This window comes from Pelecanus crispus, chromosome 1, assembly GCF_030463565.1.
Source record: "Pelecanus crispus isolate bPelCri1 chromosome 1, bPelCri1.pri, whole genome shotgun sequence".
NCBI classification, from domain to species: Eukaryota; Metazoa; Chordata; class Aves; order Pelecaniformes; family Pelecanidae; genus Pelecanus; species Pelecanus crispus.
The window spans coordinates 78,099,788-78,220,357 of NC_134643.1; the positions used below are offsets into that span (position 1 = coordinate 78,099,788).

At 44.3% G+C, this 120,570-nt stretch overlaps 4 protein-coding genes across 8 annotated transcripts; 3 read left to right on the top strand and 1 right to left on the bottom strand.

Moving 5' to 3' along the window:
- The first annotated feature begins 12,771 nt into the window (after nt 1-12,771).
- Nucleotides 12,772-65,115, top strand: PPFIBP1 (PPFIB scaffold protein 1). 3 transcript variants are annotated; one of them, XM_075705684.1, is made up of 28 exons: nt 12,772-12,835; nt 14,868-15,073; nt 26,437-26,523; nt 27,755-27,868; nt 28,425-28,556; nt 34,003-34,095; nt 36,434-36,548; nt 38,095-38,127; nt 39,450-39,511; nt 40,218-40,302; nt 43,275-43,432; nt 44,370-44,488; nt 45,998-46,051; nt 47,218-47,278; nt 48,368-48,397; nt 49,521-49,692; nt 51,176-51,208; nt 53,514-53,655; nt 53,936-54,064; nt 54,740-54,890; nt 56,121-56,232; nt 56,379-56,467; nt 61,012-61,134; nt 61,963-62,088; nt 62,919-63,107; nt 63,656-63,835; nt 64,194-64,259; nt 65,029-65,115. In XM_075705684.1, the coding sequence occupies exons 1-28, from the start codon at nt 12,772-12,774 to the stop codon at nt 65,113-65,115; spliced, it is 3,012 nt and encodes a 1,003-aa protein (XP_075561799.1). The 3 variants fall into 3 exon arrangements, with proteins under 3 accessions (XP_075561799.1, XP_075561792.1, XP_075561805.1); XM_075705677.1 differs by lacking the exons at nt 38,095-38,127; nt 51,176-51,208 and adding an exon at nt 34,631-34,723 and having other exon boundaries at nt 40,218-40,293; XM_075705690.1 differs by lacking the exons at nt 38,095-38,127; nt 51,176-51,208 and having other exon boundaries at nt 40,218-40,293.
- Nucleotides 65,116-70,056: 4,941 nt separating this feature from the next.
- REP15 (RAB15 effector protein) lies at nt 70,057-70,821 on the top strand. The gene is given in 1 exon segment (XM_009492147.1): nt 70,057-70,821. A coding segment is annotated over 1 exon segment (765 nt).
- Nucleotides 70,253-97,126, bottom strand: CYB5R3 (cytochrome b5 reductase 3). 3 transcript variants are annotated; one of them, XM_075706053.1, is made up of 10 exons: nt 97,103-97,126; nt 92,386-92,517; nt 87,656-87,728; nt 85,034-85,140; nt 83,537-83,666; nt 81,802-81,885; nt 81,579-81,664; nt 79,435-79,534; nt 77,667-77,848; nt 70,253-70,283 (listed from the first exon to the last, which is right to left on the bottom strand). In XM_075706053.1, the coding sequence occupies exons 1-9, from the start codon at nt 97,121-97,123 to the stop codon at nt 77,676-77,678; spliced, it is 906 nt and encodes a 301-aa protein (XP_075562168.1). In that variant the 5' UTR covers nt 97,124-97,126; the 3' UTR covers nt 70,253-70,283; nt 77,667-77,675. The 3 variants fall into 3 exon arrangements, with proteins under 3 accessions (XP_075562168.1, XP_075562163.1, XP_075562176.1); XM_075706048.1 differs by lacking the exon at nt 70,253-70,283 and having other exon boundaries at nt 75,644-77,848; XM_075706061.1 differs by lacking the exon at nt 70,253-70,283 and having other exon boundaries at nt 75,644-77,848; nt 87,656-87,724; nt 92,382-92,517.
- Nucleotides 97,127-102,454: 5,328 nt separating this feature from the next.
- LOC104023947 (poly(U)-specific endoribonuclease-B) lies at nt 102,455-113,039 on the top strand. The gene is made up of 7 exons (XM_009489411.2): nt 102,455-102,554; nt 107,310-107,409; nt 109,947-110,058; nt 111,279-111,400; nt 111,486-111,598; nt 112,207-112,360; nt 112,774-113,039. The coding sequence occupies exons 1-7, from the start codon at nt 102,544-102,546 to the stop codon at nt 113,029-113,031; spliced, it is 870 nt and encodes a 289-aa protein (XP_009487686.2). The 5' UTR covers nt 102,455-102,543; the 3' UTR covers nt 113,032-113,039.
- Nucleotides 113,040-120,570: the final 7,531 nt, after the last annotated feature.

Sequence of the window (120,570 nt, forward strand, 5' to 3'; positions counted from 1 at the left end):
AAGTGCCTCTGCTGCAGGCTGTTACTGTATAGCAGTAAATAAATTATGACCTGTCCCTGAGAAGATCTGTACTATGACAGGACCCCTGCATGAAGGTGTGTGATGATTTACATCCTGAAATAAACAATGTTTCTTTTCCTAAACAGGGCTGAAGCTGTAGGTCTACTGTACATGTAAAGAAAACATTCTTGCCAGTTTTGAATTTATTTTTCCCTTTTTATGCAGCAGGATCATTGTAGTTGGGGCCTTGGCATCACCGGTGTCTTCTGCAAGCCCAGACAAGACTGTCTCAGTGCCTTCTTTCTGTTCAGCAGAGTAAGAGTAAGATCCTTCTCTAAGGGAGGATCCCATCCTAACTTTAACCAGAGAAACAAAATCTGCAGTGCTTCAGAACTAAATATAACCCCCCGGAAACAGTCCCTCCAGTGATGGCTCTGTAAGCACATGAAAAATAGTCAGCCCTAGCAAAGGGAAATACAGGGGCAATTGTTTTAAAAGAGTTATTTTAATAGATCTATTATATATGAAGCAAGAATCAACCTTTCAAAACTTCTTTAGTGCTTGAGAACAAATGAGACTTATCTCCGGGTAACTCCTGAGCCTCCACATATACCACAAAGGATTTGTCCCCAGATGTTCACATGGTTGCTGAGGAAGCTGCTAGTTCATGGTGAAGATGAGAAAATACAATGATTTGGTTATTTCTGTTTATTTGGGGTGGGTGTTCATTTTTTGGGGGCTTTTAGCATGGTAATAGAGGACAACTTCTAGGACCTTCTTCTTTCAGCTGGTCCAGTGAGGTCCTTGGTTGAGGCACAAAGACCTGGTACATCTTGCCAGCCACCCCATTTCCCTTTCACTGGAAACTGACAGTGTTTTGGGAGTCCTCTTGAGTTCTCCCCCTTGCCTCTGATGAAAGCCATTGAAGATGATCAGCTCACCCCTATTAAACTTCATAAGGTCTTTGACAGTGCCAGTGGACCTTTGTTTTTCCCATGAACAACCTCCTCCTTCCTGTGGCCTTCGTGGACTGGGCACTTCCATTGATCAGAAATTCCCTCGTGATGTAACCAAGACTGTTTCCATCCCACAGGTTAAACCTGTGTTGTTCATTGGGACCAGGATCTTCAGCCGCAGGTGGGACTGGGGCCGCATCCTGTTCCTATTTGACCTTTGATACATGAAGAATTCCTTCTTGGCCAGCTGGTATAGTGACAATCAGCATATAGTTAATATATACCTTTCTACAAAACTGAGTCTTCCCCCCACCCCACCCAAAGGTTGGGAAAGTGTGAAACACTTTTAGTGTCTGCTTCTTTTAGCATCAGATGTCTAACTTGATTTGTATGTAAGTAGGAAAACTTTGAAGTGTTGTTGAAATACAAAGGGCAAGTACTTCAAAGAAATGTAACATTAAAAGTGTATCTGATCCCTCAAGGTTTTTGAAGTTTTATCTTGAGAATATGTATTCTGAGGAACATTTGTATGGAAATACTCAGGGTCATTAATTCATCCAAAACATTATATGAGTCTTGCCCGTCAGCATGCATTGAACTGTTCTGTATTAGTTTTGATTTCACATCGTGGCAGGTGAGCAGTCCTTCACCCATCTGTCTGTGTTGCCAATGTCTGTGACACAGTAAGAAGTTACCATGGTCTCTGATGAGGAAACCAAAGCACAATGCTGCTACAGTGTGAGACTTGTTCAGTACTGTTACCCATGTTCAGCAGAGATCCCTGGATATGGCCAAATAAAATTGCAGTGTGTTAAGCTCCCAAAACTCATGTTTTGCATCAGTTGCTCTGCTGGAGAAGGGCCATGGTGGTCCTTGGGAGGCAATGGAGTGGTGAATTACAGATTTCTAATAAGTACCTTGAACTTTGGGAGAGTTCAGATGTTGGATCTGAGCTTCTTACGGTTGGGCATCCACTCCTGTAAAACATGCCCAGCTGTGCTGGATGAGGGGGTGGTTGTTTTTCCTTTTGGCAAACAAGGATTCCAACATCGAAGTTTTTAATTGCAGGAATTATACTAGCAGTTCCCAGAGCTCAAGGGTGAGGGTGTGCATGTGCAGGAAGAGCTAATTAGATGTGTATAAATCACAGGCTGGGCAGAGCTTTAAATCCTAGATGTATTGTTCCAACCTTGCTATCTTCTGTTACACTGGGGCTTTGGAAAGTTAGAAAACCACAAAGTTCCACAAGAACCACTTTTTCCTAATACAACTGTGAAACAGCAGTGAGGTTACTTTTGGCCTTTTTATGTTACAAAACCAACTTTTAATTAAAATAGTATTAAATGACTTTTATTGGGTTTGAAGCTTTGTTTTAATTACATCTGTAGGTTGAGGGAAGGGAAACAGTTAAGCAGCCTGAGCTGGTTTTTTTTCTTTATTGCAGACTTTAAAAAAAAAAAAAAAAAAAAGGTGATCCTGCTTCCCCCATCCACATCCCTTCTATGCCTTACTATATTACATGTCAAGTAAGGGGCTTCCTGTGTTCAAACTTTCAGGATATTCTCAGATCACATCAAACTTCCTTCAGCAACCATGTGGTTCAGTAATATTTTTTTCTTTCTTAATGAAAACTGAGATCCTAGTGGAATTACTTCTCAGTAAGATCTTGAGTTTTGGGAGAAATCGGATATTGCAAGGTTTATGGTGTAAAACTGGCTTTCCAGCAGAGTCTGTAAACCTGACTGGCATATCAGAGTTGTAGACTGGTTTAAACACGTTGCAGATACTTAATAATGGAGAGGGGCGATTTAGTTGTTGCACAGGACAGTATTTCTACATTATTGTCGTTGTATGATTTAGCCACACCTAAGTTTGCTTCAGACTCATTGACTTGCATCATGGCACCACTGGCCTGGGCAGCATGGGATGGTGTGTGTGCTAACCCATCCACTGCTTATCCTGTTGCCTAAGAAAACTTTGCAGCCCCTTGCTTCGGTTAGATTGCTCTGGGTACCTGAACCAGGTGGTTTGTAGGTGTGTTCGCACTGTACTACTGCAAGTGGATTGTAAACTTTCTTGCACTGCTCTTAAAAGTTATCTTTTTCTCCATTTTAGTGCATTATAGCCCTGTCTACTACAGACAGCCTACTGTTAATAAGGTCAGTAATAAACCACAGTTTGTTGCTGTATCTAATGAAACAGGCATTTTGCATTGTTCTACATAATAAAAACAGAATTGTTTCACACTTACCAGATCATCTGTAGCAAGTAAACTCAGTCTCAGTAACTTTGTTATCCCACAGAAATCTAGGTGGGTTTGTAGCAGCTGCAATTCAGTCCCCAGTTGGGCATCAAACATGCATTGATGCAAGTATGTCTTAAGTTTCTGACTGCTGAGATTTTTGTTCAGCTCATGAGCTGCACCTTCCTCTGTTGTAAAACCGGCACTTTCTGCTCATCTTGCTGATGGAGCCAGGGGTTGATGGGTGGGATATTTCCCCCTCCTACATAGGCACAGAGGCTTGGCCACAGGATGGAGAGTGGCTGCTCACTTCCATCCCTAGGTCTTTCTTACTGGAGAAGAAGCAGGAAGAAGTCACCTTTTCTTCTGCCACTTCCTTTCTCCCCAGCTTCCCTCCTCTTCCTGCTGCAGAAGAAAGGGAAGACAGTAGGGCTAGGACCGGGTTTGTTTTGTGCTCTGTTCCTGCAGAGGTCACAGCTCTGGCTTGATGTTGACCTGTTGCCTCCCTCCACCTTGCTGGTGATAAACCCTCCTACCCTTCAGTATCACCTGTACTCTATGACTATTATCTGTGTAGCCCTCCAGCTAGCCCCAGCATCATCCCCGTTCCCCTAGCACTGATACCTTTCTCTTGTGAGCTCCTCTGAGCCCCAGGCACAGCTCAGCTCCTGCTCCACTGAGTTTCCTTAGCCTTGGGTGATGCTGGAGGCCAAAGGCCAACAGAGCATGAAAATGTCTTTCTGTGAAGAACCATGAGGAGGAGTCAGTCTGACAAGAGGAGGGAGGTTGAGATGCGATGGAAAAGGCAACACCTCTACCCTGAAGAACTGGCTGTGGGCTTTCTTGAAAAAGGAGCGGGCAGGGCAGCAAGAGAGACAGTTTCTGTGTCCTAGCTGCAAATTGCCTTTGTGCTGAGAAACGAGGCTGGCCCAAAGGTAGGCAGGACACAAGGCTTGCCAGCCGAGCAAGGGTGAGTGTTAGACAGCAGTGAGCACAGCGTATGGCTCCTTAAAGTTGCACTGTGATAAGTGTTTTTTGCGGTGGGATTTGTTTGTTGTTTCTCACCAACATGGCATTCAAAGAGAAGAGAAGGACTCTTTCCTCGAGCTGAGAGCGTGCAGAAAAAGCTTTGCTTACTCCAGCGTTACCGAAAGCCCTGGTTATGAGACTCAGGGCTGTGTTGTCTTAGGGACTGGAGGTTGTATCCTGGGAAGGGGCATGGGGGACAGAAACCGGTCAAGAGAAAGTTTGAGACAGGCAGTGCTGGGAAAAAACCATCTCTGTAAGTGCCTGGGCTTGAATGAGCAGCTGTGGAGCTGGGCAGCAAACACAGGCTGTGTGTCCCAGAGGAAGGGGAGGATGGTCCCAAGGGGGTGGAGGGGAGTATTCCGGCAGCGCTGCACTCCCTGAGCAAGAGTCATCGCCTTGTTCTGCTGTTGGGTAGTGCACTGCTCTGCAGGGTCCTCATCTGTGGCTGCTCTGGCCAGGAACAGGATAGCACACATGGCAATTGTCAAAACAAAAAGGTGACTACATATACCTTTGCTTTCTCATTGATGAGAGCAAATGCGGATGTTTCAGGATGTGTTTTGCACATGAACTACTTGGCCCTTTTCAAAACTGAGAACTAATTCAAAATTTGAAATCTGTGTTTTGAAAGGCACGGTACCTAGATCTGATATTCCAAGAATCTCCAAGGTAGAAGGTCCATTTTTAATAGCGATTAAGGTCACATGCTGCCTAAAGCATGTTGTCTTGATGTAGATTCTCTCAGATTCCCAAGTGTACTACCTAAACATAGCTGTTGGCAAAGCTCCAGCATGAGCTATTGGCAAATGGCTTTAATTTAGGAGAAAAGAAAATGCAGAAGTCCACATGTTTTTGAGGTGAGCGAGACAAAGCCAGAGTTAAAATTGGCCTACAATGTCTTTTTTTTTTTTTTCTCCCCCCCACCCCCCACCCCCCCCCCTCCCCCCCTGCTATTTTTTTTCTCTTTAAAATTCAGTCCCATCCTATTACATGATGGAGGACTTTTGGGCTTTTTCATCATGTTGAATTTCACCCTGCTTAATTTTTAAATTGCTGAGAGAGATGGCAAATCATGCTGTATCAGGGGATTGTTGGTGTATCAGCAGTGCAGTGGCTGTACTGCCAACCACAGGTTCTCAGATAATCATGAGTCTTTAAAAAACTGAAGTATCCTCATATACAAGGCATATACTTCAGATATCACACTCTTCTTTTACATATTCCTCCTGGAAAAATAAATCTTAAGGTAACAAAATCAGAGGCAGACAGAAGGGTAAGGATGTAATGCTGGGACTTTATATGAAAATTTTCACCATGTAACAATTGATGCTGCAAAATTACAAAGTATTGGGTTTTCTATTGTTCTTTACAGGTAGTTGGTAGTTAAACATATGAAAATAGTGTTCAAACTAAATATATTTTATTTACTTTCTGGGCTTTTGATGGTAGGTGCCCTCTACTCTTGCTTTGTGTAGTGGTGACGCTGAAACTGTGGATCAGGAAACTCCTAGACCTGAAGGTACAAAATCCAGAGTCGAACCCTTTCAAGTTTGGAAGTTTGTGAATTTGGTCTTTGGATCCAGCCCATTAGGAGAAAGTGGCATGAGCTATGAAATTGGATCTAAACATGAGTCTGTGCTTGGGATTTGGTGGTTCTTAAGATATTTTGAGGAACTGCCTTTTGGACTCATAACCAACAGTGCCTCTTTTGTTTTGTAGCCTGTGTGGCCACAGCGTGTCAATAACATGTTGCTGGGGAATGTGAGGCATTTCCTTGCTTGCATTAGAGTGAGGAATGAATATCTCAGTTGTTTTTCTAATCAGTGGACCCAAGCAGAACAAGTAAGAAAATAACATACTGATTTCTCAGACTGTGTTAAGGTGAGTAGTTGAAGGCATGAACAGCCTAAAGTGAGGTGTATCTGTGGGCTTTTTTTGCAAGCCTCCATTTGACCTTGGATTGCTTGTGAGTAAAGAGTGAAAGTGAGCCTGAAGAGTGTTTGCAGACAGATATTTGCATTACACGGCTGCTTTGCAGGTAAGGTACTGGTGCTCTGGCTTCCTCCCTGGCATCCAGCGATCACAGAGCTCACTTGTGCATCACAAAACAACCTAACGTGTCACCTGCTATGTTTTTTAAATTCCTTTCAATTACAACAACCAAAAAAGAGCTGCTGGAGAATAGGGTAGCAGAGATAAGCAACCAGAATGATTTCAATACTGCAGACCAAAATAAATGGTTTGTTTTGTAATTGGATGTGAATCTAAGCCATAAATGTTGATTCAGAGACTTTAGGTGTTTATATAAGCTTTTTGCTGTGTATGCCTCTCTGTCAAAGTGTCTGAAGGGTGCTTATCCTGTCGAGGCTTAGCTTTTGCATCACGACTAACGTGTTTAACAGATTTTAAGGCAAAGTGTAGAACGCGACTATGCTAGTTGGTAATAGAAATTGTTGTGCAGTTTGAGGTAAGTTTTTCCCAGGTATAAACAATTGGAAGGACTTTTGTGCTTTATGCTCTTAAAATACTTTTAAGTCTTTTCTATGGCTTTATATCTTTTATCTCAAGACATTGCTTACGTGCTGTGGGATAGGCTTTCAGCCTCAGTGTGCTTCCATTCATTTTTATTAGTTAAAGGAAATAAATAATGTTTGTTGTATGATAAAGAAATAATGAAATTCAGGGAACAAAGAAAGGCTCCAGAGTTAGGGAACAAAGGGACATTTGTTGCTTCTTTTTTTTTTATTAGTCCTGCATATTAAGAGAACAGTATTGCTTTGATGTCATTGACTGGAGTTCAGCAAATTCAAGAAGAAATTTAGTTTTATATATATAAGAATAAACAGACATTATCAGTTTAAGTAAGCCTTTGCCAACATTTGGGTTGTTTTTTAGTCACAATAATGTTTATCCTTTTTGCACAGTTGAGTGTTGGGCTCTTGGAGGGTGCTGAGCCTGCAGGCTGGTGGGGCCCTGAGCCTGGCCCCACTGAGCTCCCACTTCAGGGACGGGGCTCCTCGTAGCTGTCCTCCTGAAATGGAGGACTTGGACCAGCCAGAGGACATGCCTCGTCTCACCAGGCTTCCTTGCTTCGGCCTGTGTGTAATGCCTCTTCAGCCATTGCAGGGAAGAGAGCACAGGTGCCTGCCGGGAGGAGCTGCCAGGGAGGTGTCCCCGTGCCTGGGAGGGAACTGAGCAGAGGTACCTGACTCCATGCAGCGGCCAGGGCCTCTCCTCGGGAAGGGGGGCAATGTCTGAATTACGCAGCTCAAGGCATGTTTGGGACCTCACTAATTTCCTGTCCCTGCTGCATGCTAAGTTATTTCTCCACGTTATTCCCGTTAAGATATTTCCAGCATTTCCTAATTTTACTTTTTAAATTTCATTTGTTCTTCTCTTGCAAAACACCAGAGCAATATATTCAACAAGGATCCATTTTCTTTTTTAGTTTCTTCTTTCAGGTCTGGAAGGTATGAAATGGAGTCTTTTTTACGTTAAAAGAAATGTTAATGACTCCTAGTGTAAATTAGCTGAATATATTCATTATTAAGTGTTAAAATGCTACTGCCTGGTGGCCCTATAGTTGAACATCTTCAAAACATCCCATGAGAAACTGTGCCAGAGATTTAGACTAAATTAATTTGAAGCCCATTTTATTTGTGATTGAAATGTATTTTGCAAATAAGTCTCTGTGTGTTCGTGTTTCTTTTCTGGCCAGCCAGAAAAAACACAAATAGATGTGATAATGTGTCTGAAATGGCATTCATCTTCATGAAATAAAGCTTTACCTTGTAAAAATGAATTGCTAAGGATGTGTTGTTTCAGTGCTGTGAGGTGAGAGAGACGAATCCAGAAGTTGCTTCAGACTCCTCGTAGTCACCTCATACATGTAGGACCAAGAATGCAGGAACATTAATTTTGACAGCAACGTGAAATTTGGGGTCTTACTTTTGCTGTGGAACAGGTTGTCTCCCTTCACCTTCGCCGTAAAAGATGTCTGCAGTTTGTTAGCTTTCTCGTATTTTTGTGGTAGACTGCTCTGGGGTAGCAGCCTGCTCTTAGGGGTCCTTTTTTTATTCTCTACAGCTCTCAGGAGCAAGCCCTAATCAAGATTTTTCATTCCTCTGTATCAAAATTTCCTGATTTAAGGAGTGTTACATAGGAATGGGAGAGCTGGGAAACTCAAATCATCCATCTTACTGCATTGTATCATAAAAATAATCTGTAGCTGATGCTTTCTTTCCAAATGCTGAGTGTTTGCAGAGCATATGCACAAAGAGGAAGGCGAGTGGGATGAAAAGGCCAGCTCCTTCCCTTCCCCAGAGAGGTTGCACACAGGGCACGGCATGTCCTTTTGGCCTTCGGACCTGCTAGCAGGCAGCTGATTCTCCTCAGCTCTGCCAACCTCTGGGTTTTAAAGCGTGATGTGGTTTTTTTTGCGGGTGGATGTCCAGAATGAGACCACCTCAAAATAAACAAAAAATAGGCTTGAAGATGGTGCCCCTACATGCCTGTCTGTGTGTTGTTTGATCTAGGAAAGAGAGCCTCTGGGTGGGGAAACTGTAATTTCCTACATATGTAAAATGTTTAAACACTTTTTTTTTTTTTTAAAGTCTGCCATCTTAATTAAATATCTGATTTTGAAATCCATATTCAGGCAGCTTTCCTGATTGCATCCAGCAGACTGCAGTTCCCATTCACAAAGCCCCTTGTTTTTTTCTAGCTTTCCTTGGATTTATTTGCAGGACAGTGTTTTGTTTTCTCTGTAAGCCATTTGGAATACATCTTCACAAGCACTGTACCCGGAGGGTTTGTATGTCATTCAAAAATAAAAATAAAAAATCTCCACCTACTGAAAAGTGAACAGCATAGCCCTAGCAACCGGCTGGTGTGTTCAAACCAGAGGAAGGGACATTAAACAAGTAAGACCAAATGATGTCTTCTCTGTAACGGCCAGGGTTGCAGTAGAAATGCCAGCTAGTGATAAGATTAATTGTAACTGATAGTGGATATAGCTGCCTTTGTATTTTCTTTTTATTTTTTTAATGGTGGATTGTAAATACAGCCTTGATGAAGCGATGCTTGTTCTTGTCGGCATAAGCAAGGTTTTCAGCTGGAAGCTCTAAAAGGGGGATCTGCCTCTGTAAAAACACCCCCCCTCGCCCCATCTTGCACTGATTGTGCACACAGGAAGGTAAGTGTCGTCGTTTTCTTGGAAAGCAAGAGAAAACTTATTTTAAATGGTCCATCAGACAGGGCACTGTCAGCACTTTCCTCCCAGGTGTGTTCTCGATGGCATTATGCCACGGCTGGATTTTGTGTGTCTGCCTCTCTGTCTCCTGTGTGCATCTTGGTTTCTCATTCATCTGCTGTGTCGTAGATCCATCTGTGTTAAAATGATGATTTTTCCTTCCCCCCCCCCTCCCCTTTCCGCTTTTGTGGATGAAAGGAATTTAAACTGCTTGACATCATCTGAAATATTAGCTATTCCTTATTTTCCTAAGGAGCTCCATTGCGCTTCTCCAAGATGGATTTTTGTTTGTGTTATTTGACTGCATGGTTTTCCTTAGCCACTGCCAATAAAAAATGCAAAGCCTTGAGTTTTCTCTTACGTTTTACTTCTATTAGACCAAAGCCATAAAAAGCAAAGGGTAAAGAAAGGAACGTAGATATTGGGAAAGCTCTGCTGTGTTAGTGGTCAGCTGAGGCTCCTCTCGAAGTTTGTGAAGTCAGAGGCAGTTTTGGTGCCCTTCAGTAGGCACAGGGATTAATCTGCTGGTGTTTCAGTATTGTCCTCTTTCCTATAATCCACAAAGGGCTGCTGATTTATGACTTCTGTCTAATAATTGCATTTCTTTGACTCCCTCTGCACCTCCCCTTTCCACCCTCTTCCTCCTGCAGTTTGTTGTCTTTTCTTGTTTCATGCAGTTTAGTTCTTTGGTCTGCTGGTGTATGAGGTCTTTGATTTCCCCCCTGCCCATCCGTTCCCCATGTGCCAGTGGTAGTGTGCAAAGAATAAAAGCGATTCTATGCCCTTACCAGAGAAGGATGCCTCCAACATTATTTTTCTATTGCAGTGGTTTTACTTCCTGACTGCTAGATGTGCTGCACTATGCTGGGAAGGTGGCCAGAGCAGGATGTGCCGTTCCAGGCTAGTTTTCAATGACTGCTTTTAGGACCAAATAACCAGGGAAATGGGATTTTGTTGCGTCATCTCCAGCTGTTCGGCTTGGGAGCTTTTTGTTCTTTTTCATTTCACCTCTTCAAGTTTCTCAGCTGTAGGCTTGGTCAGGATGCTAACAGATGCTCCATGGGTGGTGGAAGGGTTGTCGGAGATCGGTGTGTTTGCGTGATCTTGCTTCACTAAATTTTGTCTTAAAATTTCTTACTGCTGCTTTCAGCAGCACGGCTCCTTTTGCAGTAGCAGTGGAGGAGGCACTGTGCAGACTGGCATGTCTCTTTCCTTGGAGGTAGGACGAGGTAACAGTGGGGTAGATGCTGGAGGTCTCTTGGATGCTGTTTGGTACCACCCATCTGCCACTGCAGCTCTCATCAGTAGAGCTGTCTTAGGGATTTTTTACAACCATGGACAAAAACCTTGTTTAGGAAAAGCAAGGAGGGCTTTATTTGGAAACATGAGGGGTGGTTGTGCCTGGATGAAGCACAAGAATGGTGATTTTTCTGTGCCTATGAGCCACGGCTTTATTATGCAAGTGTGACTTAGCAGTTCCTTGCCCCCAGTTAATGTCTTTCCTAGACAGAAGGTGAGAAACAAGGGGTGCACCATGAACAAACGTGATTCGGGAGCGCTCTGTTCCTTAGCTCATTTTTAGCCTGCAGTAGGCTTTTCCTAGGCAGCCTCCTCAGTACTGTATTTAATGCTTGATTGTGAGGTGCACTGAGCTTACTGATGGCTGAGGTGGGAAGGCACCACTGGAGATCTTCAGCCCACCCTCTGCCCCAAGCAGGGATGCCCAGGGCAGGCTGTGCTACGCAGGGTCCAGTTGGGCTGCGAGTAGCTCCAAGGTCTTCAGTTACGATGCTACTGCCTTTTTTTAAGATTTGCAACACCTTAACTTGCAGGTATTTTCACTTTTTTAAAGTTCTCTTGGCTTTTCTGACTTTGGCAACTAAATAATAAAGCAAGGCATTTGCCAAAAGCACAGTAGTCTTTGTGTTGTGCTTCAGAAGTTACCTTAGGATTTGGGCCTACTTCATGTAATAAAAGTTTTGGTATGGAAGACGGAATGTTTGTTGGCATTTTAAGGATAGCATTTCAGCAAAGCTAGCTGGCAGCTAGAGCTGCCAATAAGAGCTACTTCCCAGATGGGTCAAACCAATAAGGTGACTCGTAGGAGGGAAAATTCAGTTTATAACATCAATTTTTGGTTTGGTTTTTAGGAGACTCTTTTCCAGGACTTATGCCAGAGATACTGTGAACAACCTTCTTAATTGCTTATGTTGGGGCAAATGTCAGCAGCACTGTGGCCTAATACAAAAACCAAATGGCAGGGTATGCAAAAGGTTAAAGCGAGTTTTCCTTCCTGGTGTTTGTTTAGCTTTGTTCCCTAACTGTATTTATAGCAGAAGTAGTCTCACGTGTCCTAGATTAAAGCCACGGCAGTCTGGGCTATTTCGGTGGCTTGTGTGTCCCTTGTGCTGGGGTCGAGGGATTTGGGTACGCCTCTGACTTCTGCAGCTCCACTTCAGCAAAGTACCTAAGTACGTGCTTAACTTGTAGCCCATCGGGATTTTAGGCCTACTAGCTCATCTGCCCAGGCAGCACGTCGGGCAGGTTCACTTTTCCAGACTCTGCTGGAAATAATCCTCTGGGGACTTCTGCCTTTCAGAAGTTTGAGGGTAAGATCAGATTGCATTGTGACAGCATGAATCTCCACTAAGATGAGAGCAACGTCTTCGGGAGGGGTAGTCTGTGCGTGCACACTATGTCCAGTGAGTCATGGGCATTTGAGATATCCTGCCTGTAGGCAAATAGTTGCATGCCCAGGACTTGTGGATTGTCAGACATGCAGAAATCTTGGGCAAATGGTCAGACTCCTCTTTTTTTATACCAGCAATTTCTTCGGGAGAAAAAATACAGCTGATAGACAATGTGGTTTATTGCTGAGCTGCAGCTTCCTTTTAGCGATAGAAGGCCTGTGTCTTCGGTGCAAACTTCCCTGAAGTGCAATGTGGGATTTCTGAGGTGCTGTATGGGGTGCCCCTTCAGTGGCCTGGACCTGCAGGCAGAACCTTGCAGGCTGACCAACAGTAGGAACTGGATCATCAAGTTGGTGCTTTGATTCTTTGATGCCATTTCATGCCTGGTGATGAACACCTCCAAGTCTTGTTGTGGTCAGCAAATGGCCCCAGTCTTCCTGCTGGTCTGGCAATGGTGGTGTCTGAATTCAGAAAACATGCAGTGAAATGAAATTCTCTTTTGCAGATTGAATTGCAGACTTGAGGCTCTGGATCCAACTCACACTGTCGGTGTTTTATTGTTTCTTATAGTGTAGCTGGTGATTGTCCCTGAGAAGAGAGAAGATGATGAGTGATGCAAGTGACATGCTTGCTGCGGCTCTGGAGCAGATGGATGGCATTATAGCAGGTAAATGCTTGGGGCAGTTTGTTTGGTTAGCTGTTTTGGTCCTCCTTTTTCATACCTGGAGGGCAGAGTTTCAGGCTTAGAAGGGAATGTGCTGGTAATTTTGTTTGGTGTCTTCCATCATAGCTTAGTGATTACAAATAAATGGAGTGGAGGGATTGCACAAGCTCTCACACACAAACACAGCTAAACAGATTGTAGTTTTTCTCTTACCCTCTGTCAAAGTGCTGCTCAAAGTGGCTGAGTGATGCAGTTCAGCTGGTGCACACAGCACCATGAAAGCCAAGGACAAGGCACATTTCAAACGAAGATGAGTGTGTTTAAAGAGCTGCTGCAAGGCAGGAAGAGTAAGTTTGCCTAATACTGGCTTCCCTGAAGAGTTAAAACATGAATTGAATTTTCCTTTTTTCAAAATTGGAATGTTTTGGGTCCAAGCATTTGGCTTGGACCTGCCTTTAACATTTAAGTTTTTATAAGTACCTGTAAATTGTAAGTGGACTAAGGAGAGGCATCACAAAGTATACAACCTCTGCTTTTAAATTGAGTCTAGTAAGTTAGAAAGTAATATAAGTGCATAACACAGAGGAGCAAAGCAGCAAGAAATTAATAGTTTAATCCTATTCTAGCAGAGCTATGCAAACAGCTACCCAAACTGAAAAAAAATTCTGCAAGGATAGCAACACAGTTATAAAGTCTTTAATAGTTTGACTTAAAGTAATTTCCCTTAGGGAAAAAAATAACCATACAGTGCGTGCTTTGTTTGGACAATGACTTTTCTCTGCAGTTTTCATAAAGATATTAAGGACACATAGCAGGAACACATGTAAAGTGGATTTAGTTGGATCATAATGATCTCTAAAAATATATATAAGCTGTGACTTTAGTAATTTCCTTAAGTAGATACTGGTATTTGGATCCAACCATGTATCTGTGTTTCCAAAAGCCTAAGTTGGTTATGGCAGGATGAGGTTTAATATAAAAATAAAATATGATGTTGGGATGTTTAAGTCACCACAGACTTAATTTACCCACGTGTCTGAACAGACTTATAAAGTAATATAACAAAGAGATATCAACTCCTGTGCTGTTGTGGAGATTTTTTTCTCTTCATTTTTTTCAAAGGGAATTAGCAGAATACTTGCATTTTTGTGGCTTACCAGATGAGGTGAATGAAAGTTCGTAGAAGTGCATGTATGGCATATCACTGTTGTTTCCAAAAGTTGACAGTACCAAAGCTGATGCTCTGTCATGAACATGTCTCATTGTGCCGAGGCATTACTGTATTAAGATCACAAATCAGTGTGCTGAAATTATAGTTGGAATTAGCTGGGTTGACTTAAATTAATCTTAATCTTGAATTCGTAGTTTCCTTCCTTCCTGATATATAGCAACTTTTAATGTAGGTCAAATATATGTACTGTGAGTTTATGCAAATAAGAGATTTTTCTCTTTATTAGCATGCAAATGTCAGTGCTACCATGTCAAACTGTTGGGTTTAAAATTTATTCTCATGTAGAAGTGATTCACTCTTATTTATCTTCATATTTTTCTTTATTCTTCTAAAAAAGTTTCCAGTGCCTTGGAGCAGTGTAACATATTTCTGCATGAAAAAAACCATGCAGAGCACAGTTTCCTCTGGAAACCATCAGTGTCTGACTTGGGTCATGCAATCCCTACAGGGTGACTCAAAGCATTAGCAGAGCCTGTTCCCCCTGCAGTACTTTCCGCCTCTGATACATCCCAGGGAGCAGGAGCCCAGCCCATGCCTTGAACCTGTGGGCACGGTGGTGGCGTATATGTCCTCTGTTGGATCAGCCAACCTCCTTCCTGCTGGAGCTTCCATCCGTATAGCACACCAGCAAGGGCTTGCTCTTCTCCGAATTGCTACGTGACGTGGGCAGAATCCGGCACCAGCGCTGAGTTTGTGTCGGATAAGTGCCCACCAGGAGCAAACGTCGCCTAGCATTTCTCAGCCTTGCTGTGGGTCTGACCTGCTTGCCTTGTGCTTGACCCCGTGTGATTTTGCTCCCTCCAGGTTCGAAGGCGCTGGAGTACTCCAACGGCATCTTTGACTGCCAGTCCCCCACCTCTCCCTTCATGGGGGGCCTGCGGGCTCTGCACCTGGTGGAAGACTTGCGGGGCTTGCTGGAGATGATGGAAGCGGATGAGAGGGAGGGGCTGCGCTGCCAGGTCCCAGACTCGACAGCAGAGGCTCTGATTGAATGGCTCCAAAGTCAAATGGTACAGTCTTGCCTTGTTTCACTCGTAACGCGCTCGTTTTGTCTGTTAGCTAGACCAGCTCAAGCAGTGGGGCTGTGTTTTATGCAGGGCATTGGCATTTAAAAGTTTTAGAGTAGGTTTCAAAGAACCAAAGGGAAGAGATTTTGGTTTGGAGATGATGCCGTGGGGCCTTGGAAAAGCTGTAGCACAAATACCTTGTGCAGTCGGTTGGCCTGTGCTTTTTTTGATGTACCACCATGCCTCATTCTGAGGAACAAAAAATTTTCAGTAATTGGAGTTTCATCTCAGAGGTTTGGGGAAAGACATTTTTATAGGAATCATACACTTAAATGGGGGTTGAAAAGACCTGTTTTCAATATGCACTTTTCACTAAAAAGCATTTTTGGCAGCATATTTTCTACAGGGACCAGTGTTGTTACTGAGCTTCCTTACCTGTTTTATAACAGAAGTGAGTAGTATAAGCTCAGCATCCCTTTAATGTGGAAACCAAACCAAATTTTTATTTTCTGTGTTGGTGACAATCTACCCTTTTTTGTCACCCTTGCTTTAAAAATACGCCAGAATATACCTGACAAGGCTGTTCTTTCCCCAAGACTTGATTTTCCCAAAAAATCAAATATTATTCGAGTGGAGGCTACCTGAAGACTATGCTGGGAACTAAAATGTTGTGCTTATCAGAAGGTGAGTTACATGGCATCATTTTCAAAGGACCCACTGTTTTTACCTCCAGGTGCCCTGTGAGTGGTGACTTCCTAGCAGGGTCAAATAGGAGTCTGTGTGCTCATGGTCTGCGGCAGGGTTTGCGTCGTGGTGGTGTGGGTGTGCACAGGTTTCGGGGAAGCTCCAGCAGTGGAAGTCAAGACTTATTTCCAGAGGGTTTAAGTCGGCCTGTAGCTGTAATAATGACAGAATGACAGCAGCAGTGGGTGTGCACTTCGACAGCAGTGTCGGGGTCCTCCGGTCTGACACACTTGCACTGGCCAAGGTAATGCTGTACTGTTGAAATGGGGATGCCAGATCTGGTGAAGGCTGGGTGCGATGCAGGACAGGCCACCGTGGTGGCTCTGCGTTGCACCCTATGCATTGCTGCTTCTGGGACAGGCAGCCACCGTCGCCTGGTCCCTTCCCAGGACGGGCATCACACCCACTCAGGAGGAGTTCGGTCACCCTGGAGCCACGGCTGATCATGTGTAAAATGTTTTTATCTTGATACACGGGTTTATTTCAGTGCTCAGTTGCAGCCCAGAGTGGTGGGTGCGGGACTGTGCTTGGCCTGTGCTCCCCAGCCGCAGTTTCGGCAGGCGTGGGGCTGCGGCTGGTGCTGGGTGACCTGACGTGCCATCTAGCGGCACACGGGCTGTGCGCAGCGCTGTGGGAAGAGGCGAGGACCTGGGCTAGCGTGGCTGGGCTCACTTGCCTAGCTGTTGCGGAAACGTTTGACGGGAGAGCTTTTTTGGGTTTTTTTTCTCCTTTGCTTTGAACTGTGCATTTGAAAATGCCTGAAACTTAATGAAGCACGTGGGAGCTTTCCCACTGCCTTCAGTGGGATTTGGATCTCGCCCCCGCTGTCAAAGCATGGCAGGCAACGCTGAGATCAGGAGGAGGAGACAGGAGTGACATTCAAGTCAGATCTTTAAAACATGCAGAGTTCCTGCTAACATCAGCATTTCCTTCCTGTGTAATGTACAGCAGTGGACATCGCTCTAACTAGTCTGCTCTGTGCGGAGCAGAAATCAAGGGATGTAACAGGTTTCATGCAATATGGACTTCATAAATAAAAAAAATGTTTATATGCCAAATAAACAGCCTTGGAAAATTAACTTGTCCCCATGGTGTGCATAGACATCAGTAGTCCACGCTTAGCAATGCTGATCCACCATGTTATTCTAGAGTAAAGGGATCCAGCAGCATGGCTGGAGGCTGTAGTGTCTGTTGAGATTAATGAGGTGAAGGCCAGTCATTGCCCCTTGTGGCAGCAAATGTGTGACTTAGGGATGCCTGGCTGTTAGGATCTGCAGCAGGGTCCTTCAGACCTGTGTGATGTGGATCACCACATGGCAATGAGACAGTAATAGTTTTCATTGTGGCCGTGGGCTGAATCTGGGAGAGGAAGGGCTCTGTTGTGCCATTCAGCTTGGTGCCTCCTAAGCACTGGAAAAAATACACAGTGGGTTGTTTGTAGAAAAGGTTGCGGAAAACAGCCATTCCACCTATGCTTCTCCTCGGTCTGCCTCAAATTTTTTCCCTGTACACTCTGGCATCCTTAAAGCCCCTAGTAGGAAGGACTGAACATTACACTTTGTACTGTGCTACAAGCATGGCATTTGCAGGTGTCACCAGTCCCTGTCTGAGCAGGAAGGTGTTAGGTGAAGTGCCCGGCTGATTTACAGGAAGGCTTTCTGCACCTATGCCCATCCTTACTGAGGAAGGGAAGATACCTCCTTGGTTTGAAATAGGTTTAATCCTCCGTGCATGAAGAAGTTGCATCCACCGGCCTATTCCAAGCTGCTGGAACTGGTGCGTGACATCCCATCCGAAGCTGTAAGCAAGTCTCTCATGTCTCAGAGGAAAACAAAAATAGTGTTCACTGCTGCCAAACAGCGTGTCACAAGAGAAAAATCCTCTCCTGGCCCCTGCAGGGAAACCGCTGATGCCCTAGTTGGGAAAAGGGTCTGACAATGGTCTCCCAAAGTTGCTCGCTTCTGTAAAACGGGGCAGGGCAATCAATTTTGCCATGCCAGAATTGGCTGCCCCATGTCCCTGTACCACTTCTTAGTGACCACTTCCTTTCTGCTTGTTGTGGTTTAACCCAGCAGGCAGCTAACCACCACACAGCCGTTCACTCGCTCCCCCTGCTCCCCAGTGGGATGAGGGAGAGAATTGGGGGAAAAAAAAAAGTAAAATTTGTGGGTTGAGATAAAGGCAGTTTAATAGGACAGAAAAGGAAGGGAAAATAATAATAATACACAAAGCAAGTGATGCACAATGCAATTGCTCACCACCTGCTGACCGACACCCAGCCAGTTCCCAAGCAGCGATTGCTGCTCCCCAGCCAACCCCCCCCCCCCCCCCCCCCCCCCCCCAGTTTATATACTGAGCGTGACATCATATGGTATGGAATAGCCCTTTGGTCAGTTTGGCTCAGCTGTCCTGGCTGTGCCTCCTCCCAGTTTCTTGTGCACCTGGCAGAGCATGGGAAGCTGAAAAGTCCTTGACTAGTGTGAGCAGTACTTAGCAACAACTAAAATATCAGTGCGTTATCAGCATTATTCTCATACTAAACCCAAAACACAGCACTGTGTCAGCTACTAAGAAGAGAATTAACTCTGTCCCAGCCAAAACCAGAACACTGCTCCTCTCGGTGTCCAAGTCTGTGCAAGCACTCAGAAAGGGCCAAAGAGTTAAAACAACTCATGCTGATTTTGTTTTTAACTGGTAGATGCCAGATGGCCATGTGTGACACCAGAGCACATGTACAGTGCCCAGACATCTGACAGAGCTCTTCCAAGAGAATCCATTGGATGGTCCCCACAAGGAGTTTGGAGAAGTTGAAAATGCAGATATGTCTGCCGCACAATAATAAGCCAGTTTAACTATAACATGTCATTTCTAGCTGTTGATCTGCAGCTCAAACCTGATCTCTTGTTTTGCTGAAACCATGCTCACGTCTCCATGTGCAAATGGTCGGCAGGTGAACATTGGTTAAAATTACAAATGAGGACATTTGTTCAAAGTCTGGAAAGGGACTGAGGCCTTTTCTAAGCTCAGACATGTTGGGACTGTGTGCTTTCACTGGGAACCAGACCTGAAATCCATAGCCAGATCATAACTATTCCAAAGTTTTGCAGTTTTTTCAGATTTCTCCTGATCAACAGAAATGCTTAACATATTGTGATATGTGCTTTAATAAAACATGTGCTGTACTCCGTGAAAATGGAGCTTCTGACTTGGATATAGACAGCATGCAAGTAATCTGTAACATCATCACCAGACACAAGACCATTTTAAATGAAACTCTGCCTTTTGCAAGACCAAGGCATTGTGTCCAGCTGGAAGTTGATAGATCCATCTCTTGAAGAATAATTCTCAGAAAACTTGCTCCCAGTCATGAATGTTGCTCCAATTTTTCTTCAGTTGAAACAAACAAGAGACAGTCTTCTTTCTGGTTATTATTTTTCTTGACAGTGTTTTTTGGTGGTTTTTTTTTTTTTTTAAATATGTCTTATGCAACAGTCTTCTCAGAAAGAAGAACCAACTGTGGCTTGTTAAAAAGGAGGGTGAAGGGTAGAAGTGGGTGGACAGTCGCTTCCCACACCTCAGAGCCAGCTTCCCCAAGCTCCTGATCTGAACTTGTGTATGTGGGTCCTGTTGCGTGTCGTCTTCTCTTTAAAGGACGTGCTCCTGGAACAAAAGAGCCAGGATAATATTTTTCTTTAAAATCCACAGCAAGTGCAACTGTGGTTTTAGCTTCGGAAGTGACTTTCTGAATTTGAATATATATATTATAATTTTTTTTTTTTCCACTCCAGAAGTGAATTTCTGGAGTTGACTATAAGATCATTAAAGAAAAACAAGCTTTATGGCCTCAAAGGTTTGTTGAAGAACATTTTCAACTCATCTGAAGATGATAGTTAATTTGAGCTGTGGTACCCATAGTGGCTTGTGCAACCCAGAGTGTTGCTGCTGTGAATAGCAGATCTGCTGTCATCTCACAGACAGCCTCAGATTTTAACACTTCTTCAACAAGTTGGTTCTCCCAGAATGTGGCTGGGACTAATGAGAGTTAATATGAGGGGATATTAGATTTCAGAGAGAAGTCTTCCTCGCTGGATGAACATAGTTGTAATCTTACAGAGATATATTGGCTTATTTGGGTGACAGGGTGGTTCCCAAGTCGGGGAAGCGGTTTGGTTAGCCAGGAAGCATCTCATATTTCTTATTCATGGAAAAATCTTGTCTTCAAACCAAAGTTTGTTGTTTGATTGTCTTAGTGTGGGCGTACAGTGCATTCATTTGGCTCCGCTTGTGCTTATGTTGAGCTTAGCTATCGAAAGGTCCTATGGTAATGTGTGGCACATAGGCGTTTACCACCAAACACCGGTTTGAGATTCCTTCTCAAGTTGCAATATGAAAGGAGCCTTGTGATACCATTTCAGTCTGTCATCATAAACTGCCTCCTGGCAATACTTTTTGTCTGTGAGAGATCTGCCTCTCAAAGTTCTTGAAACACAGGACCCTGCTTCTTGCTAAAGGTGATCATCCAGACTGGTGTGTTTTTAACACTGAAGATAATACGGGCTCATTTATAGCATGTCTTGGTGTGGCATCTTCATGCATCATGGATATGAGTTCATTGGCCGTAAGAACAACCTGTGCGGTCCTGCGCTGGAGCCCTGATGGCAGAGCCATCAAAAAATCACCATTCCCAATCAAAAACGCATCAGTCTGGCTTAAAACACACAGCTTCTGCTCCTCTTCTGCTCTGCTCTTTAATTCTGGGTTATTCAGTATTCATATTTTTCAGGTTTTTATCTATCAGTAGTAGTTGTAAACATTTTAATAATAAAAGCTGTGTTTTTTCAGATAATCACAGGACTCCCAGAGCTAGGCTCTGTGGTCACAAATACCAAGGATTTGTTATGCTGCTGCTGTTACCGGGTAAATTGAAACTTAAATGTGAGGACAGAGCTTGATTGTTATTGTTGCATTTTACGTGATTCTTAAATATGACATAAACTTGGGACAAGCCACTTGTGAGACCTGGGACAGTTGAGTCAGCTTTTTCCTTCCTCTTTTTCTTGGCACCTACAAGTGAATTACATGTGTTCTTCCAGCTTTTGCAATTAATAGGCCATCAAGAAAAGAAAATTCCCTCCTGTCTACCTTGTAGCCAGGTAAAGGGATTGGAATTGCTCTTTTCTTGGGTGTTTTTGGGTTGGATGATTTCCGCAGTGCTGGCAGGGTGCAGAGGAGGGGGTTGCTCTCGCAGGGGGCTGTTCAGCAGGGAGCGAGGGTCGAGATGGCCAGCTGCCACCTGCGTGGGGCTGACCTTGCTCCCGGTCAGGTTTACACAGCTCTACATCCCCCTGCCTGCATCCTCCTCCGCCTCCCTGCCTGGCCTTTGCGTGTTGGGATCCCAGTGGCAGGCTCAGTTTGGAAGAAGGGTTGATCTTCCCGGGCTTTGATGTGTTAATTCCCCAGAGGAGCTGCTTGCTCCGCCTGAGGAGCGCTGCTGCTTCGGAGGCTCCGCTTCCCACATCTCCCACTCCGCTGCCACATTCGCCTCCGTCCTTGGTTAGACGAGGAAACCTGCCGTCACTTAACCTCTCCGTCTCGGTTCAGAGGAGCCCTGACGGCGCCGCTCAGCACGGCGGGCGCCTGTGGTGCTGGGGCTGCAGCTCTCAGCCTCGGCTGCCTGCCACAGTCACTCGTGTCCTTGAATGCATGAAGATAGTCATGACCAGCATGGAGTATAGCTGGGACATTCACGGACACTGCGTCTGGCTAAATAAGGTAAGGCTATCTGTGTTTGTTCTGGCTCTTGCATTTCTCCGAGTGACAAGCCATAGCTGGGCAATGCTGTTAGGAAATAAGCATTTCATCTTTCTCTTGTATCAGATACCAGCTGAGCTGCTGTTGAAGAAACTGAGTATTTTGAAATGGTTGCATCTTCCCTATTCATCAGCCGTGTTATTTATATTTAGAAAATGTTTCAGGTAAATTCATCAGAGTGAAGGTCTGTCTTAAGCTGGTTTTCTTTCAGGATTCACTTTTACTGTAGTGAAGCTGTTAAAACATAATGCGGGGGGTTTGAGTGGGTTGGTGTTTTTTTTTTTTTCCTCCTGCTCATTCTCTAGGGAGGAACTAATCTGTAAACTTTAGGAAAAGCTTAGCAGTGGGTCTGCCTGCCTGCTGCCAGAGCATGTGGAGCAGGCTGCAGATATTCAGAGCGATGAGCAGGGAGGTGTGAAATGCAGGAGATGCCAGTTTGGGAGGGCAGCGGTGGGCTCCCATGCAAACTGGTGAAGCACAGGTACAGATTGTGTTCAGACAGATTTGACCAGTATGACTTTGGGATGGAATCAATACTTAAGGGAGGGTAAAGCTGTCACGGCTCTGTATGACAGGGAAAACAGTAGCAAACACTTTGCTTGGAAAACCTGGAGGGTCTGCCTGTGGCACACCAAATGATGTTGAGGTAGCTGAGGCTGGAGGACCCCCCCTGTAAAGGACTCCCTAAAACTGAGTGAACAGACAGAACAGCAGTAGCCATGCTTAGCTAAGCATAGGTAATGTGTATGATAATGATCTGAACAATGTAAGCATGCTGATGAGCTCTAATTTAACTCCAGATGGTCAGGAAAGAGATGTCAGGGACAGCTCGCTTGCCCAACTGTTGACTGGGCTGTGGTGGTCAAAACAGTCAGTGCAATCTGCTGTACGAGAAAATAATGCCGTAGAGTGGCAGCTCCTTCTATACAAATCAAATCGCAACTTCAGCAAGAACAGTGTGATTTGTTCTGCTTATTTTGTCTCAAAAGCAGAAGAGAAAAATGAGAGTATTGGCTGCAGTACGCTAAAAACGAGTTTTAGTTCTGAAAGGACAATTCAGCAATTGAGAGGAAACTGTTTTTTTGTTTCTTTTTGGGTTCTTTTTTTTTTTTTAATATTATGAGACTTAAAACAGCAGCTATTAGAAACTTTCCTGTGGTTTGGAATGCTAACTCACTTCCAGGGAAGATGGATTAAAGACTGAGGGCCAGCAAGCTGTGAAAGTTTGGTGATGCATCTAGTTATTACAGGAATAATTCCCTCCAGAGCAGTGTGGATTTTTACACTTACGTGACTGCAGACAAAGCTTACACACGTGTTTGTTTAACAGATTAGCCACAGACTGATCTTGCAGAGTTTTTAAGTGCACTGGGTCTGATCTTATAAGGCATTTTAAGTAAATGCTTAACCTCAAACTTCTGCAAAGCCTCAGTGGCATCGTGACAACTGTTCTTTTGTTTTTAGGATTAAGATCAATATTGGTAAATCTGCATTCTCTTCCTATACAGTGTTTTGCAGTTAATCCCTAAATTGAAAACACATGCTAAGTCTAACCACTTAATTGAACATAGATTTTAAATTGCTGATGAAGAGGAGCCGTCTTTGGAAAATGGCAAAGCTTGTCTTACACAGCGAGTAAACTATGTTAATCCTGTATTGACTTCAATGATACAAATTTGATCCAAAGCTACCAAGTGCCCCAAATACTCCTGCAGTTGTTGTTGAATCAAATATTTACCTTTTTCTTTTTTGGTTAAAATAGAGCCATTGCTCTGCAGAGTGAGTGGTTGTTGGGCTCAGTCCCAGGGGAGGCTGCAGGTCCCCAGGTGGAGAGAAACTTCTCCTGAAGAACACACCGAGTGTTACTCATCCAGGTTTTGCACACACCGGGTCTCCCGGCATCTTTCAGACCTCCCTGCAGCCTGTTGATCCCCATGGGGGCTCTCTCCACCCCATCTCCTGATGCACTGCTTTCCCATATCCACTGTTTGGGCATCTTCCCTCTCCATTTCTCTTCAGTCTTGCCCACTGCTGTCGTTATCCTGTTCTTCTTTTCATGTGTTTCATCTCCTCTTGTCTTTCTTCATCTCTCTGGGAAGAAAATCATGCCAGGTATCAACTTTTTACCTTTGAAGACAGCGCAGAGGAGAGACATGGGAAGGCATCATGTGGCCGTTGCCTGTGGGTCCCTGATCTCCGCACCACCATAGGAGGTGCTGGGGCTGCTGCTCTGAAATAGCTGCTGTGACCTCTCTCTGTCGTCCGTTCTCCAACTCTCATCTTTTTCCCCACTGTAGCCAAAGTCGGTGACTCTCTTGCCTTTTCATACCTAAAATGAAGAGTTAGTCCCAGGTATTACGCAGAAGTTAACAACATTTCAGGCAAAAACCAAACTGCTGTTGAGTTGTGCACAAAGATTTCTGGTTTTGGTGTACCACAGGAGGTCGGTTTTTATGCAGATTTTAGAAAATATTTCTGGCGACTGCTACCAAAGACATCTTTGTATTTGGTTTTGTGGGAGAACAACCTTTACTCCAATCCTGTTTGGGGTTCCCATCACCTCCTCCCTCTTTCCCATAGCAATGGCAGCTGCGGCCTGAACACTCACTCTCTAGATGCTCCTATTTTAAAACCAAGTATGACGTGCTGAGCAAAACGGGATATTTTTTTGAGGAATGGGAACAGAGTTTAACAACAAGGTGTCTGGTCAAGATGCTGTGCACAATGAGTAACATTCTGCTTTAACACCTCATCGGTTTTCACAGCATTGTAAAGACATTTTCATCGTAGTGTGAAACCAGTACTTACCTCGACATATTTTCTTCACACAGTCTTTGGTTTTAATTTGTGTCTGGTTACGCTGACTAAGAGGTATCAGGAGGTTCAGTGGTTAGGGCGCTGATGTGGTGGTTGGGAGGCAGGGAGTCAAGTCTGTGCTTTGACAAGGACTTTCATGTGAGCCCCAGCAGGATGGAGGGGCGTCTTTGCACCTTGGCTGCCTGCTTGTAATGGGGGATGAATATCACTTTCCTACATCAGAGACACACACTGGACTGATAAATGTGTTGTATACTGCAAAATACAGACGCTGTATTCGTGGAGGCTGAGTAAGTGCCTGAGATGTGTTGGAGGTCTTTAAATGAGAAGGGAGCTACAGAATAGCAAAAGTATGCAAACCTCGTTTCTGTATTTCACATACAAGTCAAGTTACAAAATTTAAAGCATAATCTGCTAGTTGAGCAGCTAACAAGTTTATTTTGGAAGCTCTTCGACTTCTTTCACCTAAATTAAAACTGTTACAAAACTGAAGATCTCACTGATCTTGAATGGAAATCCTATGGCATGAACTAAATTCTGGTAGAGGTTGGGGGAAAGCAGAGCAAACTCAGAAGTTTAGAGTACTTATGCCTCGGTGCTTAGTTTCTTGATGGTCAGAAGGCCTAGTAATTTACTGCTAACTAATTCAGATTCAGGGAATCATTATGGTGTGAGGTATTGGTACAAATTACTCGGGACCATCCTTTCTTAGTCTGCTGTAGCTCTAGTGATTTCAGGGGAGATGTTATGGTCACCTTGTAAAGGTTATACATGTATGCTTGGGAGACACATTTGTAACTGCACGCTGATCTACAAGCTGCCAGGACGCAGCCTGATTTCTTGAGGAGAGCGCTAAGGTGAGGTCAAATACTTTGTAAGCCCTGCTGTTTGCTTTGCATCTAATCTTTTAAGTGGTGCTGGTGGACATTTTATTCCTCTGGTTTCAAACAAGGCAGTTTCTCCCGTCACCCGAAGTCAGGCATGTAACGTAGAAAAGGAGTTTTAGCTGGCAGGTTTCCTGAGGCATCCTCTGCAATCAGGGGAGACAGGCTGTTTGAAAGGGAGATGCAAAGCAGGAGCCTGAGGCTTGCAGCTCCTACATGGGGGTGGCCTCTCATGGCAGGGTTGTCCTGTAGACTCACCGGGGCATGAGGGTCAGTCACCCGCTTCCTTTTCATCACAGATTTAGAGGGAAGTCGAGGTCCCTTGGAGTTGGTGGAAGCCTCTGTACTGAGCAGCTTCTCAGACTCCTCTAAGTGATTTATGCAATGATGGGAACAAGAAATTCTTTTCTGAGCTGAGATCTGATTGTGGTGTCCATCACAAAGTGCTTTGAGACAGCTTTGAATATGGATAGAGTAAAATCCTTCTCACTGCTCAAGAGCATTGAAGTTGTTATGAAGAAAGTAAGTTGCTGATTCCTCTGAACTCTCTGATAGCATTAAGATGTATTCTTGTTTCTCTTTAGCCTCAGGCAGCTTTATAAAGGGATGCGTTTAGAGTGCAGACGGTTCACCCATACCCAGTAAAATGTGCCTGGTATAAAAGGATGTCTCTTACTGAGTGTTTTAGAAAAAATTGTTTGACTTGCAAGAAGCATAATGCACATTTTGTATATTGTACATTGATTTTTTTCACTTACTGAATGTCTTGGGGTATTTGTCTCTCTGCAAGTATGGCTTAGCATAGTACATCATTGAGCACAAATTTTGTTAACAAAATGCTGAATGCACAGTAAGTGAATTTTGCAGAATTGGGTCACCAAAAGGTTCTTTCTTTCTCATCTTTAAGCCTCTGAACAATTCTTGTCCTGAATGGTGGTCATGTATCCTTTGTTGACAGTTGATTTGATTTGTAACCCTTTGGGGGCTGAAGAATACTTTAAATCTGTTCTTGAACTGTGCAGACTAAAAATACTCCTTAAGTGTGTTGATAATGTTGAATGATGCTTATGGTACGATAGCTGACAACACAATATTTGCTGTCTTTTTCAGACTAATGGACATATATCTGGGAATGGAGATCTGTATCAAGAAAGGCTGGCTCGTCTGGAAAATGATAAGGAATCTCTTGTTCTGCAAGTGAGTAGTCACCTAAATTATTTTTTTCTGCTCTTGCATTCATAAGACTTGTTGATTGTATGTGATAAAATCTCTGAGATTTATTTGCAGTTGTGTCATCTTGGACAGTGTTCAGAAGCCTTGCTGATTCCTGAGAGTTAACACAGATTAAGGATAGGTGTGAATTTAGATTGAAGGAAAAATCTAAGGGGCTTGCTTTCTGTGTATCTGATCTCTTTTTGAATCTTGTTAGGTGAGCAGGTCTGCAGAGCAACCACCTTCTTACATTCATGTGTATCCTTAAGATCACCATTTTCCATGACTGTCCACATGCTGTCCACATCAGGTGACAGATGTCCTGTCCTCGTGAAAGGTGACAAAAGCTGCGGGACTGGCTAACGGGTGGAAGGAGACGAGAACAGCTCCTTGGAGGTCCCGCTTACCAGGTGCTGGGCTGGACTGGGTCAGTCCCGAGGGCTCTTGCCAGCTGCCTTACTCTTGCCATCAGCATTGGGACTACCTGGCACCCCCTGGTCTACGCAGGCATCCTGCGGTCCCCTGACACAGCCCTGGCCTAAGGCCTGTGACAACACTGAGCTCTGCTCTAGGCAGCTTGCCCTCATTCCCAGCGGTACTGCAGATTTCCTTGAAAGAGCCTGTTTAAAAAAAAAAAAAAACCTAATTCAGAAAAGACAAAATGGGAATCAGTCTGCAGTCTCAAAGGTGTTGTCTTGGTCTTGCTTAGCCTCAGCCTATGTTTTAATTTCCTTTGCTTTTATTGTTCTGAAAAGGAGAAGCTGTACACTATGGTACACTGTGTGCAGTCACTGGGAAAGCAGAATAAATTGTATGCAAATGTTTGAGGTTTAGCTATTTGGTTGTTAAGGTAGGAGCTAGTGGGTTTTAGTTAATGTATTGTCACAGCAAAGGCATAATTGTTGGCTGTAAAATGCAGCAGCCACCCCTTGTGAAAACTTCCAGGACAAGTCAGGAGGGGAGATGCAGGATTGTATTGCGTCCGCCAGAACTTTGGCTGAAATTCCAGTAAGCATGAGGGGAGAGCTTTCCCTCCTCTCTTGTTGCCTTTGCCATGCATTATGTCCACTGCAGAGCTCTGCTGCTGCTCCTTCTCCCCCTGTGGTCCCATTTCATCTGTGGCCCAGCCAGCACTGTTACTCAAACACAGTTCAGGTGACACATATGGCATGGGTGCAAGGTACTAAATATGCATCCATTTTTCTCTGCTGTGCAGGTAAGTGTGCTTACAGACCAGGTGGAAGCCCAAGGAGAAAAGATTCGGGATCTAGAGTTCTGTCTAGAGGAGCACAGGGAGAAGCTGAATGCCACAGAAGAGATGCTGCAGCAGGTATTTCACAGGCACATGTCTGTCTTGCTGTCTGTTTTCATTCTGTCTTAATGAACTGCATTTTGCTTCGGTGAGAGCAGTGCGCTTCAAGGTGTTACACCCCTTGATGTCTCTTAACTAAGTGATAATTTTCTACCATATTTGCTTTAAAGTCTTTGTACTTGGTGATGTCAGTGCTGCTTTACACTGTAGGAATCCAGTCCTGCTCTTCTTTGAGCCTTTCCCTGCTGAACTTCAAAGAGACTTGGATTAAAGCCTCTGGCAGGATGGGTGGGTTCCCCTCAAAGCTCCTTGCTGCCCAGAGCAACTGTGATGACAGACAAGCTTTCTTCTCATCCTGGCAGCCTACCCATGATAGTGGTCCCGTGATCTCAGATACATCCTAGGTGCCTGGAGTCTGTCAGATGGGTAATAGCTGTGTGCCAGGGCTTCAGAGAGTGCAAGGAAGAGTGTGATGCTTTTCCCTGTGAAAGAGGCCCCTAGCTGTAGAAATAAATTACTGATTTCTTCCCCTCGGATGAATAATTCTGGTCTCTACCTCTTTATCTTGAATCAGGAGCTTTTAAGCAGAACATCCCTTGAAACTCAGAAGCTGGATCTCATGGCAGAGATTTCCACTCTGAAGTTAAAGCTTACATCTGTAGAGAAGGATAGATTGGACTATGAGGACAGATTCAGAGACACAGAGGTGAGTAAAACCCAGCTGAATAAATTGTGAAAGCTGTGTGTGGCTTCACGTTACCTGAAAACTTCCTGGGAAATTTTTTTTTTTGTGAGACAAGAAGGGAATTAATCCTTAAGGTTAAAACATGTATCTCTTAAAATAAAAAGTGTCCTTTATTGGTAAACTTTGGTTTTACACAGAAAGATTTCCAAACCCAGTTTTTGATTCTGGCCACCAGATTTCAGGAGGGATGGCATTTAGGATGGATTTAAATAAAATCACGAACATACTGCACTCTCCTGTCCCAACTTGAAACTGTCATCATCTTAGTAAGACACGTCTGAGGCAAATGCTTAAGCCCATTGCAAGTACAAAAAGCATGCATGTGCAAAGACACAGCACACTAAAAGACATAACTTTTGGTACAGTAACAGAGAGAATAAGGTGACTCGGTGTGAGGGCATTTTGAAGCCTCACTTCAAACCCCAGCCCCACAGAAGCCCAGGACCAAGAGGCCAGTGGTTGCGCATCTCAGCCTGGCTTCAGCCCAGCAGTGTACAGTGCCAGGCAGAGCTGCAGCCTGGAGCTGCCATCCCTGGTGACGCTCTCCTGGGCCATTTGTCCTCTGTGCGCTACAGATCTGTGTAGCTGAACCTTGCTCATGTTTGAAGCCAGAAAGCCTCAAAGCGGGTGGGCAACCCAGTTTTTCCAGGAAACTCCAAGAATCAGGCTTCGCTGCCCCTTCACTGCCTGGGTGACGTACCCCATATCAGCAATACCTTGTATCTAGGAAGCAGAGCAAAATTTCCAATTCTGGGTTCATCAATGAAATGTCAGATGTTTGTATTGTGGATGTTCCAGTTATCATTCATTTCTAGAAGGGAAGAAGCCATAACGTCATCACAGGAGACAAAATTTACCCTTTCCACTTCAATCGGTGGTTTATCAACTCCCTTCCAGTTGCCTACATATTTTCCACTGAAGTGTTGCTCCTCACCTGTATTGCAAGCATAAGAGCAAAAGCTAGGCTTGCTTTTAAATTACTTTCTTTGGGCCTGTCTGAAGTAATATGCAGACCCAGAGAAGTCTACAGGTTGAAAACTAGTGACTCAAATAATGTTCAACTTTGAAAGGTGGTGGTCATTTATGTAGTGATGGCGGTGTCCATTCCTGCAGTGTAGCCCATCTGGGTGCTGCCAAGCTGTGGATCAGATTGATGTTGCCTCCCCTTACCTTTTCCTCTAGTTTGATACCAGATGTTACATGAAGGATCACAGCATTGCCTTAAAAGCAGCTGATTTTGCAGTCAAGTACTGTGCATGGCAATGCTGGAGAAATTGGCAGGTGGAAAGGTGGAGGGAATCGTTGAAGGTTTTCTGCATCCATATGAGGTGTGTTAAGAGCTGGCTGCTTTCTCAGCTCCCATGAAGTCTCTCTGCCCACATAGTGCTCGGCTTTTTCATGAATTACAGCATACAACAGATACCTCTTTTCACCTGTATACTGACACCTGTCGTAAGTAGCCCGAACAATAGATAAATGAGTTGACATGAGTAGCAAATGGCCTTGGGGAGGCAAGGTTTGGTCCAAATGACTGCAGCGGGCGGGTGCTTTCAGAACTGGATTCCACTGCATCTCCATTTGTAAACACCCTGTGGTTTCTTGTGCTTTCCAAGACAGGTGACAAAAGTGGTTGGGCTTTGGGACATTTGCTTCCTTTCTTTCTCTTCTTATTTTTATTGAATATGATTCTTTGCTGAGCTTTCCTGTACTCCCCCTTCTTTCATTTCCCTCCTGAACTTCAGCCTCTCCATAACTTCATAGCACTATTCAGACAGCAGACCAAGAAGGTGGATGTGGAGCTACCTCTGTTCCCAGAAAAGTGCTTAGTGTGAGGACCACAACATGCGCTGCAACTCTGTAGGCTCAGTGCAAGAGGCCTACCTGCATGGCAGCTATGAAGACCTTTCTCTTTGAAATACCTTGAAATATGCTTATAATCTTCAATAAAAATAAGATAACCTAAATTATGTTTAAAAGGTAATTACTATAACTAGGATCTATATATATTTATTTCCTGGATATTTATGCTAGAACCAATGAACTGTTACTAAAATGTTCCTCCCTCCCTTTGAAAACCAGAATGATGTAGTTTAGTGTGACAGAAATTATTAAGTTGTTTCTTCTTTGTTTCAACACTTTACAGTTGTAAAAAGGCTTATTAGGCTTAGACACTGAAAGGTATAATATGTCTTAATTTCCATTTTGTTCAGTGGAAAAATGAATGGCTAATTAGTTGTAAGGGTCTCAGCCATGCAAAATCTCTGACAGGTATTTTGGAGGCAAGACTTATTCAGAAGTAAGCAATATTTCATTCAGTGTTGATCTAATTATATTCCTGTTTAAAGTAATAGATGATCAATTATTTCAGCAGAGCTGAGTATTTAAATGAATATTTAAAATACTCTACCATAAAACACATTGTGGCATTTACATGCAGTGTTCAAAATGGAAAAAATTTCATGCCCAAACTGGGAAAGAAAAACTATGAATATTGCTTCTGGTTTTATTTAGGGAAAAGAAAATGAAAATAAAAAAAACATTGACATCTTAAAACAACTTTTGTGGAGCTACTGTCTCCTACAGAATTACCATTCAGATTAAATCTGTCCTATTATCCAGTTCTGACTTCTGTCTGTCATTGCAACTTCCCATTCCAGCTTAGTAGGTGTCTCACATTCACCATTCTTTCTCTAAACACATGCTTCACTAGATGTGTAAGCTTTGTTTCCTTTGTGCTCTAGGACTTTCTTGTCTAGATGTTCACAAATACACACCTTTTTCAAAGCTAATTGTATACTTAATAGAGATTTAGAATTGTTCTGTTCTTTAAATCATTCCAGTCTTTCCACTTTCTCAGCAGACACCAGTATTATTTTCCTTAAGGAGCACGGGTGGTCTGAGTTGGGCTGAGTTTATGTAAGAAAATATCGTACGAGGGAGTTTATTTAGGGAGGAGTCCATAACCAGACATGGTCTTTGAAGCAGCAGCCAGAGGTTCAACTGGCTCACTCATGGGGAGTTCTTCATAATTTAAACACCACGAGTCTCCTTTGTGCAGATGAATTTCTGAGTGGAGCAAAACTACAAATGTAGTTTGTGTTTCCAGTGCCAGTAAGGAAGCCTCTGACCTCTGAAGCTTAAAGTTATCATTGCTTTTTTTTGTGCCTCCCTGGCCCTGCCGTGAAGAGCACAAGTAACATGAGCAGGGAAGGAAAAGGCTTTGGGAAACAGGAGTCTGTATGTCCCACCCCGTCAGCTCCATTCATGGATCTGTGCAAGGAACAGGTGTTGGGTGTTTGCATGGAGGGACCTGACCCTGGATCAGAAGAGGACCATTTAATGGCTCTTTCCTGTCTTGCAGGTTTTTAAGACAGGAGCATGCATTATGCCCAGGGCAGGTATTTTAACCCATTTATGGGTGCCCGAAGAGGAAGTATTAAATGCAAGCAGAGCAGGTGCCATACACCGGCTACCATGTGGGGTGACTGTTTTACTGCTGGTTCATCCAAGTCAGCCTGGGAACTCAGTGGGTTTTTGCTGTGATCACAGATCCTGATGAACCTGTACAACACCCTGAGTGCCATGGGGACATACACACCCCAAGCATCACACTGGTCCCAAAAGCTCTTCAGGTCATAAGCAGTTAAAATGGTTGGCACCTTCAGGTTTCAAACAATGCTGTGATCTCCCTGCTGGGGCTGCTGCAGGAGGGGGCAAGGCACAGTCCTTGCTGTGAAGGGTTTGTAGTCAAACTCAGTTGAATAGAAAATAGTGGAAGAAAAGGGTAAGTGTTTCAAGGCAGCAAGCAGGAAAGTGAAATGCACTGGGAGGGTTACGGTTTCTTAGGGAACCTCAGTGCCTTTGACAATCTCTGCCTCCGGTAGCTTGCCCAAAGTTAAATACTAATTCAGTAGCAGGGGAGACAGCCCTGTTTGGGCCTTTTCTTTTTCCTCTGCTCAATTATGCAAGGCTTGACCATCTCTTTTGTACTAATGAGGGTCTGTATATGGAACCTGGTGAATCTTTAATGTACTCCTCGGCCTCAAAAAGATGAGAATGAGTGTCATTTACAGTTACTGCATTGTAGATAACTTAAGACATGAATTAATGTTGCACTTGCAAGAGTGTATTTGAAAATATTTTTAGGGCAAAGCATGCTGTTAGGACTAGTATTTAGTTCTGTTTAACCCTTGAGCAAATTGTGCAGTATTTTTGGTGACCAGTTACCAGTGGTAAAGGGTCCGATTACCCATGAGGCCAATAACAGATTAAGCAGAAGAATTCTGCTCTGAGATCTTGGATTCTGTTTGCAAGATTGCTCTGTTTTTCATGACATTGTGAGTGCATCTTGACATCTCTGTTAATCAATACAGGTTGCGCTAACTTTTTTCATAAAAGGAGCAGAGTTTTGGTTTGTTACTCCTTTTGCTCAGAGGGGCCTTTTGAGTACGGATAACTGGTTTCCCTCTCCTCCTCCAGTATTTTAAAAGTCACACAGTTCGAGTGATAAATACATAGGCAACAACCTCAGCACTTACTGCTACACAGCATATTTTGACATTGGATTGTCCCAAAGCAAAAATGATGGCTGCAGGAGAGAAAAGCCGCAGACGAATCAATTCTCATTAGTGCAAACTCAGGGTTTGTTTGACCACTGCAGGAAGGGAGCTGTAGAGCTGGTGGCACTCGGGGCTGACCTCCAAACCTGGTAGGTCTCTCCAGGAGGATGGCCAGGAGGTCGAGCTATTTTCCTGAAGAGCTCAGATGTGAGTTGGTGGTGGCTCCAAGATTCTTCCAAACCAGGCTGAATTTGCAAAGCTCTGATGTAGTGGCGTCATTGATGCTTAAACATATAAGCCTTTGTGCTTGTAGAAACCAGTGGTGGCTCTTCCATTCAGCCCTCAGTTAGAGGTGCTCATTTGAGTGGAGGAAACATGGATTTACACTGTAATCGCTTCATATTTTGAAAAGGCAGGTGGCGGCTGGCAAGCCTGGGGTGGGAGGGACTGGGGATGGGAGGATGTGGCTGCTGCGTGTTGAAGGATGGCTGCCACGGTTTTCCATTACCCACTTGTAGCGGTGGACGTCCAAGCAGTTGAGCAGCCAAAGGGGCAGGAGGCCTTTCTTGGCCCTCAGCACAGGGAATGCAACTTCAGTTTATGTCTCCCTTTGTCCCCTGCGTTCTTGCATTCAGTGCAGTAATGCAGAAACTGAGAAATACAGTCCCTGGATATCTAGGAAGCTCTGAATTGCTTGGCTTAGCTATGAATTTGGGTGGTGTGGTTTTGTGTACGGAGTGCCTTTTATTGCTGCTGTGCTTTTACAGTCCTACCGATGGGTAGCTATTGTTCTGTTCTGTTTACTGAATTTGTTTGTTGTTTCTGGTCTTGTTTTTCCCCTCACTCAGGATTTGATCCAGGAAATAAATGAATTGCGGTTGAGAGTGGGAGAAATGGACAATGAAAGGCTCCAGTATGAGAAAAAACTGAAAACGACCAAAGTAAGTGAGGCTGAGGGGAAGAAGCAGACATGGGTGTAAGTCAGGCTTTAGAATTTTGCTCTCTTTTCCCCAGTCCTTGCCTGCATTGTGCAAAATACTGAGCACACTCAGGCCCAGGGGTTTCACGGTACTCACTTAGCAACAGGGGTTATTTCCAGATTTCATGCTGTGGTTTTCAGATCTGGGCATTGGTTTTTATGTTTATATGTTTTTTATCTGGGCATATGTTTTTTATCCTTTTTATGAAGGATAACTTACTATGCAGCTGGCTGTTAACAGTAAATTTATTACCTGTTTAGACCCTTGTTTCACATATGTGTCAAGAAACACCAGTTGCAGTACATAAGGTGTGAGACCAAAGCTGAGCATTTATTTTGCTCCTAAATGTGCTAAAAATCAACCACTTCTGAAGAGAAAACATTCACCTAAGTAATTCTAGCAGCCTGTTTCTGTAAGTGTCTAACTTCTCTTTGCCATTTAGCCTTGTCTCTTTTCTATCTTTAGTTTTCTCTCACTCCTCTGTCTCTGTTACCAGTCTTTAATGGCCAAACTTTCTAGTATGAAAATCAAAGTGGGTCAGATGCAGTATGAAAAGCAGCGGATGGAGCAAAAAAGCCAGATGCTAAAGGTGTAGTAGTTTCTGGGTAACATTGGGCCTGTTTTGAATCCTTCATGTTCCACCGTTTTACGGTCTGTCTCGCATCGTGCTGTCATGCTCTGTTCTTCATTAATTGCTGTGTGTTGATATGCAGTGCGCCCTTTTCCATTAGATGTGGAAAGCTCTTTATGTAGATATTCCCTGTAAACAGCTTTTATGTTGTATGGGAGAGGATTTTAGTGTTGTGAACTTTGCATAGGTTACACATAATGGAGTTAGACTTGGGTTAAAATCGTTCCCCTTCCAAGGGAAGATTGCCTCTTCTGTAGCTTACATCCATTATTCAAACAGAACTTTTCCTCACCTTTTTAGAGAAAATTTATTCATGAAAACTAGCTAGAAAATACTGATTCTTTTATACTGTCCCCTCTCCCACGTGTAAATTTACATATCGTGTTTCTAATTCGGGGGAAGAAATACATATCAACAACCACATGCTGCTCTAGTTGCCCATGGGTATAACAGCAGCTTCTCAAGTGACCAAGAGATGGTCTTGTTTTGGAGAAGCACGGGTCCTACACTGGCAGAAACCCCATCAAAATCAGTACCAAGTTGGAGCACTGGAGGATTGTATTGCCCAACCACTGTTCTGGAAGAAGCTTTGATTTCTTGGCAATTTTAAGATAGATCTATTTTTTAATGGTGCCTTAGAGCAAACAGGAACCAGTTTGCAACAGATCTTTTGAGGGAAGCTCACAGTATTCTAGTTTGGTTTATTCCTTTAAGGATTTAAAACTTCAGTTAGAAGCTGTAAATGCCAAAATTATGAGTCTTGCCTTGTTTTGTTTTGTTTACAAACTGAACAAATTAAATTTTCAGTGTTGGGTACATTTGCACTGAGGGTCCTGTCTTGATGATGCTGTTGCACAAGATATCCTCGGACATCAAAGAAACATGTTACTAAACTGGGTAGGATTTAACTCAAATTTTAAAAAGTTAAATGCATGGATCCGTGCCAGTCACTTGCTAGTGCAGATGGTTAGATCTAAGTTAAAATTTGACAGCATTTATCTAATACACCCCAACTCCCCCAAACACCATCTGTCTTGTTCCCATGAATCTCGACTCTAAGCTTCCTTTCCTAATGCTTGATCAGCAAACCCAGACTGTGGCAGAGGTACCACATTTTCGTCTGAACTGCTTTCCAGTATGTGTTTATGTGCTTGATGGTGTCGTGATTGATTTTTCTTTCATAGAAGCAGTGGTTATTTCTGAAACTGTCCTCAGCCTGGTGTAAGCACAGTTCCATAACTGTCCAGCTTTGAACATGCAAAATGCCCTATAAATAACAAAATAAGCATTCATAAATTTTAGCCTTCAGCCTCATCACGTGCACTTTTTCTGCCTCTGTCTCTGCAAGGTTAAATAAATAAGAAAACTGCTCTTTTTGCTTTATTCTTTCTTTTTTAAATTCAGATGTAAAGCCTCTTTTCAATTATACATGAGACCGACACTTTCAGACCATAGGCCCCCTGGTTTTGCCCCCTTATGGACGCAGCAGTCTGCTGTGATGTTCAGAGTCAGTTTGGTGGGTGTACCCTCAGCCAGTGTAAATGTCAGGGGGCCCTCGGTTGTTTCCACCGGCTGAGGACCTGTCCCCTCTGCTTCATAGGAGGGAATTTTGGAAACGTCTCGGATGCATGTAGAAGTTGTCACTGAGTGATTCTATGTCTGTTACAGGATGAGCTAGCAGCTTTGAAAGACAAACTAGAGCAGAAGGAAGCCGAGGTAAAAAGGTTGCAAGAAAAATTGGTTTGCAAGCTGAAAGGAGAAGGAATTGAAATACTGGACAGAGGTAAGAAGAAGGGAGGCTCTCTTACCATGTCCTCCTCAGTAACCTCATCTGAGGTCATGTTTCCATGAATGGTTGTACAGGAAATAACAGATAAAAGCCTCAATTTTCATATATTTTCTGTCTTCATGTTTACTTCTTTTAATATGTTTAGTCAGTGTTCACGATGCAACTGCTGAACCTACTGTCATAGCAAGTTCTTGATCAACTTTAAACTAGCCTATGTAATCCCTTGTTAGCTCTTTACATGGCTTGTGTGGTCCCTCAAAAGATGCAATTTATATTGGCAAAGAAATCCTTAAACTAATTTCAACAAGTTCCCTAAAAAGATTATATCAAGAAGGAAACTTTCTGTGTGGGTATCTATGCTGGGCTTTGCTTGTACACCCCTTACTGGTAAGGAAGGGGAAAAGCATACTGGAAACCAAAGTATGATGTGTACCAGCAAATCTTCAGCATGGACCTAGCCATAAGTAGGTGAAATTGAGGACTGGTTCTGGATTTGTGCACTGGTTAAGTCTAAATCCTAATTAAGCTTGAATTAGCCCAAAAATTTTACATGTCAGATAATTCTTTTATTTGCTTGCAAAGAAGAAACAAAACCAGTATTTATTTGGGCAAAACTTGGATTTGGGAACTTATTTTAAAGTAGAAATTTTTCTTTAAAGCCTCACAAAAATTTTCCACAGACTTTTTTGACCTGCTGCAATTTCACTTCTGAATATATCTCACTGATAGTTATTGCTGATTTTAAGATTGTGCCTTTAAAGTAAGTTTATAGAAAAATAAAGCCACAAGAGATTAATTAGTCTCCTCCCCTGACCTGAGGAGGAAAATGCTGTGTGTAGGTTGTCAATTTTATTTAATAAAATGATCTGTTTTTAGAACCACTGCGTAAGATCACTAAAAGTGACCACATTGAACCGTGATTCCTTTTTTTCTTTTTTTTTTAAGAACATTTAAATGTGAACAAGGACTGACTTTACTGCATTTATAACTACTTATATGGGGCTTTTCTTCCTGGGGGCTGCTGTATACATTGAACTCCCATTACCCTCTGGTTCTAAGCTTTAGTTTAGTTTTCAGTATAGCTCAGCAGGAGATCTTCTGCCATGATGAACCATGTTTTTTCTGCCTCGGACCAATATTAAGTAATGCTGTTTGCAGATAACACAGGTTATCTGTCCCATTAGCTGAATTGTGCTTTCTGAACAAATACATATACATTATCACTTAGCTGGCTTTTGCCAGTAAAGTGTTAGCTTAAGAGTAATCTATTGGCCTAAGCCTTTCTGAGGCCTTTACCGGTGAAAACATACAGTTGAAAAATACATCCTTGAGACAGGTAGTTGTGTATGAGAGCAGTGATACTATTTTGTGTCATTAGGAATGTTAGCACCAGGGGAGTGCAGGTTGAAACCATGAACTGCTTACTTCTGCGATAGTACATGAGGAATAGTTAATTCTTTAAGTATCAGTATTGTGTTAAAAGTTCTTTAATGTCATAACCTATATGCTAATTTCAAATCCAATGGATTTTCCTGCACAGATGAAAATTGTAAAAAGAAGCTCAAAGATAAAAGTAAGGTTTCTGGTGTCTTTCCACAAGCATTTGCATTTCAAAAGTGCTTTCCCGAATAGCTTTCTGCATGTGTTTGCAAAACTGCTTTAACAAACATTGTTAGGTTGCATCATCTATAACCCTTAGTTACGCTTACAGTAAAATTTGAGAATAAGGGTGGATATATCACACTTGAAATACAGCTTTCTGAAGAAAAGCTGATAGACAAAAAAAGATTTGGCCTCATGGAGACTCACAAAAAAGTTGCCTCTCAATGAAATGCAGTCGCAATCCAGTAAATGAGATTTTCAGTTAGCATAACCAAGTGAAAATCATTGCAACTGGATCAGTTGCTGTTTTAGCCCAATGTGTCTAAATGTCTTTCATCTAGAAAGCCAGCCAGGCAGCTTGTTTTCTTCTTGCATTTCATTAAGGAAGAAAATGTTCTTCCCACTCTGTTTTTTTTGAGAAATTTTAGGAAGTTAAAACAAGGTAAAATGCTTTCTTGCCTGTGAATTTGACCACCTGCCTATGTTTCTAACAAAATTTAAAGTTTACGTCATTTATGCAAGGTAGATTTTTAGCAAAAATGGAGATTATTTCCATATTTTTTTAATTTCTAGTCCAGAACATCTCCAGAATCTAACCTTGTTAGAACATACCTGTTTTCATGTATTTGTACTTCTTTCTAAATAAGGATTATAGATGAAGCGCAGAACACTGTCGTCTGTATTAGGGACCTTTTCCAAGTCTGAACTACAATATATATTCTAGCATGACTGCTCATCACAGCAAATACTTGGATCATTCCATTGTGCTGTCCTCATTTCTACATCCATACTGAATTAAGACTAAGCATCACTGCACAGTGCTTTTCTTCATCATATCCATTAATCCTATTGCTTTGTATAGTGGGTTTTTGAGATGCCATTTGGGGTGTTTGTTGACTGTTGTAACGAGGATGTGTTTTATTGCACTCCAAATGTAGTATTTCATATTTTGGACTTTTTGTTTTGCAATTATTTGAAAGGTGGAGATAGTGAAAGTCAAGCAGTAGTTTCGCTCTTGACTTTTCCATTTTCCTAAGGCTGTGGGGGGGTGGGTAAGGAAATTTCCTGAATTTCAGCATTTCCTTGATAAAAATGTCAGAGAAAGGTTTTGAAGAAAAAGGGCTTTCTTCTATATATTTCCATCTAAAATAGAATTTAAGTGGCCTATGTTTTGTCTTTTAATTTGTAAATTCATTTTCAGATACTACTGAGTTGCTTCTAGGTTTTTTGTTTTTCTTGTTTCCTTAGAGTGTCTTATTTAAATTGACTTAGAGAACTGTATTGTGTTTTTAGATATAGAAGTACAGAAAATGAAGAAGGCGGTAGAATCTCTAATGGCAGCAAATGAAGAGAAGGTAGCAAAGTCATTATTTCAGTAATCATTCATCAGATTGAGTTAAGAAAATCTTCATATCTCTAAGAAAATCTTCATATATGAACTTGTCACAATTCAATTAAATCAAATTTGTAAGAATCAATGATTCACTATTGTCAGAAGCACTGCAATGCCTTTAAGGGACTATAACTGAGCATTTATGAGCTCTGTTGCATGTACACAGAGTCCTTACACTGTTGTGTCATTCAATTCAGTGCGACTGCAATTTACACCGTGTTCTGAAAATGTAGAGCTCCATACAAGTCCCATGAGATATCACAGGCTGCGTTTCTGTAAAGTATGAGTTGTTTTCATGTATGATTTTGTGCATTGATATGCATGTGTATTTTGTAGGATGTGTTCTTTTGAACACCAAAGCCCTAAAGCCTTTGATTACTGCTTTCTTTGTACATGGCAAATTTATTATACTCTACCTTTGACTTAATAAGGGAGCTGAAATCCACTTTCAAGGCTGGGACAATTCTGGTGATTAACTAGATGATAGTTTTGGCTAAATACAAGTTTTGATATTTCAAAGCCACTCAGAGTTCTGGGTCCTGTCCCATCCACACTTTCCACTTCTTTTAGTCTCAAAACTAATTAAATTGAAGAATATCTAGTATTTGTATTTCTTATTTTTGATTTGCTGAAGGAAGCAGCACAGTCACAACTTTCCTTTATTTTAGGATCGAAAGATAGAAGAGCTTCGGCAATCTCTGAATAGGTACAAGAAGGTTCAAGACATGGTGATATTGGCTCAAGGTAAAAAAGGTATTGTACAATCAAAAAAAAAAAACAAACCTCTCATTTAAACTCTAGATGCATTGTGGTAGTGCTATATCGACTCTTAGACTTACTGTCTTTGGAGGCATCTCTTAGGTAGAGTAAAAGCCAGTTCTTCAACTGGTGTGAACTGGTAAATTGCCTTATATGTCCAGGCAGCTGCATATTTGGGTGCTGTCCCATTTACCATCTGGTAGTAGTAACTATTATTGTCACGTTGCTTATTTCCCCCTTGTAAAATTAGTTTGAATATGATAAGTTCTCGGGCTCTTTCCATAGCCTCCTGAAATGCCTTTCAGGGCTGGCTGCTACATTAACTGCTAAAAATTGCTGTTCCCCTCTTTTGCATGTGTTCCTGGGTAAGGGTTGGTAGCTGAGCAGAGCAGTGCCTGAGCATGGCACATTCCTACAAGCCAAACCCACACCACCTCAGTGGCTGCGCACGCTGTAATAGCAATGCTCAAGAGCTGCAAAGATGTAGCAAAGTGGATGTGCTGCCAGGGCTGTGTTGCGATGACATACCACGTCTTTGGCACGTAATGAAGCCTTCACAAACCACCACGTGCGGCAGCTGTGGAATAGTTCTCCTTCCTTACTGCAGTGGGGGGGCCAGGCTGGCTTTTCCTACCAGTCTTTTTTCACACCACCCCAAAAAGAAGCCTTCTCTGCCACCAGATAATGAGCTTAACTGTGTGGCTGAAGTGGTAGCTATAATATATACTGTAACATATAATGGTCCATTTCATATGTTCCAAGACTGGTGGAGGTTTCCAGATCCAGGAGCTTCTGATCCCCAAAGGTGATAAATGTTGAAGTGATCATCAGTTTGATGTAATTCGTTGAATACCCTATGTCTCTCCTTTTTCCCTTAAAAGAAAATCAAAAGAAACACATGTAGACCATTACACTGAAATGGTTATGGGTATTCAGATGAAAACACTTAGATGTTAGCAAATGAGTGTCTCCCTTTACAGTAATAATCCTGGCCTGGTGGGTTTTTTCCCTGCATCATCCTTTCAGCACTCAAGTTGCATTTTATAGGTCACTGTCCTCTGAAAGACCTGTCCCAAACAAATTTTACACATTAGCATTCTGATAATGTGTAGAATCATACATGTATCGTGTATGCGCAACTTAAAAGTCTGTGTGCCCCAGTGTTGTATCACTGCCTTATGGAAACCTCCTTTGTCATTGAGTCCCCTAAAGGCCAGAGAAGGCCAACCCAGCCTTCTACAGACCTTAAGTTGTCCCGAGCTCATTGCCTGAGCTTCTTTAGGACAGACAAGGGCTTGTGGCTTTTGTTGGCCACACAAATGTTGGGGGTGAATGAAGTTCCTAGGAGAGGGATGTAGGAACCCCTAGGGATCCTTTCAAAGAGTGAAGATTGTCAATAGACAGAAATGAGTGAGGAGGCAAAATATGTGTTTTTGTGGTGGTGGATTCACATGTGGCTCTTGGGTCAGCTGTCTTTGGCCAAGGCAGGAAAAGTGGAGGGCAGAGCCCCATCTGGACATGCTGCCGAGACTGGGGCTAAGACCTGGGGAAAAGAGAGGTTCCTGGTGCCTCTCTTGCTTCTGCCTGGCTTTTGAGAGGCCATCCCTGCAGGGAGGCAGTGATTGCAGCAAGGAGGTTCTGACATCCCCTCCTGAGGGTGCCAGCTGATTTGCAGGGCTGCGTGAAAGCCCTTGACCATGGTTTCCAGCTGCCTGTCCTGCTCACCCACAAGCACGGCAGCCCTGAGGTGGGTGCTGCAGTGGGTTCAGGAAGCAGCGTCCTTTAGTCTGGCATCGTGGATGTAAGCCTAGTTGGGAGCTGGCGTGCAGCAGAACATGCTGGGCTAAAAACTGTCTGTGGGCTTTGGATCTTGGTATGTAAGGGCTTTTTCATCCTCAGAACCACTGAGGTGCACTAAGGACACAGCTGCATGTCTTCGATCTGCAAGGCTGGGAAAGCACATTGTCAGTGAGGGAAGAGGAAAGGTGGTGATGAGGGCAAAACCATGCTGAGTGTTGGAGAAGGGAAGTAGCATTTTTTTAATAGGTATTGCTCTTTCATGCAGTGCTATGCCTTCAAAGACAGGAGGATGTTAAAACAGACCTAGAGTCTCTGGGAACTGTGCTTTATGGTCAACTCATGGAGCATGGACAGAGATTTCAGGCAGTGAAAAATGGGCAAGAGAGGGTTTTGCTGTAAACAGACTTTGGTTTGTATTTGCATCAGATCTTTAGCAATGAGTGCTAGGTTTCTGCTCACTTTTTAGAAAGTATTGATTGTGTTTAACTTTTTCTTGTCAGTGTCAGTACTCTGGTATCAATAACAAGTGTGGAAATCCAAGCCTTTTGATAGTACTGAGGCAGTTCAGGAGCAGTAAGTCACTTGTTGGGAGCAGAGGATAACAGATGCTGGTGCGGGCTACGGCATTAACTAAATGAGACACACTCAGTTTATGGCAGTCTGCATACATAATGTAGTCACTTAAAAGCTGGTGTTAGACTCTTGTGCAGTGGGCTGTATTTTTCCTATGGGTAACTTGAAGATACCATAGACATATCTTAAGTTTCAGGCAGGCTTGACCCCCTGGTCTTTCCCTAGTGAATAAGGGAAAAGAAGTATTTAATATGAAATTCCAGAACACGGGACAGGAAATAACTACTCCAGTTTATTCAGCTTGTTGAAACTGATCCCACTAAATACCCTGAGGGCATTTGCGGGGCTTTTTGCTGTCCGATGTATGTCCTCCCCCTGCCCCAACCTTGCTATGTTGTGGTGGTTGAATTGGGAAGCCACATTTGGCAATGACTCTCCTTCTCCTATTGTAGTCTGTCCTAAAAAAAAAATTAATCCTAGCTTCTTCCCTTTTTGGCCCATAAATGAGCACACTGGCTGTGCCTTGCGTGGGAGCGAGGGTCATCATGTATCCAGAAGTAAAGCCAACAAGTTTCCGTCTTCTCTCCCTTCAGGGAAGGAAAGTGATGGTGAAGACTTCTTGAATTCAGGGTCTGTTTCCACGGTTTTATTGGACACACCAAGTCTGACTGACCCAGAGAAAAGCCCATCCCCAACCCCAGTAACAGCATCTCCAATCCACGATGAGTTTAACCTGAATATTCATGAAGAGGTATATTTTTCTTCTTCCTCATTTAATGCTGTCACTCCTTGAAAACATTGCTTGTAGTGGATTCATATTGCAGATGCCAAAACTAAAGTTTCTGAAAAGATTTTTTTTCCTGGGTTGCACAGTTTTTAGTAACGTCCTATATCCTTTTGGAGAATGTAGTTTTCTTGTGAAAGCTGCTGAGGCGTTTCATTTGAGTTCAGTTAAATTTATTTTTCTTAATCATCAAATGGGATCAGGAGACAGCAAATAGCTATATTTGTCATGAGAATGGGTCTAAACTACTTTTCCTATCAAACATAGAAATTACTTTTCATATCAAACAGCTGTTTTAGAAGCTGCATTTAATTTGTCAGGAACTTGAAGTAAACATGATGGGACTTACTTAATATATCCTTTCATATTTAAAAAGATGTAATCATCATTACATCCATTCAGTTAAATGATAAGTAGGTTGTGGTCCAACCTCTGATTTTTACAATCACGTTTTCCAGTAATAAAACTATAGATCTCTTCTCTTAAAGCTCTGAGTCAGGGACTTGACTTAACTAAACAGCATGAACACACTGTGAAGAAAGCTGAATTAAATTAAAAGTTTAGCAGTTTTTTGGTATTCTCTGAGTGGCTGAGGACAAGAGTAAACCTGAAAACCCTTCATGGGGTCTGTGGTAGAGATAGATTTAGCAGGCAGCTTTGGGAGACTTGTGAGATTTTTGTCTATGCTGTAGCTTATCTGTGCGGTGATTCATGTTTTATCTTCAGTGCCATCTTTCAAGTAGTAAATCATTGTATTAAAATAGAAAGAAATCGCTTTTAAAAATCTTATTTCAGATCCTTCTTTTCATAGTTTATCTGTTACTCTTTTTTCATTTATGACTGCTTAATTTCAGCTCAAAACAGTGTAACATGTATTCTTCATTCTTTTTAGAATTCCTTACAGATCCACACCAGTATTTTACAGATTTCAATCCCTTCTTTTTCATCCACATCCAAAAGCTCAGAAACTGTTGCAGAGAAAGTGAAAACACAGCCTAGGCCAGATCCTGCAAGTGAAATGAGGTATTATTGTTTCCATGTATTTTTCAATTGTAAATCCAGTATTTTGTGACATTTAATGAGAGTAATAACCTGCCAGTTACTGTACTGTCAAGTCATTAAGTCAGCTAAACAAGGCTAGCATTCACTTGACTAGCTATAGCAAACTAAGCTTACGTTTTGTGAAGTGCATTGATTGAATCTTTTCCAGTAAGCATTAGTTTGGTTGCTGTTGCTTGTAGCAGCACTCATACTCTATATCAGCTGCCTTGCAAGTAATAAACAGAATGTAATGAAGGACACAGAATCATTATTCTTATCTAGGTCTGGCTGAGATAGTGTTGGCTGTGCTAGCACAAATGCATTCCTGATGATTTGCATTCAGACATTTTCCACAGTTGCTAAAGATTGGTGTAGGGCACTGCCAAAACTGCAACAAAAGGACTGTCCGGCTCGAACCTTGCGCTGTTGTTAGTGGAGCTCCAGAAGGAAATCCAAGCAGTGTTTCAAAAGATCAGAGAAAGAGATATCCTTGCTGCCGCCCTTTGGCATGATGAAATGCAAAGATATTTCTTTGCTCGCTCTTATGAGACCCCTGCCTGAGATTTTGAAAGCTGGACAAAATGTGTAGGCACAGCATCTCAGGGAAGCCGGGGTGGGGATGCATGGCTGCAGCCCAGGGCTGTGGCTGAGCCGTGGCACCCAGGGGCCCCCGTGCTTGAACCCAGTGGGTGAGAAGTGGCTGTCCGCTTCCTCCAGCGTTTCTAAGCCTGCACCCTCCTTGCCCGGGTGAGGAAACCCGGCCCCTGCAGATCTGGACCGGTACTGCAGGGAGTACTGAAAAGCACACCGGACTCACAGCTAGACAAAGGCTGTGCTAGGGTTTTTTCTTCTGAGTCCAAATCGCTGGCTTTTATCTAAATGAGTATCAAATACTAAGAATCTAGAGGCAGGGAAATCTTGTTGGCTTAAAACTGTCGATATCGATGTGAAAAATCAGTGCAAGCACAAGTTGATATGTGATGTTTCCAGTTCCAGTCAAGGAAGGCATCCTATCCAGAAGACCAGCTTTGCTTGGCTTCTGTTGTGCTGTGCCTTATGCAGCTCTAGCCATCACCAGCAGGGATTTCATCTGTGTCCCATCTTGGAAAAAAACAAAGCAAGCACTAACCTGCAGCAAAATGCCCCACACTGTGGGTGACTCACAGGGAGCCAGTGACCTCCACTACTGGGTACTGCTGCAAACCCTGCACATGCTGTAACCTCTGCTTTTATTTAAGCTGAATAGTGCCGTATTGTCATCAACTTACAGTGCAAGTTGTCTGTTCTGGGGCTCTTGAGCTCACCTTTGTCCTTCATCTTTTACGAGACTTGCCACTGTACAGAGGAAAATTTGCTAAGTGTTAGTACCATAATGGCTGAAGTGAAAACAGGATTAAAGCAGGCTGAGATGACAGGATTTCTGTATCAGCAAGGTATTTGGATGGGATCCCCAAATGCCTTACTTTTTTCATATCTTTTTTGTTTTTACAGTGAAGGAAGGTCAACAGGTTCCTGCCCAGAAACTCAGCTGTGTGATAGTCCAGTGTAAGTATCATAAACAAAAATGTTTAGGAAACATATTTATATGTGATTCTTGACTTGAAACCCCCCCCCCCCCAACGCACGCCCCATGTTTTACATACACATGTAAATATGTAAACTAATTCTAGCCAAGATGATATTTAGTGGTGGTAGTTTTCTGCTCATGTTCTATGTTTTCGTGATCATTATTTTCCATGCTTCAGCTGTGCACATGTGCAGTTAATTTCTTTTACGTTGTGAAGCATCTCCAATTGGGTTGTAGACTGTCAATATACTTTGAAATTTACAGTTTTCCATAGTACCTGCACACATGATTTTTCTTTTGATAGTGGGGGAAAGGTGATCAGCTGACTGCAATGAGAAAATAATTTTAATTTCTGCCACATAGCCATATTCCCTAGGGAAATCAGTGGGACTGTTTATGAACTCGAAGCTGAGTCAAAGCGATTTGTTAGTAAGGAGCCTAAGTCAACAGGGTTTGTCTGGTACACAGTGTGAGGCTCAGCAGCTGTTTTTATTTCGAGTGACGTAGTCAGTGCCACGAGAATCTTCCCAAAGCTAAATTCTACTCCCCTTATGTTGGTATAAAGATAGGTAACTTTGCAAAATTCAGTGAAGCTACTCCTAATTTATACCTGGTCGCAGGAAAAACTGTAATGGTAACTTTCTTTTCAACCAGACTTAGGTGTTCTAGACTGTAAATCCCACCAGAAGGTGGGGGATATCTGGTCTGAAATGCAAAATGAAACTGAAGATAAAATACGAAAACACACGTGCTTGGCTTCTTTAAGGATTGAATTAGTCAGAAGCCTGTTGCTAAAAATACTGTTTTTCATAGCTCTTGTTTATATGACTTGCTTTGCCTGTGTAACTTCTGCTTGTGCTTCTGAAAACATAACATTAAATAAGAAGCCAAAAATAGCCAAAGGTAGGCATCATGTCACTGAAGCATGAGCAGCAGTAAGTACCATGTGGAGGTTCTTACAGTATCTCTTCAAATTGCATGGGCTCTGATTAGCGCATTGATTGCCTTAATTAAAAATGTCTTTGTTTTTAGTATATCTCATCATGTATTATAATGCTTTCTTAAAAGGTGAGTCCTGAGAGTGTGTTTCTCTTAGCCAGTTTAATGCCAGTAACTTGGCTTGGTTTTTATGTTGTTGTTTCAGAACTACTTCTCTGCAGAAGTCCAGCAGTCTGAGCAGTTTGAGAAAAGAGACATCTGAAGTGGTTGGTTTGGTCTCTTACTTCCTCCCGTCCCCTTAGAAATAGGTGTGATGTCTCTGTTGTGGCAGTGACCCCGTGGACGCTCTGTTGCCGCCTTCTGAGAAATTCTGAGTCAGAGTAGGGCTGCTCATGTCATGTGTTAGCAATGGTAATGTACATGTGACATCTTCCAGATTTTATTAAAGGAGAAAATCTGTCCTTGAAAACTCAGGTGCTTTTTTTTTTTGAATGAGGCATTTACCTGAGGCTCTCTTGCTGTGCTTTTCCTCAGATAGTGAGGTTTTTTTTTTTTAGTTGATATGCTTTTCTGATTTAAGACAAGAAGAAAGTAAGTCCCGCTACCACTTCCTACCTGTGGTTAAGGTGAATAGTTTTGGAAGCCATGTAATCAATGCATTATAAAATACAGTCTAGGGTGACTGTATATTTTAGATGGTTGGGAAGAAAATACTGAGGCTTTATATATCTGGTGATAGCTTCAGTTCAGGTCTCTTTTGAAGTGACCAAAAGCAGCTAGCCTCTAACAATGTCATCAAATTGCGGTAATTCCTTTGCTCTTTTTTGGCAGTCTGAACTCCTAAAAGCTCCTGAGTTCCCTGATACCCAAGCCACTGAGCTGTGGCTTACAGCTCAGGAGGGATGTTGACAGGACTGAAACTGTAACCAGAACTTGATGATGAGAGCTAGAGTTCATGGGTTAAGGGGTTTTTTGGTTTGTTTGGACAGCCAAGGAGTGGAGGCTGTGGATATTTTATGTACTTGGCTTCTACACTGTCTGGTTCCTGCTTTGGGTCCCCTCAGTCAGCTGTGCCCATTAGTGCCTTAAGAGACCGCATGTTACTAATTATGTACACAGCTAATCCTTTACAAAGTAAACCGAAGCAACCATATTTTCATGTCAGCTCACTGACCTCAAAGAAAGCAAGAATTAATCTGTGCGAAATGCAGCTCTGAAGAGATTTATTTGGGGCGAAAAAAGATAGGCAGAGAAGGCTATTTCAGTCAGAATTTAACTCAGGGTAACCATAATGTATTGAATACTGGCTGTAAAACATGACTTTTTAAATGTCTGTCTTAATCTTTCCCAAACAGGACAGAGACTCCGCACAGAAGCCAACAGAGGTAACGTGTGTGTGCGTGCTCGTGCGTGTACATGGAGAAACACAGACAGTGAGCGGGTGTTGAAAGGCTCAGTTGTGTGAAATTGCAGCATGCAGTTCCAGAGGGGGAGTAGCAGACCTGCAGACAAGATAGCGAGGAGTATATGATGGTTGTCACCATCACTTCAGCGTCAGGCTTATAGTGTCTCGCACGTTCTTGTCTTCTCACACATAGATTAGCTTTCAGTCTGGTTGAGCATAAGGTTGCCATCTAAGCTAACGCTTCCCCTACGTATTCTACCACTAGATAATTAGCAAAGCTAATCATTAAGTATTTTACTGACTCTGTAATTACCTTTGATTAGTGTCACTTTAAAAACTTTTGGCGGTACCATATGGCCATAGTTTGCATGCGACTATTATTACCTGGAGGAAGACCTGAGCAGAGATGACATACCTCAGGTACCACTTGTAGGGTGAATGCTGTATCGATTCAGCAAAAGCCAAAGGATCCCATTTGGATTGTGAATGGGTTTGCCTCCTTCTTTTAAAGAGACAGTGAAACAACCGGCAAGGTTAAAACTGCTGCTTTAAATTGGTTAACTGGTGTGTCTGATGTCTGTCCTGGCATTTATATTCCTTGCTTGATACTTAGTTTCCTCTCAGCTTTGGCAGTGGACATAGTCAATTAATCCATTAATTCTGAAATTGCAGAGCAGTGATATACAAAAAGAGCTGTCTGACACTTGGCAGAGACCTGATACGCCATGGGGGTCTCGTCTCTCTCTTTGCTTCCCACTGCCCCTACAGCTACCAGTGGGGGAGACAGAAGCCCTGGAAAGCTGGAGGAGTTCAAAGCCTTCCAGGACTGTATTTTTACCTTTTCCATACATGTAAGCCAGCCTTGCAGAAACTGGGAAACACCTTAAAGAAGACATGTTACTCTTAGAAAGTAGTGATAGTAATCCTGGGTCCTGAACATATTCAAATGAAGATCTTGTTTATGTTTTCCTTTATGGCTTTTACATTCTGTTTTCTTGTAGAGGGACTGTCCAGGTTATCTTTCCGCAGTCACTTTGCAGTCTCTCTCAAAAGGCCTTTTGCAATTCCCTGATATTGAATCTTTATTTCCCTAACTCGAGCAGGTTAAACCTCCTGTGGAAGGTAATAATTTTGCAACCCTCCCTCCAAAGTCTCCTTCTCATGGTGGCACAGGCGACGAAGATAGTTTTGGTACCCGTAAAGCCAGATCTTCGTTTGGACGAGGCTTTTTCAAGATAAAAAATAACAAGAGGACCGCGAGTGCCCCCAATCTGGGTAGGTATCGTGCACCTGCATGCAGATTCTGTGTATTTTGAAGGGTCTTAACAACAGCTGTAACTGTCTTAAGAAGCAGGAAGGCCAGCCTTAGTCTCACTGTGACTTGGTGGCTCTTTTCTCAGTAGAATGTTTGGAAGATACCAAACAGCAACAAAAAAAACCCCAGGAAAAAAAACCTCACTGATATAATGAAGTATTTGATCTGTTTCAACCTCTGCTGTGATATCTCCCCTGGGATCTTATAGTGGATTGCTGCTGTTTTGAAATGCTAGCTGTCTGGCAGTAGTTCACACATGGGATTTGTGGGCTTTTTGTTTCCCCTGGCTCCATCCTCAGTTTATTTTTCATAAGATTTTCAGATGTACAGAAATGAGGCAGCACCATTCAGTCTTCCTCTTTATTTTACGTCTATTTAAGCAGCCTTGCAAAAGAATTGGTGACAACAGGAACAGGATTGACAAGTTACTCAAGCTCATGTTAAATTTTGGACCTGTAATGGGGGGATGTGTTTTGATACTGTCATTTGATGATGTGCACATGACAAAGAAATAAACAAAATATTCTGCTTAATGCAGAAGTGGCTGTTGCCGCCAACTGAAATCCTACTTGCATTCACTGCTGTGCTATAGTAGTCTTCCCACTGTTCCAGTTCAAGCATCAAGTGAGTCTGCGCATCAGATCTACTGCCATTTGTCTAGAGTTTTTGGCTTTCTCTTGCATGAGATTTAGGAATTTAGCTCTGTCTTTTTCAGAAGCCTGAAGGGAGATAGATAGCTTCTGCTTTGTTGAGCAGAAGAGTCTCCTGTTCTTACTTACTCAAAGACAATATCAGACTTTTGTTCAAAAGAAATAACTTACCTACACATTTATTACACATTGCCCATATTTGCCTGTGACATATAGCATGGGAACTTGCTAGCTTACTTGGAATAGATGTACAGTCTATTGCTTCAGTTTATTTCTTGTGTGCTTTTGTGTAATCACTTGTTTCATCCTGAAATTAATTTGTCTAACAAAGTGGAGTACTTGCGGCTGTCATAAAGGATTGGAAGATGGACCATCTAGATCAGGGTCCTGTGAATTTGAGTAAGTTATTTATGTTATCCAGATTTCAGTGCTTCCATTTGTAAAGCTGGTGTCCAGATACTTGCCACCTCATGGGAGCCTGCGTGAGTCACCTGCCCAATGTATCATGGAGCAAGTGACCTCCCTGCACCGAAGTGACTGCAGTGCTGTTTTACCCTCTCCACCATAGAGCTCTACCACATTTCTTTTTTGTGAGGGGGGCTTAACAGTGAATTGGTAATCCTAATCTCTGTGTGAATTCAGCATTGTGTGTGGCGCATGTGTCTCATGTACCTCCCTCCTTTTGTCTTGTATTTTGCTGACGTAAGTTTTGAACTGTGTTTTACCTTGTCCCTCTGCGTGTTCTCTCCCGTTGTGCTGCGTGTGGTTATGTGCGTTGTTTGGATATCTGAAGATCGCAGTCGAAGTGCAAGTGCACCTACTTTAGGTACAGTAATCCTGCATGTCTGCCTGTACCAGCTCTGTGTTGTGACTGCTGCTAACAGCTGGTTATGGCCACACACTTTTCAAACAAGAACTAGACACCAGAGCTCCGCATCAAAACTTTTGTCCATCACTAAAAGGAGTTTTCACGTAACATTTGCCCTCTGCTAGAAGTCAGCTGCGCCATTTCTCAGTAACTGCTACTAATGAGAGAGATTGCGGGTTAATTTGCAGAGACCTTTGCCGTAACTTTGAGCTTAAAGTTACCCACAGACCGAGGTAGCAGATGAGAATTGGTGATGTTGAAATACCGGAGGCACCTTTGTGTTGTCGTCTGTCCTGGAGCCCCTGGAAGAGCTTAAAGGGTGGTGAAGCTGGGAACAAGGTATATTTCCCAAGCGTTCTTGGGGGAAGGATATGTAATGCCTTTTCTAAGATGTAGTTATATTTATTATATAATAAATGAATGAGAAATAATTGGGGCAGATAGGGATGGCGGCATTCATGTAGCAAAAACCAGTCTTGTGATGTGAGCGTTCCCTGGGTGGTTCTGGCAAGGGCAGGTAAGACCTGCAGGCTTCTGCCTTACGAAGCAGAGCTCTGTCAGTCGGGGGGTTGTACAGCCACCCGGTGTGCCCCTCGTTGATGAAGAGACGGGGCTCTGGGCCCTCTCAGTTTCCCATGTGGCCCCTTAGACGTCAGCTGTTCTGCAGGGTTGTGTCAGTGCATGAAAGGGAGAGAGGTACATGGAGCAAACGTTGCAATACCCGCAAATCTCTGCTACTAATGCACCCAACCTTGTCCTGGTATTCTCTCTCTAGAATGCTGTTTAAATGTGGATTTTTCTAAGCTAGTACTTTTTCTTACACAAGTAAAGCAAAAACCACAAATGCAAAAGCCTGGTTCGACGTTAGTGCTGTCTCTCACTGGCAGGATCCCTGTATTCGATAGTGGTCAAACAAAGTGCCCGGAAATAATCTTTTATGTGACCTTGTTGCTTCACTACAAGGTTTAACATCTAAAGCATGGGTGGAAAATGGGACGTATTCAAATGTATTCTGGCTGAATCATCTAAGCTTTGCCCAGCAGAAAGATATGCTGGCAAAGCCTGCAGTTTGTTGCTGTTTGTGACACATTGTGGTCTCCTCAGCATTAACTCTGTGGCCTTTAGACCACATGTCCCAGCAATATATGCTCTACCTTGATTCATGTAACTTGTTTGGCTTTCTCTTGGGAGTCTGAGAGTCCATTTCAAAAACAAATGATGGTCACCTGATTACACAGCCATGTAAAAAGATAGTAAAAGTGGTTACAGGCCTGACTGTCAGCCTGCTGCAGGCTGCCTTGCCGTGGCTGCTTCATCTGAACAGGCTCGTGCTGTCACTGTTCCTCAGCAAGTAAGTGGCATAAACTCCACGTGGTGGTTTTATTCAGCTATCTGGCACTTGCTGGCACATCTCTGCTTACGTAGCCTAGTAGATACTGCAATTCTTTTAGTTTTCTTTTTAAATGATCTTAAAATAGTTCTTCTCTTTGTTAGTTTAGCTTTTACTAAACAATCTTGTGACAGTTTCCCTTTTGGGGACAGGAGCCCTCAGGTTTGTTGTCGTAGAAAACAACAGCTACAGATCGAAGATGTAATGCCTTGAGAGTGGGTGGTAATGTGTAGGGTCTCTCAGAGATGTTCTGTGCATCCCTTGAAAGAGAAGATCTAGTTCAGACAGAGCCTAAACTTCCCGGTGTTTCTCTGCAGAGGAACAAAATATTCCACAATTTGCAGAAGTGAGGGGAAAAGGGCCCTCTTGCTCCTGGGGCAGGAGGAGTTGTTTGTTGCTGGAATTTCCTGGATGGGGAACTTATGGGATACTGCAAGTTGTTAGGAAGGATGCCTGCAGGGAAATTATTTATTTTTCTGTGCTTTGGGGACTCCTGGTTCAGTGTCCTGCCATGGCACTGAATTGTTCCTGGGCATCCATGTGCCTCAGCTCTGTCTGTGAAAGGACTGTAGGAGCACTCCTCAAGGAAGAGTAAACTTGGGATTTAATTCACTGATTGATTCACGAGGGGGTTTTCTGCCCACCGTGGATGCAAGGCGCTTAACTGGTGCAGAGCATTGCCTTAGAGTGTTCCCAGTCAGGCCCATGAAGGAGGAACACGTGTTGTTTCCCCTGGATTTTCCCATTCCTCTTTGCCCCATTTTCTTAACATGAAGCTCTCAATAATTTTAGCAAGAGTCATTCCTGAGTTCAGGAGGGTGTCTGTACAGTCCTGCGCAAGTGAGTCTTGATGGGGCTTTTGTTTTCTAATAGCTGAAACGGAGAAGGGATCTGCAGATCACTTGGATCTGGCTGGCTTGCCCCCTCGCCCAAAAGAAACGGATAGTCTACAGATGACTCCACCTTCTCCAGATTCCAAGAAAAAGGCCAGAGGGATCAAGAAGTTATTTGGAAAGTAAGTAAAAGATGAGAAATGACTGTTCTCCACAGCTGGGGCTTGCACAGGCGTTTGCTGGGAACACATCTTCCCTTTTTCCCCCTCAGACCTGTGGCTCCATCGTTTACTGTCTCAAGAGCAGGAGCCAGTCTGGCATTTGAGGGAGCTAACAGCAGGTCAGTGGGGGGTGGAGGAAGAGCTACAAACCCTGCAGAAGATCTTACTTACAGTGGTTGTGGTAGTAGAAGTATGACTTTTCATTAGCTAAATGTGAATATGCTTTCTTCCTTTAAACTAGACTTAAGAGAAGTCAGTCTACTACCTTCAACTCAGATGACATGTCCGAGACGGAGTTCAAAAGAGGAGGGACAAGAGCAACGGCAGGGCCACGACTGGGCTGGTCTCGAGACCTGGGGCAGTCTCACAAGTAAGACGAGTGGTGCTAAGTGTGCTGGTGCTTGCCTTCCCAGCAGCTCCAGTCGAGCACAGGTTCCAAAGAGAGAAGCGCAGTGCCAAAATGAAATGTCGCCCCTCCTGGCAAATGGAAGCAGGCGGATCCAGGCCGTTTCCTCCTTTGAGAGATAGTCTTTGCGGGATTGAGGTTGGTTGGGTGGTGGGGTCCTGCTGTGAATGGAACTTTCCCTGTTCACAGCTGGGCAGGAGTGCAGCTGTTGAGGCCCTGCAAAGCGGGGTGTGAGCCTTCACGTGGCAATGACAGATATTCCTCTAGTACGTTTCCTGCTGCACTTCTGAGGGTTAAAGGCTAAAGTAAAACATTATGGTCTTACTTCAGAATTTTAGCCACCCTAGCAGCAGAGGTGGTTCTTTCAGTGGTATTAATAGACCATGTTTATTGTGATAGTGGCAGGAGATCAGCAGTGATCAGTGCTTCGTGGTGCTGACAGTTCAGAAGTAGAGACACCCTCTGCCTCGGGGCTCACCTAACAGCCAGCCGTGAATGCATGTTATCCCATGGAGATTGACCCAACTCCCACAAAATACTCATGAATTAGGCTTAGGTTTTGGTTTTATCATTATGTATGAGAATAGGAGATTTGCAGCATGGGATTTATCAGGGGTTTTTTTGTAAAATCTTCTGTAGTGAGCTGGACATGCCATTCGCAAAGTGGACGAAAGAGCAGGTTTGCAACTGGCTCCAGGACCAAGGGCTAGGCTCTTACATTAGTAATGGCAAACACTGGATACTGTCTGGGCAAACGCTTCTGCAGGCTTCTCAGCAGGATCTGGAAAAGGTGAGAAATACTGTAAACACTGCTTTCAATTAAACGTACAAAAAATTGCTATTTCTGTGCACATAAATCATGTCCGTAAGGTGCATCCAGTAAAAAAAAAAAAAAAAAAAAAAGATTAATTTTAAAAATTTTGTCATCTGCAGTGATGCCAAACCTGTTTCTTTTTAGTTGAAGTTTCATAGAAATGTAATGGTCTGTAATGAAACTAATAATTACAAATATGTGATTTAACTTCGTTAAGCATGGACATATCAATCAGCTATGCCACTGTAAAAATATGCACACAAGAGTGCCTCATTATGATACGGGTTTGTAGATTCATTAGCACTTGTGTATGGTACTGTTATTTTATGCCTGTGTGAGAAAGGTGTGAAAAGCTGCTGGTTTGGTCTGACTATATTTTCTTCACATTTTACACAGAGGAATGAGGATTTGTTACACACAAGGGTGATCAGTTTCTTTGTCTTAAATCGTTACAGAATTGTTCACATCTTGTTTTCTAAAACTGGAAACATTAAAAAAGTTGATTCAGTCTATACTTTGAATCCACAGTATTTGCTAACATTTGAATTTTCAGCTTTTAAAAATCACTATCCTCACCAAGTAGTAACCCTGTTTTCTCAATGAGGGAGTGAGCTAATTCAAAGTTGTAGTTATACTACAACTGAATAAGGAAAGTGTGATATGGACATAGTGGTTTGTAATAATGTTATCAGAGGTAACATTAACTAGCAAGCACTGATGAAAGTGTATATGGGATTGATGAGATCGTGGAATGGCTGCGCTTGCAACTAAACTGGGGAAGGTGTTATGCATTTGGAGGTATTAATAAATTTCGGTAATTCCTGGGACCTTCATGTGCTCTTAGCTAAATAATTCTTTTAACCTTGCCTGCCCATGTGGGAGGGAAGGAATTAATCCCATCAAGTATTTTTCTGAATGCTAATATGTTTTATATTGTGGGTTGTTTTAACCTGGTATGAGAATATTGTGGCTGACATTTTCATACAGTTTGGAATCCACCACGTTTTGAAATTAATCCACTACAGTGAGTGGGCCTTTCTCTAGTGCTGAACATGTGCTGAAATGATGCTGATATTCAGCAAATAGAAAATAGACCTGTCAAGTCACCAGCAAATGTGTGACCCTCTGAAACCATTTGTGATTCAGCAGAGGGAGAAATAAAATACAGCATTGTCTCTAGGTTTGCTGCTTTCCTTCCTTTCACAGGAGCTTGGGATAAAGCACCCACTGCATCGGAAGAAGCTTCAGCTTGCTCTGCAGGCACTTGGGTCTGAAGAGGAAAACAATCATGGAAAACTGGATTACCACTGGGTTACCAGTAAGATTTTATTGCATGCTGAAGCAGCAATTTTTGATAGGGGTTCCTAATCATGGCTAATTTGGGGCTCAAAGAGTGAGAGTAACACTAAGTGGTGCTAGCTAACTTGGCTACCATGCTAACATGAGTGTCTGTCTCTGCCGCAGGGTGGCTGGATGATATTGGCCTCCCCCAGTATAAGACCCAGTTTGATGAAGGAAAGGTGGATGGCCGAATGCTCCATTACATGAGCGTGGTGAGTAAATGGCATTTCTTTTCCTGACATCTTGTTTGTGTTCTTAGTTTCTCTCCACTTCAGTGCATGCTGGCGTACCTCCAGATAGCTCACTAAAGACCAGGTGAGACTAGAGAGAGCTGCTTTCACTGTGCCTATTGTTGTGACTACATAGATACTGTATTCACTTAGCATCCTCCTTCCTCTCCATCCCAGCCTCCATCTTCCTCCTGCTCCCTTTGGGTCAATTTGCCAGCAGCAGCAACCTTTTTTGCATCCCACAGCACCAGGATCCGTGCCGTACCACACACCTCTGCAAGCAGCTGTCTCCCCTTCCTACATTCACCTCCTCTCAGACTCCCCCAAGCCTTCCCCCAGCGGCAGCCCCAGCCCCAAACACACCCTCCTGCCCCTGCTACAAGGGGGAAGGGGCCGGGGGGGGGGGGGGGGGGGGGGTCCAGGCAGCAGGTGTCCCTGAGAGACAGCCAGCTATGGCTGGAGAGGAGGTGCTGCCACCAGCCACCATCACCAACCTTCTTTCCCTTGGCCCTCCCATGCAAGCAGCCACCAGCCAAATCCCAGCTGGCCGCACAAGCAGCCCACTTGTGGGGTGCAGAAGGGGATCTATGGCTCCTTGGGCAGCTCTCGTGTCACAGCCAGCCATTCTCAGGTCCCTTACGGGCATGTTATGGGATGCAGTGTCCACAAGGAGCCAAAGAGCCGGATCACAGTGATCTGGCTTGTAGCTTCCTAGAGCAGAAAGTTGGCACCTGTGTGGAGGTTAGCAGACTGTGCATTACTCTGGGCCTGTGTCAAAAGTTTTAAAAAGAAATGTAAAAGTACTGTGTAGTCTCCATCTGCGCATGTGAGTTCTGCCCCAGATGACTGGATCTACTGAAAGGAAGCTGAAGTCGGAGCTTACTCTTACTTGCTTTTGCAGCGTCGTAGAGGCTACGCCTACGTGCATGTAGCATACCAAAAGTACAGACTTCAACAACTAAGCATCTCATGTGTCTCATGAGACTTTCTGACAATAATATCAAAGGTGTTGAATGGTTCATAAATCGGGACTTGGCATTTTCTGGATAATTGAAGGGAGAAGGCTGAGGGAGGTCAGAGTGTCAGGGACATCGCTACTGCCAAAAGGATATGCCAGAATGTTGTATTTGTCTGTGTGCTTCATTGCGGTGTTTAAAGGACCCCTTGCAACTGTAGTGGGTGTCCTTCGTTAAGCTAATGCTAATAGCTGTAACCTATAGAAAACATAAGGCCTTATACTACTACTCACCTGCAAGTATTTCCTATATTCTTTCCAGCTTTAAAGATACTATCTTAAGGTGGACAAGCAAACATAGTAAGCAAGAGCCCGGACTCATGCATGAGAAATAGGCAATCTTGTGCTTAACAGTTGTGCATGACACTGATGTGCTCAGGCAGCATTTGTAAGTACACAGAAGTGTGTGAATTCTGTGGTTGCAGTTCATGCAGCTGGGCCTTTGCTCTTCAGATTGTTATTAATTAATAGAAGTAGGTGGAGTTTTTTTCTTCAGTGAGCAAACGTTTGGTCTGCTTACCTATTCATGTGGATGCTTAGGTGAAGAAAACCCAAGTAATTTCCTTTGAAGAAAATTGCAGTTTTAAGAGCCAACTTGTTTGAAAACAGGCTACATTTAATAGCTTTTACATAACATATTTCAAAATGCTGAGCACCAGCGTCAGCTCCCCACTTTAGTGCTGGTCAGGTGAAGCCAACCCAGCAGGTTTCCTTTCTGTAAGGTCTCAGGTAAGATGAGATAAGACCTTTGTTCTTCTCTGAAGACACAAATGCAAACAGAGCATTGCCAATATTAATTCCTTCCATATAACAAAGAAGAAATCAATCATACTCCTGTTCTCTCTTGAGCCAAGTCATGGGCAGAGTAGAAGTTACCTTTTTATGCCACATTTGCATGTATTTTGTATAGGCTTTACAACAGCAGCAGGAGGAAGCCTAGGGTTGATCCATCTAACTCTCCTCCTGCAAGACAAGCACAGCACTGCTGAGGACCTGCAGCCGCTGCCCAGGGCTGACCTGCCTTGGCTACCTGGCATGACTTTGCTGTTGAGTCCATTTTGGTCAAATGATAAATACTCGCTGCTTATGTAGTGTAGTTTGGTGTTTGTTTCCTTCAGTTTTTTGTGTTCAGACATTAATATAAAAGTAGGAGGCAGTTTCGTTCTTCTGCTTCTTAAGTCTTGGAGATCTGATGCCAGTAGGCTCCACTGGGCTTGATCTTGTGTTGGGAAACTTTACCACCGTATTACCTGGATGAGGATTGAATGCGGGTAAAACGCAGCATAGCCTATATTGTAAGGGGACTTGTATTATTCAACAGTCAGTCTTTTGTCTATTAAAAAAGAAAGAAAAGTAATAGGTGGACAGAGCAAGGATGTGTAGCGGAGCTTTGCTTTTTTAAATAGATACTCTTTCTGTTACTTCCCTTCAATTGTAGATCACTAGGGATACTTTTAGACTGAGTTTAACCATCAAATCATAACAGCAGCTTCAGTGTAAATGATCAACTAAATACAGCTATATGCAAAGTATCAAATAAATACTTTTTTAAATCACATGAAGTTACCCTCACTTAGCAAACCACAAAACAGAAACTCTAATCTTAGAGTTTATTTGGGCAAGTGAAGAATTTAGTCTTAAATATTCTGACAAAATAGAATCCAGTATTTGTAACACAGAAGTAATGCTAAAACATATTAAGCCAGGTTAACCCTGGCACAAGGATGCATAAATTTATGTCAGCCAACTTGCACCAGCAGAAAATTGGACTTTGAGACACTTAATGGCATAGTTAGGACTCAATTACAACCGAAGTGCCTACCTTAACAGGAATGCAAGTCTCTCAGCATGTGACCACAGTTGCAGGGCATGGGAGGTTTTTCTTCTGTAGTACTCCTCTGGAGTGGCAGCAGCAGTGAGCAAGCTGGGAAGTCTAGCCGGGCCTCTCACATACTCCTCCTTAGAAGCTTTTCATGGCTTGGCTCCTTGGATGAGAGAGAATCTGATTATTTTGAAATGCTAAATTTCTGGGGCTAGTCATTGGAATGAAACCAGAGGTGGGCAAAGTGACATCTTCTGCATTGCTTATTTTGCAAACCTGTCAGCAGGTCAGGGTGTTGGGTAGCACCAGCAGCCTTTTTTAATCTGTGAGCTTCATCTAAACCTTCTGTTTCCTTCACCATTGTCCACCAGGTGTGTCCTGTGAGTTGAGCTCTCTTGGGTGCCAGAAGGCTCTGTCTCTCACCTCCTCAGTGGTTTGAAGGAGCCCTGAGTACAAGAAGGAGATGAGGGAATTTTAATGGAGCCAAAGCAAAACTCCTGCTTGCTACTGTAGTCACGAAGCAGGGAACTCATCTCTCCCAGCTCTTGACATCCAAAAGCTAGCTGTCCAGCCGAAGGCGGCAGTCAGTGCAGAGAGAGGGGCACTATGAGGCACTACCTCATTCCTTAGCATGACACATATTGCCTGAGAGATGCCTGACACTTTCCATGGACACAGGTGGGAGCCTAAACAGCCGGTCTGTGTGAGCTATAAAATAAGTCCTCCGTAAAAGCATTGCGAGGATTGAGCTTTTGGAGAAAGAACCAGCTGCTTTTGTTAGCTTCACCAATGCATTGCAGGGAGGAGTGTGGCTGTGCCTTTGCAGGCTCTTGCCCTGCGATGTGTGAGAAGTGGCTCATCCCATGCTGAAAATGGTGTGGTGTGAAGGTACAGCCAGGTTGCCTTGTGGTGCCTTGTCACAGAGCCAACTTCCAGGCTGCCCGTGTGTCCAGTGTGCTCCCTTGGCACGCGTGAGGGGGCAGAAGGCGCTCCTGGCCAACCTGCCCTCCTTCCCTCAAACTGTAGCGGGTGGCTGCACAAGGTAGGAGCTACACAGTGATGGTGAGCTGGGGCCAAGGAGACATAAGGTGGGCCTCTCCGCAGCCTGGGTATGGTCATCCTTTCCATCATTCCATCACTTGTGACAAGCATTTTAAAAAACATTTATTGTTTGCAGTTGGGAGACCAACCTGACACACCGTGGTATTTTTCTTTTTCCCTCCTTTTTTTCCTTCTAACTCTACAGAATGCCTCAGTTTTCAGGGTAATTTATTGCTTTCAGTTAAACTTTTAGCTGGATGTTTGCTGTTAAAATTTTTGGCAGGATTAAATACAAATACGAGGTCAGCCTGATGCATTGTGTTTGGAAAGCTGTCCTGGCTCTAATCAGATCGCTGAGGATGTGTCATCTCACCCTCTCCCCTCCTCATTACCCCAGGTTTCTTGTACTAAGCTCTGTACCCTATGTGAAGAACATCACCCAGGAGCTAGTACAGAGCAACACAGAAAGCTTTTATTTTGTGACAGATGGTTTGATGTGAATCATGTGTCTCACGTATTAAAATCTTACCCCAGAATGTGTCCGACGTGCCATTTTAAGCCAGGGTCTGAAGCAGTCTCCTCCAGTCAGGTGTTGGTTCCACCAATAAGCACGTTTATGTTTATTAACTCCCCCTTCTGTTTCGACAGGATGACTTGCTGTCCTTAAAAGTTGTCAGTGTCCTCCACCACCTCAGCATCAAAAGAGCCATTCAGGTTTTGAGAATAAATAACTTCGAACCCAACTGTCTGCGCAGGAGGCCATCTGATGAGGTACTGCTTTAAGATGAAACTATGAAGAGGAATCCTTTAGGGTTTTTCTCTGATGTTTCTGATTATTCCTGCTCTGACCTCTCCTCCTTTCTCCTCCTTCGTATTTCATTCTGTTTCATTTTCAGTTTCCTTTTTCTCATGTTGTTCTTCCAAGTCTCAGGCTCTGCCGTCACTACCTGGAACACCACTTTCTTTCCTCCACCTGTCATGGCCCCAGACTCAAGTCCCCTTACCAAATCTCCTGCTCCTCTTCCTAGCCAACAGCTGCCTGTTTTGGCTTAGTCTCTGATGTGCTGTCTTGAACGTAAATTATCTTGAACTCAGTGCACTGTTGCCATGAGTCCTGTGTAACTCTCTGGAAAGTTGATGGCTATGTCAAAATTTTCTGTGTAAAAGGAGTTTGGCCGTGTTACCAGACGAGAGACTGCTATTAGTTTGCTTTGGAAGCAGCATATGCTGGATAGGGCAATGGATAATGAAACAATCCAGACTCTTGGATTTAGATTCATGATGCGTATTTCCAAGAAAAGCACAGCAGCTCATGGAGCTAGTTAAATTTTCAGTTTTACTGGTAGAAACTGCAAGTAGTTCTAGTGCACAGCAGGATAATCAAATGGCATGAAGCGTAATAGAGACCTGCCTACTGTCCAGACCCATCACCATGTTGGTGTTGCTGCAGGAAGGCAATCCAAAAAGAGGGTTTTTTTCCCTCAAGTGCGAAGTGAGTTTGCATTCATTAAGGGTAGGAGAGGTTTGTTTCAGTAAAGATTGGGGCTGGGGCACCTGAGTCAGGAAGTCTCCTTAACTGCCTTTTCCTCCTGTTCACAGAATAACGTCACACCTTCTGAGGTCACGCAGTGGACCAATCATCGTGTGATGGAGTGGTTACGCTCCGTTGATCTGGCAGAGTATGCTCCTAATCTGCGGGGGAGCGGTGTGCATGGGGGACTGATGGTAAGGTTGTAAGCTTATTCCATTTTATTTTAAAAAATATGGCTGAGAATCGCTAGAGCAAAGTTCTGACATTATCTTTGCTGCACATACCTTATCTTCTTATTCTACTTAATAAGAAGTCACTATCAAAATTTATTACCCTATAGTTTAAAGGACATGAATGTCTTGGGCAGAATTAGTGTGGGCAGCAATGGGTTTGATTATCTGTATTTCCCTCACAATTTAATTTAAATATGGCATTCTCCACCTCCTGTCCTATGACGCTTATCGTGCTGTTAAGCAGCCACATTCTTCCTTCCTAGACCTGGATAGGTTTTTATTTTACTTTTGTAAAATCTGTGATTTCAATGTCAAACCAGGATTGTTTTTAATTGCTCTAGCATCAGATACTCCAGGTAAGAGACTTACACTTGCAGAATTTTGTTGTGGTGATTAAGAGAGATATCCGTGCTCCAAACATTTTATGTCTGTTTATTTTCCATCATTCCTCTGGCAACGTTTTCTGGAACTAAAGGGGACGGTGGGTGAACGTTTTGTGGCAGCTTCACACATTACATGACTTAAGGGTGGATTTATCTGTTCCTTTCTTCCTACCTGCCAATTTGTTTCTATTTATAACTCAAGAAGGACAGCCTGGAGGTAGCATTTTATGAATCCTTTAACTAGTTAACTCTCTTCTCTCTCTCTTTGTTGTATGTTTCCTCTAAAATACAAACAAAAACTGCAAAGCAGCCTTAGGAGGTGACCAAGATAGGCGTGCTTGTTGATGTCCTTGAGACCTCATTAGACAGTACTGGCTTCAGCTGGATTCTCTGTGATTTGATTAACAGGTTTTGGAGCCTCGTTTCAATGTAGAAACCATGGCACAGTTGCTGAACATCCCACCAAACAAGACGCTACTGAGAAGGCACTTGGCAACTCATTTCAACCTCCTCATTGGGCAGGAGGCCCAGCAGCAGAAACGTGAAGCCATGGAGTCCCCAGACTACATCCTTTTAACAGCAACTGCCAAAGTAAAGGTAGGTCACTTGTTCTGGGTCAGTGTGTGAGCTTCCAGGCAGACATTTAGATCTCCAGTGTGCTGGTTTTGGAGGGCAATTCAGTAAGGTCTGAGAAAAGGGGCTGGCTGCTAATGAAAGAAGTATGAGAGCAGGACTCGGCAGATCTGGGTTTGACACTTGTGTCTACCATGAATGCACCGTATCTCAGCCTCTCATATGCACAGACAAGAGGTAGTACTCTTGTGTGTTGTCCTTCTGTCTGTACTATAAGATGTTTGGGAGGGAGACTGTCTCTTACTGTTTATGTGCTCATGGTTTAATGCAGTGGGATTCTGCTCTCATTTGGGATCCTTTAAATGGTCTTGTCTTAAGAGTGGTAGAATGAGGAGGCACATCTTGTTCTTTTGGATGCTACTATCGTGAAATACAGCTATTCAGAAGATCTTTGTTTAGGAGAGCAGTGGGGTTTTGACCCTTCCTCGTTGAAACATCAATGCAAGAGCAAGAGATCTGTTAATTCTTTGCTGACTCTCTAACTTCTTGTCAATTTTCTCTTCACTTGTAAGCCAAAGAAACTCGCATTCAGCAATTTTGGGAGTCTGAGGAAGAAGAAGCAGGATGATGTGGAAGAGTACGTGTGTCCTATGGAGCTGGGGCGGGCATCTGGAAGTGGGTCGAAGAAGGGTTTTAAGCCTGGCCTGGACATCAGAGTATATGATGATGACGATTTGGACAGGCTGGAGCAGGTAAGCCAGTTCTAGCAGTTTGGAGTCCTTGATTGTGCTGTCAGGTTCGGTGGAAAAACCTTTCTTTTCACAGGGAAACCTTCCTTTTGCTTTGGCCTGTGAAGGTCCTGACTTCTTGCAGTCACGCAGCACCACTAACGAACGTGTGTCTCAGCCCAAGGAGGTTCAAGCTGTGAATGCAGCACCTTCAGGACCTTCTCTGGCATAACCTTCCTCTTCTCTCCTGACAGGGCACGCTCCTCCCTTGCTCTGACCATATGGAGTGTAATCAAGCAGTTGCGCTATTTGCTGCACTTAATCGCCACTCTGTCGTGGCATACAATGAATTTATTATTCATTCATTACCTGTTTTTTGTAGATGGAAGATTCAGAAGGGACAGTGAGGCAAATAGGAGCGTTTTCTGAAGGCATCAACAACTTGACGGTAAGGCTTAAAAATGGGCTCTGTGGAATAAGATCTCTGTTTCTGTAAGATTGATATAAACCCCTTGGCAGTCGCTATTTGATACAAATTAAGTACAGCTTTTTCTTCACTATCACTGGCTCTGTTAAGCAGCTGAGTTTTGTAGTTTTGGGGGCAGTTGCTTTGATTGATTTCAGTGCATAGTGGGACCTAGTCTTTGGATAGAGTGAAGCGCCATTGGTTTCTGAGGGCTGAAGTATGTCAAATACTGTGCAAACTATGGGTATAGTGAGGCCTCATCAGAACTAGGGGTCAGATGAGGTCCTTTGGTTTTTGTACAGGGATGGAGGGGAAAAGAAAAATTGGCGGTTGAAGAAGATACCCTCCCATCATGGCTGGGAGGTTCCCCGATCTGGGAGTGGTGGCCCGTGGTCACCAGCCCTCTTTGCTGACTCTCCGCCCTGCAGGGAGGGCAGAGGACACGGCACCCAGCTCTAAGCCGGCGCGTTGCCCTTGGGCGGCGGGTTGCCAGCTGAGGGTCATGGCGCGTTTTCTTGGTGGAAGCCCAGCCTCAGCCTGCGCTCCCCCGTCGTTTGGGCCATCAGAGAGGGGACTGAGCCGCGAGCTGGTCAGGAACCAGCATGGGTGAAAAACGTCCTCAGCAGAACGAAGCGGTGGCTGGCAGGGCTGACGACGCTGTTTGCTGCTGGGCACAGGGCTGGACTGTTCCAGGTGCTTGGTTTTAGTTGTGAGGGCCTGAACCCTGACTCTTCCCTCCTTTCCTTTCTAGCACATGTTGAAAGAAGATGAAATGTTTAAAGACTTTGCGACTCGCTCTCCTAGCACCAGTATAACAGATGAGGACTCCAACGTGTGACACTAACCACCAGGCACTGACAAACGCTCACTTTCCTATGTGCAAGAAACGTCATCATTATACATGACGGGCAGCAGATCATGTACATTACATTGCTCTTGCTTCTGTTTGTTAGAAGTAATATTGGGGGATGGAGAATTTAAAGAAAAAAAAGGAGGGGGGAAAAAAAGGTGCCTACTATAAAGTTGCCATAAGAAACACCCAGACACTGGTGAATGGTAGTTGTTTTTACTATATTTAATGTACAAACTGGTGATATGTTTCAGAGTGTTGCATTTAAATTTACATAGTATCATTGTGCTCCTTTTGCTTATTCATGGCCTCAGATAATCCTTTATACTGTTCCAAAATAAGAGAAGGTGTTAGGTAGAAGTATTGTGTCTGTAGATATTGTGCATCAGCTTTCTCTAGGCTCTCAGCTGAAAAAAGATGTTGCTGCTCTTTGTCAAGTGCATTTGTTCAGCACAAATACCAGTTCTGCCCTTCCTATGGTATCCAATGTAGGATTTTAGTCATCCATGCCTTGCATAAACTCCCCGGGAGCTCTTGATTGTTGCTCTTATTTTTATACTGTTTTATTAAAAAAAAAAAGAAAAAAAGAAAAAATAAATATATGAAGTGCATATAAAAGCAAAAATTTAAATTTTGTGAGATAGAGTGATGGAAAGTTCAAGGTGTGGGGGAAGGGGAGAGGGTTGTAAAAAGATTATGCCAGTTTGCATACCAGCTGGTTACTGGAAAAGGCAGGCTGACCTTTGGAACTGTTTGCTTTCATTGCTTTTTACTAAGTGCACAGTTTAATGATCTTCCATTTGGGATGAAACAATTATAAAGCATGTTTCTTCTAGCAGTGACTCTTACGGAAACTGCACATTTTAAAACATCTTCTATCTTGTTCCCAGCAGCAGTATTTATAGTATTCAAACAAGGTTATTAACACTTCTGTGACTTAAAATATTTCGTTAAAGTTGAGAGTACTCCCTACGTATGGAAGGGATATTTCTGTGCTGTGACTAACATAAAGATGGTGTAGTTGGAAAAAAAAAAAAAAAGTTATATAGAGAAATGTATAGGAAATATATTATTTCATAATATTAAACCTAAGGGGGGACTTTTCCTCAGAAATTCCAATATCAAACATGTTGCTCATCATTTTACCTTCTTAAAGCACAGCTCCTCTGCTTTTGAAGATCATCAGATTTTAAAAATCCTAACTAGCCAGTGGAAATCTTTTGTCAGCCTTTTGGTATTGTGAGGTGTCCTAGCTAAAAGCAAACAAAACCAAGTAACTCTGTTTACCACAGTGGTCATTCGTATGGTGTTGAACATTGCATGTATTTTAGCACAATGGCATGAAGCTTCTTTGCTTTGTAAAGGCAAAAAAAGTACAGCTGGAATTGTTCCTTGCAGTGGTGTGTTGTTTTACCAAGTGTTTGTCACTCGTTTCATCGCTCTCCTTGCTGGAAGTGAGACAGTTTCCGACACGTTGCTGGTGTGGTGCAAGGGATGTTAGATTTGTGCTGACTTTGGGTATTTCTGAAACACTATTAACAAAGCTAGGAAAGGAAGAAAGGTTCTTTCAGGGGCTTCCGGGGAGCTCCCGTCAGATGTTGGGGTAGATTGGAGACATATTCTAGAATTATGCTATTGTAACCTGATAAGCTATTGCCAGCCTGGTTCTTTGAAGGATGTGCAGTGTAGGCTGTTAATTTATGTACAAAGATGAAAAATTTTATGTGGACTGGTTATACATAATACCAAGTGCTGCCGTTTTCTCTTTAGTATCTGGAGCCAGGCAAACAATCCATAATGTATACATAAAATAGTTTGTGCTGCTTAACCGTTTGTCTACAGACAACTCACAACTGATGCTTTATTCAAAATTCCTGACTGAGTAATGTCCACAAATAATTTGCCGTCTGTTGTTTCTTCCTCTGCGGTCTTGGGGGTGTTGGAGCTATTTTATTCGGGCAGAAATACCACATTGTGTAACGCCTGCCATCAGCTTTAAGGTGCAAATGCTTGGGATGTGAATTCAGGGCTCGCTTTCTGTGAGTACTTTGCAATACAGTTATTATTTTACAAATAAGTTGGACTTAAGACGCTGCTCTCCCAAATGCTGCAGAAGCACTGGGAAGATGTGGTGCAGGCTTCTGAGCAAAAGTATTCCTCCAGATTCACTCTCACTAGACACTGGCTAGTGAACATACCGACTGGATATTCACAGGGGAAAAAGAAAAGGGGGCTAGCGACACATTATTATGTGCTGAAATAGGCACAAAGAAATACTCTCTGTTTTCTCTTCAGTCCAGTGCTATTAGCAAGCGTATTGGCAACAGCAGATGATGGTTTATTTTAAGTCCAGTGGAAGTAGCATTCTCTCCAAACAACCCTTTTCCTGCGTGTACCGGCTGGAAACCAGGTTGTCCCTTCAAAGCTGCCTGTCGTCTGAACCTTGGTTATTTTATGGGGGTGGAATACGAAAGCAAGTGATAAAGTCAGGAAGTTTATGTGCACATGTGCACAATTGATACCGTTGGAGTATTTTAATTTGTGCGTGTTTGAAGAGGGCAACATAACTACTGTGTATTGCCATGTAAAATCCAATAAAGTCTGTGGAAAATGCCAAGTGTTTCTGGAAGCTGGTTCCTTTTTAATGTATCCTCTTTGTTTCCTTTTTATTTTCCTAGGAAGCTCATTTTGTACTATTTAAAAGACAAAGGAGGGAGAAGGGGCAAAATCGCACGTTTTTTGTGGACTGATTAGTTTGTTTGTCAATAGTGCCTGCAGAAAGACTCAGGTAATAGCTAAGAAATCAACTATCCCAACTGTTTTTACTTATTTCTGGGATCCAGATTTGAACCATCTTGAGTTGTTCGGTATGGTGTCATTAGAAAGTGTTCCCCATTGCTCGGTGTGTGCTCCTCGGCGAGTCCTTGCGGTGTGCCGAAGGAAGGACCAGCTCTGTCGTTCCCCCCCCGTGCCCTCGCAGCCATCAGCAGTCACAGGAGCTGCACCTACTTTGCCAACGGGAGCTGAGCTTCCCCAAACTACATTTTGTTGCTGGGGTGTAAGTACAAATGATGATCGGTGTTTTGCCCAGTGTAGCCCAGATACCGAACCAGAGAATGCGGAACCCCTGTCTCGTGGCGTTTGTTTGTGTGGTTTTGTTCATCAGTTCAACATTTCAGCAGGAACACTGAGGATAAACACTTTGAAACCTAGATAATAAACTTTTGTGGTCTGTTTGTTTACAGTGATGAGGAAAAGATAGATGTCAATTGATGAAGAGCCTATGCAGATTAAACCCAGCTTTTTTCTGTTTGCTTAAATTGCATACATGCTTAGGAATGGAGAAGTAATACAGAATAACCTCTGGAATCACTGTTCTGATTCCCATCCAACTAGGTATTGTTGCATCCTGGCTTTCCCTTTAGGAGAGGAGTTGCAATTATCCTACCTCCATGCTTTCTATACCTTGTACCGCTTTGTTGTTACGAATGTTTAGTGCATACTTCATGCTTCACCTTAGTATTTTGGCATATTCATTTGCAGCAAGAGCTTTTCCTATTGACCCTCTTTATCCTCAGCTGGGAGGAAGAAGATAGTGCGCTTCGAGGCAGCTAAGAAGCAAAACCTGCTGAGTTGGCATTAGATTTGGAGCAAGGAGAGAGTATTAGGTGCTGGGGAAGCCTTGAATAGAAAGGAAATTAGAAGTACAGTCAGAGATAACAGGAGAAGCAGCAGTGCGCTCCCTAATCATAGCTGTGAGAAGGTCTTGAAGGAACAGACACGGGCCTGTGCATGACACATTTGAAGACCTGTGGAAGACACGACATGTGATACATAGGACATGATCTGTTTCTTAGAGGGACCGGAGGGCAGTGGTGGGACTGACCAGCCTGGGCACCTCAGAAGGTGTTTCCCTGGGGTGGCAGGAGCATATGAACATCTGTAGGCAGAAGGAGAGAGAGATCAAATGAAGATGTTTTGAGCAATGAGAGTAAAGAGGGCAGAGAAAGACAGATCCTCGACACTTTTTTCACTCATTCAGAATGAAGAGGAGGAGGAAGAGCAGCATTCAGCAGGACAGAGCCTGTTTCTTGAGAATGGTGGTGAGATTCCGGGGCCGATGAGGAGACCATAGTGGTGCATTTGGCACCAGCAACATCCGGAGCTGAACCAGGGGTGGCTCCTGCTGCAGCGGTAACGTACGTTCAAGCTTTCACAGCTAGGGAGACTGGACTTTTTTAAGGTTAGGAAGCTTGTTTATTTGTAGCTGTATTTGATAGTCCTGCGGTGCATTGACTGTCCAAGCTTCTCTGAGATAATCCAGTTACAGGCAGCAACAGCGCAAGCTTCTCAGCTGAGCCAAAAGTCCGAGTCCGTGTGCATTGCCATGGCACAACTAATGCCACTGACAGTAGCGGCAGTTAATACTGGGACACAGGCAACAGCCCATCAAAAAAGACCACCACGTCATTTCAAGCACCCTGTAGAAGTCTCTGGGTTTGGATGTGTACCCTTCTCTGGAGGTTTAAAAGAAAAAGGTGGTTTCATCTCCAGGAAACACCCAGTGCCAATAAAATGGCTTCTCTGTAATAGTCCTAGAAAGGAGATCAAGGGAGATCAGAACAGACTGGAATGAGATAGCATCAGCTAAAGAAATGGTGCCGGAATTAATAGTAAGGAAAACAAGCACAGATGAATTCAGATGTGAAAGTTACTGGGCCTGTTGGGCTGGTTGCTGCTCGGTGAGCTGCGGGGAAACACACCCAGGAGAAAGCCCGTCTGCCTGCTTGCAGAGCTCGGCTCTGCTGCTGCCATGCCCTTCATCTGGAAGGCAGCAGGTAACCATGTGCGTGCTTCGTAGGTCTGGCTGAGCCCAGTGCCGACAGAGCCTTCTCTGGAAAAGGAAGGGACCTCCCTGGGGCGGTCTGCATGTGCAAACGACCTCCTCCTACACAGAAAATGGGCCAGAAGATCTCGCACGAGGACAACCAGGAGAACAAGGCTGAAAGTCTGGTCATCTGTGAAGTCTTCAGCCAAGGCGTGGCCCATGCGTCTCAAAGGCTGAAGGACTATCTTGGTTTTGTGGATCCTCAGAGCAAATTCCAGCCAGCCACCAACACGCTGAGTGAGATCTTTTTGGTCAACTTCATCAGCTTCTGCATGGAAAAGTGAGTGGAGGAATGTATCACAACCAGCAAAATGACCAAGCAGCAGTCCTCCCTGTTCGGGGTGGACTGGATTTGGACTCTGTCTGGAGCTGACAAGCAAATCAAACTTCAGATTGCTGTGCAGGCTTTACAGCTGGCCGAGCTTTTCCATAGCGAAGGCAGCCCTGCTGAGGCGGTGGAGGACTGCTGCCGGGAAGCCGTGCTGGCAGATGAGCGCTTCCAAAACAGGAGCAGGTTTGAGAAGCTGGCAGAGTTCTGCCGCCTGGTGGGATGGGACTGCCTGGGCTTGTTCATCGTGTTTGGTGTGCCAGGGAAGCCCAAGGACATCCGAGGAGTCATGCTAGACAGCGTTGCCAAGGAGGAGCAAAAATGCCGCCTGTCGGGCAGGGATGTGCTACGGCAATTTGTCACGAGTACTGACAGCTTCCTGCCCACAAAAGACATGTTGGAAAGCTGCCTTGGTGCAAAAAATGGGCTGAAGGAGGTGGGCAATGTGTACATAAACTTCCTGCAAACTGCTGGTTAACAGCAGTGGCTTCTGCACGCCGGCACCAGAGCTCAGCTCTGTCTCTCTGGCTTTTCCCTAACACCCCCTTATTTCCCACCCTCTCCTCCACCCATCGCGTTCCCTTAGCTCCTGCAGAAGCCAGGCTGAGTCAGTCTCTCCAGGTTTTAAACAACAGGATGTACCTGCCAGAAAAATGTGTTCATAGAAGGCATGTCATTTTTCCATAACATTTTGTTTGCCAGACGTCAAGTCTTGCTGGAGCCAATGAAAGCTTTATCGCCCTGAGCCTTTGGGAGGTCGCATTTGACTTGACCCAGTCTTTGTTTACTGTGTGGCATTTTTTTTCTGTAATAGGAAGTGGAGGCTGTAATAAAGAAAATGCACTGGTGCCGGTCACAAGATTTGCACTAAGTGTGAAGGACAATACCAGGGCTTAAAAACACTGGTTGGGAGGCATGAGCTGGTTCACAACTAAGAGGAAAAGCCCTTCCTGTGATAGGAATGGGCTGTATGACAGCCCTATTAATTACCTGCCTGTTAAAAATAGGTGGGTGCCAGGCTGCAGGAGGGCCTTGGAGCAGTGACCGAAACACAGGGGCTGGCTTGGTCCCAGCTGCAGAGCCTGTTCTTGCTGAGCAGCTGCATCAGGTCAAGGTGTAGCAAAAAGCAGTGGCAGGCATTAAAGAAAACATGGGGAATCAACCAACAGGGACAAAAACCTGGCCCTGGAGACACTGGTGGGAGCTTTGGTTTTTCAGGGCAGCAGAGGCAGCTCCTGACCACTCATGGCAGAGAGCAAAAGTCTGGAGGAGGCAAAATTCTTTCACTTTGTTTTCAGTAGCTTAGCAGTTGATTGCATTTATGGACTGATTTATTCCATTTCCCTCAGCTTTTAGTGGACAAAGTGAGACTTTTGGGTCACGCAACTGTAACTACTTTCTTCCAGCCACTGTGAGCCAGTAGAGGAAGACCTGATCAGCTTTCAAACTGGTAAATTCACTTTGGTTATAGCTAGCTGAATAGTTTTGTTGCTGCAAAACTCCTCTGCCTGTAGTTTTCTTATAATTTCATTCATTTTATTTAACAGAATAAAAATAATTTCAAAATCGCCTTCATATTTTACTATCTACTATGTAAGATGTGGCAGCTGAGAAATAAAGGCCATTACTTACACAGCTGCTTTAAAAAAAAAAAAAAAAAAAAAAAAGAAAAAAAGGCATAAAGAAGCTGCAGCATCAGTGCCAGAATTTTTAGCAGCTTTCTGTGATGTAGGCATGGGGGCTGAAAGGTGAACTGAAATAAAAACAAACACACAGAGAGCTGTGAAGGTTTTGCTGAATCACAAACATAGCTGGGTCTGGGGAAGGGACTATGTCAGCTTTGAAATAGTTCTTGCACTACAGTTGTGTTTAAAGTGCTGGCGTCATTGTATTTTGTGCATGTAGCAGGGGTTTGGTGGGACAGAGGGGATAGTTCTGGTGTTTCACATAGAAAACACGCGCAGCTCTGGGGATATGTGCAGAGAGTGAGGGCTCTCTGCCCATTCAGGAGGGCTGGGGTGTTTTGTTTTGGGGTGGGGTTTGGGTTGGTGTGGTGGTGTTTTTTTTTTTTTTTTTTTTTGGCCTGTTTGAAGTAGCAGCATACCCAATACTGCAGCTGGATTGATTGGTTTATAAAAGGCCACCAGAAAAGCTTTAATTTTGCATTAAGTTGGTATCTTACTCATAACTGGTGCATGTCTCCAAAGCGATTCAGTTCTACAGGAATGCTGTCTCTCTGAAAAACTGGTTGGGCTTTTTCCTTTGGCTGTTTTGCATGCTTTTTCAGAGTTGGAAAGGGAAGGGGAAAAAAATCAGAATGTCTTGACTGTATGGAGCTTGGCCGATGGAAGGTGCACACTGGGGCAGTTGCCCATTTGGTGCATATCATCCAAAGTGGCCCTGGTACCTCAGCGATGTCACACAGGCTTGGTGTTCATTCCAGGAGCCAGGGTACATCACCCAGTCTGTGTCACACACTTCACCTGGTTGCCTTGAGGGTTTCAGCTCAGGAGCCTGTGGCTCAGGTCGGAAGCTCAGTGGGAACTGGCCAAGACGCTGTACTACAGGTAATAATGGTGAAGATGCACAACCAACTATTTTAACAATGTAAATTTGACCGTGTTCATTTATTCAGCCAAGCTGGAGCTTCAGCTCAGGTGACTCACAGCCATACCACAAGCCTCTGTAACTCAACATACTGATTTACCAGTTTAATCCCATAGGAATTTGTGTAATAAGGTTAGTAAAAACAAAGTGAAGGGCTTGGGTTGAGTTGGTTTTTTTTTTTTTTTTTTTTTCTTCCTTTGGACATTGTTTGCTAACATATAGTTTAGTATAATGTAGAGTTTGTATAGTTAATGCTGTAGTTGAGGTTGAGAGCTCCCAGAAGCATAGCTCAGCGAAGAAGGGCTATGGGAAGCGGAGACTTGCAGTGCTGCTGCTGTTGGCGGCTTAGCTTAGCCAGGCAGGTCTTCTTAACAAGGTAGAACAGCAGAACACCTCACCCCACCCTTTTTAAAGAAACTTTAATTAAAGAAGCATACCGATATGTGCCCTACCTTGGGTCCACCAGGAGTTTCTGACTCCAGCAGAGATGAGCTGGGCCCTTGCTGCCAGTGCTTTATTGCTCCAGGAGGGCATCTGGCATCACCCCCACTTCTGCTCCCCTGGTCTGTGTACCTGGTCTGTATGGGCTTAAGCTGCGCCAGGGGAGGTTTAGGTTGGAAATTAGGAAAAATTTCTTTACGGAAAGGGTGGTCAAGAATTGGAACAGGCTGCCCAGAGAGGTGGTGGAGTCACCATCCCTGGAAGTGTTCAAAAAATGGGTAGGTGTGGCACTTCGGGACATGGTTTAGTCTAGTCTACCCTTGATTGGTTTAGTATGGACTTGGTAGTGTAGGTTAATGGTTGGACTGGATGATCTTAAAGGTCTTTTCCAACCTAAACAATTCTATGATTCTACCCCAAGCTGCACGACACATGGACGCCGCCTGGCAGAGGCCTTCAGCTTCAGCTGTCCCATCCCTCAGCCACACAGCAACCCCTCTCCCACCCTTCTTCCCCAGGTCATCCGTCACCAGTGCACCCCTGCTTCCTCTTCCATCTCCCACACCCCATGAGGATAAAACCTCCCACTCCTGCTCTACAGACATGTCCCTTCCACAGCTGCAAGGGCAGCTCAGCACGGGACGCTGCTTGATAGCATCCACCGCAAGCAAACAGTTGCAGCAGAGATAATTTGGTAAGAAGCTACGCGCATGCAGGCATTTGCTGCGACTAGCCGCCCGTGTACGCTCCTACAGCCCATTGCTGGGAGCCAGGCTCAGGCCAGAGAGTGAAGAGCCTGGTGCAGGTGTCTTGTGATTGATGCACTTGGGAGTGCTGCATGCTGACTGTGGCAGATCTGTTTAAAAACAGGGGCCTGTTCTGTTAATTCAAACTGGGCGGGGGGGGGGGGGGGGGCAGGCAGGATCCCCAGAAGCGCTAAGCAAATGCTACTGCTACCTTCTTACGCTGTTCAAGCAAAGGAAGTTGCAGATCCCTGCTGCCTCAGTCCCACGGCGCTGTTCCCCCACTCACACCAGACCCACACATGTAAGAAGTACGGAAGAAGTACGCAAGGGAGAGCCTGGCTGCCGCGCCGGCTTTGCCCAAGCAACGCTCCCTTTCTTCCTCTTCACTTGGGCAGGATCAAGAGGAGAAAAGCACAGGAACAGCATGAGGCTCCTTTCTGTAAACCAAGTTATTTTTTACCAGAAACTTTCAGAGGATGCTATTAAATCCGAGGCAACATGTATTTCCTTACCTGTCGTGCAGTGCCTTAAAAGATTAAAGCAGACAGAGCCCCCCTCAGTCATACAGGCAGCTGGGAAGCCAGGGCAGGGGAGGACTTGCTGAGGGCAAGCAGTCCCTTCCCCACATGCAGCCCAGAACCAAGAGCTGCTTGCAGCTCTGGCCCGCGTGGCCATGAGAGGGCTAACGCCAGCACCGATCAGCAGCCGCACAGCTGGGACTGCTGCGGCACCACGAGACGCGCAGGCTCGAGACCCAGCTACAGGAGCGAGATTAAGGAATGGCTCGTTTCTTACCTCCTTCCTCTCACGGCTCCTCTGTTGCAACAGGAGCAGTACCCAGAGGAAGACGCCTGCCGTGTGCAAGCATGCCTTCGCTATTCGTGGGGGGAACATCTGCCTTTGCACAGTGGTAAATGAAGGGGACCCACCTCTGGTAAAGCCAAAGCAGCAGCAGCCGCCCTTTAAATGCCGTTTCTCTCGGGAAACCTTCCACAAAATGCCTTTCATGCAGGAGGTTCATGTTTCCCCAGCTGCTTTGTAACACGGAGGTTAGTAGCACTCAGCACATCCTGTCAGAAAACTGGAGGAATACTCCTATTTCCTGTGAGACAGATTAATTGGCCCAAAGGAGGAAAAAAAAAAAAGTAATACATAAAACTAACTTTTATCACTGACTTGTTTAAATGTTATAGCACAGGACCATCAAGCAAAAGGGACTGTGACACAGTTTTGTTTCAGTAGATTATATCAAAATCCCTCTTTTTATTTAGTAAGAGCCTCATGTTCACAAGGAAGATGTACAAAATAAAGGTAAAAAGAGGAGACTGGAGTGATAGGGAGAAAAACAGAGACTGTTTACTCCTTGACTCGTCATCCAAACACAGTAGTTTTCACCAAACTCAAACAAAAGAAAGAGATAAGCACTTGGGGGGGTGGGGGGGAATCTAACACGCTTGCTTTTTTTTTTTTTGAACCTTCACTTTATAGAGTGTTTTGCAATTGTTTCTTATGAGGTTGAAGACAATGTGCTCAGTAACACACAGGTGATTCACCTGCAAGATACTTTATTTCTTACACTGATGTGAAAAAAGCCAGTAATTGAATAAGCAGAGTAAGTAATACAAAATAGCTGATGGGTAATCAGAGTTGTCATTTTGGGTTTTGTTTTGTTTTTTTGTTTTTTTTTTTCTTTTACAAGAAAACTTCACTAAATACAATAATGAAAAAAAATCTACGCGTATTCCACAGTGATATAAACCAGCAGCAAGATAATTTCTCTCGTATTTCTGCTATTTGCCTCCTAAAAAAGGGACCACAACTTACTTGAGTAGTATTTGAACTCTGGAGCATAGTTTTAAAGAACAAGTTTTAGAAGCGCACATCAAAAGTTCAAGACCTCAGAGGCAAGCATCTAATTAATAAAATTAGTAACAGTATTATCCATTTCAGGTTCCTTAAATTAACAGCAGTGTCTTTTTCTCCTTTTCATTCATGCTGAAAATTAACCTTTTAAGTAAGTGCACAGTACCCACCTGTTGTGTAGGCAGAAAAGACAACCTGGCAAGCTATAACCTCCAATACCTACCCGAATCATTAAAAAAGTGGTATTATACACTGACACTTGAAGCTAACTAGCACCCACATGACTTCATATATGACAACATCCTTTTGGTCTCTCCAATTTCATCACCAGAACAAGATACTTAGTTTCATAGATTCCTTGCAGGACAGCTCTAATCTCAGCAGCATCTCTGTGGTTTAGAAGCAGAAGGTTCAGCACATCAGATGCCTTAAGTTTACTAAAGATTAGTAAAAGGCTGCTGTAAAAAAAAAGTACATAAAAAAACCCAAACCCTCCGAGCTATACTAAACAGCATCTGAGAAACAGTTTTAGATTCAGTGAGACATTTGAATTTGCTGTCAGTTTGGTGACTTACAGCTGTTCCCATGCATGCTTACCAAGGAAAACCCTTTGGAGCTTTGCCCAAGCAAGACACACAGGCAAGTCCCCCACCTGTATGCATACCACTTCCGAAGCTGGGCTACCTGCCGAAACCCACCGTGGCAATGAAACCTGAGCTCCCTTTGTCCTAAATCCATCTCTAGGAGACAAGAAACTAAACTAAAACAAGATCCAGTTTTCACCCAGCATTTTTTTCACTGCACAGGACATGCAGAAAAACTGCTTTTGTACTCCTATGGCACCAGCCACTATTTAAAGGTGAATACAAAAGTTAGGGTGTTTTTGCAGTATTCCACACACATACAAGCAAAAAATTCCAGCTATTTGTGGAACAGTGCACAAAGCCATCTGCTTTCTGTAGTTTCTTTCATTGCCCAGGGATAAAAAACTGTGACCAGCTGGAATAGTGTTTAAGAGAGGCTATTCCAAACTACAAAGGAAACAAATTTTGTATTGCTGGATACCTCTCTGTTTCGATTAACAAGGCAGCTTGAACAACTTCAGTCATAAATGGTTAACTGTCATCCTTCAACTGAACAATCATCTTTAAGCTTCTGATGTTGCAAAGATTATGCATACAAGGCAAACACGCCTGGCCCTCATACTGTAAAAGCTCTGTAAGGATTAAAATTTGGCATAAGCAAGGTGAACAATCCAACACATTCTATATATTTTCATACTTCATATCAAATAAAATACTGGGTATGCACAGTGTTAGGAAGTAGGACATTACTGCCATTTGATTACAGTGCTAAAAGAAAAAGTGTAAATGAGTGTTTACTGCCCTAAGCAGCTATGCTGTCCTCCCTTGAGATGGAGCATACGATATAGCCGAGCACTAGGCATCACTACCTTTCCACAACACAGTTGTTTCTGTGCAACTTACAGTACAGTTTTAGTACAGTTGAGCTTAAGTGTCTTACTTGCCAGAGAATCAGAAAAAATGAAGCATTTTTAATGTAAAAGGTAGCCTCCCAGCACTGTGCATCAGCCATCTCTGTAACTTTGTCCTGTTCCCCATTAAGTGTTTTTTTTCTTCCCTTCTACACAAGATCACTGAATTACCAGTCTTCTTTAGAAGGAGAACCTCATGTCCTTGGTGTAGCCCAGTTTGTCCAGGTTGGGAATGCAAGCATACTGGATCATTGGAGGAGGTCCACACATGAGGATCAGAACGTCATTCTGAGGTGGAGGCAGGTGGTCTCTGATCATGTCTTCGTTCACAAATCCTTGGCTGTAATCCCAATCTGTTAAAAAAATGAAAGTAGGGGAATGAGGAAAAAAGGAGGAAAAGATAGATAGAAGTAACTTCAGAATTAAGTGCGGGGGTTTGGGGTTGTTTTAGTAACATTCTGGACTGCAGCAGTTGTACACTCCACTCGCATTAGTGTCCTCAACACAGTTACGCTACATGGAAAAACTGCCACCTCTGCTTTTAAGATGCAAAACTGATGTATGGAGAAAACAAGGGCTAACTTTTAATAAAGCTTGCTAAAAGCCCCAAGGAAATTTCAAGCAGAGCTGTGAACAGAGTGTGAATCTTCTCAGCTCCAGCAGTGTAAAATAACAACATCCGTCCTCCTTACCCCACTGTTTGCAAGCAAGTTCACTAGGGGACATCTGGCTGATGAAGTTGTTCCCGGTTGGAACACTCACAGCGCTAATCAGTTAATAGTAGGATTCAGGTTTACCCATAGCATTCCCCAGCCCTGGATGCAAAAAGCTCCTTTGGGCACCGTAAGACTGACACATTTTTCTCCCACAGATTATCCAAAAATTTCCAGTTTTGGTCCAGTTTCACATATGGTAGTGAAAGCCTGCAGAACAGTGTTGAGGGGGTCTAAGGAGGAACTTTGATTGCAACTGCTAAGATCAGTTCACAATTCATGAATATCAAAGAAAAGGAATAGTGATTACAAATTCCAGGAAAGCACTAACTGCAGAAGATGACATGACAGCAGCAGACTGTGGGGATGGCAAGACCCTTTCCCCAACCCTACCGGAGGTGTATTCTTGGTCACAAGGTAAGAGAAGGCATATGGCTTTTCCTTCTCTGCCCCAAACTACCACTGAATAGGAGATTGAATCTATCCTGATGTGGGTGGGCATGATGAGGAATAGTAAGAAAGGAAAACGACAAGGAATGACACAGAAACTATTGAGCCTTTTCACAACGGCAGTAACTATTTAGCCTTTTCTTCCTCAAGCTTGCACAGCTGAAGGAGGCACATTGAGGTAGCTCATCCTCTCACCTAGACCAGCCAACTATATCACATTGTCTTTAAAACTGGACTGCACCAAGCTGGAATAGTATTTTCACTGAGAAACACTGTTAATCCAAAGGCAATTCCATTATCTAGGAAGAAGACTGGCTACCATGAACTGCCATACAATGACAGCTAGGTAGAGTCTGCACTTGGCCACGTCTCCGTGAGATACAGTGCCTCTGACACTCCCACTGCAGCTGCCTTAGTGCATGCTCTAAACGCGAGACAATAAGATAACATGTTATATTGATGTCTGTGGGGAAGGAGAATGGCAGGTCACCTTCCAGCGTAAACAGTGGTAAATATTCAGGTGTAGTCATAGGAGGAACACTGCACTACCATTCACCTGAGGTGAGCTTTGTAGCTTTGGAAACATTGCCTGATTACATCTAAGAGTTTCCGTGCATCACTGTGTGAAAAATGATGCTACTGGATGCATTCAGACACGATTCATTAAGCAAGAAAGGAGCTCAGAAATATGCACGTGACATAGAATGTCTCCTGTCAAACACATGCATTAGAACTCATAACTTAAGCTCCAGTGGAATTAGCATGTTAGATCTTACTTTCAGGTGCTCTGTCCAGTGTGTACCAACACTTAAAGCGACTGGGATTCTGAGTCTGGATCTCCTCTAGCTCGGAACGTAACAGGATATCCTTCTCGGTCTGCAGAATAAGGAAAACAAAGATTACACTCTGCATTTGAGTGCAGCCCTCAGAGGACTACAGAGCATTAGCTACTCTACAGCCCTGTGAGACGGAACAGATTACTCAACTCCATTTTACAGGCTGAAGGGAGCAAACACAGATTATTTCCATTACTATCCTGTAGCAGAGCTAATAAAAAGGTTCATAACTTCCCCAAATCGTGACCATGCAATGCCTTCCCTCTAAAAAATAAAACAAAGCAAAACCTGTATCAAAACACAGAACCTTCACTTGTTCAGGGAATTAGTAGCAGCACTGGAAAATTAAGCCCTCTTAACACTCCTATCACAAAAGCAACTTTCATCAAAAAACTAACCATGACTACACACAGCTATGTCCCTACCCCTCCATACTGTGCCATTCAGGCAGGAAAATGCCAGGTTTTTCACCATTGCCACTTCAAATTTCGTCAGCACTGCCATAAGGAGATGGCTTGTTGTTTAAACAGGATGTGGAACAAATAACGAAAAGGGTATCGAGTTCTGATTGGAACAACAAAGGTTACCCAGGGTATCAAGTTCTGCTCCTCCCTGATGCAACATCATTGAAGGCCAAAAGAAAGCCTTATTCCCGTAACAGCGGCTGCAGTTTGGGAAGGAGGGAAAAGGGTAGAGACTAAAAGTGGTGCCATCCTCTGCAGTCTTAGTAATTTGGCACTGAGGACACCACTATATCTGTAACTGGGGGGGTAAGGAGGAATGTGCCAGCAACTATTGCTGAGAAGGTGCCTATTTCTGGATCTGCAGTTGCATGTGTTCCAAAAAAGCTATTACTGGGTCTAACCAACTCAAAGCATGCTAGTCAGAAGCACAGTATGAGCCCACATACATGGTCATCTGTAATCCAACACAACTCTTTCAGGAGGGCCAAAATAAAAGATCAGCAAAGCACACATTAAAAAAACACTTTAAAATATTTTAAAATATTAAAAAATATCTAGTCTGCAAGGCTTTCCTGACCAACCATTTGTCACGAGGCTGCTTTATATTTGTGCAGTTACTGGGTACAAGGACTCTTTAAAGCCAAGGACTGATGTTTACACAGGCTGTTGCTAATACACAGGCAACTGTTCTCTGAGTCCTCCCTGCAAGAAGCAGTAGGTTTTCTAGGTTGCTAAAGCAGCTCTAGCTCTGTATTAGTCATTCTGAATTACTCATAGCAAAGGCCTTCCTGCCCTGATAACCAACTGCACTTTATGCCAACTCTTATGGCTCAGCAGAAAGCAGCTGCTGCAGCCGCACCAGCCGGCACTGGCAGGGCTCTTAAGGAGATCTTAACCGTAATAAAGCATCAGAACAGGGCATCTGTTGGCACTTGGATCGTAGCTTCCAGGTAGAAAAATCTTGGGTTATAATTCAGATATGGTACAAAGGAAGTGAGGACACATTGAATATCAGAGGAGAGAGGAATGACAGAGGAAAGCCTAAAGAAGCTATAAAACACAGGCATGAAGTGAGGTTCACCACAAATAATGGCTCATAATCCAGAAATAAATACTCTTTATGATGGAGAACTTTAAAAGCAAAAGGATTAACACCAGAAAAACATCAGGGAAAGAAGGGGCGTTGCACTTCAGCAGCATGCCACCATTTGGGTTGCCTGGTTGTCCAAGAAATCTCTAGCAAGGTTTCCACGGATGAGAGATCTTCCCTTTGTCCAGCACAGCAGTATGATACACCTCAAAGAGCAACAGAAACGCATGACAAACTGACAGAGGGAATGGAAATGAAAGGAGACAGCCATGCAGAATCACAGCTCCATAGCTGAGGGAGCTGCTGGAGACCACTGTTAATTTTAGCCTCACCTAAGGTGTTCTCAAACAGAACAATTCCATGTACAAACCCTGCTGTGAAGTTGGGGAGTTACAATTCAACATTTCAGTTCACTGCTCCCCTCAGGGTTTCTATTTCTGTATGAGGCTTTCTCAGCAAGAACTTCATTTGCTGAGTGGAGTTCTGTTAGTTAAGTAAAACTTTATAAACAGAAAAAAGGACAGAATTACCTGATTAGCAAACAGCAGGTGACAAACGGTAGGGTCAGCTTTGTCTTTTATGATTGCTCGAATGATCTGCAGCATAGGTGTTATCCCTGAAACAGAAAGGCAGGTCAATGATGCGAGAACGTGAAGGAGCAGAAGAAAGCACAAATGAGCACGTGAGAGAAAGTATGAACAAATACATCTACCAGCTGTCAGAAACGCAGGATGAATCTTTATCTATACATACCAGTCCCACCTGCAATCATCCCCACATACTTCACTTTCTTAGTAACTGGTTCAGCTTTCTTTTCAGGCCGAATAGCAAACGTGCCTGGAGAGAGAGACAGACGAAAAACATTGAAGAAAGCAGGAAACAGCACCTGTGATCCCTTCCCAGCACGTTCAGCTAATTGGACTTTGTTTCATTCCTGTCACCCTTCACCCTCCACAGACAGAGGTGAAGATGTCGCAAATTAAAACAAATCCTGAAAGATGATTAGAGATTGTAAGACACCTGATGATAACATCAGACAATGACATGGGTTATTACTTACTCCTGACTGTAGCATCAAGCCATCACTACCTGTGTTTCTATTTGCTCACGATCCATACCCCAAGTGATATTCAGAAGCCCAAATTCTGGAAACAGTTCTACACAAAGGAATTAATCTGCTCAGAGAGTTTATTTACCCCATGCAGATTATTTTAAGAGAAAACCTGAAATATGCAGGGTGTATTTTTCTGTATATTTATCTCCTCTTTTTGAGCTGATTTGCCAGTTTCAGCCAAATCTGACAGAGAGTTTGAAATTGCCTAAGATGTTGTATTTGTTGTATTCACACCTCTCTTCATCCAGGATAACATGAACACAACATAGAAAGCTCTGGAAAACCACGTGTCTGAGTTCTGCTGCTCACAAAACTGCCAGAAGGTTTTTGTGACACATTTGTGGCCATACTATGCCAAAGTGAGATATTTTATATTGGCATAAAAGTACTTCCTACTGATACAAAGTTCATTTTCACTTGGGAAATTCGCATTGGACATTCTTATTCGCTTATATGGACATAATTCCCTTCTTTGAGAACAGAATCAATAACAAGCAATTCTATAGTCATCTAACAATCCCCCTCAGGATGGCCTTTGACTTAATTAAGACACTAGCAATTTCTTTTGTGCAGAGACGCTAACAGAAAAGAATCGCTGTGTCTAGTGGGAGAGGGTAAGTATATTGAGAGTACCAGCCTGAATAATAAATGGAGGTGATAGCTAAGGTTCAGTTCATGCAGTATGTGTAATCAAAACGTAGCCACAGAGATTCTGTCCCTCTGCTCTGCTCTGGTGAGACCCCACCTGGAGTACTGCGTCCAGCTCTGGAGCCCTCAGCACAGGGAAGACATGGACCTGTTGGAGTGCGTCCAGAGGAGGGCCACAAAAATGATCAGAGGGATGGAGCACCTCTCCTGTGAAGAAAGGCTGAAAGAGTTGGGGTTGTTCAGCCTGGAGAAGAGAAGGCTCCAGGGAGACCTTATTGCAGCCTTTCAGTACTTAAAGGGGGCTTATAAGAAAGATGGGGACCGACTTTTTAGCAGGGCCTGTAGCGATAGGACAAGGGGTAATGGTTTTAAACTAACAGAGGGTAGACTCAGACTGATGTAATGGAGAAATTTTTCATGATGAGGGTGGTGAAACACTGGAACAGGTTGCCCAGAGAGGTGGCAGATGCCCCATCCCTGGAAACATTCATGGTCAGGCTGGATGGGGCTCTGAGCAACCTGATCTAGTTGAAGATGTCCCTGCTCACTGCAGGGGGGTTGGGCTAGATGACCTTTAAAAGGTCCTTTCCAACCCAAACCATTCTATGATTCTATAAAGAATTGAACCCAGCTGGAAAAAACTGTGACCAGTGTTACTACTACTTTATAATGTTTTTTTCTGTATTGTTTACTCTGGATAAATTGTATCTTCTGAGTCAGCCTTGCCTTTTCCTTTGTAGACAAGTAGGCCACTTGGTCCTCTGAAGTCAATAGTATCCCCTATTTTCAGGCTGTCTAAGTATTGAGACATCTTCCCTCCATCAGGAAACTTTGGATGGACACCTCTAAAGTAGACCTGTTAGAAATAACAGTGAAACAATTAATCTCACAGCTCAAAGATGAGCATTTGCCCTTCAAATATTTAGGTACTCATACTCCTCGTGCAAAGAACACAATTACTACATGAAGAAATACTATCAATGCAGATTTGACTGACAATAAGAGAAGAACTCATTTTTCTGAAAATGATTAAAATGCCAATCTTGCCCCAATTTTGATCAGACTGGACACAGACTGGCCATTTCTCCATTGTGTTTCTGTAACATAGAAAATATATCTAAATAATCCAAGTGATTTACACCCAAGTTCAAAAGGGGGAAAAAAAAGAAAAAAAAAAGCCACTGTGATTTCAAACTGAAAAACTTCTGAGAAAGATCCCTGACAGCTCAGTTGCAAAGGGATACACCCAAACCTTCTTCCTGGGCATGCCAACTGTTTGAACCTCAAAGTTAGAGAAACAAAAAAAGTGGATACCAACTAACTGAATATTCAGCCATTCACCAACAGGTATCAGTGGGTGTAGTTACATTGCTGGAACTGTGCTGGGTTTTTTGTTTTAAATCACATGAGTGTGAAAGAGTTCAAGCTGAGACGAGCTACACTTTTACAAGAACAGCATCATTTGCATGCATGGAGAGCCACACTGGGAAGAAAGAGTCTTGTGAAACACTTCTATCTGAATCAAAGATTTACATTTTTCCCTTGTCATGTTTTCAGAGTGCAACACCATGCTTATGAAGATAAGTAGGTAGTAAAAAGCAAATTCACATCTAGTTTCACAATAGATGAATAAAATGTTATCAGTTGTAAAGCAGAAAAAAACTTAAGGCAAAAATTCTAAGAGGAAATCCAGTACAGATACTCAGGTTTTAAATTCCTGTCAGCTTTAAATGTGTTTGCTTAGTCTAGCTACCAAGAGACAAAACAAAACTACATTATCACAGGACTAAAAAAAATCGCATTTTTGCCAATTAAATCAGTCATTCACACTGTCCAGATCAGTAACAATAATGATCACCGCTCTTAATGATCATAATGACCATACTACCTTAGCTTCAAAAGAAGCTGACAGTTCAGGCAAGGTTAATTCCTTATTTCAGAAGAATTAAAAAAGTGTGTGAACATCTGCAGATCTACACAGGTTCTGGAAAACTGCAGTATGCAAATACAGAAAATTATGCAGCATCTCATGAGACACACTCACTAAAGCAGTGCTTGCAAAATGCCATATGGATTCTAGGTACTTGCAGATCACTTGTTGCAATAGTGGAAGTCCACAGTGCCACATACCTGAAGCCAGCACATCAGACTTCACACAACACCGCAAGTGTAAAGGTGGGCTCAGAAGTTGCCCAGCCTGGTAAAAGAGCATAACATTCTCACCTTGACAACAAGATCCACAAAACCCTTGTCATCATCACTGGAAACTGGAGTGTAAGGTCTAACAACCAGAGCTCCATCAGTCCGCGCAGACAGGTAGATATGCTGCCCTGTGCACAGGAAAGAAAAAAAAGCAGTTTGCTTTCAAAACATTTTTCTTTCAGTGGATGTACCGAGTTGGCACAGACTGCAAACACAGTCTCAAAGTTCTCCTAACTACCTTGCTTTGGGGCACCACTTTTTCCTCTCTCATTTTCCTGACATCGTAACACCTTGCCAGAGTTGCTAACCATGCAGACTCTACCTGTAAGGGCAGACAACCCCACTGCTAATTTTATGTGTCAATCATACCTGTTCTGACAATTTCATGCATTTACATTTACCAAAGCCCTAACTGTATGTGAGATCTTGCAAAGGATGCGAGATGTCTCTCCCATACAGACAAGTAAAAGACACAGGACAGGAAAACTGTCAAGTGCTCTTCACACTTCTTTATTAACGTGTTAGTTATAAACTGTTGCAGTGTAGTTACAACCAGGTTTACAACTGTTCTTACTTTGACCACAGATTGCTCGTGTCTACCAGGAGGTCTTCTAGCTGCCATTCTATGGCTGTCTAGACATAAAGCACTTTTCTAACCCTGCTATTCCTCCAGCTTAACATTTGAATGTAGCGATCACATTTCAATCCGTCACACATTCACTGAACTCTCTACAATAGTTTCTTTTCGCAATGTCTACATTTTTGATGAAAAAAACCTAGAATTAACTCCTTTGGAAGGTTTTCCTTCCAATACCCTGAAGAGACCCAAGTGAAGAATACCTAGGGAGAATCTGTTCTTTGTTATTTTATCACCACTAGGTCAACAAAACAAACTCTCTCAAGATGAATGCAGCTCTCCAAAGATGGTGCAGCTCCTCTGCCTGTTATGGGAACACAAAGAGGGGGTTTTACCGGGAGCTGGTTTGCCAAGCCAGAGGGCCAGTGAGGCAAACCAGTGGGTGAGTGAAGATGTGCTTACCTGGTGACTTGGGAAATGAGCAACCATAATTCACTTGAAGCTGTACATGGACATAACATAAGGGTGATTCAAATAACCCTCTCAGCAAAGCCTATATGCATCTGGTAGCACGCATGTTTCCTGCTAGGGAAGACCTGAAGGGAGCTGCAGCAGCAGCCCCCCATTCCTCCTCCAGGCAAGGGGTGGCCTTGCCACCCCCTCCTCCAGGAAGAGACCCATGGTGACCACTGCAGACTGTGAACCTGGACAGATGGGACCGCTGTTGGGGCACGTCTCACAAGATTGGTACAAGTCCAAAAAAAGCACTCCTCCCAAAGGGAAAACATGCCTTATGCTCTTATTTGTTAGAGCTTTACCCCACCCTGACAGGACAGCAGCTGGCAGGCTCTGCATGTGGCCATACAAAACCCCACTCTCCCTCAGAGTGAATCGCGTTTTTTCCTGTAACGCTCCAGCTGGTGGTTAAAGCAAAATGCTGGTGCTGGACTAAGCATGCAGAGTGCACACCAGTATCTGTCCCACAGCTGCCAAGCCTGCTTCTCCCAGCCACTTTTATCACCTTCACCAGCTTTCAGCTCTCTGCTTCCCAAGTCTCACCCAGTAAACCATTCCCTCAGTCACCCACGAATTAGCCCATGCAGAGCACCTGCGAGAGCATGATTATGCTGCTCCTGGGACTGTGCAGGGTCAGGCACGCACCTTCTCAGGCTATCCTGAAACAATTTGCTGATTTGCCCTGACCTTCCTAAAACACTGCAGGAAGCCATGGCACCCAGCAGGTTGAATTCACCCCAGACAGCTTCCTTTCTGTTAGCATTTAGGACAAGAACAATTACAGAGGTGAGAGAGCTCACTCCTCGATGTTCATTATGGGCAAGGGAGAGAAACTAGCTTTGCCCTCATGGCTACTGAACAGGATCAAGAGAGTAATATATCCCAAACAAGAGGGAACCTAAACACGATGGACTGTAATGCTGGAAAGGTGCTGAGGACTACCATGAAGCACCTGATCCACAGATCATTGCAACAGGTTGTTAAAGCAGAAGTCCCTGTTAAACACATATCACAATTAAATGCTCTTTATGTAAGCAGTAAGAAACAATAGCACTTAAGCTATTATGGAGGGCAACATGCCACATGGCAAGGCCTAAGGAAACATCTACACTATGGTGATTAAGAAGTTCCATGAGACTGCCTGCAAATTCAGAAGCAAGCAGATCATCTGGTAAACCACATGCATTAGAGGAGAAGTAGCTGAGAGTGCTGCCTTGGGGGATGAAAAGGGACCAGGGAGAGCAAGCACCATGGGAATAACACACACTGGAAAGCTGAGACTGGAAAAACAAAAGTAAAGACTAGAGTTTGTTCCTACTGTCTTCATAGAAACAAGCTGGATGTACACTGTCTGTAAGTACACAAGATTTCAGACCCTGCAGCCGACTCACAGCATGAGGATAATCTTGCAAAGCTCTAAATACCAGCTGAAGCCATGTGGACAGTATTCAAAATTCAACAGTTCAAAATGTAGGAAAAAAATCTCCACAAAATCTCTTATAGTATAATTAACAACACTTGGATTCTCAGTAAGGAAAGACAGAACATACCTACAGGGAGACCCAGAACATGATCTATGGAAGGGAGAGCAAATCGAAATCTTCTTGTGTCATGACTAACTTCCTGAAAGAAGAAAATAGAAAGAACAATCAGCTATGTTGTTGGGATTTAATCATAGAATCACAGAATCGTTTAGGTTGGAAAGGACCTTTAAGATCATCAAGTCCAACTGTTAACCCAGCACTGCCAAGTCCACCACTAAACCATGTCCCTAAGCACCACATCCACACATCTTTTAAATACCTCCAGGGATGGTGACTCAACCACTTCCCTGGGCAGCCTGTTCCAATGCTTGACAACCCTTCCAGTGAAGAAATTTTTCCTAATATCCAATCTAAACCTCCCCTGGTGCAACTTGAGGCCATTTCCTCTTGTCCTATTGCTTGTTACTTGGAGAAGAGACCAACACCCACCTCGCTACAACCTTCTTTCAAGTACTTGTAGAGAGCAATAAGGTCTCCCCTCAGCCTCCTTTTCTCCAGGCTGAACAACGCCAGTTCCCTCAGCCGCTCCCCATAAGACCTGTGCTCCAGACCCTTCACCAGCTTCGTTGCCCTTCTTTGGACACGCTCCAGCACCTCAATGTCTTTCTTGTATTGAGGGGCCCCAAACTGAACACAGTATTCAAGGTGTGGCCTCACCAGTGCCAAGTACAGGGGGATGATCACTTCCCTAGTCCTGCTGGCCACACTATTCCTGATACAAGCCACAATGCTCTTGGCCTTCTTGGCCACCTGGGCACACAGCCAGCTCATGTTCAGCCGGCTGTTGACCAAGACCCCCCAGGTCCTTTTCCATTAGGCAGCTTTCCAGACACTCTTCCTCAAGCCTGTAGCATTGCATGGGGTTGTTGGGAGCCAAGTGCAGGACCCAGCACTTAGCCTTATTGAATCTCATACAATTGGCCTCGGCCCATCAATCCAGCCTGTCCAGCTCCCTCTGCAGGGCCTTCCTTCCCTCAAGCAGATCAACACTCCTGCCAACTTACTGAGGGTGCACTCGATCCCCTTGTCCAGATTATTGATAGATACTAAACAGAACTGGCCCCAATACTGAGCCCTGGGGTACACCACTTGTGACCGGCCACCAACTGGATTTAACTCTGTTCACAACTCTTTCGGTCCAGCCATCCAGCCAGTTTTTTACCCAGCAAAAAGTATACCAGTCCAAGCCATGGGCAGCCAGTTTCTCCAAGAGAATGCTGTGGGAAACACTGTCAAAGGCTTTACTGAAGACAACATCCACAGCCTTTTCCTCATCCACTAAGTGGGCCACCTGGTCATAGAAGGAGATCACGAGTCAAGCAGGACCTGTCTTTCATAAACCCATGCAGACTGGGCCTGATCACCTGGTTCTCCTGTACATGCTATGTGATGGCACTCAAGATGATCTGCTCCATAACCTTCCTCAGCACCAAGGTCAGACTGGCAGGCCTGTAGTTCCCCAGATCCTCCTTCTGGCCCTTCTTGTAGATGGGTGTCACATTTGCTAACCTCCAGTCAACTGGGACCTCCCCAGTTAGCCAGGACTGCTGATAAACGATGGAAAGTGGCTTGGTGAGCACTTCCACCAGCTCCATCAGTACCCTTGGGAGGATCCCACCTGGCCCCATAGGCTTGTGTGTGTCTAAGTGGTGATTCTCCTCTCCGTCCCTCTCTCACAGGGACATTTCTAGCTCACAGGACTGGGCACCTGGAAAACAACTGGTGTTACTATTAAAGACTGAGGCAAAGGCTGCATTAAGTACCTCAGCCTTTTCCTCATCCTTTGTCGCTATGCTTCCCCCCACACCCAATAAAGAATGGAGATTCTCCTTAGCCCTCCTTTTGTTCCTAATGTCTTTATAAAAACACTTTTTATTGTCTTTTATGGCAGTAGCCAGATTGTTGGGCTTTGGCCCATCTAATTTTCTCTCTGCATAACCTCATGACATCTTTGTAGTCCTCCTGAGTTGCCTGCCCCTTCTTCCAAAGGTCATAAACTCTCCTTTTTCTCCTGAGTTCCAGCCAAGGCTTTCTGTTCAGCCAGGCCGGCCTTCTTCCCTGCCCGCTCGTTTTCAGCACATGGGGATGGCCTGCTCATGCGCCTTTAAGATTTCTTTCTTGAAGAATGTACAGCCTTCCTGGACTTCTCTGCCCCTCGGGACTGCCTCCCAAGGGACTCTGTCAACCAATCTCCTAAACAGGCCAAAGTCTGCCCTCCGGAAGTCCAAGAAGATTAGGAAGTAGCAACCTGGTCACCTTTCCTATGTCAAGAGCCTTAAAAATATTTTCCCCATAAAAATGTAATTAATCCTTAATTGAAATTGAAAAGAGCACTCTATTCAGATAAGAACTTTATTATCAAATTATGACAATTTATGCAGTCCGGCTGGGATAATTATTCTAATCTTTTACTTAGGAAGTCATATCTTGAATAAAACTTTGGTAAAGAGTAAATTAAATGTTATTTCTTATACTACGTAAGTTTTAAAATCAGGTCATATTCATGGGATTGAAAAAGATGTCAAAAAAAAGAAAGAAACAGCATACAGCCTAATGCCTCATCTAATGCCTTTCTTTTTTTAAAGCCCTATGGGACATAATATTCCTTCTAGAGAAAATTTCATAAACACCCTATAAAATACTGTAACCCTTTTTTGTTTGTTTTTTGTTTTTAAAGTCACCCATGGAGACAGATTTCTTTCTCATCACAGTTCGTCTGGTCTTAACTTATGAGTTCTGGTCACACTGATGACATTTTCTTCACAATAGATCATTTTAAGGTAAATGCTGAAGAAAGAAGGGAATGGGGTGGCAGTCTACAAAGGGCTTCTCTGCACTTATGTCTATTCAGAAACAGTAACTGCCATTGAAAATTCCACTAGAAAAACAGCTAACGTGGACTTAACACTGCTGCTCTCGCACTGACCACTGCTGTTCCTATATGAAAATTTCAGCACCAGCTTCACTAATTCAAAGCTGGATTTTGCCAATAATCCTTTATTTTAAGATGCTGTCTTTAATAGCATGCAGAAAGAACAACGTTCTTAACTCCCAGTTCATCATCTCATCAATTAAAGTCGAGATAGCTTAGCCAAAGGTATCTGAACACAAGTATTTTGGTCCATCGCAAAAGACAACTGTGAGAAACACTAAAAGGTTCAAGAAATTCCTAGCACTTATATAAGCTTTCCTATGCCTTGTCTCTGTTACATAGCCAAGACACTGAGCATGCCATTCAGCAAGTTGTTAGTCAAGGCTAGATTAAAGATAGCCTTGAAACAGGACGCAGAAGCCATTTCCAGCACGAGGTCATCTCCGCTGCATTCGCCAATGCCATCATTTGGCATTGCCCTAAGTGCCTGGAAGCCCTCGGCCTCCAGCTACCAGCACGCATTTCTCTGTCAAGTTGCAGGTGCTGAGGAGTTTTCCACACTCGCAACTGCAAATGCAAAGCTGGAGAACAGTTTTTGCAGGCTGGTGCTTTGCTGAAGCCACTGAAAGGCAACAAATGAATTATGCTTACCATTAGCAAAAAAGCCCTGAGGTTGTGGGCTTTATAAGGCATAAACTAAACTGGCACACCTAACTACATTATGACAGTTTTTTCCTATGCTAAACACTAGGAAGCAGCCCTGTGACCCCTATTTCTCCGTTCAACAGATGGGAGGTATTGCATACTCAGTTTGGGCAGATGTTAACGTTTCAGCTGGTGGGCAAAAAGTGGGTAGAGGAGGAAAGGCTTCTGCTCGCAACAGCTCAACAAAACAGTACGTTTGATTTCCAGCTTTCATACACAAAAAACTAAGTGTGTTAAAAGACCCATGTATGTCAAACTAGGCATTCTCTAGACCAATGCTTTTCACTTCAGATTGTAGATGTCTAAAAACTGTTTCTATATAACGGCAGAATCCTGACATTTCACATATGTATATTACTGTACGGCAGCCCAGTACATGCAACTCAGTTTTCCATTGCAGTCTCCAATCCATTTTCTTTAGTTGTGAAATCGGCCTAAGCGGTTCCTGCCACTTCCCTTCCTGGTCAATGAGCTTCTTGTCCCTTTGCTTGGGCCACAGTCCACTAAGAAAAGTTTCTGCAAGGCCATACTCTCAACTACATCATCAAAATATGTCAGGTTAAAAATGACAACTCCTAGCTACTCCCAGAAGAGGGAGTTAATTTGTTCATTTTTTGTTTTAAACAACAAATATTTTGGTGCTTTACTGGTGAAGGTACCAACAGCTTCATAGTCACAAAAAGGGAATGATAAATACCAATTTGGGAAGAGCAGAAACTTTAAAAATATGAGGGTCTTTAGCTAGGGTGGGCAAGCAAAAAGGGACAACAACAAGTTCTGACAACTACTATGCTGAATGCTACTGACCATGGAAAAAACTGCCTGCTCTGCCTGACAGCATGACTTCTGTCTCATGGCCAATCTAGTAGTAAAGAGTTTAGGAATTTCTGCTGATGTACTCCATGACATGAGACACACATGACAGAAACTACGAGTCTGGTCATTTCTAAAGCAGCACTCTCCTCTCTAACCTGCTTGGAAACAAGCTGCTTGCAGAACTGCAGAACTCAGTTATACTAGGCAAGGAGCATTTATAAAGATGTCCTTTCCTTAAAATACAAGTATTCGCCCTGCTGCAACATTACCCAAGATTTAAGAAGCTATAAGCATTCCACAGTATCCAAGGAGAGGTCATGCTCAGCACTGTACATGCACTTACCTCCTTATCAATCAGCCTCAATGCATACTTCACTTCAGGATCCTTCAGAGTAATCGCAAGATGGGGATTCCTGAAAAGCCTCAGGATGGTGGTGTAGATTAGCCATATTGGGTATGTCACAGCCCGACCCAACTGCAGCAATACAGAAAGAGTGTTAGACGCATGTATGTGCATAACAAGAGAAAGTTATTTTGGTGAGAAAGAATATGGTGGCATGACATGACAATCTAACCACCAAAAAAACTGTGTTTCTTTGTACTAATATGAGCAGGAAGTATTAAAAAAACACCAGCCAGCGTAACACACAAATCTGCTTTATGAATACCTGGTGTTACCCCTACATTGAGGCACTTGGCATATCGCCAGAGGGAGGCCAAACCTGGCAGCTCAACAGAAGTGAGGATGCCACAGCTCTTGTCCCCAGGTCCACCCATTAGCAAGGCTCAGCACGTATGTCCAACAGGCAAGCACACGGACACACATACACAACACATACCCAAATACACATGTGGCTGGCCACACTGATTAACACAGACAGATGGTCACACAAAGAGCACCAATGGCCTCACCCTGTTCCCCTTCCTAACCGATCAGTGGGAAATACACATGCACACGTGTATAAGGTGGATCCACCAGTAGCTGGCCTAGTCTTCGCAGCAGCTGTCCCCAGACTCCAGTCTCTCCAGTTGCTGACATCTGGACGTATGAGCCACTGTGGCACAGACCCCTTCACGCACCATCACATGCACTGTGGACCCCCAAGTAATTGGGGGTCTCACACTCAACCACAGACCCCACTCTCTCTCTGGCAGCTGGCCAGGACCCCCTGCCCCTCCAGCAGCCAGCTGGTGGTGGTCTCACTCTCAGAGATGCACACACACCTGGCTGCCAGGCCACCTCACCTACTTGCTGGCTAGTCCATCTTGATCTTTGCTAGCCATAGCACACTCGCGCTGGGTGCTAGCACCACAGACACACAGGCCCTCTGACCCGCAGGCTGGCTCCAGGCACTAGCACTTACACCTCCACACAGATGCGTGCATGCGGAACAGCGTCCCTTCCCTGGGAAAGCAGCTATGGAGTTTAACAAGGACATGGGACAGATTGCACTGACTGGCTGTAGGACACAGCCAGACAAGGGTACAGAGCAGGCCTGCTTACGCAAGGTCAGCCCTTTTTATCCCTTTATCCTTTTACTCTCCCCACATTTGTTCCTTCCCAAATGGCCTTGATCCCTGGCTTTGGTTCCTGCCGTAAACATCCCACAATCCCCAAACGCTCTTCCCCTGCATCCTGTGCCCCCCCAGCCTGCAAGGGGAGCCAGCCTCCCACTGACACATGCAGACAGGTGTCACCCCTGGGCCACAGGGCAATAGGTCCCCCAGACAGTTCTGGGAAGGGCCGGGGCTCATTCCTCCAAGTGAGTTATTGGGGCTCCCCCACCTACCAGTGTCTCTGTGCACGTGTGTGGAGATAAGCCTTCACACACTGGCTGCTCTCCTGTGACGGGCCTGGGAGTAGCCAGGTCAGGCTATCACCCAGGTTCCCCACCCACCTTGTGCCTCTGCGTTCCTTGGTGCACACATGTGCAGACAGGCTTCTCAACCACATCACCTAATGCACACAACTGCTTTGGGCCTTTTGTATCACAGTGCTTAGAGGCATGGTCATATTCAGCATGGTCACCCCTGGGCTGAAGCCCCAAAAGACAGGAGCAGGTTACACCCCTGCACCACACCACCCTCTCCGTCCCCAACACCACACATGGGCTACCTAGCCGGGAGAGACTGAATGGCCACACTAGCCCAGGAAAGCACAGAAGAGACCATGGCACTGCAACTACAGCTGCGTGGGCAAGACGGAAGGAAGATGCCACCTCCCTGGCCCAGTGCCATACACCTCAGTCACTCGGTGGTCTACAGCGCTGAAGATGGGTCACCCGCAGGCTACAAGTGTGGAGCCTGCCAGGACTGTGCTCAGCTAGAGGCCGATGCCTTCACTTCTAGCGCCTGCTCCCAGGGACAGCTCTGCTCTTGAGAGGTTAGATAAGCACTACAACAGCCTACAAAGTCACGTGTGTAAGTGGACTTGGTCCTAACTTAGGACAGGAGAATAAACTGAACAACTACTTATAAAAATCCTCTCCAACTCTGTTATTCAGTGTTTTAACAGATGAGAGGGAAAAAGCATGACGGGGTGGAGGGAAGGGGTAGGGAAAACCAAATATTTAAATTCTTAGATTGTATACAATGCACTAACTAATTTTTGGGACAGGTCAAAGTCCTGCTGGGTTAGCTATCCCTTTCATTTTATTTTAAAGGGACCTGACCAGTCTTCTAGAAGCACATTTCTGTGAGTATGACAGTTCTTGGGAGACTGTAAAAAAAAAAAAAAAAAAAAAAAAAAAAAAAAAGTCCTACATTATTATTACTAAAACTCTGGCAAGTGCAAGATTAAAAAAAAGGGACAGCATAAATGATCTTTTCTTAAAATGCTGCTGTACAGGTTTAAAATATATCAATACTGGGTATAGCTTGAAGGCACACCATGCCATACACACACACACTACATCTTTCACTTTTATTTGAAAATACTGAAATAGCTCCACAGTTTCTGAAGAAGCTGAAGTTTACAGGAATGTTATTCCTTAATTCCTGCAGATCCACCAGATTATATTATGTTAAAATAAACTAGTTTAATTTACAGATATGGCTGGACCAAAAAAAAGCACTGCTGTGGTCTAGCAAAATTGCAGTTGCAAATGGGAATTCAAAAATTTAGGCTCAGACCCAACTCCAACACTACTGTACGTCAGTAACAAATGATCAGGAAGTCAGGAGGAGAGTGGAGTTCAAAATATCATCTCCACAAGTCAACTTCTCCACCTGTATGCAGAAATAAATGTTTTCTCCCACCTTCGCGAATCATTTTTGGGTCATCAGGTGTCAAGTGAAAACTCCCACAACTGTTCAATAAATCACATTAACACATTCTTTCCCCAAATGTGCATAATAATCACTTTTTGAAGCCATGCACCAGATCTGAGTCTACTAGAACAGAACGGAGTTTAATTTTAACAAATGCTTTTAACACAGTGTTAGCCTCGTGGAAGGCAATTTGTTATTCATGGTCAATTAGTGCAAAAGCCTCATGGGATTTAGTCTGGAAACAAACAGCACACCCACTAATTCAGATAGCTATTTTAGTTCCTTACTCAGAAGATACCAGCTGGTGGGCATAAAAAAAGGGGGAAAACCGAAGGTTGAATGATTACAGAAAGTTATCCTTGCTAAGAAATACACTCTCAGGGTTAGAAGTGATCTATATACTCTTACCACAGGGGTATATCAAGATATTAATGAAGATAATGGCACTGCAACCATGGAAGCTGCATCAGAGCTACAGCAGCAGACGGAGCAACTGGCTGACCATAAGGCCAGCAATCACTAAATGAAGGTCTGATGACTCATAGTTTCCAGTTGCACAAATCTTGGCTAACAGAGATCACAAAATAAGTAACTGAGCAGGAATTTTTATTAATGGAAACGTATCTCTGCAGGATAACAAAAAAGGCCACAAGAAAGAGAAAAGCCATAGCATCAAGACTGCCAGCCCTTTCCACTAGGGCACGGAGAGCAAAACACAGTTAAACACGTAAGCTGACGGCAGGCTACTCCATCTCCATCGCCAAACTGCCCTACAGACACACAAACCAAATGCTTCTTTGGCAAGAAAAATCTTGTACCCTCAGCTCCAATCCCACCTCCCCCACTTCCTCATTCAAATCCTATTTTTAAGTGATCTTAGTTAAACCTTCTTCTCATCTGTTTTAGAAAATGATGAGATGATTAAGGGACAGGCATTTCTTCACTTCTGCAGCTTTAGCATCTGCCTCATCCTGTTCAAGTAACCTAATAAGCAGCTGTACCCAAACTAGCATAGCCACCTCCATCCTGCTCCTCTCACAAAACCCAGAGCCAGAAATGTTCAAGTAGGTGCATCAGACGAAAGAAATGATGTGTCAGGCAGCTGCGGAAAGAAGGTAACGATGCATGCTACAGATAATAGCACTGCAAACACACCGCAGACATGATCCTGAAAGAGACCTCCACTACAACAGCAGCTGCCAGGCTGGTGATTTTAAAACCATCAGCACAGACACTGAAAAACTATTCAGGGAACAGAGAGAAGAAAAACACACACACCACGGCAGCCAACACAGGCACCATGACCCCACGCACAAGAGCCGTGGGCGTCCAGGCTGGCACGCACGCCCCGGCCCACACCAGCCACCAGAAGGTCCCAGCGCCACCGCATCGCTGCAGGGGGACAGATACGCGGCTCCCAACACAGGCACCCCCGCCTTCCCTCCCGGACGATGGATACGCGGCAGGAGAGGCACCGGGGGCCTCGGGCACCCCGTGACACCGTCCAGCGGCCCCCGCTCTGCTCATGCATCCACAGACGGCCCGCCCCGGCGCCGTTAGGACGGGCGGAGAGGCCGCGCCTCTCCCCTCGCCCGCGGCCAGGCCTCGGAGCCTGAACTCGGGGCCCCAGCTCGCTCAGGGCCTTGGCGGGAGGGACGGTGGGAGCGGGGGGAGGGCAGAACGCGGCGCCCCGGCAGCCGGCACCCCAACCACCCGCTACCGGGGGCGCGGGGCCCGCTTCCCGCCGCCATCCGGCGGCCCGGGGTGAGGGGGGGGCGGGCCGCACTCACCAGGCTCAGCTGCGCCCCCATCGCTGCCCCCTGACAGAACCGACTGAAGCGAAGGCACCGCCCCGCCCCGCCCCCCGACGTCACACCTCGCCCCCGCCAATCCGCGCCGAGCCCCTACCGCCCCCTGGTGGCCGCCGGCTGGTGTCCCCCCCCCTCCCCGCGCGGGCCCGCGGCCCCTCCCAGCCGGCCGGCGCCCGCCAAGGCCGCGGGGCGCGGCGCCGCCGCCAGGGGGCGGTCGCTCCCCGCTGAGGCGGGCGGGCCGGTGGCCGCGGCTCCCGGGGCAGCAGGTTCGAGGCCCGGGCGCTGGGCCCCTCGCCCGGCCAACCCGCGGCGGGGCCCGCTTCCCCTGCGGAGGTCGGGGGAGGTGGGGAGCTGGGTGGGAGAGGCGCTGCCCGCGTTGTTTGGGCTAACGCACCCCTGGCCGGTCGCTGCGGGGAACCGCGGGCGCGTGTGCCGGGGGCTCTGAGGCGGCGCTGCTCAAAATGGCCGCGGGGCGCGGCTGCCCGCAGGCGGGCTCGGCAGGGCGGTGCTGCCGCTGCCTGCACACACGGCAGCGGGAGGCGTGGACATCACACCAAAAATGAGCTCCTGCCGTCATCCTCTCAGCGCGTTGCGTGTTCACCTTCCGTGCCTCGCCGCACCAACGCGGTGGTCAAGCACAATGAGTGTGGTGAAGCACTGGAACAGGTTGCCCAGAGAGGTGGTAGAGGCCCCATCCCTGGAAACATTCCAGGCCAGGTTGGATGGGGCTCTGAGCAACCTGATCTGGTTAAAGCTGTCCCTGCTCACTGCAGGGGGGGTTGGGCTAGATGATCTCTAAAGGTGCCTTCCAGCCCAAAGCATTCTGTGATTCTATGATTCTATAAACGCAGAACACGCAGGAGCGTGATTTTTAGTAGTGCCACCGCTTCTGTGAGCCTGCCCTTGCTGTATTATCATGCCACGCACGTAACGCCCTTTTGGCCTTTATTAAATGCATCAATAATAATGGGGAAAAGCAAGGGTAATGGAATGACAGCGTCTTCCTTTTCTAACTGGTGATCGAAGCCCCGCTATCTTTTCGTGCTAGGAAGAGGATAACTTCTGTGTGTCAACACCATAATTCATTATTATGTCAAATAAACTTCTCAAGCCTTAACTTCCCCAACTTGTACGGCTTCAGAGCCAGCACCTGCACGTAACCCGGGGTAAGGAGAAAGGTGCCTGGGTGCCAGGATGCCCTGCACTGGCACTTCTGGATCCTTCCGTGAATCTACTCCATCTCATCTATGCCAGTGATGGCCAACAGCCTGATTCATTAATGGCAAAGTTTATCCGGAAAGCACAAGAACTGAGCTGTGCAATAAGAAAGGATGTTTCAGCCAGACCACCTAAAATTTTGCTTTACATCAATGTGTACAAATTAATGACTAATAAGCAAATGCGACTTTGTGCTAAATGTGAAACGTTTCAAAGCTCTTTAATTAATATGTCTTAACTTGCAGTAAACAGGCCTCGATGATTCCTTAGACACAGCTTCTCCTTACAAAATCAAGGTGTATGCTTGACAGTCCTACTATTAAGATTAAAAAAACCAGTAAAAACCTTCTTCCCTTAGCCACTCAGCTCACACTGGGGTACTGAGCTGTCTGCACCCCCAAGCACTTGCTTTCTCCCAGCCTCTGGGTTTGCTGACTGTGCAGGCAGCTCATCTGGCTTTGAGAACATTCGTAAGTCAGCCATGGTTTACCTGTTAAACCTGGGAATTAGCACTAGTAAATAAAGGCAGGTTAACAGACCAACCTAAAGGTCAGCAGGTCACATCACTGCGCAGTCTAGGTAAAGACATCTAGCTGCAGGAATGGAGTGAGTTACTCCTGGCATTTCTATGACAAAAACATGCCTGGCTGTGTAATCCTCTTACTTTTCTCTTTGAGGGCAGCTGCTGCACCAGAAGCGCCTGAGTAAGCGGAGGGATTATAACACCACTGGCTAGAGAGAAGGACTTCAGGATTGAGAGGCTGAGGCTTAGGAAACCAGGGTGATAACGAAGAGACAGGCTGGGCACAGGGACCACGGAGCTTGGTGGGAGACAATCTGTCAGGTGAGGCTCCAGCTTGAGAATTAATGCTTAGGGAAGGGTGGAGACCTCAAAGTCCTCGCTCCCTGCTCTCAGTGAGCTCTGACCTGGCTAGGTTCCCACTGAGGAGCCCAGGCCGTACCTCCACTACTTGTCAGTGTTGGTGTGAGGGACTGAAAGAGTTAACGTATGTTGATGTCTCAGACATTGTGGTGGTTGGTTGATGTCTCAAACGTTGTGGCGAAACAACTTAAGATCTGCATGGAGACACCAAACCACAAGTGAGAAGTCAGTTGGCACAGAGGCGGGAAGGCATGTCGGAGGATGCGCCGTTCCGTATTTCTGATGTGCCTCACAACTTACCAGATACGGCCGGAAGTCATACAGAGTTCACTTAAGGAAGGGGCTCACAACCACCCAAAAGACCCCTCATGACCACCCCCCCCAATGATGCCTGCGCAGAAGATTGAGAACTTTCTGAAACAAGAACCATGTAAGTCGTTGAGGGGATGGATTTGATGCAATTGAGAGGCAGAGGCTGGCTTATAAGAAGACACGACTCTGAGAAAGCCGGGTGTGCACCCACAACCAGAGGATCACCACATCTATCATCGTCATCGTGGGATCCAAGGGTGGTGATAACGTGCTCTCTCTCCCCCCCGCCCCCCCGCCTTTCCTTTCTTCTTATAAGTATTTCAATTAGAATCCACATTGCCTACCATTACGCTTGCCAAGTTCAGGTTGTTTCTATCATCAATAAAGTGTTTAATTGATCGTTTGGTGTCGTTGCACCTTAATTTAGCCCAAGGGAATCTCAGAACCGCCACGATCCTCCCTGGGCAGCCCAGTTTGGATCGTGAGAGTTGGTCAGCTTGTGGAGACTTGGCGGCAATAGCCACAGCTCCCATGGAATGTCCAGAAAACTCAGTTTCTCAGAAGTTTCGTCTTCCCTATATCCACACACAAAAGGTTACCCAAAGGCCTGCGCTGGCTTCTCTGGGGAAAGGACTGAGCCTGCTGTAGATCTGCACAGTGTTTGTTCTAGCTGCCAGCTTTTACTCGGTCTCCCTGAGTAAGCCTGTCCAGCACAGATGTGTCCTTCATGCATGTGTGAGCCTTGGTTGCTTTGGTCTGGAAGCCTGTAAAGCACAGTGTTCTCGCTCACGCTCTCTAGAGGTTTAAACCACTAACGAGGTTTAAATTAATTCTGAATAAGCCCTTTCCCTCTTCAGGGAAGTTTAGGCACCTGACTAGAGGCGACAAACCAGCACTTATCCATTGGCCACCTTGGCTAGAAAAACAAAATACTTAGGCCAGAAACACACAGAGATGCCTACATGCTTTAGAAACAGGTCTTATTCACAGGGTTTCCTTGATCTTTGACCTTGGCAAAGGTCAGCATCTGATGCTTGAGGTGGCAGTTTTGTTAGGCAGAGTGTCTTCCACAAGTCTATTGCCCAATTCCTTTGGAAATGCTGTTCACATGTGACTGAGACCACCAAATACTCTCCCCGTTCCCTTGTGCCAGAAAAGAGGAACAGAGAGCAGGGGGAGCCTGACCTCAGCTCCTGCACAGCAAACATCCACTGCCCTGTGCAATGGGTTTGACAAACCATTTCCTGGTCTCTTCAGCAGAGAAAGCCAACCCGCGGTGTTAGCAAGGCCACTCTCGGCACACTTGGGTTTTCTTAGCGCCTGTGTTAGACCTGGGAACGACCCAGATTGTACACTGATCTCATTTGTCTTTGATCAGTACTTGGTTTCTTTTGGCAGATGCACCCTTTTACATTCTTTGAGATCCTTCAGTTTTTCTTAGCTCAACAGCTAAATCATACAACAGAAGTTCTACAACAGATTTAAGTACACGTTTGGTTATGAAATCACTAGCGATGCTACTAATCAGACCTGTAATTTTATCAGAGATTAACTTAAATCTGCTGACTCCAGTGATGCCGCTGCTTGTAAATGGAAATTCCCTGGGCTCCCATCTGGGCTCTTTTGCTAATGTGAATAAAGGAGTTGCAACTTTGTTATGGACAGAATATGCCCACTGGCTTTTGTATTTTAAATGAAAGCCTAGGAAAAGGCTTCCTGCATTCAGTTGATAAACACAGGCACTGTATTTTTTTCATTTATCCCGCTTACCCAGAACTGCAATAAATAGTAACAAAAAATGGTAAAGAAAAAACACTGTTAAAATTAAGGATGTTCAGTTTTGAGATACATAATTTTCCCTACCAGTGTCAGAAGGAAGCTTCACTTTCAAGTGAGCTAGCTGCATGTCCTGCCCCCTATGCAATTCCATGTGGCAGGCATCCTCATTACCTGCAGCTTTGTTTGGCCCTAATATGATTCTTTGAAGGGGTACATGGACCATTTGTATAACTGGTAGCCTAACATCAAACCATTCTGGCTTCTGTATATGCATATATAGAGTTTAAACCTAAAGCTATGTTTTCCAGGAATTAATTATTATGAAGAAGAAAATTTTAAAAGTATCAATCAAACAAAAATAAGCTTTAAACTTACGTGGCTTTAATTTAGCCACACAGTGAATGCATGCTTCCCAGGACAGGCACTGGAAGGGGTACCTGCACTTACCAGCACCTGCCACCACCTGCTTCCAGTGGTGCATGCAAAGCACTGCCTTTGTAAAACATGTCCTGGTTATGATGCCTCCTAATATTTACAAGGTTAACAGTTTCAGCTGTAAATACAGAAGCACCCTTTTTTTATTTTTCTTCTCCATTATAATTTTTTTGATCCCTGCTTTATTATCATCTTCCCTTTTATTGTCAAATAATAACTGTACATAGAACAGCAAGACTAGAATGGCCCGTCCATCTCAGTCAAGGCTTTCAGACTTGAAGAGCTTATTTCCGGGCCCAAAATTCATGCAGAGACCTAAAATCTGTTAACAAATAATCCAACATAACTCCAGAAGCAATGCCGTGACTCACGTCTGCAGTTCATACAAGGATCTCAGGTTCGTATCTGAAAAGCCAGGTGGGAGAAGGCGGCCGTCGCTGTGTGTCTCTCTGCCATCGCCTTCTGTGTTCCCTGCCATACTGATTGCGGTGATAAGGCGAAGCAGGAGCCTGGTAGAGGTGGCTCTGACTTCCTGGTCTGAGCGTGCCTGCGCTGCGAGAGGCGTAAGACGTGGTACTGTCCTTAGACTCCACGTCTTCTTATGGCATTTGGCACCTCCTGCCTCTCCCTTGCCTTCCTGCGCTGCCTGTCAAGCTGAGTGACAGTCCTCAGCGGGCAAGCAGAGTATAAGAGGGAGACAGCTCCATGCCTTGGACTATCAGAAGGATTTCTGAGCTTCAGGTTGCATTTTCCCTGCTCAGTGTATTTGCTAAAAGAAAAACTTCTTCTTGGCATGGCTAGCAGGTAAGAAAAAATCATACTAATTCTTCTCTAACACAAAGGGCAGTGGGGATGGGATATATTCATCTGGGAGATGTGTAAAAGAGTTACGTGAAATGGAGCACTGCAATAGCCCTGCTTCCTGTTTCTATTCTGTTTTACTAACTCACCTCAGCGTAAAAAGTTGGTGAGACAACAGAACAATAAGCTGTTTTAGCTAAAGTAAGGTGATGCTAAGATCAGTGTTTGCTTAAGCATAGCTGATAACATAGAATAGGTTCTCCAAATATCACCTGCCTGCCCCAGCACCTTGACAGAGTGTTTGCTGAGTAACTGCCCACTCTTATGTTTGTCCCTTGACAGTGCATTTTCCTTTCCACCTACAAAACCTGTCTTATTTATCCTTTGGTATTTCAAATACCAGCTTTAAACTAAGAAAAATATCACTGGATTCAAGTAAAAGACATACACACTGGCACAAGAGAAAAATTGAGATAATAGCTTGTATCTTCTATTAACGATATAAGCTGATACATGTACTTCACAACATATGAACCAATTCTTTTAAATGATTGGAAACTCCTTCTAAATGGCTGCTCATCAAGCTTTCCAAATGCTTTTCTTCTCTATGCCAAGATTAAAGGCTTTTTAAAAACTGGATGTTGTTCAAAGGATCTCTGAAGGTAAATTCACTTTAGAGAAGATGTTCAATCAAACCTTTGCAGGGCTCCCTGTGACCCATTTGCAATACATGTTTTTCTTGCTTTGACACTGTTGACTTGCTCACATCATTTGCCACTGGCCCTTTAATTCTCTTCATGTCTTGAGTCATTTCTGATTTACAGCAATAAAAGACTTCTTCTTGGGGCATTGTTTTGGATGGAATGAAGATTTCATGCAAGAAAATAATTTGGTAAAACAGGCACGCCATGTCAATGTTTCACTTGAAAGCTATAATAAAATGGAGATGTTAGATTCTTTTGCTCTAGCTGCACTGCTGGTGCATTAGAGTTACTGTTGCGAAGAGCCTCCCCCAAAAGTTTTCTCAGCTCTTACAAGTGCAGACTAAGTGTTCTTGTTATTGCAGTGGTGCTTTGAGCATGTAAGCACATCCAAGCAAGACTCCAACTGGACAAAATCCAATTGGCCAGACTTCTTGCACAGAAATAATTTATTCTATGTGAAAGCACAAATCCAACAACTGAGAGATTTCACTGTAGGGAGGGGATTGAGAATTAACTATAAAACACTCTGGTTTGAGTCATACATGCAATTGTATTGAAAACGAGAGAGTAAATACACAATACTCTTTTTCAGGAAAACCTTACCTAAATGCTGTGTGTCATGGATTTGCATGAAGGTGTTGGGCTGCTTCTCTTTGAAGTTGTCTCACCTCATATGTGTAAGCTAAGTTTATGGACCCTTTTTAAAGAAATACTGTCCAGAAAGAATTTTTACAAGATGACTGTGTAAGTTGCTAAACAAGTTCTTTGCCTTGGCAAGGAAGTATTTTTCTTTATTCTAATCTTCAGTTACAGTCTGTGCAGGTGCTCTGCTCTGTTTGAAAACTAAAGGGATAACAAAAAGGAGAGGAAAAGTCCATGATGATATTGTGGTAGCACCCAGCAGAGAAAAAGGAGAGAAGAGGCTTTTATTTTATAAAATTAAGTGACTTTAGAGTTTTGGGACACATTTTCTGAATGCAGGAATACATTTAGCAGAAGTATATTTATTAAATAAATATGAGGATTGAAATCTGTAGGTATGCTTTTGCTGTAACCCTCTCCTGAGTGCACACCTTGAGCTTGCCTCCATGTGCTCATGTGGTATTCCATAACATTTCTAGAGGAGGAAAGATCAAACAGAGCCCTACAGCCCTTTATAAACACAGGACTAATCTGCCAAGAGCGGACCAAGAACAAGCAGTAGGTATTGAAGGGATGACAGATTTCCTGTATAGGTGACTTACTAAAATACACACATACTAAAAGATATGTATATAAAATACTATATATATGGAACAAAATATTTAAAAAACCCAACCCTGACATCCCCCCTAATATTTCACATACCTTGGATGTTCAACAGACAGCAGACTTCTATCCGCCACTGGTAGTAACTTCCAAAGTAAAAACTGTATTAAACATAATATGGTGATACTCAAACAGATGGGATAAGCTGGTGCAGAGGAGTAGAGAGCAGGAGGGTCCAGAACCCAGGAGAAAAGTGATCCAATAAAATCAGGTCAGTCCAAGGTAAAATGAATGTAGACGGTGCTTGAAGTTTGAAAAACGTCTCCGGTACTATTCTGTGAATTTGCTGATCCTGTTCTTGGGACTTCAGATGAGCTGGTGAGATGAACAATTTTCTGTTTAGTGTTGGTTTGTAAACTTTGTTAAGAAGGAGTTTCTCTTCTTAAGACTCTGGAAAGAATGTGGCGGTACGGCTGAAAATAAATAAAAATGCTGCTGTTGGTGGCTTCTCTGACATGCCGTGAGACTAACTCCCTGTGAAGTCGAGCAGGTGCCTCGTTTGGGCTGCACAGCCAGTATTGATAATGTGATGCCACAAGCCACACTTCTGCTGTATAAGCAGAGCCTCGAGTTTGGGCAAGGGCTGAATTTAGCTCCTCTGTGACAGCCTCCCGCTCCACTGTAAGATCCATGCAAGCACCTGTTCCAAGCAAAAATCTTCCTTCATATTTGTGTTTAACCCTAGCAACAAAAACTTCCTTTGGCTCCCATATACTAGAACTCTTAGCCCCTTTCCTTCTTTCAGGTATTGACACCTATTCAAGCCCAGTTCAAAATTCAGGTGATCTTGTAGATTTCCCACAATCTCAAAGTATCACAGAGCCTGAGTGAAAATGGACTGCCAGTGCCTCTGGCGTAGCTGGGGTACATGATGGCTCAGATTCCCAGCTGCAGGCAGACTGAGGTGTGGCAGCCAAAGTAGTTACGGTTGTCTGCCCTGCCCTTCTGTAGGAGCTGGCTTTCCCCACTCTAAATAATGCTGAGTGTAATATGAATATCGTGTATGTTTTATGCTCCTCAGCTGCTGCAGCTTATCCTCTGGTGCATTAATGTAAACTGGCTGCTTTTGGCTCTTAACTCAGGGATATGAATTCCTTTGGGCAATAAGCTCTCAAGGAGTTAAGCGCAGATTGGTTATGCTTTTCAAGATTTTAATCTCAAGCTGTATAAACTCCATCCCACAGTTACACAAACAATTCTGGAGAAAAAGAATTGCTCAATAATGTGAAAAAAGTCCCAGTTCTCCAGGCACAGTTTGCTACTTTCTGTTTCCTTCAATAAGGAGCTTAGACCAGCAGTTTCTGAGCCAACCATGAAGTCCAGGACAGGAGAAGGCACATAAAATCTTGCTGTACTGCTTCTAGACTAATCTCCCACTATTTGATTAATGCCCTCTTTTCTGCTATGACTTCTATTCCCTCCCTGCCAACAATGGGGCAGGTGCCTGCCTGGCTCACTTTTTGCTCTTCCTGGCTCTCAAGCTGCCTCACATGAAGGCTGCCATGTCAGAAGACTGTTTGTGACCTTACCACAGTATTTGTTTGCTCTTTCTACTAGACAACATGGAATTTACCACTGTCTGGAGGATGCAGAGAGTATCTCTATCAGGGCCAGAATAGAAGACGACATAACAGTAATCCATTAGGTGGTTCAGAGTTGGGCTTGAAGGTGCCTTGGTTCAGTCGGGGAGAACCAGGTGTTAAGATCATGGCGAGTTGCTCAAATGGCTATTTGAAAGAAATGCCCATTCTTGACAAATTTCTGCACTTTTTTCCTTTTCTTGAGAACATCTGCCTTGGAGGAGAAATTCAAAATTACCAAGCGGTTCTTCTCTGGGCTTTGATGCATGTGCTGCTTTGTAACTGATTAATTCAACTGCCAGTCATTTAAAGATTAATCCACTTCTCTTTCTTCTCCACTCTGTTCGTTGTCCTGATCTTATGTGTTAGTGTGGACATAATGCCCTTGAAACTGGAGCTACCTTTGGGCAGTTCATCACAGTAACAACCCTTCCTATATCTTGTTGATAGATGGATGATTAGACTCTGAAAATGATACACTATTATGCAGGACAAAATTCCATTAAAATGAGGAAAAGACCAGCCTGGGTAGGTTTGTATGTGCATCAGAGATCAGTGCATGAGAGAATTTTAATGTATGCAGACCCTGTGTTTAGGGTCTTAGTCATCCTTCATCACACTGACTTTATGCTAGGATAACCACGCATACGGGCAAAGGAAAGCATCCCTAGTGTGGAGTCTTGCAGGAAAAAAGGTAGGAAGAGTTGTATATAAGATTGCTGCTAGAAAAGCATCATAGAGAGAATTCTTTGCTTCCTGTTTTGTTGTGTGGTGTTGCTGCACGCTGATGACAGTCTCCTACTTGCCTCTGGTTTGTACATAGAATCCTGAATGAAACAACACCATCTTCATTTTTATTCCACTGCATGGAAAACTGCAGGAAGGCTTATTAACGAGAACTTTGTTGAAATATACTCTAAAAGAACCTTAGGGAAAGCTCAAGTTTCCTTACAGGTTACCTGCATTCTTTAGATATGAACGTGAACTGTAAGCTTTATGGTTTTTAGAGCAGCACTGACAGGAAGGTGTTGGGGGAAGAGAAAGCTCTCCTGATGACAAGCTAGTATCCAGAACACAGAATGACATTAGAAGACTATAGAAGTGATTTGAAGAAATAACAGCATGTGCCTTTTTTAACATGTGCATTTCTCTGGATTTCTTGACAGGAAGGCTTTAAATCATGAACTTTCTAAACTTTTCAGTGAGATGTGGGATATGGATGTTAACCGCCTTATGCCTGGGAAAGACTACACAATTGATTTGCAGGTAAGCAATTGCTAAGTCACATGAGGATTAAAGGCACTATGGTACTGTAGGAAAAGGTGTCTGCAAAACTGCCTTTTGCTAAAAGAGTTGCCTGTGCTTCGTCATTTCCAGTAATGGCATAGGCAGGACTTCCTAATGATGAAGAGGAGAGGAGAGGGAACTTAGGAGAGGGAACAATACAGAGAACACATTAATGGTCCACGCTACCTGGATGTTGGTTACAAGTGGAGTTTCTCAGGTATCTGTCTCAGGCCCTGTAACATTTAATCTCTCTATCAGTGGCCTAGAGGAGGAGATGGAGTGCAACCTTTCCGATTTTGTAGATGACAGCAACCTGTGGTGATGAAGTTGGTATGCTCAAGCACAGGCCTTCTCTTCAGCTCAACCTAAGCAGGCTGGAGGAATAGAAGACCATGAAATTCAACAAGGACAAATGCAACCAGAACAGGATGACCAGAGAAGCTGTGAAATCTCCCTCTCTGGAGGTTTTCAAGACCCAACGAGATGACACCCTGATCAATACGGTCTGAATTCCGTGTTGACCATACTTTGAGCAGGACTAGAGATGTCCTGAGGTCCCCTCCACCCTGGATGTTTCTCTATGTGTATGACTGCTCGTGTGTATAGTCTGGGTGACTTGCAGCGAGGGATAAGGGGAGATAAGTCCCAAGTCATTCTTGGGGGAATAAGGGAGGAATCTGAGGAATTCCCGGGTTTCTCCTGAAGAGTGTTGAGTGGCACAAAACTGTGGGTGAGGAGGATTTCAGGGGTGTTGCTACTAGTCCCAGGCAACTGCAAGGAAGGAGCGGGTATCAGATTTGATGAGCAGCCGTTTTGCTCCTTGCTATCTCAGTGCAGTGCAAACATGACTGTGTTTTGACCACAAATTGCAGCAGGCCATTGAATAGTCAGTACACAAGTGCTCAAACACTTTATTTCAACGTTGCTTCATATTATAAGATACAATTTTCTGTTGCTGATAAACTTGAAAAAGGGGTACCTACCTCAGGCCAAAATGTGTGTGAGGGAAAACTTCTCCCATATGGTTTCTCCATTTCTCAGAACAAGGCTCTAGTTCCCTCTTGTCCATGTTAACAAACTGCTACTCATCTGTGGTGGGTTGACCTTGTCTGGACACCAGGTGCCACCAAGCTGCTCTATCACTCCCCTCCTCAGCAGGACAGCGGAGGGGAGAAAATGAGATGGAAAACAAAACTTGTGGGTCAAGATAAAGGCAGTTTAATAAAAACAAAAGCAAAGGCCACATGCAGAAGCAAAAGGAAAACAAAGATTTTCCTGTCTACTTCCCATCAGCAGGTGATGTCCAGCCACTTCCTGGGAAGGAGGACTTCAGTACATGTAGTGGTTGCTCCAGAAGACAAACACCATAAATAACAAATGCGCCCCCTTCCTCCTCCTTTCTCTTACCTTTTACTGCTGAGTGGATGTCATATGGTATGGACTATCCCTTTGGTCAGTTTGGGTCAGCTGTCCTGGCTATGTCCCCTCCCAAGATCTTGCCCACCCCCAGCCTATTGGTAAGGGGAGGGGGGAAATGTTGGAGAGACAGCCTTGATGCTGTGTCAGCACTGCTCAGCAGTAGCCAAAACACTGGTGTGCTATCAACACCTTTCTAGCTACCAATACAAAGCACAGCACTATGAGGGCTGCTATGGGGAAAATTAACTCCATCTCAGCTGGACCACGCTTTCCTTGAGAATGCCCTTTTTGGAACAGAAACTTGAAAGCTGTCAGGAAAGCCTCCTTTCCGTTTTGGATGTGCTTATTGGTAACATTGATTAAAATGCCCTTAAATGTGGCCAACAAGAAGTCTTTGAAAACTTCAGAGCACCAGGATGCACCAGTCCAAAGCTGGTGGAGCTGCCCAGAACTACGTCAGCATCTCCCTGGCACCAGGGTGATGGCTGGGGCTGTGGTCATGAAGTCGAAAGAGAAAACAAAGGCTGAGCCTGAGGGAGCCTTTCCAATCAGGAGTTGGATTGCTTAAGCATTATCATGGAGGAGAGGAGAATTAGCCTAGCTAGCTTGGGGAGTGGGGACTCAGGAGAGTCCCGAGTCTCTGCTGCCCTGCATGGCCTCGTAAACTATATGCAGTAGGTCTGTGGGTTACAAATGAACAGAGAAGGAAGGTGTGCAAATCTCCTTTTTATTTGTGGTGGGAGGGAGCCTTGGCTCTACATTACTTCTCTTTATCATTTGTGATGTATTTGTTCTCTTTATCATTTGCATAGTAGCACAGCTGGTTACTGATCAGAACTGAGCTATCACATGGGTCATCACAATCATCTCTGAAAATGAGTCAACAGAGAAATTTCAGGTTCTTACAGTGTCAGAGATTGTCTTTTTTCTCAATGCTGGCAGTTCTTCTGTAATGTCTTCTGTTTCATAGGAAGACCATTCCTAACAAAGAATACTGATAGCATTATGGGTTTTGTTTTGATTATTATATAGGCAGGCACTGTCTCCTCTAAGGACATCTCACTTCTTTCATTGTTTTACTCTGGTGTTTCTCCTAGGGAAAAGCAGGTGCCACACAGCAATGTGACAGTGCTGTCCAGGACAGCGCAGCCAGACATCTGTTTCACAATGTAAATGAAGAACGCCTGAAGAGCATAAAAACTTTTGCAAGTGAGACCCATTCTTTTGTTAACGGTGGAAATGACATGAAGAATCCATGTTGGTTTTCATGTGTTTGCCTAAAATATAACATCATATATAATTTGGATGGTGGTGAGGATCATCAGGCCCCATGTCATTTGAAGGTAGTTTCCACAACATTTGCATGCAGGTTACCTGTAGCCTCAGCCTCAGGAAGAACATCCTTTTATGCCTTAGCCAAAACCTGAATTTCTCCGTGGTTCTTCAACTACAAAGTGAAATGGATGAGACTCTTGTCATTGCTTTGATGTTATTCCATATATTGAAAAAGACACCAAAGTCATCTTTCCTCATTCACTCACAGCTTCTAGCTCTTTCAGATAGCACTAGGTCCACAGCTACTTCTTGCATTTCTGTTGGGGGCTATCCTTCAAGCATGTCTATGAATGTATGTTTCCTTCCCTGATTTTTCTTTTCCCCGGATAGAGGTACATTAAGCTGATTGAACAGCCAGCATAATGGGGACCCCAGTTTTCCCCTGTTCCCCCCACTCCTCTCTGAGCCACACAACCCTGTGTCTAGTGAGGGCAGCTCTGGTGCTCACTGAACCCTGTGCTGAGTCCCTTCAGCTCACTAACCTGGCAGGAAATGACCTAAGTTTTTGACCTCAAGTATTTTTCTATCAGCTTGATGTGCTGAATCAGCCCCGAGTCCACTGAGTGTCAGAACATGAGTAGATGAAGTGATGGGAGGGAGCAGGTGACAAAAGAGCTGCAAAGGAGAACATGAATCCATCCACTCAGTAGCCATGTGCTCAAGCTCAAGCCATCTCACATAGGTTTATGCTGTATTATTCCTCTACTGAAGTAATGCCTGCAAAGCCTTCTGCCAGCATAGCTCACGTTCATAAGCCTATGTCTGTAATCTTGGTGGTCAGGTATGATTTGTTTTGGTAGAAGGTCATTATTGCTTCAGCATTTGGTTCCATAAGGAAGTTCAGTAGCAAGCTCTTTACCTTAAAAAGAAGTACAGCAGTGGTCTGGCCTTGAGTTACCTCTAGACCTACACCCACCAGCGTACCTGAGAATGAAATTTGATATATAAATGAATGTCTTTTTCTAAAGTCTGTCAATGCATATTATATGGCATCTTTTTATGATGGCAGTCTCTAATGACTGGATTATATGTATGACTAGGCATATGGCCTATTCATCAGGATGAGCATGCTGAAAGTTTCTCTTTTTCTGCAGCCTTTATTTCCTTATTGGACAACTATGAGACATCGACCGGTATAGCAGAAGTAGTGACTCCAGAAGAAATAGTTGAAAACAATTGTTTTCTTGATGCTATCTTAGCGACAGAAGTCATGAAAGTGAGTAACGGAGCTCTTTTTCAGTTGCTGAAAAAACTGAATTAAAAAGTAAACTGTGTATATATCTTGGTTTTCTATCATTCAGCTAGCTCATGAATATCTGCTTAAAAAAAAACTGGCAAAGCCAAACCTTGCCGATTTCAAATATCAGCTCTATGACATCTGGTTCCAGCTCTATGCCAGGAAAGGAGGAGACAGGTATGTTTGATGGATATGGCCCCTGCTAATCTCTACACTATTATGACCCAGGTAAATATAAGCCCGAGTTCCATCTGTTACACACAGAACTGGAAGACAGCCTCAGAGTATGGCCTAAATCAGGTATTCATTGCTCCCCCACAGATAGTGTTTAGAGACTTACTGATCAGATACTAACAGAATTGACCCTTGGGGTACACCACTGGTGAATTGCCTCCAGCTGCACTTTGTGTCCCTAATCACAGGCCTTCAACTGCAGATGTTCATCCATCACATCATCCACTTTTCTAATCTGTACTTCATCAGTTTGTCTATGAGGCTGTTATGGGAGAGTGTCAGAAGCCTTGCTAAAATCTGGGTAAGCAGCAGTGATGCATCTGTGGCTGCCATTTAATGACAGCCTTCATCATCAAATACAAACTTAGACTTAGTGGCTAGATTTCATGGCCAGTTTTGTGCAAATTAAGAAAGAAAACCCAACAAATCCAGACAAATAAAAAAACTGCTCACAAATCAACCTAAGCAAGCTTGTGCATCTTCTTGCCTTTTCCCTCTGCCAATTTGAACTATTTAAACACATGAAAGACCTATTCTTTGTTTTATTACAGACCCGATTCTTGCGGTTTTGAACATGTTTTTGTTGGAGAAACAAGGCGTGGTAAACAGATCTTAGGTTTGCACAACTGGGTGCAATTTTACCTTCAGGAAAAGCGCAACCAAATTGACTACAAGGGATATGTTACTCGGAAGAACAAAACCAGGGTAAGAACAAGCAGTGTGCCTTTGCAAATAAGACAAATGGATCCACAGATAAAAGCTGTGGCAATGAACCAAGGCACAACGATGCAATCATAGGCTCAACTGCTTTGAACCTAATTTGCCCAGGTGTATATAAGCAGAAGAAACATGCCCTCAAATCCAGCTTCTTTTTTTGCAAAAACTATTTCAAAAAGTAGTGCTGGTGTTTATAGGATCATAACACTGCTGAAGCTTAATTGAGATAAATGATCATGTATACTCCAGAGGACAGGGAAAAGGCTGTGCTCCACCTATAGCACCCTGGCACAGCAAAGATGGCTGAATCTTGCAATGGCCTCAAAAATCTGGTCGGAAATTGTATCTGTCTGCTCACAGCTGTGTTGGAGATTATTCTGTTCTTTTGTTTATGCTTTCAGCCTGACAATGATGACCAGGTTTTGAGCATCCAGTTCAGCTGGAAGGGCTTGGTCAAGCCAATTGGAAGCACCTTTATTGGTGTCAGCCCAGAGTTTGAATTTGCCCTTTACACCGTCATTTTCCTGCTAGCTGAAGAACAAGTCACACGTGAAACAGTGAAGATAGAGGAGTATGAGCTACAGATGGTTGTTTGCCGCCATGGGCACCACATTGGAACAGCATATCCAGTACTCCTCAGCACCAGTAGTGAAGACTAGTAGTTAGAGTGATCAGGCACAGGGGTTTTTTTTTTGGGGAGGTGGGGAGGGACACGGGACCAGATGGCAGAGTAAGTTGATGTGTGGTTTTATACAACTCATTTTGAGTAAAAATTGATGACTCACTAGCTTTTGGTCTGCAATGGAGTGTTTAATCAATAGTGTGCTGTGGCTCAGTGTCTGACAAACCTTGAAACATACTGCTGCTCATATTAAAGGCTGGATCAAACTTACATCAGCCTTCCTTTGTGCATGATAACACTGTACTTGTCAGCAGATAATGGAATTTAGGAAAAGGCTGTATTAAAATTGATACATATATTTCTCTTACTTGTTAGCTACTGCATATCTGAAAAAGCAATAACCCTACATTGCTTACATTTTGCCTTCCAGACAGGAACTTTGATTTGGCACCAGCAGAAACACAGTACATTTTTTTCTCTTATACTCATTGCATAAGAGGTTAATTTCAAATGCATTTTTACAGTTGCAGTGCCCTGGACACACAGGAAACACATTCAGATGTGAGAATGGTCATCAGATCAACAGCAGGCTGCATTGGCTCTGCCTAGGTTTGCTAGAAGCCACAGTAGGTTTCATCTCACCTAACTTTAACAGTCCGTGGTACAGGCAGCTGTCTTCCCATTACAGGCGGTGATGCCTGCAGTCACTTACCTGCTTGTGTAATCTGCATTAGAGCTAGATGAATGCATAATCCATTGACTAGATCCCCACTGACAATAATAAGATGACACTGGGGATGGTGGTCCTAGTCCTGGACCTGGTCGCTGGTCCTTCTGCTGATGTGGACGTGTCTGCCCCTGTGCTTCCAAAATGTGTTCAGTGCTCCAATGAAAGGAAGGTAATGCTTTCCCTCCTCATACCAGTGCAGAAACAGGCACATGCTGACACTCTCTGAGAGTGTGACAAGGACTGGTTAGATACTCACATGCCACAAGAATTTCTCCAACGAAGTAAGGTCCTTTACTTACACTGGTGAAAGAAGTGCTTTTGGCTATTTGTTTTCCTGAAGAGGACCAGAAAAGTCGGCCTGTCGCTGGGGAATGTAGAACAGTAGAAAAGATCATCTGAAATAAAGTACCTTTGGAAAACAAGAAAAAATTTACACTGAGACGAGCAGGGATTGAAAATGGTTTCCGTTCATTGAAGCAATGTTCATATACTCACAGTCTCCCCCAGAACTTCACCACCTGTGAGAATCTTTACCACCTGGGGACTTTGGTCCTAAGCTCCTCTAAACCATGTCCTACAGCACTGGCTGGCTTTTATTTACATACTTAGAAACGTTACAGAGAGCAAGCCAAGTGCATCCTGCAGCTGTTGAAGCTACACGAGAGGCATTTCAGGTACAACTGAAAAACAACTGGGAGAACAGCAACACAGGAGCAACTGATAGGCGCCAATGAACACCTGTGCTTCCAAAATGTGTTCAGTGCTCCAATGAAAGGAAGGTAATGCTTTCCCTCCTCATACCAGTGCAGAAACAGGCACATGCTGACACTCTCTGAGAGTGTGACAAGGACTGGTTAGATACTCACATGCCACAAGAACTTCTTCAACAGAGCAAGAAATGTGCTAAAGCATATTTTCTGACAATACATGATTTGAAAAATACTGCGTATAATTTTCACGACATTGCTTGCTAAATTTAGAAGCCGAGCTAACCAATCCAGTGCTGGAAATATGCAAAGGAGAAGAAGAAAACAAAAAACCCCAGTCCAAACAAAACCTGTAAAACGTACAGAGACACCTTACTGTATGAGGTAAAGGCTGACATCATCTGATCTTCGTGACAGTTCAAGTAGTCACCAAAAAAATGGCAAGAAATGAACTGTACAAATTCTTTAAGGGCACGCATTTAGAATCATAGAATGCTTTGGGTTGGAAGGGACCTTTAGAGGTCATCAAGCCCAACCCCCCCTGCACTGAGCAGGGACAGCTTTAACTAGATCAGGTCCCTCAGAGCCCCATCCAGCCTGACCTGGAATGTTTCTAGGGATGGGGCCTCCACTACCTCTCTGGGCAACGTGGAACTGGAACACAGTGCTTCACCACCCTCACTGTAAAAAATTTCTTCCTTATATCCAGTCTAAATCTACCCTTCTTTAGTTTAAAACCATTACTCCTTCTCCTGTCACAACAGGCCTTGCTAGAAAGATTGTCCCCATCCTACCTGTAGGCCCCCTTTAAGTACTGAAAGGCTGCAATAAGGTCTCCCCGCAGCCTTCTCTTCTCCAGGCTGAACAACCCCAACTCTCTCAGCCTGTCCTCGTAGGAGAGGTGCTCCAGCCCTCGGATCATTTTTGTGGCCCTCCTCTGGACCCGCTCCAGCGGGTCCATGACCTTCTTGTGCTGAGGGCCCCAGAGCTGGACGCGGTGCTCCAGATGAGGTCTCACCAGAGCAGAGCAGAGGGGCAGAACCACCTCCCTCGACCTGCTGGCCACGCTTCTTTTGATGCAGCCCAGGATACGGTTGGCCTTCTGGGCTGCAAGCGCACATTGCTGGCTAATGTCCAGCTTTTCATCCAACCCCCAAGTCCTTCTCCGCAGGGCTGCTCTCAACTCCTTCATCGCCACAGCCTTTATTGATATTCGGGGTTGCCCCAACCCAGGTGCAGGACCTTGCACTTGGCCTTCTTGAACCTCCTGAGGTTCACACAGGCCCACCTCTCCCGCTTGTCCAGGTCCCTTTGGATGACATCTTGTCCTTCTGGTGTGTCAACTGCACCACTCAGCTTGGTGTCACCTGCAATCTTGCTGAGGGTGCACTCGATCCCACTGTCTATGTCATTGATGAAGATATTAAACAGCACCAGTCCCAGTACAGACCCCCGAGGGACACCACTTGTCACCGGTCTCCATTTGCACATCGAGCCGTTGACCACTACCCGCTGGATGCGACCATCCAGCCAATTCCTTATCCACCAAACAGCGTACCCATCAAATCCATATCTCCCCAATTTAGAGAGAAGGATCTTGTGGGGGACTGTGTCAGAGGCTTTACGGAAGTCCAGATGGATGACATCCGTCTTCCAGTCCCCAGGGACTTCATCTGACTGCCACGACTTTTCAAGTATTAGGGAGAGTGGCTTGGCAACTACATCAGCCAATTCCCTCGGGACTCTGGGATGCATCTCATCAGGTCCCACAGACTTGTGTACATTCAGGTTCCTCGGGTGGTCTCAGACCTGATCTTCCCTTACAGTGGTAGGGGCTTTATCCCCCCCGGTCCCCATCTTGCGGTCCATCGACTTGGGAGGGGTGAAAGAGAGGTTGCTGGAGAAGACCGAGGCAAAAAAGTTGTTGAGTACCTCAGCTTTCTCCTCATCTGTTGGTACTAGGTCACCATTCTTGTTCATCGGGGGGTTTGCTTTCTTTAACCTTCCTTTTCCGGTTGACATACCTGTAGAAGCCCTTCTTGTTATTCTTTACATCCCTTGCCAAACTCAGCTCCAGCCGTGCCTTGGCCATCCTGACCACATCCCTACACAACCAGGCAGCTTCCCTGTACTCTTCCCAGGACACCTGTCCCTGCTTCCACTGCCTGTGCAGTTCCCTCTTGCTCTTTAGTTTGACCAGCATGTCTCGACTCAGCCATGCTGGCCTCTTCCCTTCCTTGCTTGATTTCTTACACCTGGGGACTGAGAGCTCTTGTGCTCTATGGAAGGTGTCCCTACAGATCTGCCAGCTCTGTTCCGTTCCCCTGTCCTGAGGACCGTTTCCCACGGGGTCTTTCTGACTAACTCCTTGAAGAGCTGGAAGGTGGTCTCCTAAAATTTGGAGTCCTGGCTGTACTTCTCACTTTTCCCATGTCCCTCAGGAGCAAGATCTCCACCAATGCGTGATCACTGCAGCCCAGGCTGCCTCCAGTCTTGACATCACCAATGAGCTCACTTGCATTGGTGACCATCAGGTCCAGTATTGCATCCTCTCGGGTAGGGGTGCCTGCTACCTGGCTTAGGAAGTTAGCCTCAATGCATTCAAGGAATTTCCTGGATTGCCTACAGCTCGCCGTGTTGCTTTTCCAGCAAATGTCGGGGTGCTTGAAGTCCCCCAGTAGGACGAGAGTCTGCAAGCGCAAAGCCTCCTGGAGCTGGAGGAAGAAGGCTTCGTCAGTAGGCTCCCCTTGATCAGGCGGCCTGTAGTAGACACCAACCACAAGGTTCCCTTTGGTGCCTCTGTCTCTGATGCTCACCCATAAGCTTTCGACCTGCTCGTGGCTATTCTTCAGGGACAGCTCTTCACACTGTATCGATTTCTTTATGTAGAGGGCAACGCCTCCGCCCCCACCTTCCTCGCCTGTCCCTTCTGAACAGCCTGTAGCCATCAATAGCCACATTCCAGTCACGGGATTCGGCCCACCAAGTTTCAACGATGGCAATCAGGTCATAGCTTTCTAGCAGCACAGTAGCTTTCAGCTCCTCCTCTTTGTTCCCCATGCTGTGTGCGTTCGTGTAGAGGCATTTCATCTGGGCTGTTGGCCATGTCGCCTTCTCAGTGGAACATCCCTTGTTTCACTTGTGGTGTTTCACAGAGGTTTCCTTGTTGGCTCCTACTACCTCTGGAGCCCCCAGCTCATCTCCGCGAGACTATGTCAGGGCTACGTCAGAGAATGAAACGTTACATTCTCAGTTCACGCTGAAAGCAATTACCATTGCTTTTACGTAATTACATTACAACTGTGTAATTCTCAGATTATGACTTCTGTGGAAGTTCTCAGACCTCCAGGCCTAGACCTTAGCATAACCAGTATAAACAACTGTCTTAGCCAGAGGGGATCAGATGCTGGGGAAGCATAGGAGAGTTGCAGCTCTCAGCATGGGACCCAGTGCTAGAGGCATCGAGACTGGGTCAGGGCTGGAGAATCTGGTACAGCTGAGATGGGCCAGAATATGTCACGAACATCCAAATCTAGCTTCACAGGCTAAATGAGAGCATACCGTGGTATACCTTCCCTCCTTTCTTTGTCTTATCATTGCTCGTCTTTGCTGCACAATTTCAGTGCAACTTCAGCTACCTTATGCCATTAAACTATTCAAAAAGCTACATTTATGGTACATCAAGTAGAAACATGGAAACATAGCTCTAATCAGCCTTGGAAGTGATTGCACCGGTCCCAGTTGTCTTTAGGAGAATGAGCCAAGTACTGCTGAGTTTAGTGATGTCCCTCCAAGTAAGTGTGTGGACATATGAACAGAAAAACACTGGAGCGGGGGTGTAAATTTGCCACAAATTCAGTAACAAAAGCAGAGAGGAAAAAGGTCCGGCAAAGTGCTGCTGCATACCCAGGTAGCTGCTAGGGGTCTTGAACAGTATCACTGATCACAAGCAGCCTGACAGGACTATTTTGGGGACCCACCAGAAAACAGCTGAAGATCCCCATTTTCTCCAGATTTACATCGCCAACAAGAGTAGAAGAGGTAAGATTTGACAATGCCAGCATTCAGTGGGGGACTGATCAGTCTGTTAGGCATGGAAGAGCAGAGCGGTGCCAAACAAGGATGAATCCGCCAGCTAATTCCCCTAGCATTTAGGGGAATTAGTATTTAGCATTTTAGCAACAGCTTTAGAGCTCCTCCTTTTGACCCTAGAGAGAATGGCAGACCAAGCATGTGCAAATATTTGAGGTGAGATGGGAGTAAGCATTGTAATTGTAATGGGTAGATCAGACCAAGCCATAAGATACTGCAGCTATATACAGAGGGTGCTTAAGGTCTTGGAGCTCGAGGAGGGACTGGCAAAATGCCCTCCTCCATGGGAGAAGATGGCAGCAGGGCCCCTGCTGCCATGCGGGTGCCCGTCCCAGCGCCTCTCCAGCCAAAGGCAACTCGGGAGGGCAGGCAGCACGCCCTGACACTCCCCGTCAGCACCTCGACTGTCCCCCACTGCCATCCCCTTCCTCCTCGCCCTCCTCCTCTCCATGACAGCCCAGGCCAGCCATGTCCCTCCTATGGCCCCACCATGGCCAGGCAGGCTGCAGGAGCTTGCCAGCCCACAGGTGAGCCTGCTCTGCATTTTTCCTGCTTCATCTTTGGTGGTGGCCACCATGCCAGTACTCACTTACCTCCCTCATCCGGCCCGTCCTGCCCATCCTGCCCAGATGCCCTCACGCCGTGGGGGCCACCCAAAAGACCAGAGCCGGCCATGCCAGAGGCAAGGATATGGAAACCCAAGTTTGGCCTTTTTATTCTTGGGCACCTTCTACAAACAGCACCAGTCTGAGGCCCTCAGGTCACCTCCTCCTCCTCCTCCTCTGAAAAAACTTCCAAGTTGCTCTCATGGCTTCCTATGTCAATGTCTCTTCCACACCTTCCTCCCCTTATAGCCCTGGTTCCCAATGCAGCCGAGTTGGTGCAGGTTTGCCAACCAGAAGCAGAAGCGCTGCTTTTTTTTTCTTTTTCCCCTCGTGAAAAAAGATTCACCAGTTGCACACCCGGACACTGCAATCTAACAGCAATGTCACGCAGAGGTTATACTTGGATTCTTTTACAGCCCAAGAAGAAATCTCCTTCCACTGTGTTTTCCCGTAGACAAAGAACCAAGATAAAGATAGTGGAGGTTTTATCCTGTTGCATACCAATACCACCAACCAGTTGCACAGCTTGTCGTGAAGGAATAGCATGGGCAGTGAGCTGCTGAACACAGGAGAGAAAGAAGCAGATGGAGGCAGCACCCAGCGGGATGGCTTCGTGTCTAGTACAGGGAGGGGACCTGGGTGATATAGCTGTGCTGTGAACTGAATTAAGAAACTAACCTGGCTAAAATGATTAACCTAGCCAAAATGTGGTTTTTGTGTTCACGTGCTTCTGATGGGAATCTTTTAATCAAGAAATATTCCCACTGATTATGCTCTCCAGAACTCTGTCAATTGTAGAATAACACACAAAGAGGTTTCTGAGAAGGGCTTTTTTGGTAGAAAAAAGAGTGGGTGTTAAGAAAATACTATGTCTGGAAAGCTACCGGCTTGTTCTGCCTACATTCACCACTGAAACACATTGCCATGGTTTAACCCCAGCCATCAAGTAAGCACCACACAGCCACTCGCTCACTGCCCCCCCGGTGGGATGGGGGAGAGAATCGGAAGAGTAAAAGTGAGAAAACTCGCAGGTTGAGATAAAGACAGTTTAATAGGTAAAGCAAAAACCACACACCCAAGCAAAGCAAAACAAGGAATTCATTCACTACTTCCCATGGGCAGGCAGGTGTTCAGCCATCTCCAGGAAAGCAGGGCTCCATCACGTGGAACGGTTACTTGGGAAGACAAACGCCATCATTCCGAACGTCCCCCCCCTTCCTTCTTCTTCCCGCAGCTTTATATGCTGAGCATGATGTCACATGTTGCGGAATACCCCTTTGGTCAGCTGGGGTCAGCTGTCCCGGCCGTGTCCCCTCCCAACTTCTTGTGTGCCCCCAGCCTGCTCACTGGTGGGGTGGGGTGAGAAGCAGAAAAGGCCTTGACTCTGTGTAAGCACTGCTCAGCAGCAACCAAAACATCCCTCTATTCTCAACACTGTTTCC

What these genes read in the sequence shown, in the direction of transcription:
- PPFIBP1 (XM_075705677.1), top strand. Translation starts at nt 12,772, where the DNA reads ATGATGAGTGATGCAAGTGACATGCTTGCTGCGGCTCTGGAGCAGATG. An exon ending in AATTGAAATACTGGACAGAG is followed by an intron (nt 36,549 to 39,449) that starts GTAAGAAGAAGG and finishes TTGTGTTTTTAG; the next exon opens with ATATAGAAGTACAGAAAATG. An exon ending in GACCTGGGGCAGTCTCACAA is followed by an intron (nt 54,065 to 54,739) that starts GTAAGACGAGTG and finishes AATCTTCTGTAG; the next exon opens with TGAGCTGGACATGCCATTCG.
- CYB5R3 (XM_075706053.1), bottom strand. Translation starts at nt 97,123, where the DNA reads ATGGGGGCGCAGCTGAGCCTG. An exon ending in TGAGGCTGATTGATAAGGAG is followed by an intron (nt 87,729 to 92,385) that starts GTAAGTGCATGT and finishes TTCTTCTTTCAG; the next exon opens with GAAGTTAGTCATGACACAAG. An exon ending in TGTTCTGGGTCTCCCTGTAG is followed by an intron (nt 85,141 to 87,655) that starts GTATGTTCTGTC and finishes TCCTGTGCACAG; the next exon opens with GGCAGCATATCTACCTGTCT.
- LOC104023947 (XM_009489411.2), top strand. An exon ending in ACTACACAATTGATTTGCAG is followed by an intron (nt 107,410 to 109,946) that starts GTAAGCAATTGC and finishes TGTTTCTCCTAG; the next exon opens with GGAAAAGCAGGTGCCACACA. An exon ending in GAGCATAAAAACTTTTGCAA is followed by an intron (nt 110,059 to 111,278) that starts GTGAGACCCATT and finishes CTTTTTCTGCAG; the next exon opens with CCTTTATTTCCTTATTGGAC.